Raw genomic sequence first — 121,896 nt, 5'->3', positions numbered from 1 at the left:
GTGGATAACTCCTCAATTTTTTTCCGTTTTATATTTTTATCCTCCAGATTATGTTGTATGTTAATTCTGACATTTACACTACCGTCAGTATACTGTTCTGACATCAAAAAAATTCTATTTTTCAAGGTGCACTTATCACTCAGCTGCCTTCCCTACAAGTGCCTTGTTCCCTCCAGTGCTCCTCTTTTATTTAAGTACCCTCAAGAAAGTGGACCCCATAGAAGAGGGAATAATAGCTAGGGAAAGGAGTGAGAAATATTGGATTTAATACTCAAATGGATCTAATGGATCTAATTTCTTTGTATGTTCTACGTTTAAATTATGTATCACCTCGTTATTCCTTTTCTTTTCTTATTCTTCTTATTCTTCTTAATGTATCTTCGTCTTTATGTATCACCTCGTTATTCCTTTTCTCTTCTTCTTCTTCTTCTTCTTCTTCTTCTTCTTCTTCATTTTGTTACTATCACATGTCGAGCATCATCCCATTCAGCATATCTCAAAGGTTTCTAAATTTACCAGTGTTGTATTTGTGTTTCGTCATTTGCACTTCGTCATGTGTGTATGTGAAATAGTGCAGCTGTTATTCACTTTGACTGCCTTTTAATTAAGGTAAGAATTTTTCTATTACGCTACTGGCCATTAAAATTGCTACACCACTAAGATGACTTGCTACAGACGCGAAATTTAACCGACTGGAAGAAGATGCTGTGATGTACAAATGATTAGCTTTTCAGAGCATTCACACATGGTTGGCGCCTGTGGCGACACCTACAACGTGTTGACATGAGGTAAGTTTCCAACCGATTTCTCATACACAAACAGCAGTTGACTGGCGTTGCCTCGTGAAACGTTGTTGTGACGCCTCGTGTAAGGTGGAGAAATGCGTACCATCACGTTTCCGACTTTGATAAAGGTCGGATTGTAGCATATCGCGATTGCCGTTTATCGTATCGCGACATTGCTCCTCGCGTTGGTCGAGATCCAATGACTGTTAGCAGAATATGGAATCGGTGAGTTCAGGAGGGTAATACGGAACGCCGTGCTGGATCCCAACGGCCTCGTATCACTAGCAGTTGAGATGACAGGCATCTTATCCGCATGGCTGTAACGGATCGTGCAGCCACGTCACGATCCCTGAGTCAACACATGGGGACATTAGCAAGACAACAACCATCTACACGAACAGTTCGACGACGTTTGTAGCAGCAAGGACCATCAGCTCGGAGACCATGGCTGCGGTTACCCTTGACGCTTCATCACAGACAGAAGCGCCTGCGATGGTGTACTCAACGACGAACCTGGGTGCACAAATGGCAAAACGTCATTTTTGAGGATGAATCCAGGTTCTGTTAACAGCATCATGATGGTCGCATCCGTGTTTGGCGACATCGTGGTGAACGCACATTGGAAGCGTGTATTCGTCATCACCATACTGGCGTATCACCCAGTGTGATGGTATGTGGTACCATTGGATACACGTCTCGGTCACTTCTTGTTCACATTGACGGCACTTTGAACAGTGGACGTTACATTTAAGATGTGTTACGAACCGTTGCTCTACCCTTCATTCGATATCTGCGAAACCCTACATTTCACCAGGATAATGCACGACCGCATGTTGCAGGTCCTGTACGGGCCTTTCTGGATACAGAAAATGTTCGACTACTGTCCTGGTCAGCACATTCTCCAGATCTCTCACCAATTGGAAACGTCTGGTCAATGGTGGCCGAGCAACTGGCTCTTCACAATACGCCAGTCAACACTCTTGATGAACTGTGGTATCGTGTTGAAGCTGCATGGGCAACTGTACCTGTACACGCCATCCAAGCTCTGTTTGACTCAATGCCCAGGAGTATCAAGGCCGTTATTACGGCCAGAGGTGATTGTTCTAGGTACTGATTTCGCAGGATCTATGCACCCAAATTGCGTGAAAATGTAATCACATGTCAGTTCTAGTATAATATATTTGTCCAATGAATACCCGTTTATCATCTGCATTTCTTCTTGGTGTAACAATTTTAATGGCCAGTAGTGAATATTGCTTGTCATACCTCCCACTGTATTAATCCTTTATTTATTTATTTATTTTTTACAATTACCTGTCCAACAGTATCCAGAAAATATTCAGGAGATAGAGGTACAGAACACTTGATAACTTTGATTGTACTTTGTGGATATAATGAATCTCAATACACATAAAACTTTCTAGCCAATAGAAAAATCTACAGATGCTGTACAATGGTTAATTTATTTATACCTACCAGTGCAAAGCTATTTTAGACTGGCTCATATAGCATAACGTACAACGCGCTACCTTGCGACCCAGGCAGGCGAGCCAGGCCCAGATTTAATCTATGTGGCAGATTAACGAGCGTGTACTGGTACATCAACCATCCTGAATATGGTTTCTAAGTGGTTTCCACAAATTCCAGCTTAGATTAAAAAAAACAGTTAAAATATGGTAAAAAATATTTTAATTCGTTAGTTCAGCTTGTATCCTTGTCTAAGACAAAGTTGAGACTCAGTAAGTCTCCAACAAAATATAATTACATCACATCAATACAAAGAACAAAATTTACGCGAATCACAGACGGCTTACACGATTTCCGTCTATTTGCTCGCCTTGAGGACTGTGGAGTCAGGAAGAGCATCTAGAAACAAAGTTTGGTAATAAAATAAAAATTTAAGAAATCCTGAGCAAGTGGACCCCATAGAAGAGGGAATAAAAGAAAAGAAGAAAGCTCTTTAGTGGGCGAAATATTGGATTTAACTATCAAATTGATCTAATTTCTTTGTTTGTTCTATGTTTAAACTTCTTTATCACCCTGTTATTCCTTTTCTCTTCTTCTTCTTCTCCTTCTCCTTCATTTTTTTACCATCAGATGTCGGCCATTAAGCATTACCCTGTTGTAATGGATTGCTGTAAATATAAAGTGGACATACAAACTGTATAAAACAAAATAAGGAAACAATTATACGTCGTGTCGACAACAGAAACATCACAGATAAAGCACAGCGTCAAATTGAATAAGGAAGCATAAGGATACCAGCCATGTTCTTGTTTAAGAAAACACTTTGGCGTTCAGCCCTTGTGATATTGGAATTTGAATTCATTATTGTTGCAACGTATGACAGCTCTTTTATGGTAGAAATCTGTCACAATATCATGAGCTCGATGGGTTGATATCGCTCAAGAGAGTGCAGTGGCTTAAGGTACTATCCTCGTATTCCAGAGAAATGGAAACTAAATACAATATTTACAAGTTAATACGAGTATTTATAATAAAGTAAAAACAGCACCATTTTCCGCAGTTTCCTCAAAGTGATTAAGTAAAATCCAGTAATATCTCTATTGTAAAATATACTGCTTATTTCCATTCCTTTACTGATAGTTCTGTTTTAATTGCGTCATCAACAAAGTGTTTAGTACAATTTTCATTTGTCTTTCACCTTCTTCCCACAATAACGCCCCATTGTTATGGGATATTGTAACTCTGTATGATACCAGAAAGTGTCAGATGTTACACTGAGTATGACTTGTTCACAACCTCTACGCCGCTGTTAATGGTGGACTTGTTTACATTGGTACTACATCACAACTATAGGAAATATTAGCTCCATATATCGTTATTACAATAACTATTGGAACTTTTTCTCGATGAATCATGACCTTATTAATGGAATGTTCACTAATGAGTGTTACACAATATGAGGCGGTTATCACCAGACTGCGTCACAACAATATGTTATCACAACGTCACTTGTTCCATAAGACAGACGCACTCTTATGCAGACCAGCTGCCAGATCAGAGGGCCTACCAAATCAGAGCGCGATTCTTCATACTGAGAAATGATTTCAAAAGCGAGCACACATATAACAACGTCGTTATAACCGTACTTCCCAGTTCCTAAAGGCAGCTGAACGTGGAAAGTTTGGCCTCCACAAGGTGTACCCACAAATGGAGCGTTAATGTTTCTTCTCCTTCGGCCTTGCTATGATGAACAGTCGTCGCGCGAGACAAAACATGGCACCAGCAACCGCAGCCGCTGCCAGCAGTAGGAAGGCCATGACGTCGAGCAGTAGCAGCTGCCACCAGTACAGGTCGAGGGCAGCACTGCGCATGTGCGGGGCCCCCTTGTGACGTATCACGTACTCCACCCACCACACGGCGCGCTCCACAGAGTCCGCTTGGTGCTCACGGAATATCGACGAGAAAGTTCTCATGTTCTCTCTATACCTGCGGAGCAAAACAATATTATCAGCATTTCTCTCTTCCTACAGTACCTCTTAGCTCTGAATGTTCAAGAATTGGTTGGAACTGATCAACATGGTCTGCAAGGAATTGGTTCAAAATGGTTCAAATGGCTCTGAGCACTATGGGACTCAACTGCTGAGGTCATTAGTCCCCTAGAACTTAGAACTAGTTAAACCTAACTAACCTAAGGACATCACAAACATCCATGCCCGAGGCAGGATTCGAACCTGCGACCGTAGCGCTGCAAGGAATTACTAAACTTATTTTTCAGAGTAAACAGCTATGACTCTAAGTGATAAGGACCAGTTTGTGGGATGTGGAAAGTAAATATGAAGGTAATGCCAAAAGCAAGATCTTCTACTTTTTTATAAGTACATAGACCTGTTTATTTCTACAATCATTCAATGAAGGCTTTCACGACCAGACGGTACTGTTGTTGATAATTCTTCCGGGTTATATGGCCGTGGTCCATGGAATTCTTCTATTCCTAACGTTTCGTCCAATACCTCGTCGGACATCCTCAGAGGTATGGCTGGTCCTGCTGAGTCCTGCCGACTGACGAGTCGGGCGTCGGTGAGCGGCCTAAATACCGAGGAAAGTGGGCGTGATCTAGCTTGCACATAGTAGCAGAGAGAAAACTACTCAAAGATAAAATGTAACTATCGATAATAGTCCGTCATAGATAAAAATCACTTATCGATTCTGTAACGCCACTGTCCATATCTCGCTTAATTTCAAGGCCTCTTCTTTTCTATTAAAATTATCTTCATGTTCATAAATTTCTGTATAGGGAGGCTATTGAAATTTATAAACATGAAGATAATTTTAATAGAAAAGAAGAGGCCTTGAAATTAAGCGAGATATGGACAGTGGCGTTACAGAATCGATAAGTGATTTTTATCTATGACGGACTATTATCGATAGTTACATTTTATCTTTGAGTAGTTTTCTCTCTGCTACTATGTGCAAGCTAGATCACGCCCACTTTCCTCGGTATTTAGGCCGCTCACCGACGCCCGACTCGTCAGTCGGCATGACTCAGCAGGACCAGTCATACCTCTGAAGATGTCCAACGTAGTATTGGACGAAACGTTAGAAATAGAAGAATTCCGTGGACCACGGCCATATAACCCGGAAGAACTATTTCTACAATGGCTTACATCAGTTTACAACTTGAACATTTAGCTATTTTTCGACATGATCACCATTTCTGTCGATGCATTTTTGTAGACGCTGTGGCAGTTTTTGTATGTCCATGTCATACCAGGTCGCCGCCATGCTGTTCAGAAAGTTATGAACCTCTTCTTTCACCTCGTCGTCGGAGCTGAATCGCTTTCCGGCCAAATGTTCTTTTAACCTATGGAACAGGTGGTCACTGGGAACCAAGTCAGGGCTATAGGGTAGATTGGGGATTATGTGCCACTGAAACTGTTACAGGACAGCGTTGTCATGGAGAATGTGTACGCCCTTACTCAACATTCCTCATCTCCGGTTCTGAATTGCCCGTTTGGGTTTTTTCAGAGTCTCACAGTACCTGTCAGCTTTAATTGTGGTCCGGGCGATTCGGCTCCGACGACGAGGTGAAAGAAGGGGTTCATAACTTTCTGAACAGCATGGCGGCGAGCTGGTATGATATAGGCATACAAAAACTGCCACAGCGTCTACAAAAATGCATCGACAGAAGTGGTGATTATGTCGAAAACTAGCTACATGTTCAAGACGTAAATTGATGTAAACCACTGTAGAAAGAAACAGGTCTATCTACTTATAAAAAAATAGGAGACCTTACTTTCGGGATTACCCTCGTATTTTGTCGCCACATAAACTTGAGGAAGTGAAGAAGGGATGTATAGTTAGAATTTAGACAAGGGTAGTGATGTTATGCTAAAAAATGAAGGGAGGATGGAATATTAGACTTCAACATTTTGTTGATGTTGCAGTAATTTGAAAATGTGAACGGAATCGACCATGACCTCATCAAGAAACAATTTCTATGTTCTCTTAGACCTGGACCGAGTACTGCACATCAACCATCGTCCCATATAGCTCAGTCATATTCTCGAAACACAAATGACCTTCATAGGAAACAGTATATTTTAGTCTTCAGCGATCTTTGAAGGACAAAGTGCCTTGTCAAATGTTATGTGGTTGGTTAGAAAATTATATGTCTCACACATGAGTTGGACAATATTAACGATATGATATAGAATAATAAAACTACGATAAATCCATATGACCTGTTGTATAGGTTCACTGTCAGTCTACTGAGCCTGTTGAGAAATCCTTCGGGAACTCAGGTGGGAATCCTTGGAGGGAAGGCAAATGTGGCTTTGACGGACACTACTGAAAAAATTAAGAGAACCGGCATTTGAGCTGACTGTGGAACGGTTTTACTGCCACCAACGTACGTTTCGCCTAAGGATCACGAAGATAAGATAAGAAAAGTAATGGCTTTTACAGAGGCATATAGACAATCGTTTTTTCCTCGCTCTGTTTATGGGTGGAACAGGAAAGAAAACGGCTAATATTGGTACAAAGTATCCTCCACCACCTACCATATGGTACATTGCGGCGTGTATATGTAGTTTTATACTTAGATGTATTACAGGTTGATGGTATCCTGCACCAAAGGTTATTTGTGTTTGTCATAGTTTTGATCCTCCCCCCATGAACCATGGACCTTGCCGTTGGTGGGGAGGCTTGCGTGCCTCAGCGATACAGATGGCCGTACCGTAGGTGCAACCACAACGGAGGGGTATCTGTTGAGAGGCCAGACAAACATGTGGTTCCTGAAGAGGGTCAGCAGCCTTTTCAGTAGTTGCAGGGGCAACAGTCTGGATGATTGACTGATCTGGCCTTGTAACATTAACCAAAACGGCCTTGCTGTGCTGGCACTGCGAACGGCTGAAAGCAAGGGGAAACTACAGCCGTAATTTTTCCCGACGACATGCAGCTTTACTGTATGATTAAATGATGATTGCGTCCTCTTGGGTAAAATATTCTGGAGGTAAAATAGTCCCCCATTCGGATCTCCGGGCGGGGACTACTCAAGAGGACGTCGTTATCAGGAGAAAGAAAACTGGCATTCTACGGATCGGAGCGTGGAATGTCAAATCCCTTAATCGGGCAGGTAGGTTAGAAAATTTAAAAAGGGAAATGGATAGGTTAAAGTTAGATATAGTGGGAATTAGTGAAGTTCGGTGGCAGAAGGAACAAGACTTTTGGTCAGGTGATTACAGGGTTATAAATACAAAATCAAATAGGGGTAATGCAGGAGTTGGTTTAATAATGAATAAAAAAATAGGAGTGCGGGTTAGCTACTACAAACAGCATAGTGAACGCATTATTGTGGCCAAGATAGACACGAAGCCCATGCCTACTACAGTAGTACAAGTTTATATGCCAACTAGCTCTGCAGATGATGAAGAAATTGATGAAATGTATGACGAGATAAAAGAAATTATTCAGGTAGTGAAGGGAGACGAAAATTTAATAGTCATGGGTGACTGCAGTTCGTCAGTAGGAAAAGGGAGAGAAGGAAACATAGTAGGTGAATATGGATTGGGGGGAAGAAATGAAAGAGGAAGCCGCCTTGTAGAATTTTGCACAGAGCATAACTTAATCATAGCTAACACTTGGTTCAAGAATCATGAAAGAAGGTTGTATACCTGGAAGAATCCTGGAGATACTAAAAGGTATCAGATAGATTATATAATGGTAAGACAGAGATTTAGGAACCAGGTTTTAAATTGTAAGACATTTCCAGGGGCAGATGTGGACTCTGACCACAATCTGTTGGTTATGAACTGCAGATTGAAACTGAAGAAACTGCAAAAAGGCGGGAATTTAAGGAGATGAGACCTGGATAAATTGAAAGAACCAGAGGTTGTAGAGAGTTTCAGGGAGAGCATAAGGGAACAATTGACAGGAATGGGGGAAAAAAATACAGTAGAAGAAGAATGGGTAGCTCTGAGGGATGAAGTAGTGAAGGCAGCAGAGGATCAAGTAGGTAAAAAGACGAGGGCTAATATAAATCCTTGGCTAACAGAAGAAATATTGAATTTAATTGATGAAAGGAGAAATTATAAAAATGCAGTAAATGAAGCAGGCAAAAAGGAATACAAACGTCTCAAAAATGAGATCGACAGGAAGTGCAAAATGGCTAAGCAGGGATGGCTAGAGGACAAATGTAAGGATGTAGAGGCTTGTCTCACTAGGGGTAAGATAGATACAGCCCACAGGAAAATTAAAGAGACCTTTGGAGAGAAGAGAACCACTTGTATGAATATCAGGAGCTCAGATGGCAACCCAGTTCTAAGCAAAGAAGGGAAGGCAGAAAGGTGGAAGGAGTATATAGAGGGTTTATACAAGGGCGATGTACTTGAGGACAATATTATGGAAATGGAAGAGGATGTAGATGAAGATGAAATGGGAGATACGATACTGCGTGAAGAGTTTGACAGAGCACTGAAAGACCTGAGTCGAAACAAGGCCCCGGGAGTAGACAACATTCCATTAGAACTACTGATGGCCTTGGGAGAGCCAGTCATGACAAAACTCTACCATCTGGTGAGCAAGATGTATGAGACAGGTTAAATACCCTCAGACTTCAAAAAGAATATAATAATTCCAATCCCAAAGAAAACAGGTGTTGACAGATGTGAAAATTACCGAACTATCAGTTTAATAAGTCACAGCTGCAAAATACTAACACGAATTCTTTACAGACGAATGGAAAAACTAGAAGAAGGCAAACCTACGTTTCTAGCATTTGTAGACTTAGAGAAAGCTTTTGACAACGTTAACTGGAATACTCTCTTTCAAATTCTGAAGGTGGCAGGGGTAAAATACAGGGAGCGAAAGGCTATTTGCAATTTGTACAGAAACCAGATGGCAGTTATAAGAGTCGAGGGGCATGAAAGGGAAGCAGTGGTTGGGAAAGTAGTGAGACAGGGTTGTAGCCTCTCCCCGATGTTATTCAATCTGTATATTGAGCAAGCAGTAAAGGAAACAAAAGAAAAATTCGGAGTAGGTATTAAAATTCATGGAGAAGAAGTAAAAACTTTGAGGTTCGCCGATGACATTGTAATTCTGTCAGAGACAGCAAAGGACTTGGAAGAGCAGTTGAACGGAATGGACAGTGTCTTGAAAGGAGGATATAAGATGAACATCAACAAAAGCAAAACGAGGATAATGGAATGTAGTCAAATTAAATCGGGTGATGCTGAGGGGATTAGATTAGGAAATGAGACACTTAAAGTAGTAAAGGAGTTTTGCTATTCAGGGAGTAAAATAACTGATGATGGTCGAAGTAGAGAGGATATAAAATGTAGACTGGCAATGGCAAGGAAATCGTTTCTGAAGAAGAGAAATTTGTTAACATCGAGTATAGATTTAAGTGTCAGGAAGTCGTTTCTGAAAGTATTTGTATGGAGCGTAGCCATGTATGGAAGTGAAACATGGACGATAACCAGTTTGGACAAGAAGAGAATAGAAAGCTTTCGAAATGTGGTGCTACAGAAGAATGCTGAAGATAAAGTGGGTGGATCACGTAACTAATGAGGAGGTATTGAATAGGATTGGGGAGAAGAGAAGTTAGTGGCACAACTTGACTAGAAGAAGGGATCGGTTGGTAGGACATGTTTTGAGGCATCAAGGGATCACAAATTTAGCATTGGAAGGCAGCGTGGAGGGTAAAAATCGTAGAGGGAGACCAAGAGATCAATACATTAAGCAGATTCAGAAGGATGTAGGTTGCAGTAGGTACTGGGAGATGAAGAAGCTTGCATAGGATAGAGTAGCATGGAGAGCTGCATCAAACCAGTCTCAGGACTGAAGACCACAACAACAACAACATAGTTTTGATATGTTTTTACGTGTTTGCACTATCTAAAGTTTTATGTTTTGTTTATTTATTTAGGAAGACAGACGTGTCTGATAATGATCATAAAATAAGGAATATGTTATACTCAACGACTCTTTTGAATTCTACAAATTTTAAAGATAGGTTTGCTGTCTACTTCAGTCTGATTCACACTTCATTATCATGAACATGTGCACTTATAAATATCGAGAATTCTAATCTCCTTACTTCCATTCACATGCTATATTAATTTTCAGAGTGCTTCTATCTACTGTACAAAACTGAAAATACTGTGTTTTTGGGAAATTAGAAGATAGTAGTTGCAGAAAACCATTCAGTATTTTTCTGAAAAAGATAGTTAAAGATTTCTTCTTTTACTTTGTCTTCAGTCAGTTATAAAACTCGTGTCATCTGCAGGAGGTACAGAGTGGTTATAATTAAACTTTTGCTGCTTGAGCCATTGTAAACGGAGAACTATTTACTGTATGAGTTCCCAACTTCATAAGAATGGTGTTCAGGCTGTGCACTGCAGAGTTGCGTTGTCAGCAGTCTTAGTGTCATAACTTGCCATTAGGCGGAAATACTGGTACCCTGTCCCAAGGTTGAAACAAAAGCATTAACGTACGTTACTGTTGCAGACGGTCAATACGGGTCTGGACAAGGTGAACAGGGCTTCATTTGTAAAGCTATTACAAACCTTTGGAAATTACTTTTGTGCCACTTACAGCTCCAACAAATTACCAAATTTCTTTCGGTTTTGGAGATGGTCCAGCGATAATATTTTGCTACAGGAGCTATTGCAGGCTTCGCGAAATCCTTTTGATAGCCGAAGCATGTGAAACTCTTCAGGAGGTCTGACCACGATTTGCCCACCTGGAGCGCGCTCGCATTCCCCGAGTGCAGCTGAGTCTGCTCAGCGCTCCGGTTTCCCCCAACACTATGTTGCTCAGAGCAGGTGTATGATTGAGACGGCTATATGCAGAAGGCTGCACAAGCGGGAAACTTAGGAAAAGGTGTTTGCAACACATGCGACTACTTCTAAGAGGACAGTATTTTAGTATACTTTTATACAGCAGGATTTTACGACTAGTGCGTATTTTCAACTTTTTAATTTTCTATTAAAGCATTAACATTATTACTTAAGTAGATAAGCCCGTTAGAAAGCCTTTTTATGAAAATAAAAATCAGTCGTCTGCTGTTGGTGACAACCGATTTTTATTTTTGTGAAATGAATTGACACTGCAGTTGCTGAACAACAGCTACGAAGAGAAACATTAGTTAAAATTAATGTTAATCAGTTGAAATCGATTTGAAAAAGTGAATAAATAAACCATGATTTTGCGACTGGTTGCTGCATATTTGGTAATTTTATGGTTTACGGTTGCTGCACGACTTGAGAACCACATGGAACCCACCGTTCATTAGATACATTAGTGTTAATAAAGTGAACAGATATACAGAAAGTTTTACATACAGGCATTTAACACTAGGCTGTGATATTTATAATTCCGATTTTTGAATGTGTAATATACCTATAATCATGGTTCGTGATACAGACAAACACATGGGGTTATACAAATTAAAATTTGATAAACCTGAATGTTGGTGGAACTCAGTCAATTTCATAGCAGAAAAAGAAATTTGCACACCTACATCATCCAAACATTGGTTGAACTTTAATGGTTTGCCTGTGCAGTGGACGATATTACTCTTGGAGTAGCATTTTATAAAAGTTTTGTAAATTCCTATCAACTCAAGTTTTAAATAATTAGGAAAATCAGCAGCCAAGAGCGAGAATGGTCCGACAAATAAAGCGAAATCAGTCTTCAGTCTTCCAAAGTTTTGCAATCTCTTTGGAGAACCCATGATGAAATGTTTCAGTTACTGAAACGTAGGCAGGCATGTTTAGTCCACAAATGACAGGCTTGAATTCTTCGAAATATTCGATATCATGAACTTGAAGGTAATTTTTCTGTAGGATTAAGTTTTGTTTGATAATATCAATCGTGTCCACCAATTCTATTACCAAATAAATCTCCATCTACATTAAGATAACAAATTCAAATATTTGGTGACGTCCATCATAAGAGATTCTGTTACTATTTTAGTTTTTTCCTAATGGCCGCTTTCAGTTCAGCCACCATGTACTCTCGTCAGCCAGAAGACGAGATCACCATGTCGTCTTTGTGGGCAGTGCTGTAATGCCGTTCCAGTGAGTGGCCTTTTTTTTCAGTTCATAATAATGCGATGGCAAATTAAACCCTTTGGGTTACTTTAAAAAGACACTAAAAATTAGGCACTGAATGTAGTTGCGTCTCCACTTTTTTGTTTTTTCGACAAGCAAGTAGACGCCGCAGTATTCTTAATGCAGAACGCAATCTAATTTAACACAACTGAAGACTTGAAATAAAAAAGGCTAAGTACCATAATAGGGAATTTTGAGGTCTTGGGTGAAATGTGGTCTACATTCTAAGCCTCAAACTGCCATGAATAAAAATGTAGTACCAAATGCAATCAACAGATGATACGGGGTTCAACGAGCACTGCTGTTAACATTTGAAAGACTCTACATTCCGCGTGCTTCTTCTTTAGTGTTGGATAAAATGACGGAGACAGCAGATGTGTATAAGAGTCTGAGTGGAAAGAAATGACAAATTAAAGGAAAAAGCTGGAAAGTGGAGGGAATGAATACATACATTCAAGTAATAAATGTATTCCTGCAGTAGCTCGTCCAGCACAGGAGGCAGGTCTCATCACTGACCATAACTGGGTACTATGTTTATTCTTCATTTGCCAAATGCGCTGCTCCAGAAGATGTGAAGGACATGATACATCAGTCAAGGAAAAGAAAGCCATTCATCGTCAGTAACAAAAAAATGGCTCTGAGCACTATGCGACATAACTTCTGAGGTCATCAGTCGCCAGAACTTAGAACTAATTAAACCTAAGGACATCACACACATCCATGCCCGAGGCAGGATTCGAACCTGCGACCGTAGCGGTCGCTCGGTTCCAGACTGCAGCGCCTAGAACCGCCGGCCACTCCGGCCGGCATCGTCAGTAACATAAATGCATCTGCCTTCTTAGATTTCAAGAAAGTTCCGTATTGTAATACAAAAACAGCAAATCTAAACATATCCAGAGTACAGTGGCTATCGTTGGATAAACATAAGACTCATGTAGTTAGGATCAGAAGGCCGGGGAAGATATCACTACTTTGAGAAAACAAGCACGAGTACACGACGTCAAGAAATTGCAAATTCAACAAATTTGAAATGATGCAGTACGCGACAAATAATGACCAAATACAATTTTATGTAAGAAGAATTAACTTTTACTATCTTTTTCCTGGGTATTGAACTACAGCACTTACAGCCTTTTATCGCATTCCCTCTTTCAGTAAGTTTTTCATACTATTACAGCACAAAGTTTGTAATTTCGTTTGGAAACAGGATCCATGCTGTGCTTAACTTTCAAATAAAACACGTTGATACTGCCATGATAGCCATTAATTGTCTTGTATACTTAAAACTCTTTTTCCTCAAATTCACGATTTTGGGACTTTTATTTCACGTCTTCAAATGGTCTCGCTAGCAAAGCGCTTGGCGTTGCTCAAGCCGTGTGCCTTGCTCTACCGGCGTCCGTTCGTAGCCTTCCTGCTCCCTCCCCTTTTCGCCCCTCAGCACTTTTCGTCGCTGGGCTTGGAGCGCTAAAGCCTGTATCACACGACACGCCTATCTTATACAAGTCTGCACCAGCGTATCAGCGCGTACAAGTGTGTAACTAACTGCCAACTGTTTCGTTAGCCCTATTACACGACACACACCTAACGTGTCAGTACGTACCAGCTCCTCAAGAGTATACATTCGGAACCACAGGGTTGGTTATATAGGTTACTTTGTTGAGTGTCGAATTTGATATTTCTGTAAAGCTGCTATTTACTCGTATTTAAATTTCGATCTAGCTTTGTATTTATTAAGGAGTTTTTGTTATCTTGTGCAACTACAATGAAATCACGTTATGGAGAATTATGGACTAAAGTGTTCGTTTTATGTCATCCTAGGACAAGCAAACGGTTATCTATGTTTACATTTCTCAGCATTTTAGACATGGAGGACGCATTCATCTACGCAGCATTCGCCGTGACAGTGTTCGCCTTAGTCTTTAGGAAGAGGAGAGAACGACGACTTAATGCCAGGAGTAGGATTTTCGTCAAGGTGGATTTGCCTTTCCGATCTTATACGTCAGAATTCGAACAAGTGACACAGTATTGAGGGACGCTATTTCACAATAGTGCGAACGCAAAAGTGCAAAACGGCTTTTACAGACCTCACTGGTCGCGTCCAGCATTACTGCGTTGACTCTTGTGCCATTCTCTCAACACATGCATGCTAAAATAACACAAAAGATGCAGACAAATCAGACACGTGCGGTTCTTTCACCAATTAAGTTGACACATACGCATATCGAAAGCAAAATTACATGCACATTTACGTAAAACATATAAATTCAGAATGAAACATTAGGAGACGTACATTATTAGGGACCGACAGCGATGGCCCAGTGGTTAGCACACTGGACTCGCATTCGGAACGAAGACGGTTCAAATCTGCGTCCGGCCACCCAGATTTGTTTGCCGTCATTTCCCTAAATCACTCCAAGCAAACGACGGAATGGTTCCTGTGAAAGGGCACGACCGATTTCCTTCCCCATCCTTGACACGATCAGAGGCTGTGTTCCGTGTCTAATAACCTCGATGTCAAGGGGACGTTAAACCCAATCTTCCTTCCTCTTTATTACGATACAGCGTATCCAGAGGATCATATGGACACATTTCCTTGCTGGATGCCTAAAAAAGCACGCTTATACTTCCTTTTTCCATTCCATTCATACAATCGAAAGCTCTCACTAGATGTACAGCTTTTCTCAATACAAAAAAGAGAATTTTCGTTTATCTTAATACTCTATATATAAAAAATTACTTTTAGGGACTCACTCAATGCATCTTTGCAAGATATCACGTGATTTTTGTAATTTCATTGTATTCTTGAAATAATATTTTGCTTTTAAGCCTACAAATTGTCACCTGCTTACCATCTTTCTCCTTTAAGTAGTTGGCCCTTTTTTTTTAGCTAGGTATGGCCGACTTCCTTAAGACAATATACATGCAGCCGTCATTAGCTTTTATTTTTACGAAATATTTAATGTTCCAATCGTAATTTAAGACTTCGCAGAGGTTCAGTTCTCGTTTCAGTCAGATTCTTTTTTCAGTATTACGTGCTCATCATTATCATTAATAACCTGCTCCGTAGCCGTAATCGGTAACGTATTCTTGTGCGGTGGCTTTCGATCCGGAAGTAAACCGTTCCAAATCTTGGAATATTTTCACTGCCAATATTTGGCTGGCTAGAAGAGGTGGTGTTGTGCAGTTCCTGGTCTCTAATCTTTACGCCGGTGTCATGAACTAAATTCCAAACGTCCCAGCAGTGTCTCATGTAGTGAGGGCATGTAATACTGTTGATGTTGATGCGCCCGTTGTAAGGGGACGTTAAGCTTGGGTTGTTGTTGTAGTGGTCTTCTGTCCTGAGACTGGTTTGATGCAGCTCTCCATGCTACTCTATCCTGTGAAAGCTTTTTCATCTCCCAGTACCTACTGCAACCTACATCCTTCCGAATCTGCTTAGTGTATTCATCTCTTGGTCTCCCTCTACGATTTTTACCCTCCACGCTGCCCTCCAATACTAAACTGGTGATCCCTTGATGCCTCAGAACATGTCCTACCAACCGATCCCTTCTTCTGGTCAAGTTGTGCCACAAACTTCTCTTCTCCCCAATCCTATTCAACACTTCCTCATTAGTTATGTGATCTACCCATCTAATCTTCAGCATTCTTCTGTAGCACCACATTTCGAAAGCTTCTATTCTCTTCTTGTCCAAACTATTTATTGTCCATGTTTCACTTCCATACATGGCTACACTCCATACGAATACTTTCAGAAATGACTTCCTGACACTTAAATCAATACTGGATGTTAACAAATTTCTCTTCTTCAGAAACGCTTTCCTTGCCATTGCCAGCCTACATATTGGGTATCCACTTGGAACTATTTGTGAGGAGTAGGCTATGTGATTATGTGATCACACCCTCTGCCTTCCCTTTATCCATAACAACACAAACCCAACATTACACTGTACACACACTCGTCATAGTCGCCCACAAGATGCAGATACGCACGTCACACCCATGACAAGTCGGGAAGAGAAGCTGCTTCTGCGATCTCCGCATGGGCGCACCTTTTTGAAACTAAAGCCATGTCGACATTTCTTTCCTTCTGGCCTGCAAAGCAAAATACTGTTCTCTTTTATCATTGTAGATGATTGAATAACGTCTCCGAACACGTTATGTAATCGATCATGGAGCCTATCATCTTCATGGAGTTCATCGATGGGTATCTCTAACCAACAGACCCGTACTCAGCACTACTGAGAACGGATCCTCTTACTTCAGTCGTAGAATATAACGCAATGCTTATTGCAGTACCAGAATTCGTAACGGATACCGGTTTCCGCGAGGAGTGGGTTAGCATTTATGCCATTCGAGCACGATTCATTGTCCAACTCAAACTTGGCAGGGTTTCTTCTTGTTTACTCCTAAAGTATGCTTTCTCTCGGTGATCGCCTACAACTCCAACTTCTAGTTCAGCAGGCGTCTTTAAACTGTCAGTTGTAAATGCACACCGAATGGTGCGTTTTGGAAGAAGCGTTTTAGCACTAGGTGACCCAGAGATTTCTTGGGGTCTGCCCACCACCAACTAGCTACAACTCTTTATCTTTGCCTCAGTATCTGCAGTGAGAGTAGTATAGTTATTTTAACCAATTTTGTTGTCTTTTTTATTATTAAATTCTTTTTCATGAAATATTTCGCCTAACGGTATAATATGAGGCATAACAGTATGATATGTTATCTCAGAGATCATTGTTAAATGCCAGAAACGTTATCTGCTTCCCTGGTAAAAAGCAAGATTAGTAGAGACGAGCTAAAATTTCGTTTCTGGCCTCTAAGCAATGGAACTGCAGTAATTATTGCCGTACAGTAGCGACCCAAATCCACAATACTAAGGGCAGGACACATGCGAAAATGGGAGGGGAGGGAGGGGAAGGGGGGGAGATACGGAAACTGACAGTATGTATTACACCGTATACAGCAGCAGAACAACAATAGAACTTCTACGATTCAGATTTACAGCTACAAACAAAACAGTGCAAAAAGAAAGATCAAACGTCACTACATCCTGTGTGGTGGGGAGCTTGGTAAGTGGTTTTGTTGGAACTAACTGAAGTGTCCTTGACTTGGAACACTTCCCCAAGAAACACACGAGTTTGCACAAGAACAGCAGCGAGGCCAAGAAATGTAATTTTCAGTTAGTATTCGTAACATAAGGAGCTGAAAAAAAGTTATATTTACTTTCTGACTTGACATCCTTCATCAGACACAGCCCTGTTAACTAACTGCAACGCGTTATGCTTCATCGACTACAAGCAGTCACTGAGATTGCTACACTCGACCTTGGGCACAGCACTGACGATTGTTAATTGTTTTCGAAGTTGTCTGCTATGAAAAATGAGCGGTTTACGAACACGTCCCAAGGAAAGGGTTTCCTTACCAGAGGAAATACGAAATGTGAGGTTGTCCACGTGAGTTGGCGTGCTAAAATAAATTCGTTACATTTGAGTTACATGATAAACCACACAAATTTAAATGTAGCAGATTCAGCTAAATACCTAGGGATTACTACTACAAACAACTTGAAACGCTCACATAGAAAATACTGAGGGAAAGACGAACCAAAGACACGATTTTATTGGCAGAACACTTTGAAGATACCTTCCCTCAACCGGCCTTCCCTGCCCCCATCGTCTACATTAACGCCTAACTAAACTTAAGAAGTACTGTAGGCGGGCTGCAGCTCGCAGCTGCAATTAATTCCTCGAGGTGTCGCTCCAAAACGAATTAAATGTATGGAGCAGATAACATTTGAGCCTCAGAGCGTTCCGTCTCCAGCGCGATCATGAAAATCCCCACAGTAGTTCTTGAGATTAGCATTAACACACAGAAACAAAAAAACGTGGCGGGGGACTTCAATTAATTTATAATCCATGTAGTAGAAGAACATTGACACTGACGGAAAAAAAATCAAAACACTAAGAAGGAGTTGTGCGGCATAAATGAAAGTTGACAGTCGTGTTTCCACATCTGAAACGTGATGTCTAGCCAGAATTCGCGGCAGTTGCTACTATGAGCATCTATGAGCCACTGAGCAGCAGCTGGCACCACAGTGACACAACGAACTGTTACAGATAGATTACTTCAAGGACAGCTCGGATCCCGATACCGTGTAGCTCGCATTTCACTGACCCCAAAACACCGCCATTTGCGACTTCAGTGCTGTCACGTGACAGCTCATTGGGGTACAGGGTGGAGGTTCAAATGGTTCAAATGACTCTGACCACTATGGGACTTAACTTCTGAGGTCATCAGTCCCCTAGAACTTAGAACAACTTAAACCTAACTAACCTAAGGACATCACACACATCCATGCCCGAGGTAGGATTCGAACCTGTGACATTAGCGGTAGCGCGGTTCCACACTGAAGCACCTAGAACCGCTTGGCCACTACGGCCGGCCCAGGGTGGAGGTCTGTTGTGTTTTCTAATTGAAGCTGGTTTTGCCACGGCGCTAGTGATGTCCGTGTGTTGGTTAGAAAGATGCCAGCTGAGGGCCTGCAACCAACCTGTGTGCGTCCTAAACGCACTGAACCAACCCATTGAGTTATGGTATGAGGAGTGATTTCGTATGACAGCATGAGCACTCTCGTGACTATCCTACGCATTGTAACTGCAAATTTGTACGTCAGATTAGTGGTAGCCCCTGACGGCCGGGGTGGCCGAGCGGTTCTAGGCGCTACAAGCTGGAACCGCGCGACCGCAACGGTCGCAGGTTCGAATCCTGCCTCGGACATGGATGTGTGTGATGTCCTCAGGTTAGTTAGGTTTACGTAGTTCTGAGTTCTAGGGGACTGATGATCTCAGACGTTAAGTCCCATAGTGCTCAGAGCCATTAAAACCATTTGATACGCCCTGATTGCTGACATTCATGAACAATATCCCATGGAGCGTTTTCCAGCAGGATAACGCTCTCCCACATACGGCTGTCGTAACCCAACATGCTTTACAAACTATCGGCATGTTTCCTCGGCTGCTCGGTCACCAGATCTCTCTCCAGTCGAGAACATATGGGACATCATCGAACGAAACCTCCAGTGTCATCCACAACCAGTATTAACCGTCCCGGTATTGAGCAACAGGCATGGAACTCCATCCCAAAAACTGACATCTGGCACCTGTACGACACAACGCATGCACGTTTGCATGCTTGAACTCGACATTCTGGCGGTTACACCGGTTATTAAGGTATCAGCATTTCACATTTGTAATGGCTTATCTCCCGCTCACATTAACTTGTTTTCTTGCCATTTTACCTGTACAAATGAATTCCCAAAATTTCATTTCTTGCCATGTTACCCTGACGAATGAATTCCCCAAATTTTATTTCTCTATATTAATTACACTACTGGCCATTAAAATTGCTGCACCAAGAAGAAATGCAGATGATAAACGGGTATTCATTGGACAAATATATTATACTAGACCTGAAATGTTATTAAATTTTCACACAATTTAGGTGCATAAATCCTGAGAAATCAGTACCCAGAACAACCACATCTGGCCGTAATAACGGCCTTGATATGCCTGGGCATTGAGTCAAACACAGCTTGGATGGCGTGTACAGGTACAGCTGCCCATGCAGCTTCAACACGATACCACAGTTCATCAAGAGTAGTGACTGGCGTATTGTGACGGGCCAGTTGCTCGGCCACCATTGACCAGACGTTTTCAATTGGTGAGAGATCTGGAGAATGTGCTGGCCAGGGCGGCAGTCGAACATTTTCTGTATCCAGACAGGCCCGTACAGGACCTGCAACATGCGGTCGTGGATTATCCTGCTGAAATGTGGGGTTTCGCAGGGATCGAATGAAGGGTAGAGCCACGGGTCGTAACACATCTGAAATGTAACGTCCAATGTTCAGCTTGCCCTGAATGCGAACAAGAGGTGACCGAGACGTGTAACCAATGGCACCCCGTAGCATCACGCCGGGTGATACGCCAGTATGGCGATGATGAACACACGCTTCCAATGTTCATTCACCGCGATGTCGCCAAACACGGGTGCGACCATCATTATGCTGTAAACAGAACCTGGATTCATCATAAAAAATGACGTTTTGCCATTCGTGCACCCAGGTTCGTCGTTGAGTACACCATCGCAGGCGCTCCCGTCTGTGATGCACCGTCAAGGGTAACCGCAACCACGGTCTCCGAGCTGATAGTTCATGGTGCTGTAAACATCGTCGAACTTTTCGTGCAGATGGTGTTGCCTTGCAAACGTCCGCATCTGTTGACTCAGGGATCGAGACGTGGCTGCACGATCCGTTACAGCCAAGCGGATAAGATGCCTGTCATCTCTACTGCAAGTGATACGAGGCCGTTGGGATCCAGCACGGCGTTCCGTATTACCCTCCTGAACCAACCGATTCCATGTTCTGCTAACAGTCATTGGATCTCGACCAACGCGAGCAGCAATGTCGCGATACGATAGACCGCAATCGCGATAGGCTACAATCCGACCTTTATCAAAGTCGGAAACGTGATGGTACGCATTTCTCCTCATTACACGAGGCATCACAACAACGTTTCACCAGGCAACTCCGGTCAACTGCTGTTTATGTATGAAAAATCGGTTGGAAACGATCCTCATGTCATGTGTATGAAAAATCGGTTGGAAACGTTCATCACGTCAGCACGTTGTTGGTGTCGCCACCGCTGCCAACCTTGTGTGAATGCTCTGAAAAGCTTATCATTTGCATATCACAGCATCTTCTTCCTGTCGGTTAAATTTCGCATCTGTAGCACATCATCTTCGTGGTGTAGCAATTTTAATGACAAGCAATGCATTTTTTTGGCTTTGCGATTTTTTCCTCACTGATTTTGATAATGATAATCATCTGGCTGAAAGGGCTGGTGCAAGTATTTTCCCAGTTACTCAACTAAGAAAAGGAAACCAACAGTTTAATGTGGTATCTGAAGTATATTTCGTTTCTGGTTAATCTCCACCCCACTGTAGCGTAAATGCTGGGTTAAGAGACAGAATGAAAAATCAGTGGTTTCGATCCGGCGACCATTCGGTTTCCAGCTTCGTGCTTTAGCGCTTGACCACCAGGCTCCAGAGAGAATTTCGTACAGCTTCGCTGCTCTCTCTCGGGTTGCAGGGGCTGTACCGCTAGGTAGCAATTAAGTACATCTGTATAATTTTGACCCTTCATTTTGGGACCCCGTCAGATCACGTAAGTTAAGCGCTGTCGGGCTCGGTTAGTACTTAGATGGGGGACCATCCGGTCTGCCGAGCGCTGTTGGCAAACCAAGCGGGGTGTCAGCCCTTGTGAGGCAAACTGAGGAGCTGCTTGACTGAGAAGTAGCGGCTCCGGTCTCGTAAACTGAGATACGGCCGAACGAGCTGTGTGCTGACCACATACCTCTCCATATCTGCATCCAGTGACGCCTGTGGCCTGAGGATGACACGGCGGCCGGTCGGTACCGCTGGGCCTTCCAAGGCCTGTTCGGACGAGTATAGTTTAGTTTAGTTCAGTTTAAAGTTTGGGACACACGGCATTTGTCTACGAAGATAAAATAAAGTGATGTAAGTTAGGTATCAACAATAACAAAAAATTTTATTTTATGCATAGCTGTTATTTTCTCAGATACTGTTGTAGATATTTCGGAATAAAATTCTGTTGTCAGCAGCACAGATATTTCTGCACAGATATTTTGTATTTCGCTTTACTACTTTGAACAGATTAATTTGTCACCCTCAGAAGTTTACAGAACTACAGACATTATAAAGCTTTAGACATTGGCCATACGTTTGTGTACAGTATAAGAAGTGTATTACAAAAACTTGCTTAGTATTGATTTAGCAGAATAAGTAAATTTTTGGACATTTCGTAGCATTAAGCTTCTGTGAAGAACATATTGACTTCTTTTAAGTCAATACTAAGTAAGTTTTTGTAATACAGTTCTTATACCTTACATAAATGTGTGGCCAAGGTGTAATGATTCATAACGTCCCTAATTCTGGAGGCTTCTGAAGATGACTAACCGATCTGAAGAAACTGGTAAAGAGAAATAAAGATATCCGTGCAACTGACTTCTGAACTTTATTCTGAAAAATCGAAATCATAAAATCAAAATTGTCTCACCAGAACACAAATCAGTCACCATGGGTAACAGGAGATCGATAGCTCCTGAAAACATATTTAATTTGCAGACTAACTGCTGAACCTGTCGCTCACAGGCAGTAGTATGCTCTGTTTCAAAATCGCATGAAAGGATAAAAAGGCACACTATAATGGCCCTTGGATAGGCATCAACAGATGAATGGTAAGTGTTGCTCCATCAAGCACCAGTGCCATATCTATCAAGCTTTCTGGGGATGTTCATCACATAACGGCTATTAAATGATTAAACTGTTACTCTTCTAGTGTTGTCCGTTATCAATATCAGAATGAAGTATGATCCCTAAAGACAATGAATACACACTTGTGTTCGTTGTGGTATGCAAGCAAACAACCTCCGAATTTCGTCCTGAGGAATGCTTTCCCTTGCGCACAAAATATGTTGTCATTCCTTGAAGACTGTTGCTTTGAGGTTGGTATATCCCATACATTCTCTATGGGTGACAAATCAGGGGATCAGACAGGCCAGTCTAGGATCTGTACATTCCTTGCGGCAGTGTGGATGTGGAATCTTTCCTAGGACATTAGGTGTAATGGTTATGAAGGATGTGACCGTAGTTACTAATGGACATTTTGCGTCCCTTGAATTGTAATCACCATATCCAACCAGCTCCCCATACCATGATCTTAGGAAATGAAGTGATCGTATGACATTACTGGCTAGGAAACCCCAATATGGGACTGTCTGGCCACCTGGTGCAAGTCTTTCTATCTGAAGCCATTTTACTGTCGATGAAGATGACATGAAGAGATTGGAGCAACACAACTACCCAATTCCCGAGCGAAGAAAATCTCTGACTCGCTATCCTGTGATCTAGAAGCAACTATGCCAACCACAAGACCTCATAGCTACGGACATAATTCCAGGAGATGGAGAGGTACGGGTCTCGAGAATCGCTGCTTCATCCGACCTTACACCAGATCACACGGTTGCGTCTATTTAACTGCCACAAACAGAAGCAACACTCTTCTGTTAAAGTCACAGAATGCCATTCAGTGCCGCAGTTGACCCTTGCTCTACACCATGTAAGTCTCTGTTGTCTGTGGTCTCATAGCGTCAGCAGTAAATGTCGCGTGACAACTCGATACCTCAACCCAGGTTCCAGCATTGTATTCACGACCATTCTCGGTGACCCTCTGCTGTAATCTCTTTCCAGATTTTAACTGTCGTCAAACGTCTAATGGTCAGAGCCAGTCCAACAATCCAATGATCTTTTTGCAATGTAGTCCTTGTTCAACTAACCATGCCTTCTCTCCTTGCTACACTGTTGTCCTGAATCCACCCCGTCAGCACACGTTCTGCAGTCACTCCGCTACAACCAGATGACAGTTGCATCTGTCTGGAACCGATATCCATCGTTAATATCTGTAAGAGATGTGGCCCTCACGGCCACTAACACACTCTTGTATTCGTTGTGACGTTAGAGAAAACAGGCTCCGGTGTTATTTTGATGAATCTTAAACGCCTGTCATGTCAGTTAATAAAGGTCGCTGGCCAGTAATTACACCTTTTGCATAGCCTGAAAATAGTAACAACTGGTTGGGTAGGAGCTCAGGCCACGCTGTATTGCGGTCTCCAGCAGAAAATTTCCAGCTAAGTTAGACACACTCAATAGCCATAATGCACACACCATGAAATTTCAGTCAGACTAGTCAACAGACATGGAAATACTGCGGTACAAGTTCTGTGTCCGCCAGTAAATACAGTACACAGCCATACACAGACAGGGCGCCACTCAGTAAGGCCATTCCAGTGTGGCGCTACATAATGATGGTCAACCGCCATTGAGTGCGCACATAACGGACTATAAATAAAATATTACTATCCATCTGCCATAGTTATGGCCTAATGCAATAAAAGACGCTAAAAACACTAATGAGCAGGTACAGCACAGAATTGGGGCATTGGGAAGGAAAAAAATTTGTGGCCTAACTATGCTAAAAGAAGGGATCGGTCGTTAGGGCACATTCCAAGACACAAAGGGATCACCAGGGGAGTTGTAGGGGAGTTTGGGGGCAAAAATCAAGACCAAGAGATGAATACAGTTAGCAGATTCAGGATGTAGGTTGTAGTTTATATTCGGGAATGAAGAGGCTTGCACAGCAAACCAATCTTCGGACTGAAGACCACATGTATTACTATAAACTGTTTCAGCTCTAATTCGAATCTATCGAAATCTTTAATTTTCTTTATTTTACAAGGTATGAATTAAAGGGTAGTTTGCACGTAGTTTTATTATTATTATTTGTCTGTGTCCTGTGGAGATGATCCACTCATCCCACCTCCAGTACATGATACGTTACAGATTGAAAGGTGTATCCATTCATACTCTACCTGAGGCCTCCATTCTCTCCGCTTTATTTCTTCTACACTGTTGATGTGCCCAAACCTCCACCAGTCTACCTCCTACAGTAAGCTGAAAACACCACTATCTTTGCCCTCTGTCCTACACTTCATAAATCCCAAAAATCGCTCCAAGTCCACCTCAGTTTGCCTTCTGATGTAACCAATGCCTCCTCAAGGTCAGCCCTTCCAAAAAACAGGCAATACGTGTAAGACAAACCACCTACACCATCCAACTCCCATGACGTACCTTACCATTTATGACTGTCCTATCCAGTTAATTAATACACTCAAATATCTTGGACTAACTATCGACCGGCTGTTGACACGGAAATCTCAGCTACTATTCATCCAACAGAAAACCCACAATAGACTAAAACCACTAAAACTATCAGTATGCCGAATTTGAGGACTGCACCGTTCCACTGTACTCAATACCTACCTCATTTCTGTATGTCCCTTCAGATCCTTAGGCGTCATGCACTCTGCCTAACTTCCCGCATTTGTTTACCTTGCCTCGCGAGTATCCTTCACCATCTAATTAATTTCCCACCTCCCCTCACTCACATTCAACATCTGCAAACCTTTACTCCATTAAACCAATGGTGCCTCTACCGACACATCCATCTCCCCATCCCAGACCATGAACTCTGTGGTGACATTTATCCACCCTACTAACTTCACGCCGCCCATTAACGTCATGCACTCTGCCTAACTTCCCGCATTTGTTTACCTTGCCTCGCGAGTATCCTTCACCATCTAATTAATTTCCCACCTCCCCTCACTCACATTCAACATCTGCAAACCTTTACTCCATTAAACCAATGGTGCCTCTACCGACACATCCATCTCCCCATCCCAGACCATGAACTCTGTGGTGACATTTATCCACCCTACTAACTTCACGCCGCCAAGCCAGGGCTTCCTTTCTCTCCCCTTCCCATATTTCATTACCAATTTTCTTCTTCTGCCCCTTCGTTCCCTACCACCTTTTACCCTTTAAAGTACAGCTCTCTGATACCCCCGTCCACTCCTCCCTTCTTCGTCCCCCAATAGCCTCTTCGATACTACGCACCTGTCCACCATCTTTCTACCACCGCCCTCCTAACCTCCTCAGCAACCAAATTATGCTCCTTTAACCACTGCCTCCTTATCCCACGACAGATCCCACCAGTTATAGTGACATTGAACTGTTTCTCTTTAACGTCAGTGTTTTATATCATGTTTTTAAAATGTGCTCTTCTACTCTTTAGTTTTTCCTTTTATTATTACTGATTTTAACTAAAACCGACGGAAATCATGTCTCTTACATATAAAATCATTCATACTTCACCTTTAAAAATTTTAATTCATGCCGGCCGGGGTGGCGGAGAGGTTCTAGGCGCAATAGTCTGGAACCACGCGACCGCTACGGTCTCAGGTTCGAATCCTGCCTCGGGCATGGATGTGTGTGATGTCCTTAGGTTAGTTAGGTTTAAGTAGTTCTAAATTCTAGGGGACTGATGACCTCAGAAGTTAAGTCCCATAGTGCTCAGAGCAATTTTTTTTAAATTCATTATAAATATCTCCCCTTTATGTTAGTGTTTATTCTCTTCTCAGTTAGTTTTTACTTGTCCCTTGGCTGAAGAGCAAGTTGAATGTAGTGCTGACTGCCAGAAGTAGTATGAAACAACAACAACAACATCACACACACGCATATACCCAAAATTCGTATAGAATATTTACTTTGGTTTTACACGTAACTGGTAAATGATGGCACATTCACTTGCAAACAGTTATAATGAATTCTATATTATACAATGAAACATCACGCGCTGGGAGTAGTTTCGCCAGTCTGGTAGAAACTGGTATCCGCAAAGCATCATGGACTGCAGCAATTAGATCGCCGCCTGGTATCACAGTGGGCAGCTGAGAATGATGTGGTCAGAATACAATATTACGCCACAATCACATAGGGCTGAGTCAATCAGTTGTAACCGATAGAGGTGCAATCAGGACCGCCCGCGATTAAAGCAGAGGCAGAACATGATGACCAGGAACTTTCTGCGGTCAATAGCAAAGTAGACCCACGGTCGTGCAAGGATGCTTGGTAGTAAACTGAGGCGACAGAAGTCGTGGGATATCTCTTAATATCGCGTCGGATCTCTGTTTGCCCGGTGTAGTGCAGTAACATGTCGTTGGAAGTCCCCTACAGAAATATTGAGCCTTGCTGCCTCTATAGCAGTCAGTAATTGCGAAAGTATTGACGGTGCAGAAGTTTGTACACGAACTGACCTCTCGATTATGTACTATAAATGTACGATTGGGTTCATGTCGGGGCCCTCTGTGTGACCAAATCATTCACTATACTTGTCTAGTATGTTCTTCAAACCAATCACGAACAACTGTGGCCCCATGAGATGACTTTTGTCATCCATAAAAATCCCATCGTTTGGGAATATGAATTCCATGAATGGCTGCAAATGGTCTCCAAGTTGCCGAACATAACAACTTGAAGTAAAGGATTGGTTCAGTTGGACCAGAGGACCCTGTCCATTCCATGCAAACGCAGCTCGCACCATTACGGAACCACTACCAGTTTCCACATTGCCTTGTTGACTGTCTGGGTCTATGGCTTCTGCGCCATCTTCAAACTCTACCATCAGCTGTTGCGAACTGGAACCGGGACTCATCTGACCAGGCCACCGTTTTCCAGTCGTCTAGGGTCCAACCGGTATGGTCACGAGCCGAGGAGAGGCTCTGCAGGCGATGTCGTGCAGTTAGCAAAGGCACTCGCGTCAGTCGTCTGCTACCATAGCCCATTAACGCCAATTTTCTTCGCACTCTCCTGACGGATATGTTCCTTGTACGTCCGTACATCGATATATGTTGTAACGTATTACTATCTTTATGACGTTTCTCATCGAGCCACATACGTTATCTCGCATTTCTAGCTGCTTCTCTCACACAAATAATGATAAAAATTCAGAAATTCAGGGTCGCCACCAGCCCAAGCCGTTCCTAACCATTTAGAAAAAAACGGAGCCGGAAAATTATTAGTTTAATTACTTTAATAATTTAATTACGAGTATGCGAATTTCTTTAAGTAGCCAGATAAATAGCACTCCATGTCGTGCATGAAGCAACTTCGTTAATTCAGGGTTGGAAATCGGAGTAAGTGGGTAAGATCAACACCACAGAATTTATGTTTCACGTAAATTATTTATTGTATCTAAGTATTTGGTTGGACATCCTAACTACACATAACTGGGCTTGACTAGAAATATGTAAATAAGAATTATGTGAGAATGTAAAAGAGCACAATTTAACTACAGCAAGAAGAAACAAAGAAAACGGAAGTGGGAAACAATGACACTATCATCTCCTTTGCCTTTATACCATAAAAATATCTCAGTGAGATTCGCATCACGATTCTACGCATGCACTATTCCAGACAGAGGTTTAACCAAAGCACGAGGTTGTGCGATAATTATTCAACATACTAACTGCGTCTGCTGCTTGCAAACGGCCGAACTAGAGCACATGGTGCATTCCGAACCGAACTATTGTGCTGCTTTGTAGAAAGCGCACGAAAGAACAGATATTCTTGCATCAATTATAGCTCATTAAAAAAGCAAACTGTTAAAATAAAGCCTATTGCGGTGCCGTGGTGGACCAGAAGGGACATTGATTACCAAACACGGGGCACAAAATCGATACAAAAACACAAAGCAACTTCCACAAAATATAAGATTAAAAATCATACTCGCTTCGACACAGCATTACACTCACGTACGGTTGAAGTGCAATTCAATTGTAATTCTGTCAGAGACAGCAAAGGACTTGGAAGAGCAGTTGAACGGAATGGAAAGTGTCTTGAAAGGAGGATATAAGATGAACATCAACAAAAGCAAAACGAGTATAATGGAATGTAATCGAATTAAGTCAGGTGATGCTGAGGGAATTAGATTAGGAAATAAGACACTTAAAGTAGTAAAGGAGTTTTGCTATTTGGGGAGCAAAATAACTGATGATGGTCGAAGTAGAGAAGATATAAAATGTAGACTGGCAATGGCAAGGAAAGCGTTTCTGAAGAAGAGAAATTTGTTAACATCGAGTATAGATTTAAGTGTCAGGAAGTCGTTTCTGAAAGTATTTGTATGGAGTGTAGCCATGTATGGAAGTGAAACATGGACAATAAATAGTTTGGACAAGAAGAGAATAGAAGCTTTCGAAATGTGGTGCTACAGAAGAATGTTGAACATTAGGTGGGTAGATCACGTAACTAATGAGGAGGTATTGAATAGGATTGGGGAGAAGAGAAGTTTGTGGCACAACTTGACTAGAAGAAGGGATCGGTTGTTAGGACATGTCCTGAGGCATCAAGGGATCACAAATCTAGCATTGGAGGGCAGTGTGGAGGGTAAAAATTGTAGAGGGAGACCAAGAGATGAATACACTAATCAGATTCAGAAGGGTGTAGGTTGCAGTAGGTACTGGGAGATGAAGGAGCTTGCACAGGATAGATTAGCATGGAGAGCTGCATCAAACCAGTCTCAGGACTGAAGACCACAACAACAACAACAACACGGTTGAAGTGATCCTAACCAGCTCTTCCTAATCAGATTTACCGTTTCAAATTCTACTTGATCGTTGTTCAAAATGAACAAAGTTATTTCCACACTTTTAATTCAAACACCCAAAAATAGCCTATTTAAAGCAATATAATTATTGCACATTCGGAAAGATAACTCGCTTCACACGCTTCAGTTAAGCTGAAGTTTTTACGTATTTCAACAGTTAAACATAACGAACTCCTAACTCAACCTGCTTCCTATCACCTGAAACCCCCCTTAAGAGTTACGATCCGTACTCACCTAGCGTTTACCGAAGAGTGCCGCTTTCTCTTTCGAGATTACCTAGCTCCCAGTGCAGCGGAAGCTACCAGAGGGGTAGCCCTCCGTCACCAATCTCACACACAAAAACAGCCTTCGACTTAAGATGGGTAACCTCTCTGTTCAGGTATTGGAAACCTAAGTTGGTCATCCTGTGCTCTCCTTCGAACGAGAAGCTACATCGTCTGCTCCCAGTAGACGATGACCAACTCAGCGTTTCCCACAAAACAAAACTGAAACCCCACATCAAAACACACATATAATATTCAAAAGGCCTTATTTGAGTGCTCAGTCTTTCTGGAAGAGTTCATGAATTCAGCTAAATCAGGTAGTAAAGTGAATTAGGTGTACCGAATTCGACAAGCGTCTTATGAAACGACTTCACAGAGACTTTTCAATGTGGTCATTTCACGCAGCGATGCTTGTCTGTTAGCACTGACAACACTACGCACACGCCGCTGCTCTCGGTCGTTAAGCGAGGGCCGTCGACCACTGTGTTGTCCGTGGTGAGAGATAGTGCCTGAAATTTGGTATTCTCGGCACACTCTTGACACTGTGTATCTCGGAATATTGAATTCACTAACGATTTCGGAAACGGAATGTCCCACGCTTCTAGCTCCAATTACCATTCCGCGTTCAATATCTGTTAATTCCAGTAGTGAGGCCATAATCACGGTCGCCTTTTCACGTGAATCAACTGAGTACAAATGACAGCTCCAACAATGCACTACCCTTTTATACCTTGTGTGCGAGGTACTTTTGCCATGCCTGACATTTCAGTGTATAGGTGCTTAATTGTTGCCCTTTTTTGGTACGCCAGACGCCACTCATTGTTCCACAAGATCCTGATCTGCCATAACATCTCTTGCAGAAGATCCGTGTAAAGAACAAGTTCGTACGTCTTTGTCCCATGGTGAATGGCGCTCTTAGTCAGGACATCGAAAATTTCATTGGCCTTAATACCTTGGTGCCCCTTCATCCGGAGCACAGTGATTTTATTTTTCTGACGCTGTAGTTCTGCAGTACGGTCCGTAGCCTACTACACCAGTTAACTACTGGCATTATTAACGATGTGATTCCACGTTGCTGTTGTTGCTGTTGTGGTCTTCAGTCCAGAGACTGGTTTGATGCAGGTCTCCATGCAACTCTACCCCGTGCAAGCTTCTTCATCTCCTAGGACCTACTGCAGCCTACTTCCTTCTGAATCTGTTTAGTGTATTCATCTCTTGGTCTCCCTCTACGATTTTTACCCTCCACGCTGCCCTCCAGTACTAAAGGGGTGATCCCTTGATGCCTCAGAACACGTCCTACCAACCGATCCCTTCTTGTAGGCAAGTTGTGCCACAAATTTCTCTTCTCCCCAATTCCATTCAGTACCTCCTCATTAGTTATGTGATCTACCCATCTAATCTTCAGCGTTCTTTCGTAGCACCACATTTTTAAAGCTTCTATTCTCTTCGTGTCCAAACTATTTATCGACCACGTTTCATTTCCATACATGGCTACGCTCCATATAAATACTTCGACTTCCTGACACTCAAATCTATACTCGATGTTAACAATTTTCTCTTCTTCAGAAACGCTTTCCTTGCCATTGCCAGTCTACGTTTTATATCCTCTACTTCGACCATCATCTGTTATTTTGCTCCCCAAATAGCAAAACTCATGTACTACTTTAAGCGTCTCATTTCCTAATCTAATACCGTCAGCATCACCCGATTTAATTCGACTACATTCCATTATCTTCGTTTTGCTTTTGTTGATGTTCATCTTGTATCCTCCTTTCAAAACACTGTCCATTCCTTTCAGCTGCTCTTCCAGGTCCTTTGCTGTTCCTGACGAAATTACAATGTCATGTGCGAACCTCAAAGATTTTATTTCTTCTCCATGGATTTTAATTCCTACTCCGAATTTTTCTTTTGTTTCCTTTACTGCTTGCTCAATATACAGACTTAATAACAGCGGGGATAGGCTACAACCCTGTCTCACTCCCTTCCCAACCACTGCTTCCCTTTCATGCCCCTCGGCTCTTATAACTGCCATCTGCTTTCTGTACAAATTGTAAATAGCCTTTCGCTCCCTGTGTTTTACCCCTGCCACCTTCAGAATTTGAAAGAGAGTATTCCAGTCAACATTGTCAAAAGCTTTCTCTAAGTCTACAATTGCTAGAAACGTAGGTTTACCTTTCCTTAATCTATTTTCTAAGATAAGTTGTAGGGTCAGTATTGCCTCACGTGTTCCAACATTTCTACGGAATCCAAACTAATCTTCCCCGAGGAGGGCTTCTACCAGTTTTTCCATTCGTCTGTAAAGAATTCGAGTCAGTATTTTGCAGCCGTGGTTTATGAAACTGATAGTTCGGTAGTTTTCACATCTGTCAACACCTACTTTCTTTGGGATTGGAATTATATTCTTCTTGAAGTCTGAGGGTATTTCGCCTGTCTCATACATCTCGCTCACCAGATGGTAGAGTTTTGTGAGGGCTGGCTCTCCCAAGGCTATCAGTAATTCTAATGGAATGTTGTCTACTCCCGAGACCTTGTTTCAACTTAGCTCTTTCAGTGCTCATCACGCAGTATCATATCTCCCATTTCATCTTCATCTACATCCACTTCTATTTCCATAATATTATCCTCAAGAACATCACCCTTTACTTATTTAAATTCAGGAGGTGTTGGCATGGATAGTGCTAAGCAATGTCGTGGTAGGTAGATTAATGTTAATACCGCTATATACTCCTTCCACCTTTCTGCTTTCCCTTCTTTGCTTAGAATTGGGTTTCCATTTGAACTCTTGATATTCATGAAGTGGTTCTCTTTTCTCCAAAGGTCTCTTTAATTTTCCTGTAGGCATTATCTATCTTACCCCTAGGTATATACGCCTCTACACATTTGTCCTCTAGCCATCCCTGCTTAGCCATTTTGTCCTTCCTGTCGATCTCATTTTTGAGACGTTTGTATTCCTTTTTGCCATTCCATATGAACGACAATGCTCCTCGCGAGTGTGCCATAATGAAGACTGTGTGCTCATCTTAGCCATTAGAATATTCAAGCTCTCCTTGTATTCCAGTGAGCTCCGCTGTAAGTACCGTGCCTTCGGGAGGAAGTTGGAATTGGTCAGTATGGCGCGTCTGTTCGTCATGAAATGCGCTTCCAACGCCATTTGACATCTGTGTAAAGACGCTTCGCACATTCCCATTCACTTAAAAAGTCCTTTAAAAGTTGCAGTTCCATATTGCATTCCATGTATAGTGTAACCGTTCCAATATTTAAATCAGTTATTGTAATCCTCTAATATAATTATCATGAAAAGATGAACAGTCCACAAATGAACATTAATCCGTCAGTTGCTGATTTAAGCGGACGCACGCCTGCACTAATCATTCGGTGTCTCCAGAGCCACACGGTGTCTTTGTATCCGCCGCAGAGTCAGATTTCACTATCTACTCGTTTAGTTAGTCACCATCCACCGGATTCAGGAGAAACCAGTGTTTGCAGTTAGTGAAATGTTAATATCTTTGCCACACCTCAGCCTGAAACTTTAGTTAAACATTATAGACATTTTATTAATAAATTATTATTAAATGTATCTTAATTTGTGTTGCTCTGTGACGGAGCTGATTAGCTACTGCGTGCTTGACAAGCTACCTCAGTATAGCAGCTACTTTCAGTGATAGTGGGGTTCTTTGCCTACCACCTCAATGTTGGATTCCAAGCTTATTTGTTGAAAACAACAACCAGTCTCGTAACTTTAGGCCAAGGTGTTCAAGGTTTATCACTTTACCATAACGTCAGTGTGCGAATGCTGTACGAAAAATACTCTATAGCCATGCATGCTATCGTTCAAGACAAAAATAAATAATCTTCACCGTAATTTAATTGTCGTCTGCGTACCGCTGTAAACAACGTGTATGGTGTTAATACTGAATGATTACTAAAAATGTCATACACTCACTTTGTATCTCCTAAAACAGCACGTATACCGTGCAGCACCGTGTCCTTGGTGACGTCACTGTATTTCAGCCATAACCCTATCCCCGCCTGCTGTATCTTGGCAGCGTTGTGATCCTGATCGGAGAAGAACGGGATGACGAGAAACGGGATAGCATGGTACGTGGCTTCATTCATACTCTGAAGACCTCCTTGCGTGATGAAGAGGACCAACTTCGGGTGAGCTGTGAACAGAACAAATAATACCTTACACATGCCAATGAATTTTCACTCTGCAGCGGAGTATGTACTATTTTGATACTTACTGGCAGATTAAAATTGTGTTTCGGACTGGGACTCGAATCCTTTCATGGGAAAGTGCTCGACCGACTAGCAAAACGTCCCCTGTTCGAATCCCTGTCCGGCATAGAGTTTGTTTGAGAGGAAGTTTAAACACCGCACGTTGTGCGTCCGTAACTACTTTACACTTTTTTTAAGAAGAGTAAACGTTAAAGAGCAAACGATAAAGAGAAATAATAACTTCGTTAGTGATGTACCAATGGTAAACAAATACCCGTCAAAGCTTTCAGTATGTCCACAATGATGATATCTCACGTTTTTGCAGAGCTACTATTATTCAAGCGCAAACTGTACAGTGTTCATGGCGATGTTTTTGCTATGTCTGATTTACAATGTATCGGTGCATTTACATGCGTTTTTTTTAACCCCCCTCCCCCAGAATTACTGTAAATTGGTTCAAGAAACATAATGAGTAATATACAGTTGGAAACGATGACAGAGGGGCAAGTGTGAAAAATCATTTTATTAACTGTTTTTTAAAAATCTGTTGAACGTCTACTGCAGAGATCGTCCGAGCGGGCATGCAAAATCGCGGTCCGGGGAGAAGAGTAACAGCGATGTTAACTGTAGGCGCAGTGGATGCGCGGAACAATAGCCATGCAGTAACAGGTACCAATACGTAAGGACTACAGATAACACAGACCGCGCACGCCCCTATCTTTGCCGTGTTGAGGTTTCGAATCAACATCTAAGTCACGTGACGGAGGACAGAGAGATGATCTTCTGTCATTACGCGTTATGTGAACTGGAGCTGGCAGGCACAGCTTTCCTCATTTACAGCTGAAATCAAGCATTGATTTTTATAACTGAACGAACTGTTGTATTATTACACACGTGAATTAGTAAGTGAACCTAATTTCTGCGAAATTCCTACTATTAATACGATGGGTATCGTTTCTACATGTGTCCAGGTCAAAAGTATTGGCAGTTCTTTCATTTTATAAGCGACAGAGTTACAGTTCTTCAGTGAATCTTTATTTTTATTACACTGCGAATCTTCCACAGTTTTAAAGGAATAGAGGACAAAATATCAGTCTGGTAGGCACTATTAGTTTCCTAACGATTCCTCAACAATGCGAAATGCATTGTTATGTTTTTATAAAAGAAATGACACCGGTTTCTATCCACAATGTCCTGTTTTTACGCAAATAGGCGTTATGACTTGTGCTACATACAGTGACATAAGCCGATAAGTAAAGCAAGCAAAACACTGAGTATTTAAAGCAAAAGAACCTGTTAGGGAAACGTTACCGGTCAACTCCACAAGAAGAATAGTTTTTATAGGTATATTTTACAGGTATATTTCGAAATGGACGAGAAAGCATTAAGACAAATGTCGATTATTACTGTGAAAAACCGTTTGCAGAAATTAGTTATGTCAGCTTTGAAGGACATATAGAAATAATGTTTTTCTTCAGCGGAATGGACGTGTTTAAAATAGTCCTTCCTTCGACAACACATTTGTCATACGAATAAAAGCTGTACTCACTGAGTACCGCAAAATAGCGCTACACCATGAAGCGAGATTCCACAGTGAGGAGCTACACCACGCTCGGATTAGGATTTTCCACACAAAAATACTGTTGTTTAAAAACTAGTGGTAGTGTATTTGTCTTGAAAATAAAAATTAAAATTGTGCCTTTAATTAGCCACTCTTCAAATCTAGATTCAAGAATTAAAAACTTCTGTTATTTAGAGGTAAGATACGAGTATTTGTTGTGAAGTTATATTTCAAGTAGCTATGCACTGTAAACACTTTGTTTCCAATGTAAGCAATATTTTGTTTGAAAAATACGAGTACATTGAAATAAATATTAAGCTACCTGTAGGAAATAAATAGCAACTATTTCGTACAAGTGTGGAGGCAACAATTTTTTTTTCCAAGTAGCAGCTGTCTCTTTAATTTACTTACTTACATTCAGGAGGTGTTGGCGTGGATAGTGCTAAGCAATGTCGTGGTAGGTAGATTAATGTTAATACCGATTATGGTCTACAATTTGCTTTTCTTTTGTTAGTGTAAATATTGGCTCATTCTGTAGTCCTGATGGTAGCTGCAGTGCACAAGGAATAACAGTTGTCACAGATCGAAATTTGTGATTTGCACTACAAAAAAATGGTTCAAGTGGCTCTGAGCATTATGCGACTTAACTTCTGAGGTCATCAGTCGCCTAGAACTTAGAACTAATTAAACCTAACTAACCTAAGGACATCACACACATCCATGCCCGAGGCAGGATTCGAACTTGCGACCGTAGCGGTCGCTCGGCTCCAGACTGTAGCGCCCAGAACCGCACGGCCACTCTGGCCGGCTCCTTTGCACTACAAACAGAAACAATGCGGTTCATATATGCACAGAGTTTGCACCCTGCACATTAGGCAATTGTGGAAGGAAGTATTCACATAATTTGAAAGTTTAGGCGCATGTTGGTCCTTAGATGTAAAACTAGATGAAAGACTAAGGTTTTGAGATGTCAGAATTGTAATATCTAACTACAGGAATTATCTCTATAATAAACGTTTTCTAATATATTATACTTCCTGTGTTGATACTGTATCAGTATCGCGACTGGATTAAGCTAAAGTCACCAAATATAAACTCTTATTTTTTCTAAAAACTATACATTATGGATAAAAACGGAAGTCATTTCCTGTAAAAGCATATAAAACCTTTCACATGTGTTGTTGTCGTAAGGCATTGCCACATGTAAAAATGATAACCATCGCATTAATATTAGGAGTACTACGAAATACGTGTCGCAACGGTTTCGTTCATTTAAGAAGAATCATGAGGTCAGCGCTATTTACCGTTCGCAATTTGTTCATGGTATGATGGATCCAGTGGCTGTTTGCACAAAAAGAGGCACTTTGGCGATATATCTTCACAAGTCTTTATAACTAAATGGGAATGAACGTGCAGAAGGATGAGAATGCTCAGCATTTATTATGCCGTCGCATAAGCGATGGGTTCCGCAAATTTGCTATGAAACGCCATTACAATGCCATGCAGAAATAATTTTAAGATAAAGCTGAAAATGGAAGAGCAAAAAATTACAACGGTCGATAGGCGCGATTCAAGACCGTGTACGTCAAGAAGTACTTGGTGCTGAGCACTGAGCACGTGAAGAAATTGCTGGTACGAATACTAAAGTTTGTGAAGTCGCAAACATTGTTCACTTTCAACGGTTTACGATGGAACTGAACGTAGAGCATGGAGATTTAATATAATAGTTCAAAGTACGTTGGGTATATCGAGGGTCATGCCTGGAACAATTTTTCGATATAAAACCAGCTGTTGAATTTTGAGGGAAAAGGACTGCAGAAACGAAAGTTATAACATCCGGAATGGATTGAAGAGCTCGCATTTTAAGTGAATTTTACTGCACACTGCCCACAGTAAGCCACTGCAAGGTGAGAAACAGCTTATTTCCGATTTGATGGGAATGCGTTTAAAAACAAAATCGCATTGCAGAAGGGACAAATTCTGACAAACACAACCCAATTCCGTAAGCTCATTGGTGTTATAAAAAACGCAACGTTCGAGGAATTCACTGTGGCCTTTAAAGAATTACAAATATAGTTTTCTAAACTTTTGAGGATAATCCCAGTGTTACTTTTGTTTTCAAGACGCTTTACATTCCGTTTATCGCTTCATTTGAAAGTCCCACTGTGCATATGCAGATATAACTGACTGATCTGCAATTTAATTCCCGTTTTAAATACTTTTACGTGAAAATTGTCCAGGACATATACATTGTTTCCCTCATGTTTCTCCAAAATGAGGTTACAGAAGAGCTAGAATATTTCGATTACATATGTGTATGATGGATCTTTTTTCGATTACGAAACTAAACAAGTGACGATTACGTGGCAAACTGAGTGCGAAAATCTGTGAAATTGTCTGCATGTGTCCGTATGCTGACAGTTTGCACCAGGCAAAAAATATATTACGCCTTCAAGGCGCCAAAAGTAATTAAATAATAGTGAAAATTTGTTGCATTTGTGATGTATGTTTTTGGGTAAATGTGAACTATAAAACCACATCGTATGCACTGCGACTGCATTGCCATTTAAATGCAGCACGTTTGCAGTTTTCCCCTCTTCTGTCCCCTCACGCAGAGGCAGTCTGCCAGGCAGGCTGAGCGGTGCCACAGAATGGGTTGCGAGCCACATTTTCGGCTGCTCGTGTTTTACTGTAAGGGAACCATCACAACGGTAACAACGATATCTGAAATTCTCTGTGAAAACAAGGGAAATATTAATAGAAACACTGAAATTTTGAAGGAAAGCTGGTGCAGATATGTGTCTCCTATACTATGTGATGGCAGTGTATAAAGACAATAATCGTGCAATGAGTAAGCACGAAATTCTACAGATGCGTAATTCCATCTCCGTCGATGCAAATTCGATTAATCAATCTTTATACTACTTTAGTGTGCCTATAAATCACTATCACATTAATAAATGGCTCGGCCGTATATGGGGCATAGACAACACCTAATTCCTTGAAAATCTCATGAATAATACACGAAAAACGCGCTTGAAAATCGGAATCATTTCCCTAAACATGTCATGGCGACAATGGCACTACATCCATCGCATCTCACAACCTACCGAGCTGTTCCAAGTATTATCAGGCTCTTCAACTTTTGTGGTCCTGTCCTCCTCAGTTGCGCGTAATACTACGGTATATTGATTATTTTCACTTATGGACCGTCTGACAGCAACTGAATAAAACACAATTTTAGTGCCATACGCGTTTCGCCTTTATTTTCTGCAAGGCATCATCAGTGGCAGGTTGCGTAGACAGTTTCTTACATATTACGCTCCTGTTGCATTTTTGGTGTTGTTCTTCTTACTATGAGCGCCAATTTGCTGTTTTTTCCGCATTCCACAGCATTAAAACAAGCGTTCAGTGCATAGTGCTGTGGAATGCGGAAAAAACAGCAAATTGGCGCTCATAGTAAGAAGAACAACACCAAAAATGCAACAGGAGCGTAATATGTAAGAAACTGTCCACGCAACCTGCCACTGATGATGCCTTGCAGAAAATAAAGGCGAAACGCGTATGGCACTAAAATTGTGTTTTAGTCAGTTGCTGTCAGACGGTCCATAAGTGAAAATAATCAATATACCGTAGTATCATCAGGCTCATTTTCTCTGTTGTGTCTGCAGATATTTGCAGTTTCGTCTTTGTACTGTTTAGCTAGAGTCGACCCAAACGAATGCTGTACATCACGGATTTGATGCAACATCCATTGTTGATGGAAAGTGTGCGTATGTTTCCCATTATGAACAAAATTGTTTTTAAAGCTGAATTTTCAGTAGGCCCAGAAGAAGTCCACTGTAACCGTGGCCGAAACATGGAAACACTATACGATACTCAGAAAGCTTCTCTGTCAACTGGCTCTGGCTGCGGACGCTTACTCTGTTATACTGAATTTTAAGAGTTTGTTCGATAGCCCAATCTAGTGTGATATTCGTTTAGCCAATATGTATCAACAGCGACGTTAAAGCACCATATTTAGGTCCTCTGACGCTACATGGGACACTTCTTCTAAGATCTGGTCGTAGAATGTTGACCCATATTTTGCAGGACGCAACCTTGATAGGTTTCAGGAGACACTTGGAATGAAATGTTCATGAACTTCCTGTAAATTGTGGACGCAAGGCTCAGCCCAATAGCGTCATACAGGTGTGCAGGTCATACGCATTTTGCAGCTAAGAAACAGGACACGTAATGCCTCAATTACTAAGTTTCAATATCAACCATCCACTCAATTTAAAGTAGTTATCAAGACCACCATCCGCGCATACACACATCCTTAATGTAATTGGTTAAAATGGCTCTGAGCACTATGGGACTTAACTTCTGAGGTCATCAGTCCCCTAGAACTTAGAACTACTTAAACCTAACTAACCTAAGGACATCACACACATCCATGCTCGAGGCAGGATTCGAACCTGGGATCATAGAGGTCGCGCGGATCCAGACTGTAGCGCCTAGAACCGCTCGGCCACTCCGGCCGGCAACGTAATTGGGATCCACTGCTGCAATAAGAGATAAATCGCAATACGACCGCTGTGGTTTGAGTTCCACGTTACGTCACACATACTGTTCAATGTGCATGATGCACAACTTCGGTAGTCAACAGTTGTGGCAATATTGGTTTGGTAAGCTCATATGCAATCGGTTTCTAATTGTCCTGAGGCCAAAATCCGCATGAAAAGCAAAGTGACATCAGTTTTTAATTGTCCTGGGACCAAAAACTGCATAAAAAGAGATATACATCGGTTTCTAATTGTCAGGAGATTGGAGTAACACATGTTCAATATGCTGTCCACCGTTTTCTGGCACAAGCTGAAATCCAGAAACAGCATATTTCAAAACAGAGCGGAATGTCTTTGGTGGGGGGGGGGGGGGGGTCTGGGTCACGTTCGTAATGCTTTGCGCAATGCGTGCCTTCAGTTCGGTTACGTTAGTAGTTGGAGCACTGAACACAACATCTTTCAGATAACCCCACAACCAGAAGGCACATGAATTAAGATCAGGTGTACTGGATCGCCAGGCGTACGAAAATGGCAGCTGATACTCCCAGCTTTTCCGAAATGCCTCTCCAGCAGTGCCTCACTGGCTGTGCAATGTGGATAGGAGCGCCATCTTGCATAAAAATGATCCTACCCACACATCCACGGTGTTGAAGGTTCGGAATGACGTTGGTGAGCAAAATACTGTCATAACGTTTACAAGTGAGGGTATAGGTAACGGGACCGGTAGGCACCACACTGTCACCTTGACTGATTGAAGTGGTAGCAATTGATGTGCGTGCGGATTTTCCTTTGCCCATATTCTGTAATTCTGCATGTCCTTGGAAAAGAAAATGGGCTTCGTCTGTCCACAGAATTTTCCACGGCCATTCATGGTCCGCTTCCATGTGAGCAAGAAATTCCAGAGCGAACGTTTATCTTGCTGGCAGGTCATCAGGAAGTAGCTCCTGAACCAGGACGTTTCGTAGTATCTGTTGCACTGTACTCGTAGACTGTCAGGGAATTCCCTGAGCTTTGCTCACCACGGCTCAATTCCCCCCCCCCCCCCCCCCTTCCAATGCTGACTTGCTTCCTCCCTCTGCCACATTGGACTTCAAAAGAACCTGTCTGTTCGAATTTTGCTTCCTTCTTCTACCACATTGAACTTTTTCAAATTTTGCAGTCATTTTCTCCAAACCCTTACCAGATGTCGGACCAATGTCTTTTTGTCATACTTTACTCGCAATCGGGAGGTCGACGTTTCAAGCATGCGTTCAGTCACCCTGATTTAGTTTTCCCGTGATTTCCCTAAAATGTTTCAGGCAAATGGCGTGGTGGTTCCTCTGAGAGAGCACGGCTGACTTCCTGTCCAAACACGACGGGACCGATGACCTCGCTGTTTGGGTTCCTTCCCTAAATCAACCAAACAATCAACCTCTTTTTATATTCAGAATTTCTGCAGGGATACTGACGAACAGTCGCAATTATTGCAAAAGAGCTTTACCAGCAGCACACGATCCTTCACGGAGACAGTCATGCTGGGCGTTTTGGATGCAAACTGTGAAGTAGCCATGTGCAGCGTACCTCTTGGTGTGCATATTCTGACCCTTACAGAGCCATCTATTGGTAAAATTTTCTATTCTTTTTCCCTGTGGCTTATCCCCCAGCTGCTCAAATTTTGACGTTATTCTGAGCAGTGATTCTCTTCCTACAACGTTTTGGAAATGGAATTTTAATTATGGCTGCTACGAGGTCGCGCAAGGACTGACGGACTGCCCCGGCGGTTCGTCTAGAGATGGAGTCCAGTGACAGGTGTGGGTTGGTGACGCAGTACCAGGGCGTGGTTGCAGATGCCTGCGCATCTTGCTTCCAAATGCCTGGGAGCGAACTTATCGGAAAGGTTGCTAAAGTGTAAAATTGGGTAGGAAGTCTGGCAATAATGGAGAGTGTCTTAGAAGGTAAATAGCTCCATTACTACTACTGCTGGCGAATTATTACATGAAACGTAAAAGTTTGCGACTATGCTCTAACTAAATTACCAATATCGGCTAAGTAGGATGCCCATTATTTATTTGTTCACTCAACAGTGCAAACTCTGATTCAAAGCTATCCACAAGGAGGTACATATTGTTTATAGTACATTCTCTGTTAACGATGATTGGCTTTGTTGACTCATTTAGCCCCAGTTTGGCAGTTCCAGAAGAAAACTTCTGCCCAAACCTATCAACATTGGAGCTGTCTTGCCTGAGGTGAACAGATACGCATCGCCCGAGGTATCTTCTTCTGCAGGAGTTGGACTACAGCAGCAAACCAGCAGGTCAGCTTTCCACAGAAGGTATGATTGTACTAGGGCGAGGGACTCTAGCTGATCTGATGCCACAGATTTACATGTGTCAACGGTGCGCCCATAGACTGTCGTTGGGTTCCTCCTAAAGCTGTTACACGTATGTGGAGCTGGATTTTGCCCAAAGTAATCTGACTCATTCAGTTCCGTTGTGCGTTGTGTCGCGACAGTCACCAGCTGCATTACAGCCTTAAGAACAGTTCCTTACCTCTTTTTTTTTTTTTTTGTATGGCTTGGGCCCTCCGTCGGGCAGACCATTCGCCGGGTGCCAGTCTTTCCATTTGACTCCACTTCGGAGACCTGCAGTCGATGAGGATGGTGATGAGGACAGCACAACACCCAGTCCCTGGGCGGAGAAAATTCCCCGACCCACCTGGGAATCGAAACTGGTCCCAGAGGATTGACAATCCGCCATGCTGACAATTCAGCTACCAGGGGCGGACCTTCCCTTAGTACTGTTGGTGGAGTCTTGTTAATATCCTTGTTGACATTACTTATGACGTTCCTGGTTAAGCTGTTTCCTTAGCTGATCTTTTGAAGATTACTCACTCTCATGAAAAGCAAGTCCTCACATTTAAGGCAGTGGTGTATTGCTGTATTCTGCATTTTGTATTTCAAGTCTGGCAAAGTTAATTTTGATTTTCAAAAAGCTGTTAGTGGCTCAGAGTTCATTACTGTTAACTGAGTTCATTATTTCCTCATCACGATTTTCTCGTCATGATTTATAAGCATGTTGAATTTTCTATTTGGAGCAAATAAGGTTGCCCAGCATAAATATTTAAATTATCTCCTATACAGTTGAATGCGTAACAAATCGGCTGTGAATTATTCTGACATATTGCCAGTCACTCCACTTTTCCCACTCCCCTTCTAATCAGAATTATATTTCATAAGAGGAAAGTATTTACCGTTAATGAGTGCCACTAATATTAATTGAGCCATGTTAAATTCTAATAACGAACAAGACTGAAAGACAGTGGTTGGGAGCTTACCGAGAACATCCTGCTGCGGCAGCCACTTGCTGATCATCACATTGTCTGGTTGTCCAGGCAACGAGTCGTTCTCCCACTTCCAGAGGACTCGCTGTGGGAGCTCACGAAACGCATCCAGGAAGGCCTGGACTTTCTCCCACGGCAAGGCATTGCTCTTCACGTTGGATCCGAGGCTTAGGTAGATCACTCCATTCGCTGCCCCATCCATAAACTCTTGAATGCGCTGAAAAAATGAAAATAGCGAACTATGTTTAATATAAAATGTTGTTATAGGATTCTTTATCTGTGTGACGAAAGAAGTGAAACACCCATAAAAAATGTTAGATGTCAATGTAACATCGTAGAGTTGCATACCATCGGCGGGTATGTAACCGATTGGAGTTCCAGTTCTCTGTGACAGTTACAACGACCACCAGACTGCATTCATGTTATTCGTCTTTAGTTTTGTTGCCAGGCCTGTCTGGATACGTAAGAGGCATGAACTGCGTGAGATACTGAATGCTCACTGTGAAGGACAGGGAGATGCCGCGTACTTGCTTGAAACAGCATTATCACTTCCCGGACGGCCTCGGTTTGAGTCTCCATTCGACTGGGTAGTAGATGGTTCAAAAGGTGTAAGTAGGCTGTTTAGGTGTTTATGTTGGTAACACCACGTAGCGCTCTGTATGAAAATCACTAACTGTGCTGTGTGCAGTCTGCGACTGATTTGCATTGTTGGAATGTTTTCTATTGTAGTGTTGGGCAGTTGGATGTGAACAGCGCGTAGCGTTGCGCAGTTGGAGGTGAGCCGCCAGCAGCGGTAGATGTGGGGAGAGAGATGTGCGGAGTTTTGAGGGAGGATGATCTGGACGTGTGTCCGTCAGAAAAAGGAAATTTGTAAGACTGGATGTCATGAACTGATATATATATATATATATATATATATATATATATATATAATGACTTTTGAACACTAATAAGGTAAATACATTGTTTGTTCTCTATTAAAACCTTTCATTTGGTAAGTATGCCTATCAGTAGTTAGTACCTTCAGTAGTTAGAATCTTTTACTTAGCTGGCAGTATTGGCGCTCGCTGTATTGCAGTAGTTCGAGTAACGAAGATTTTTGTGAGGTAAGTGATTCATGAAAGGTATAGATTATTGTTAGTTACGGCCATTCTTTTGTAGGGATTATTGAAAGTCAGATTGCGTTGCGCTAAAAATATTGGGTGTCAGTTTAGTGATGATCAGCATAAGTAAAGAGAGAAATGTCTGAGTACGTTCAGTTTTGCTCCCCTGTTTGAAAATCAAATAATATAACAGGTTTACCAGCACAGTAATTCATAAATTTTTCTATGGGGATGTTTCAATGGCTCTGAGGACTATGAGACTTGACATCTGAGGTCATCAGTCCCCTAGAACTTAGAACTACTTAAACCTAACCAACATAAGTACATCACACACATCCATGCCCAAGGCAGGATTCGAACCTGCGACCGTAGCAGTCGCACGGTTCAGGAGTGAAGCGCCTAGAACCGCTCGGCCAAATTGGGTAGTGGAATCGTGCGACATCCATTTTTGTGAGGCGTTCGGATGTGACAGCCGCCTGATGTTGGAGTGCATGCGAACGTGATGGCAAGCATTCTCGTGGTGAAGGTTCCATTCAACCACTTCAGGCCACGGCAAGGGAATATCGCCATATTGTGCACCAAGCACATCATAACCCCTTCACATCTGAACTTTACATCTAGGAACAAGTAGTGAACACTTTGCAACATTGTAAGCCATCCTGGACCATTGTTCAGAGGCTAGCAGTAAGCGGGCTAGGAAACCAGTTCCCATGCACAGTCCGAGCAGTTCTAGGCGCTACAGTCTGGAACCGCGCGACTGTTACAGTCGCAGGTTCGAATCCCGTCTCGGGCATGGATGTGTGTGATGTCCTTAGGTTAGTTAGGTTTAAGTAGTTCTAAGTTCTAGGGGACTGATGACTTCAGAAGTTAAGTCCCATAGTGCTCAGAGCCATTTGAACCATTTTTGAATCCTTGCACAGGCTACCGTTAACAGCATAGCACAAACTGTTGCCTATGGAGTAGTGCTGTGATTACAAAGCACAGACTGCTGATGAGTGGCGCCACATTTTGTTCAGTTATGAATCGCAGTTATGCACTACTGTGGATTACCATTGGCTGCAGTCAGGATGGCGGCCTTGAGATAGGTTTTGGAGGGGCACAGCGGTGTTACTCCTGGTTTCATTATGTGGGGAACCATAGGGGGTGACTTGACTTCAGGTCATGGCTGGTAGTAACTGAGCACAATGGTACCACACGGGTACCCTGCATTATCATGTGTTGCCTCTCAAGGGACAATACCGTAGTGTCATTTTTTAACATAACAGTGATGGTCCCACGTTGCACTTATCTCTATGAACCGTTTCGTGTTGCTGTGTTCTTCCCATGACAATCAAGAACCCCAAATATGTCACTGACAGAACATGTGTGGGACCAGTTTGGATGTCAACTCCGTCCCAGCTGAAGTAACCACGATATCTAGGACTAGTTACAACAATTGGGGACCATATTTCCTCAGGAAAGGGTACAAATGTATGACATCATTCCCAACCGCATCAGTGCAAGCAACCAGGCCAGAGTGGGGTGCAACATCTTTCTGAGGAATGGGCTCATCCTGGCACGTTCTTTGTAAAATGTAAGTCTGCAGGCTTTCGTGGCCATTGTCACTTAAGTTAAAATCTTCTGGGGTGTTAGGTCTTGTCATATTTCCTCTAAAATAATCGACGTTTCGACCCCTCTGCTTATATCCTCTTCAGGATCTTCCGGTGTCCGCTAATGCTTGAACACTGTCAGAGACCAGTGTCGCGTTCTCTTATAAAGGGAATTTTCCCCGCGTTTGTGCTGGAGAAGTGGGAGTATTGGTTAAGATTCTTGTGGATACTGTTGGTGGGCCATCGTCATGGGCTAATATTCCCGAGGTGATGCAGAAGAAGGCACTCTATTGGCTATACTCTTGTATGACGAGAAACCGCCTTCTCACCCTGTTACGTTACCATTCGTTTCTGGGGTCACTGACCGCATTGGCAGAATTCTAAGAAAAAGAAATCCAGACATATTTCTTTAGTCAAAACAAAATAATAGATTTTTTTCCGACGAAAAACGGATGCACCTGATCGCCTCCACAATGCAGACGTCTATCAAGTGACATGTGGCTGTGGCTAAGTGTATACAGGTGAAACGGGAAGAACAGTTAAAGAACGCATTAAAGAACACGAACGGCACACGCGGCTAAAACAAAATGTAAAATCGGAAATAGCGGAACATCGATTTTAATAACGTACGTGTGCTGGCTAAAGAAACAAATATTTATAGAAGAAAGGTCCCAGAAGCGATTGAAATTTCTGAGAACACGTGTTATTTCAATAGAGAGGACGCTTACAGGCTTCCAGCATCCTGGCTCCCCGCCATCAAGGAAGTGGTGTGCGAACAACATAAACAACGCGCTGCATGTCACCTCGGCGGACAATAGTATTTTGGGTAAACATTCCGCCTCTCTTGCTCCGTCCGTTTCGCATCTAACCAATGATGACGGCTAACCAATAGCAGTAGGAGGAATTTCAACCAATAACCCTTCTCCAGCGTAAGTGTATAATAGTACCTTTCTATCTAATGACGATGGGCCACCAATAGTATCCTCAAGAGTTTAGCCAATAAGACCCCTTCTTTTGCATCAGCGCAGGAATATTAGCCTATGACAATGACCCACCAATGGCAGCCACAAAGATTTTAACTAGTACTCCCACTTCTCCAGGACTAACGCGGGAAAACTACCCTTTATAAGAGAATGCGACACTGGTCTCTGACAGTGTTCTAGCAATAGTGGACACCGGAAGATCCTGAAGAAAATCCCAGCAGAGGGGCCGAAACGTCGATTACGTCAGAGGAAATATGACTTGGCCTAACACCCCAGAAGAATTTAGTTTCCTTGTAGCTTTGAAGTCACTGCAATAATACCCTCTCAACCTGGGAAGTTTCATTTCATTTCCTCCCCCCCCCCCCCCCCCGCCCCTTCTGGGAGCTTCACTTTCTTGTCAAGCAGGGAATATGTACATTTATATTCCGCACGGCGCTGAGAAACTTTTGGTTGAGTGCACATCTAATTGCATCAGGTGCTAAGAGTTTCTTCCGTAACATTATTGACGTACGGATGGATGGAGGAACAGTAGCTTACATGTGCCTGTGGAAGGTATTATTGGTCTGGTTTTGGCGTTACGGTCATTACGAACGCATAATATTAGGACCTTAGCGACATTCGTATCATGTATCTTCAAAATACCTTCCAGACATTTTTAAGTAGTTTATTGCCAAAAATTAGTTATCTTTCTTCGAATATGCCCATTAAGTCTAAATACCCAGGTACGTTGACGGACGTCATCGTTCTGTTGCAAGGCACTACCCGCCCACATGCTGCCAAGCTCTTTTCGATTACGATGCAAAAGTTTCGCTGGGAATATCCTCCACACAGTCCTGATCTCTCTCCATGCGAGCCGCGCGGGATTAGCCGAGCGGTTTTAAGCCGCTGCAGTCAAGGGCTGTGCGGCTGGTCCCGGCGGAGGTTCGAGTCCTCCCTCGTGCATGGGTGTGTGTGTTTGTCCTTAGGGTAATTCTGATTAAGTAGTGTGTAAGCTTAGGGACTGATGACCTTAGCAGTTAAGTCCCATAAGATCTGACACACATTTGAACATTTTCTCCATGCGATTTCCATATTTTTGATACCACGAAAAAAACCGTTGGTGGCCGTCGATTTGATTCGGACGAAGACGTGCACGCCTCGGTACAAGCATCGTTCTATAGGCAATTGCAAACAATCTTCCACTAAGGTGTTATCGTCTTACCTCACAGTTGGATAAATGTATTGACAGTTGTAGTGATTAGTTTTGAAGTAGTAAACAGTTAACTTACTTTTTTTCTACATATCTCATTTTCATTTGACTGTTCCTTACAAATTGATGAGACACACTACCGTTCTACTACACTATTGGTGGAAATAGTAACATCCGTATAACACCTAGGAGTAACCTTCCAGACCGATCTAAAGTAGAATGAGTAAACAAGGCAATGTAATTCATCCACGAAATAAATAGTTTACAAAACACACATTGTACCGATTTTTTTTTTAGTATTGCTCATTAGCAAAGGACCCTCATTGGCTTGGGTTAATAGAAGAGACAGAAAAGATTCCAAGAAAAGTGAATAAGGGTGAACATTCCGTCGGCGCGAAACGGTAAACGTAATCCAGTTATAGTCGCTGCAGAAGAGGCATTGCGTATCAGGGGAGGGTTACTATTGAACTTTCGAGAGCGTACGTTCTAGGCGACATTTTGCTTCCTCCGTGATCACAACGAGGAAATTCGAGAACTTAGAAATAAAAATGGAGGTTTACTGACAATAGAGTGGTTTGCGGAAAATGTGTTTAGCTGTAGGTATAGGATGTTCGTGGCAGATGCCGTTGTCTGTAAGAATATAGAAACGCCAGAAGACAGTAGCACAACTGCAGAGGATTGGTGATTTTTATATAGACTGTATGTAAATAAATGTAACTTACTGCAAATACATAGCAGAAGAAATTCCGTGCTGTGCGTTTACACTATTAGAGAAAACCGTTGTTGTTGTGGTCTTCAGTCCAGAGACTGGTTTGATGCAGCTCTCCATGCAACCCTACCCCATGCAAGGTTCTTCATCTGCCAGTACCTACTGCTACCTACGTCCTTCTGAATCTGTTTAGTGTGTTCATCTCTTAGTCTCCCTCTACGATTTTTACCCTCCGTGCTGCCCTCCAATACTAAATTGGCGATCCCTTGATGCCTCAGAACATGTCCTACCAATCGATCCCTTCTTCTAGTCAAGTTGTGCCACAAGTTTCTCTTCTCTCCAATTCTATTCAATACCTCCTCATTAGTTATGTGATCTACCCATCTAATCTTCAGCATCCTTCTGTAGCACCACATTTCGAAAGCTTCTATTCTCTTTTTGTCTAAACTATTTATCGTCCACGTTTCACTTCCATACATGGCTACACTCCATGCAAATACTTTCAGAAAAGACTTGCTCCATACAAATACTTTCGGAAAAGATTTCCTGACTCTTAAATCTATACTTGATATTAACAAATTTCTCTTCTCCCGAAACGATTTCCTTGCCATTGCCAGTCTACATTTTATACCCTCTCTATTTCGACCATCATCAGTTATTTTGCTCCCCAAATAGCGAAACTCATTTACTACGTTAGGCGTCTCATTGCCTAATCTAATTCCCGCAACATCACCTGACTTAATTCAAATACATTCCATTATCCTCGTTTTGCTTTTGTTGATGTTCATCTTATATCCTCCTTTCAACACACTGTCCATTCCGTTCAGCTGCTCTTCCAGGTCCTTTGCTGTCTCTGATGGAATTACAATGTCATGTGCGAACCTCAAAGTTTTTATTTCTTCTCCATGGATTTTAATTCCAACTCCGAATTTTTCTTTTGTTTCCTTTACTGCTTGCTCAATATACAGATTGAATAACATCGGGGATAGGCTACAACCCTGTCTTACTCCCTTCCCAACCACTGCTTCCCTTTCATGCCCCTCGACTCTTATAACTGCCATCTGCTTTCTGTACAAATTGTAATTAGCCTTTCACTCCCTGTATATTACCCCTGACACCTTCAGAATTTGAAAGAAAGTATTCCAGTCAACATTGTCAAAAGCTTTCTCTAAGTCTACAAATGCTAGAAACGTAGGTTTACTTTCCTTAATCTATTTTCTAAGATAAGTCGTAGGGTCAGTATTGCCTCACATGTTCCAACATTTCTACGGAATCCAAACTGATCTTCCCCAAGGTCGGCTTCTATCAGTTTTTCCATTCGTCTGTAGAGAATTCGTGTTGGTATTTTGAAAACCGTAACTATCATAAAACACCTCTAAGTAATCATCAGGAGCGACCCAAAGTTGTCTGTCTGCACAGTGTTGTTCTCCATGGCGGGAACTGGTAGCTCTATACTGAGGTGAAAAAAGTCATAGCATAGCAATATGCAGATGACGGTAGTATCGCATACACAAGGTATAAAAGGCAGTGTGGAGCCATCATTTGTACTCAGATGATTCATGTGAAGAAGTTCCCGACTTGATTATGGCCGCACGACGGGAATTAAAAGACTCTGAATGCGGAATGATAGTTGGAGCTAGACGCATAGGACATTTCATTTCGGAAATCGTAAAGGAATTCAGTATTCCGAGATCTGCAGAGTGAAGAGTGCGCAGAGAATACGAAATTTCAGGCATTACCCCTCACCACGGACAACACAGCGGCCGGCGTTCTTCTAAAAATGGCTCTGAGCACTATGCGACTTAACTTCTGAGGTCATCAGTCCCCTAGAACTTAGAACTAATTAAACCTAACTAATCTAAGGACATCACACACATCCATGCCCGAGGCAGGATACGAACCTGCGACCGTAGCGGTCACGCGGTTCCAGACTGAAGCCGGCGTTCTTCTCTTACGACCGAGAGCAGCTACTGTGCATAGAGTTGTCAGTGCTAACAGACAAGGAAGACTGCGTGAAATAACCGCCGGTCTGGGTGGCCGAGCGGTTCTAGGCGCTACAGTCCGGAACTGCGCGACGGCTACGGTCGCAGGTTCGAATCCTGCCTCGGGCATGGATGTGTGTGATGTCCTTAGGTTAAGCAGTTCTAAGTTCTAGAGGACTGATGACCTCCGAAGTTGAGTCCCATAGTGCTCAGAGCCATTTGAACCGTTTATTGAAATAACCGCTGAAATCAATGTAGGACGTACGACCAACGTATCAGTTGGAACAGTGCTGTGAAATTTGGTGTTCATGGGCTTTGACAGCAGCGACCGACGCGAATGCCTTTGCTAGCAGCGCGATATCGCCTGCAGCGCTTCTCCTGGGCTCGTGACCATACCAGCTGGTGAGAGCGGATGGTAGGGTTCAAGTGTGTGCAGACACCACGAAGCCATGGACGTAGTTTATCAACAAGGCTGGTGGTGGCTCCATAATGGTGTGGGCTATGTTTACATGGAATCGAATGTGTCCCCTGGTCGAACTGATCATTGACTAGAAATGGTTGTGTTCCGCTACTCGGAGACCATTTGCAGTCATTCATTTGCTTCATGTTCCCAAAGAACGACGTCATATCACCGGACCACAATTGTTCGTTATTTCGTCCGGAAAACATCCTGTACATTTCCAGAGAATGACGTGGCCACCCAGATGGCGTGACATGAATCCCACCGAACATTTATGGGACGTAACCGAAGAGTCAGTTCGTGCACAACATCCTCGCCGGCAATACTTTCGCTGTTTTGGACTGCTACGGAGATAACATGGCTCAGTATTGCTGCAGGGAACTTTGAACGACTTGTTGGATCTATGCTACGTCGAGTTGCTGCACTACGCTGAGCAAAGGAGGTCCGACAAGATATTGAGAGGTATTCAGTGACTTTTGTCACCTCAGTGTTGAATGATCCCAAAGTGCATGCTTTCTCTTAATTCCTCGTTTAAGCCTTCCATTCTCTCTACAAATGTACTTAGACTTTCTCCACCATTTTTAATTGCTGGTACTTTCATTCCTTTCTTAAGCTTGTCTGCATAGTATTGTTCTCTCTAACGTTAGTTTGCATCCGTGTCTTAATGCGCATTGTGGCCGAGCGGCTCTAGGCGCTACAGTCTGGAACCGCGCGACCGCTACGGTCGGAGGTTCGAATTCTGCCTCGCGCATGGATGTGTGTTAGGTTTAAGTAGTTCTAAGTTCTAGGGGACTGATGACCTCAGAAGTTAAGTCCCATAGTGCTCAGAGCCATTTGAACCATTCTTGAACAATGCACTCTGGTGGGTGATGTCCGGCTGGAAGGTTTTTGCTGGACTAAGAAAGCTGCGAATCAAGTGTATATGAATGGTAGTTTAATTCGGTGACGCAACAGTCGTGCATGCAGGTATTAGGAAGGGTTGGGCGTGATGATGATGGTGATGATGGGGTGGGGGGGTGGGGGTGGGGGTGGGGGGGTGGGGGAGTGAGTGAGTGAGTGTTGGGAGATGCTGTCCTCGATTCTCAGCGATCAGCGATTATTGCAGCATGTTCTCAACTATTAATTTGTCAGTACTGACCAAACTGGTGGGATCTATTTTACTGTGTATTGTACGACATCAAAGAGTTTCAGTTTAGCACTCACCTTTGGCAGTGGCTTAGCCTGCGTCTCTACGTGTACACCAGTGACCTCTATGATGTTAGGCAGGTGCGGACGAGGGTACTCCATAGAGAAATGGCTGTTGACGATAAGGAGGCTGAAGTTACGATCCGTCTCATACACCGATGGAAGGTCAGGACCGAAGTATTGTCTCATGATGGCGTCCTGCTCTGGAAATGTTTCCCAGAACCAAAGGTAATAACATCTCAGGTAGAAAAACACATTGTACACCCGTTCCCAGAAGGTCATGTGGTCCGAGAATCCCAGCCAGACGTCGGGTGCGTACGCTGGGTTCATGGGATTCCCCATGGCGTAATACAGAGGCGAAAAGGCTGCCAGCGTCACCATCCCGACGAGAGGTGGGGAGCCGACCCTGTGGGCCAGCCCGTAGTAGCCCTGGTACAAAATCCGCTCCATAATCATCACGTCGAATGTGTGGTTCCTCCTAGAAAAAGTTGTCTATTTATAGTTGCCAAAATTTGTGAAAGAAATAGGCATGCATCCATTCACCACAACAACTATGATGGACATTTATCATTGTTCTAAGTATGTACATCACTAAGCTGGATAGTTTGTCTATAGGCTTCTAGTTACCCACAATTAATATCACTCATTTCTAAAATTATCATTTTTTGTGGTTTTGTTTGTCATAGTTGCTACCGTATACTCCTTGTCTACCAACTTAGAAAATCAAATCTCAGCTCTAATTGTCAGAGTCAGTTTTGCGCTAAGTTTCCAATTTGTCCTGTGGCTAAATTTAAGACTGTTATTTCAGATGAACATTAGGGAGCAGATAAAGAAGGTAGATGAGCAATTTGTGTATCAGGAATAAGTGGAAAATTCTGAAGTGATACCCCTTCTGTGCCTCTCTGAATAACGTGTAACCACAGGGATGGAGAACTTAAATATCAGGGATTACAGACTAGCATCATTTTCATAGAGAGTTAACATGGGAAACGGAGTAGTTGCAACATATGTAAAAGTTGGACACAAAGTCAAAAATACTGATATAAGGAGTTTCTGTGGAGATCAGAATCTAAAAGCATATGCTTGTGACTTATTGTAGAATACTTCTCTTGTGATTGTAACAATCTACAGATAGTCTCTAAAAGATTTTCATCTATTTATGCGAAATCTGGATGCATTATTGAGCTATCTGTCAGACAAGAAGGAACATTTGGTAGTTTGTGGAAATACAGTATCAGTGTAGATTTCTTAAAAGCATCTGACAGGAATCATGAACTAGCATTGTTGTTTCGTTCATTAAGCCATTCCATCATGGTCTGATGCAGCAACATGGATTCAACGTTCCAAAAATAGAAATCGGTCTTCATTGCAAGTGTTTTATTAATAATGATGCATCTTGTGCAATTAGCTCATCTTGAGATTATCTGCACTTAGAAATAACAAACTTGTTACATAATAGTTTATTTGCGAAACTGTCTAGCAACTATCAGTGGGATAGCTAAGCTAAAGGTGAAAAGTGATTCACAGTGGTGATTGCACAAGCTGAAATCTTTAAGTTAAAAGCATAATACTACAACAGTAATAAGAAATTAAATCTGCATGAGTGCAGGATTAGGAACGAAAAAGAATATCAGCAAATCATAATTTATCCATCACATAAGAAGATTATTATTACTAATTACAAATAATCAGAAGATGCACTAACTACACAAAGCCGGTCATTATTAACAAAACACCTGCAACAGAGACTACTTTCTATTTTTGGAATTATTTGGCTCTTTAAATCTAATTTCAGAGGTAAATTTCCCAAGTACAGAAAGACATGCAAATATGAAATTCAATATATTTCATAGCAAATTTTTGTCTATATTCGAAAGTAGCTTTCCCAAAATATCGAGAAAGTCCATTAAGAAAACAACCTATGGATAACTAAAGGCATTGAAATCTCATGTAAGACAAAAAGGAAAATTTATTTACAAACCAGAATGGGGCAAGGTCTGACATTGCTTGCATTCTATAAGACATACTGTAATATTTTAAAGAACGTTCTCAAATGTTGAGAAATGTGGACATCTGGGCAGGACAACCAGTCAGCGTGCAGGATAGCACAACAGTTAAACAAATTTGCAATGTTGTGATTCATAATTCACAAGTTACAAGTATTTGTAACAATCACTTTATAAGTATAGCAGAAAAAGTATAACATGAGTCATTTGAAGAAGCAATAGAATGTATTAAAAATGCCATTTCACAAATTTTTAAGTATCTGGAAGTAGCCCCAGTGACCTTCACTGATATTAATAGAATTATAAAATTTCTTTTTTTAAGAAAAAAACAAATCTCATATTCTGTTGATGGAATTTCAAAAAGAGTTCTGAGTTCTGACTTAATAAGTAATAGCCTTAGTAATATACACAATGCATCACTGGACAGATTGAAACATGCAACTGTTAAAGCACTTTATGAGAAAAGTGACAGGAAAGACTTAACTCTAGTTGATATTACATGCAAATGATTTGAATCATGCTTAATAGTAAGCAAGAATTCATACTGGATAATACAAACTATATTGAAAGAAGAGAAAATTTTAGTGGTTAGGACAAATCACACAGAGAAACCCACAAGGCTCAATTTTGTATCAACTTCTGTTCCTCATATAAGTTAATGACCTTCCTGTTAAGATTCATCAAGCACAGGTGATACTCTTCAGAGGTACTAACAGTTTTATAACAGTGGTCTGCATTTCAAAACTTCTTTTTTATGTTCATGGATTCTTTAGATGATGTTATATATTTAGTGTATGCTGAATTTAAAAAATAACTGAATTTTCTCAGTCATGCCACATTTCTTCTCTGCCTCAATAGTTAGTCATTGGCTTATTAAGTACATAAGCAATTCAAGTCTTTGAAATTTTTAAGGGTATTATCTCTTAGAAAGAAAATACTGATTGCACAAAAGCGAACTGCAAGAATAATAAGTGGCGTTCACCTATGGTCGTCATGCTGGTATATCTTCAAGGAGATGGACATTTTAACTACATCATACAATACATATATTCGCTAGTGAAATTATTCATAATTAATCCATCACATTTTGAGAATAGTGTTGCCTATACCTCCAATACTAGAGGAAAAGTGACCTCTATTTCACATTATTAAGTTATCAGGTGATCATGAAGCAGTTCAGTTTGCAGCAACAAAAAATTTCGATAATATGTCCCATAACATAACATTTCTGACAGGTAGCAAAGCAAGTTTATAAATCTAACCTAAAATAATTTCTCCTGGACATCTCCATAAATGAATTTGTAAAAAATTAGTTTTTAACGGTTTTCCATGATTAGAACTAAAATATTATAAGTTGATTCATGTAACAGTAATCACACTTTGATATCTTGTAAACTGACTCGTTCCACATCATTTCGGTAAAAGAATCGTTCAAACGCTTTATGGGTATCATTTCGGTAGAAGAACCGTTCAAACGCTTTATGGGACTTGTAACAAACTAACTGAATAGTTGTCTTGCCTCTGTAACGAGATTGTTTCTTCATTGGTTGCTTTTTATGTTTCGAAAGATTTACTTTTGCTTCGATGCATCAACATTCTAGAATACACTGACTAGTTGGCGTTTCCAGAGTTATTTAATTACATTATCGAACAGTTTATCACCAGTTTACTTTACAATGTATGCTTTGTTCGTGTACCATACCCCACACAGAGAACACAAGAAGCATGTGGCAGTCTGACCGACTGTAAGACAAGTTAAACTCTTAGCTACAAAACGAACGAGTGGGAGAAGAAAGAAAGAGAGCTAAGACATTAACGGTCCATCGATGACAAGGTCATAAGTGCAGGAGTACTAGCGTGAGTTGGGGAAGAACAGGAAAATAAATCTCTGACATGTCCATTTAAGGGAAGCATCCCAGCACTTTTGGGAAACCACAGAAAATTCAAACATGGATACTTGTACAGGATTGGAACCACTGTCCTCCCGAATGCCTAATCACTGATTAACTGTGTATTGACGTTGTTCCGTATGTACTGCGTATCCCTATGACTAAGGCCCTGAAATATTCGTGTATTTATCTTGGTACAGTAAAATGTCTCTCGGAAGTGGAACACAACAAGCAGCGCCGCAGAAAGGCTAAATTAAAATTCGTAAACTAAAAATGACATTGTAAAATGTGTACACCGCCTCATGCAGTGCAGGCGCAATCAACACAGGATTTCGCACATGGGAATAATTCTGGATGCTAATGTTCTACTAATGATTTTTCTGAAACAATTTTACAGCAAAAGTGATTTTAGAACTTTTTTTCACGATCGTAAACCATACTGACTTTATACGAATATGACCTGTTTTAGAAACACATGCAAGATTGTTGTGGTTGTCCTCAGTCCCCAACTGGTTTGATGCTACTCTATTCTATTCTGAATCTGCTTACTCTATTCATCTCCTGGCCCTCCTCTACGATATGTAACCCCACCCCCAACCCACACACGAATCTCTAATACTAAACTGGTGACCCATGGGTGTTTCAGATTAACCTACCCAAAAGACTTCTATTCTTTCAAAAAATGTATATTTAGGAGAGGAGAACTAACTTCCCTAGCTGTGAGCAATCTATGACATACCTTTTAACCAAATTTGGGTACAACAGTTTTACAGCAGTCCGTTAACTACGAACAAATATTCAAAACAGCGGATTTACCTTGGATTACGAGCTAATACACAGCTAATGTAAAGAATTTTGTGACAGACCCTTTGGGAAACCTGACCTCCATATGTGCAATTCTTGTATTACGAGGATCGTTCCGAAAGTAATGCCTCCTGTTTTTAATCATGAAAACTACATAAGATACATAAATCACAACAGCACAGCTAAGTAGAGCAATATTTCAGTTACAGACTGTCATTTTCCCACACAGTCACCACCATTCGTTTTGCACTTTGACCAACGATGAACCAGGATCTGCATGCAGCGCTTATAAAACTCGGAAACAGCTGAGGCTAACCACTTCCTTACCGTTTTGACAACAGCATCCGGGCCTTTAAAATGTTCGCCACATAGTCCATCTTTCAGGAGTACAAGGAAATGGATGTCTGAAGGCGCTAAATCGGGACTGTATGTGGATGTGGTAAGACAGTCCAGCTGAATTTGCAGTGAGTTGCGTGGTAGCAAAACTGGTGTGAAGCCTGGCGGTATGATGTTGCAGATGAAAGTTAGTCTTCTTCTGTGGCCTTACCCTGGAAATTCAGGCTTTCAGCTTACCCAGTCTCGTCTTGTAGCATACTGAATTGACAGCTTCTCCATATCCTAGGACACCCAAAGAACCACACTCTGGTTATCCCAGAAGACTGAGCACATCACTTTGCCTGCAGACGGTTGTATCTTGAATATATTCTTTGACAGAGAATTCGCCTGTCGCCATTGCATGGACTGTCTTTTGGACTCCGGCTCGTAGTGGTGATACCGCGTCTCATCTCCAGTGACAATGCTATTCCGAAAATTGTCACCTTCAGCTCCATAGGAATAAACACCATCAGGATGTTGAACAGGACGAAATAAGAAAGCATTTTCTTTCATTCAGAAGTACACAATGTTTCAGGACAGGTCGAACAGTTTACATCTCAAAATTGTTCCAGGATGGTCTTCTGGGATCTTGGTCCAGCTGTTATAAAACCAACTTCATTTGGACACACCTACGATAAAAGGTAGCCACATTATGCATAGGATTACGACGAAGTGCAGAACGTATAAGGTGTTTAAAGAGGCGTTTCTGCACGAATTTTGGGAGAAAGAAAAATATGAATTTGTCAGACTAGGCATTTTAATGGCCGTACGCGGGTTCGCAGTTTCGAAATATGAAGCAGTGCTTTAAAGAAATGGTGAGGATCAACCAGTTTTTGGTCACTTCGTTTGAGGCGAAGAAACGCATACTTTGTACAGATCTTCCACGGCAAACTGCCTAACCGAATTCAAAAAGACATTACATTAACCAGTCATCGTATGGTCGATGCAGACGCATTCTTGCACTTGCTCGATTAACTTGTCTACAAAAATGAAGTCATGGGACCAGTGCACTTTGTACAAACGTATTACGAAACGTGACAACGTGTGCAAGCGAAAGCGAAGTGGTGAGAGAGGCATCGACCCCACAAACATGGGAACCGGTGAAACAGAAACAATCAGTGTAATCCGTGGACGAATCCATATTCTGCAGATGATAGGCGAAATCTCAGAGGATGTGATGTTCAAAGAGGAGACTGTGCGGAAATCAGTGAAATACGCAGCGCAGATCCGGGAAGGAATCCGTGAGGGAATGAAGAGGAGAGCAACATGAGGCAAGATTAGCCGACGGTCGAGAACCCGACTTCACCATTAGACGAAATGTAACCCCCAGAGGATTCCTTGTAAATAAATGTAGAAAGTGCAATTTTAGAAATCAAGTAGCTGGAGGCCCTTCAAACACTGAATAATTTGAATGTGGACATGTATGTGGATCGCTCGTTGTTGAAAGGCACCAAGTCCACATTCTTGACAAATTCGTTTTAGCGTGATCTTGCGTTCTGCGAAGAAAGACAAATGTTTTGTTGTTGAAGAATGCTCTAGCAGCGCTTGTGCCATTACCACAGCCGTCACGTCAGTTATTCCGTGTTGGAAGGAAGTTCGTCCAGCAGCTAGTGCGCTTCAACATGGAATATCTATCAACGCCAACCAACCTATCCAGAGAGCGCTGTTGTGTTTCGGATGTCAAGATTTGCATGCTTCTTTCTTTTGTTTACATGGATATTGAGTGTTGTCGCTGACGATATATACTATGTGGCATTTGTACTGTGCGTATTATTAATCTTTCCCTTGTTGTGTTCATAAACGTATTTTCATCACGGACAACGGAGTTACGGCAGGAATGAAACGTCAACGGAAAGAAAAAAAATATGCCAGGAATAAAGAAAAGATATCGAGGGTACTTCATATACAAGCTATGCAGGAAAGGCAGTTCCTAAGAAAAGCATTGGACCTCTCTGCAGATATGACAGAAAATATCGTTTTCACCTAAATATTAGCTGTTTAACCATCTCACTTCTGTAAAAGGGATTCGAATGGTTATTGATTATTTCCAACAAAGATTTTTCCTAGGTAACTTGCGTGTTTGTATCGGGTGCAATCGTCACTGCTTCAATATACTGCAAGAAGAATCGAGGTATTTGGTGCTTTTACGAATATGAAATCAAAAATGAACAGCATGTCCACCTACAGAGATGATCCCATTTAACGGCGAAGATCTAGGGCTGTTAAACAAAACGGGGAACGATCTAAAGTGGAACGTGAATCTGCGTAAATCGTAATTAGACATCAGGAGCGTCTGTATGTCTGTAGGAGTGGATTCATTAGTTCACACGGAGTAACACAGAAGCGTGTATTCGGAACTGCTAAACTGTTGTCGAAAGGCGAAAGCCCAGTGGACAAGAGAGGATTCAGTAAGAAGATGCATGCTGTATCACGTGAAATCTGCACTGAAATTCGGGACCACAATCTCAGGTTTCCTACCAAACATCTCATTACGGGGGTAAAGGAGTAAAGTACCTGGATGCAAGGTAGAGCCTTAAAAATGGATGATTTACTTTACGAAGACCATGCTAATCTTGAAGTTAAAATATACATTTTATGTTGATTATTTCAATACGAACTTTGGCTAAAGATTCGGTAGACCCCAAATAGATGTGTGCAAAAAAATGGTTCAAATGGCTCTGAGCACTATGCGACTTAACTTCTGAGGTCATCAGTCGCCTAGAACTTAGAACTAATTAAACCTAACTAACCTAAGGACATCACACACATCCACGCCCGAGGCAGGATTCAAACCTGCGACCGTAGCGGTCGTTCGGTTCCGAACTGTAGCGCCTAGAACCGCACGGCCACTCTGGCCGGCAGATGTGTGCAGTATCTGCACTTATAGCGCAAAATGTTAAATTAGCACTAGCAAGTGAGCTAAGTATTCACAAGCGTAGAAGTCGCAAATTATATTCCTCTATGAAATCATCCTCAGAATCCTGTAGCCAAATAACACAGTCTGTGTTACCTTCGACTACATGCAAAATTTGTCTGTACCTCATATACATGATCAGAAAATATTCTACCAAAGGCATTTATGGGTACATGTATTTACTAAACGAGTACACAACCTCCAAGACAATAGTCTCTGTATGTCCAGCTTTTCGGAGACATTTGCGGAACTTGGCTGTTCGATACAGAATGTCAAATCAAACACCTTTCAGCCGTCTAGTTTCCAAACTTATTTTATTTTGCTATCAGTTTCGGCAATTTACTACGCCATCTTCAGTCAGCAGATGACAGCTGATGTGACCGCTATAGCAAGCAGAAATCTACTAATACCAATATTGCTGACCCCTGTTTTGACCAGAAACGAGGTACAATCTTCAAACACAGCAGTCAGGGGCCTGATGATGGCGTAGTAAATCGCCGAAACTGGAGCCAAGTAAAATAAGTTTGTAAAAGAGGCGGCTTAAAGGTGTTTGATTTCACACACTCCAAGACAATAGTTCCAAAGTACACTGGTATCGAGAGCGGCAGACCAAGTAAGGGCCAATGAAGTGTGTACATTCATACTGGACTAGCTCACCAAACAGATTAAACCAGGCACGAAAAAACTTCACTTGTACTCGGATGCGTGTCCGGTCGAAAATAGGAATCATTCATTTATTCGTTTGTGTATGGGTTTGGTCGAAGATAAAAGATTCGAGGAAATTATTCACCGTTTCCCTATTAGAGCTCATTCCTTCCTCCTTGCGATAAGGTTTTGGTGTTTTCAAAAAATATTGTGCTGTGACAAAATCTACACCCCAGAAGAATATTGTACAATCACTGCTAATGCAAAAGAGATGTTACAAAAAAATGGGGTAAGGAAATGACTTCATTGATGTGGATGCGTGGTAGCCTAAGCATTATAGGTGAACAACTCTAAGTGATCAATCAAGAGGGAAAGACGTTCCTAGAAGCGCGAAGGTGCTGTTTGCTGCTGTGTCGTTCTCCGAGTTCCAGTATACTGCAGATCATCCTGGCAGAGTGGTTGCTCTTCTCTTCATTGTTAGCATAGTCCATCAAACATTCCATTTTTCTCAGCCTGACCCAAGCAATGGTGCTCTTATGAACCAGTTGAGAAGGCCAATGAGGAAGCACGAATAGCAATCAAATCAGCGAAACAGGACTATCTCAAGGAGGTTCATCTTTACGTCACGACGTCAAAGCATTCTTTGATGAATTACTAGAAGGGCTGTGTCAATGAAAATCCATTACCTGCCGTTTCTAATAGTGTGACTTGTTTTAATAACTGTTTTGTTGTTCAATATCTGTGACTGTAGTGCAGTCGTGTCAGTGTATAAATATACCGCATAAGAAAATAATAAGCGTTTCTGTGTGTTGTATGAAGAAAATAATATGCATGTACTTGCATATGCATATATAAATTTAGAAATAAAGGAAATAAAGCACGAACGTGAATTTTATTGCACGCTTACATGTCCTGTTCATTCCATGTTGAGAGGAGATAGGTCTAGTTATGTATTTTGCCAGTAATTTATGGAACAATGCTATTTTGGTTTTATATAACGGCGTGTATGTGTGCACTTTACACGCACAAACAAATACATATCATATTACATTACAAGAGCGGAAAAATATTTTTTCTGTTTATCTCCAAACTTTAAAAATTGGACTTAGTAAGTGCCTATCAACAGTGAGTGATTCATGTTTACGGAGAAGAGAAATGTCTGTTTTAGTTGAACAATGAGGCGCCACAAAATAATCTTAGAATGCAATGAGAAGGAGCGAGTTATTAGACAGCGTAGTATTATTGAAAACGAGAAGAGATCAAGCAAGAGTAAATTTATAAGCCATAGTCTTTTTACGTGTACTGTGGATCGTACAGAGTGAGAAGAATTATTCATGATAATGTTGTAGAGATAGGACCTTGAGGAGTCACAAATCGAAAGACCAGTGACACATTTCACATTTCTAGGTATCCGTTGATTAGATAACAATCACTTTCATAATCATAGGTGAGTGAATGAGCAAGAATAAACGAGATGAGTAGTACTGTGGGCGAGTTTCCGGTGATGTTTAAGTCACTGAGGCAGTATTGAAAGATTGCGATAGTGAGTGCATTGGAAAAAACTTCGGATAAATTTGCCCTATAAGAATATTTTGCTTGTTACAGTTGACTGTTGATGCCACCAGAGAGAGGCATTTCCTGCCAAATTAAACGGAATTATACATGCATTGATACTTCGTTCAGCCACGATAAGCAAGCAAGGGCTTGAGCCTTCAGCACAATAATTACTTCGGTGAAAATCACTTCTCATGTCGTACAATTTCAAAGTAATGAGATTCTTTCCATTATTTAGTAGATTTTTGTTAAGTTCTGGAAGGTACGTATGCATCGAGAACTACGGTCCATGCAGTTATACGACGTCCTGTGGAAATGCTGTGTTATCAGTTTCTTTATAGTGCAATGTTCTGAATTATAACATTATTATATGTCGCACAAACAATTTCAAAGTAATAAGATTCCTCCTATTATTTCAATAGACTGTTTTAAAGTTGCAGAATATGTGTGTGCCTCGAGAAGTTCGGTCCCTGCAATTATACAGTGTCCCACGGAAATGCTGTGTTAGTTTCTTTAGCGAAATGTTTTGAATTGTAAACGGGATCCAGTCAAAGTACATGCTTTCCCTTCAAAGTGAAACTTAGGAAATGTTTATGGAACCAGATGCCAGATACACTGGTAGGTAGTTTTCTCATCAAACAGTAGTAAGTCATTTCAGATTATAAATTACATCAGTTTCTGTTACTATGTGTGTCTGTATCGAGTTACACATGATGGGCAGTCAGGTGGCATCATTATATTATTATATGTTGTTCCACTATTCACATATAGAAGTGGCGATCTTTCATCTGGGTAACCTTATGTGAAACTCTTATGCCCACTAGTTTAAACTTTCCATCACACAGGCACCATACATAGTCAATGATTTTCTGTATGTGCACCTAGAAAACTACTTTTTTTTCGGAAAAGCACGTTGGTAAACAATGGTTCTAGTTCTACCAATAATTCAGATGGCCAAATTCTTGTCAGTAATTTGGCATTGCATGAAAATGATATTCAAAATGACATGGTGTTGCAAAAAGGTGTGAAATTACAGTTACTATATTCATCGTCTCTGTTATTATGTACTGCTCCACTAAATCACACCACAAAGTTAATAATTTCTGTACATTGGTCCCGACAATTCTACTGATAATTTTCATAATAGTATAAGCACATATCAGCTGTCATTCAGCGCAAATTGAAAAATCGCCAGGTTACAATTTTGCAGTTTCTAATATTTCGAACTCTGAAGTGAGTGAACTATCTGCCCGGCATTGAACAGCGTATGCGCTAGCGTACCAAAATCTGTAAGTGGTTCTTGTTGGCTGAAAGCTGCGCCTGGCTTTGTTTTCAGATTTGACAGATGGTAGACATGGGTTTGGCTGCTTTAGTGAACATTTCCGCTCTAATAATTTATTTTGGCAGATCAGTGTTTACTTACAGGGTGACAATTATTGAACTATATGAAGGAAAACGTAAATTAGTTACAATCTACGGCGTGCACACACTTTATTCAACATGTAAACGTCACTACAGATATTTGGATTTAGGTTATGACATGTTCAATACGCTTGCCATCCTTGGTGATGATATGGCGCAGATGAATAGCGAAATTCTACATGACTTGCTGAAATGTCGGAACATCGATGCTGTCGATGACCTCCTGAATAGCTGCTTTCAGCTCAGCAATAGTTTTGGGGCTATTGCTGTACACCTTGCCTTTAACATATTCCCATAAAAAGGAGTCCCATGTGTTCAGATACGGAGAATAAGGCGGCCAATCGAGGCTCATGCCACTGGCCTCTGGGTACCCCAGAGCCACAATGCGGTCCCCAAAGTGCTCCTCCAGGACATAACACACTTGCTTCTTCGATGGGGTCGAGATCCGTCTTACATGAACCACATCTTATCGATATCAGTGTTACTTAGGATGATGGGGATGAAATCATCTTCCAAATCCTACGCGTACTGTTCACTAGTCACAGTGCCATCGAGGAATATCGCACCGATCATTCTGTGACTGGACACTGCACACCACACAGTCACCTGTTGTGGGTGAAGAGACTTCTCAACCGCGAAACGCGAATCCTCAGTCCCCCAAATGCGCCAATTTTGCTTATTGACGAACCCATCCAAATGAAAGTGGCTTCGTCGCTAAACGAAACCATACATGATCATGCTAACTTCCACCATGTTTCGCGCCCAACCGTGCAGTTTGAACGTCCTAACGCAAACTGTTCAGAAGTTATGACCATTTTATTTCATACAGTTCAATAACTGTCACCCTATATAAGTTAATGCATTTGTGGATTCATGAAACCATATGACCCTTCAGCACTTGTGCTACATGTTTGTGGATAACTAAACTTACCGTAAGCCAACAATGTTACCGTAATTTTATGCTTCTGTGTTTCCATAAGTGACGATCTGTTTTGATTTTTTGAGTGAGATTACAAAACCATTACGTGAATGTGATTCCATGGCTTTTGAGTGGGATGGTGAATTAATTTAGATCTTTAGAGCTGTTACATGTGGAATTACATCAGATTTGACTAACATAACCAATTACCACCATTTCAAATAACATCAATTGTACAGCTGGTCAGTTCTACTATTAAATTAGGTGGAGCATCCAAGTTTGGTTACGGCTCACCTATTTAGACAAAATGGATGAAAAACTCACTTGAGGAAATCTTGCACTGCCGGTTCATTAAGTTGCCAAGGAACCATAGTTCTTGAAGCAGATCGAATAAACGAAATACTCTCTGCAGGTGACTGCGATGCCATTTTCACGAAATCCAACTCACCGATGATATTGTATGCAACGGATAAGTCAATTTCCGTCAGGTTTTCGTGAGAAATCTGTAACACAAATAAGTGGTGTTAGTTCTTGTTTTTCACATTACGTTTTATTACAAAATACACTCCTGGAAATGGAAAAAAGAACACATTGACACCGGTGTGTCAGACCCACCATACTTGCTCCGGACACTGCGAGAGGGCTGTACAAGCAATGATCACACGCACGGCACAGCGGACACACCAGGAACCGCGGTGTTGGCCGTCGAATGGCGCTAGCTGCGCAGCATTTGTGCACCGCCGCCGTCAGTGTCAGCCAGTTTGCCGTGGCATACGGAGCTCCATCGCAGTCTTTAACACTGGTAGCATGCCGCGACAGCGTGGACGTGAACCGTATGTGCAGTTGACGGACTTTGAGCGAGGGCGTATAGTGGGCATGCGGGAGGCCGGGTGGACGTACCGCCGAATTGCTCAACACGTGGGGCGTGAGGTCTCCACAGTACATCGATGTTGTCGCCAGTGGTCGGCGGAAGGTGCACGTGCCCGTCGACCTGGGACCGGACCGCAGCGACGCACGGATGCACGCCAAGACCGTAGGATCCTACGCAGTGCCGTAGGGGACCGCACCGCCACTTCCCAGCAAATTAGGGACACTGTTGCTCCTGGGGTATCGGCGAGGACCATTCGCAACCGCCTCCATGAAGCTGGGCTACGGTCCCGCACACCGTTAGGCCGTCTTCCGCTCACGCCCCAACATCGTGCAGCCCGCCTCCAGTGGTGTCGCGACAGGCGTGAATGGAGGGACGAATGGAGACGTGTCGTCTTCAGCGATGAGATCGCTTCTGCCTTGGTGCCAATGATGGTCGTATGCGTGTTTGGCGCCGTGCAGGTGAGCGCCACAATCAGGACTGCATACGACCGAGGCACACAGGGCCAACACCCGGCATCATGGTGTGGGGAGCGATCTCCTACACTGGCCGTACACCACTGGTGATCGTCGAGGGGACACTGAATAGTGCACGGTACATCCAAACCGTCATCGAACCCATCGTTCTACCATTCCTAGACCGGCAAGGGAACTTGCTGTTCCAACAGGACAATGCACGTCCGCATGTATCCCGTGCCACCCAACGTGCTCTAGAAGGTGTAAGTCAACTACCCTGGCCAGCAAGATCTCCGGATCTGTCCCCCATTGAGCATGTTTGGGACTGGATGAAGCGTCGTCTCACGCGGTCTGCACGTCCAGCACGAACGCTGGTCCAAATGAGGCGCCAGGTGGAAATGGCATGGCAAGCCGTTCCACAGGACTACATCCAGCATCTCTACGATCGTCTCCATGGGAGAATAGCAGCCTGCATTGCTGCGAAAGGTGGATATACACTGTACTAGTGCCGACATTGTGCATGCTCTGTTGCCTGTGTCTATGTGCCTGTGGTTCTGTCAGTGTGATCATGTGATGTATCTGACCCCAGGAATGTGTCAATAAAGTTTGCCCTTCCTGGGACAATGAATTCACGGTGTTCTTATTTCAATTTCCAGGAGTGTATAAGTACAAATGAAGAGGTAATACACAAATAATTTAAGTCAGAAGTGATGGGTGATACAGGAGTACCGAAGAAGATACTAGCTGCTAGTCCCAGAGGAAAAAGGAGAGCGCAGAATATCGAATACATGGAGGATAGATGGTATCATACTGAGGATGAGATACAGAAACTGGAAAGGAGCAACACGGAGTTGAGACACTTGGCGGAAAATCATTAAAGAGGCGAAGGTCCACAACGAACTGCATTTGCAACAGAAGAAGAAGAATAGGTGAAAGTAAGATCGGAAATATTTTCTAGCCCAGAGGGAGTTCAGCATACTGACAGTGAGTAGAACCGACCGCAAGAAAGTCTTTGGCGTCGTAAGACAGTGCTGAACCTGTTTCCTCAGTTCAGTTTCTATCCAACGGATACCACTGATGACACGTACGTTTCGAACGTCTTCCACGTTGCAGTAACATGACTGACGACGTTGCCACAAGGTTTAAAAACGACCACCACAACATCCGAAGGCACCCTGAAACAGGAGTTCGAAGACCGTCAACGTTTGGAGGCCAAAGTCAACGTGATCAACCGCGACAGCTCCTATATGGGCGTCAGAGTATCGGAACTTGATAACATTAGCATGGCGCCGCACAACGTCGGCACACAGCTCTTCTTTCGCCACCTTCATGTACACAGTAGTACTGAGAGTCGAAGAACGAATTCCGAGAACATCTTGCGTCGGGAGACGCATTTCGTCTTGTATAAACATTCTACGTCATACGCCTTGTAAGGTGTCAGGCAAATCCAACACCTTCCATGAAAACACTGATATGATAAGCAAATCCAGTAGTATGTCACATAGCTCCGAATAAATCGTGACATTAAATTAACCAAAGTAATACGAGTAACGATTGAGCAAATGGAATACCACAGACTAACACAAGAATGCCTAAATGCATGTCATACCTTCCCACCGTGAGACAGACGCAGTTCCGAGGGGAGAGTCGAGAACAGAAGCCGAGAGCAGAACCGTGTTAAGCTGGAAGGCCTTACGATAAGGGACGAATGGACACCCACGTCGCCAGCTAGCTGCTAGGACCACACCACCCGCAAGTTTTAGCGTGAGACTTTTTCGCGTCTCTGTTACTTTAGGACCACCCCCCAGCCCATGTTAAAAGATAGAGCCCTCCAGAAGAACAGTATAGATCTTACGATAACGCTAAAAGGACCACACCAGCTGCAAGTTTTAGCGTGAGACTTTTTCGCGTCTCTGTTACGTTGCAAACTTTAAAAACATTGCCCCACCACGAAAGGTATAACGTTTCCTATTGGATGGACAGAATTTTTGTAGGCAGAGCTTAAGGTTAACATTGAGACCCTGATTGGTCAGATGAAAACACAGCCAGATAGTTTTTTTTTTAAACCAACTTCGGTAAATTGCAGTAAGGAGAAGTTAAGAGTGAGTTGCTTCCGAGAGGGCGCGCTGGACGGAGCTGCGCCTGCCGCCGCACCCTGACGAACACCGACAAGGTAATGAACGCACACAATGCCGCATTTTTGAGCGCATAAGGCTTCACTCAGAACTGCAGAAGTCTCATCTGTTACATCCCCTTTTTGCATAATACTAGTGTCGATCGTCAATTAAAGCTCATGGTGTTCACATTTGCCACTTGAAATAAAAATCTGAAACGCGATGATTTTTCTGTTATATAGTTATTGAGAAGCCACATCAGCCACTGTAATTTACGACAAGTTAGATAAGTAATTAAAGATAATTGAGGGTCACTGTAGACCATTTTGATAGTTTTCTCTCTTGTGAAACTTGATTTAAACCTAGATTATAGATGTGATATGGCATAGGTCATCCTTCGATCCATTGTAGAACTTGGAAACCCATTCAGGGAATATTCGTTCACATTTTTGTTGAACGCAGTTGGTTTTTACCATCCTGTATTAAAACATTTCCTTTTATCAGTAGTGCAATTTATAAACGATGTTTTGTGACTAGAATAAAATTTCCAGTGGTAAACTTAACTGCTTTTTCGACGTTATTTTACCAGCTAACTAAAAATAGGAAAGCCTTGAACCCCTTCCACTAAATTTAGTTAGTATTAAGATTCTTTTACAGAGAGTGCAGTGGAGCTGACGCTGAAATCATTAAGTATTTGGTTATATCATCGCTAGTCTCACTGAACTCTTCTGAATTCTACATGTCATGTGTGGTGTGGCGTCTCCTTACCAGCAACAGGTCCCAAGTTCAAACTATTCAATTCTCTAAAAAACACCTCAGATCGTCGTCGCGCGAAAGTGGTAGGGAGACACGATATAGAACAAACAGACACCACGCAGAATGTTTAGAGCCTCTGGTCGTTCAGGACCCGGAGGAAAAGTTAATTTAATCGTGACTTGTCGGTACGAAAACACCATGATGGTCGATCAGATCGGACTCTGAGCAGAAGTAAACAGACGCTCGCTCGTTCGTAAGCACCACAACAGGCAGTACGCAGAAAGACAGTGCTCGCCTCACCACTGCCGAAGGCAGGCTGAATCACTTTGCTACTGTCTCCTCGCCTGTTAGCGACCATACAGTAGTACTGTACGCATGCATAAAATTTTCAAACTCAGATTTCTCGAAAACGGTTCAGAGCTGTTTCTTCCTCATTTCGTAATTTCAACTCTTAGACATGCTTCATACACCCTGTCAACATGAAATAAATCGGCGAGGGCAAGTACATACGGTCCCCTTGCCTGCAAAAGCAGTGAAAGTGGTTTCAAAAGAAGTGTGTAATACTACGACGTCATGTGAAAATATGATAAACAACGCGTACATTAAACACCAGTCGGTGTTCCGTGCTAGCTGTGCACCATTCGAATCTACCCAGCTGACGATAGACAAAATAGACATCAAACAGTAAAAATACTACTGCAATAGATTCAGTAAGACAGGTTTTATTTTACCTTATTTCAGAGCGTATAAATGTGTTTTTAATAGACTTAAATATAATAACGAACCTGATTAATATAATAATGTTATAATATTGCAAGTGGCCAGTCGTGAGTCTCAACTTAATTTGCCGGTTAAATGCCTGATTCTGTCTGGACTTTCTAGAAATCAGAACGCTACCCATGTGTTTTTTATGTAATATAAAAGTTTCAGCTAACGGATAATACAGAGAGGCCTCGTAAATGAGCCATGGGGGCCTTGCTCAAGTTACAAGGGTTGCATAATACTGAAATAGATTCGAGTCGAGAGTTGCCCAGTTTATTGTCTTTCATGAGCACACAAACGAGAAAAGAAATATGAGAGATAATTGCGTATGAGAAAGAAACAAAACCGTAGATAAGCATGGGAAACAACTGCTTTAATCATACATTAATCACTCGTGAGTACGCCGCAGGGGACTGATAAAGGAAAATGGAAATTAAAATGTCTAAGAATTTCGATCAAATTTGCACTCTATGGCGGTGCAGAAACAATTACAGATATCATGTTATTTCAAGGAGGTGTTAATCAGACATACAAGAAGTTAACGGAAAACACTTTACACTGTATGAACAATCTTTTGTGAACGATTGCACTCTGTTTACTAGGGTAATGGCCACACGCTAGACAGAGAAAAGAAAAAATGGAGCTGAGTAAGCACATAGCGCTATAAAACCCCGTAAGAATAAATAACGTCTACTCAAACCTTTGTCCTATGCGACTCCTATCTACATCGATCATCTTAAAAGGAGTGCTTATGCAATGAACCACCAAAGAAACTGGTATAGGCATGCGTATTCAAATACAGAGATACGTAAATAGCAGAATATGGCGCTGCTGTCGGCAACGTCTACATGATACAGCAAGTGTCTGGCGCAGTTGTTACATCGGTTACTGCTGCTACAATGACAGGTTATCAAGATTTAAGTAAGTTTGAAAGTGATGTTATAGACTACGCACGACCGATGGGACACAATATCTCCGAGGTAGCGGTGAAGTGGGGACTTTCCCGTACGACCGTTTCAGGAGTGTACTGTGAATATCAGGAATCAGGTAAAACATCAAATATCTGACATCGCTGCGGCAGGAGAAAGATCTTACAAGACCGGGACCAACGACGACTGAAGAGAATCTTTCGAAGTGACAGTAGTGCAACCCTTCCAAAACGTGCTGCAGATTTCAATGCTGAGCCATCAACAAGTGTCAGCGCGCGAACTATTCAACGAAACATCATCGATATGGGCTTTCGGTGCCAAAGGTCCACTCGTATACTCTAAGTGACTGCACGACACAAAGCTTTACGCCTCTCCTGGGTCCGTCAACACCGACATTGGACTGTTGATGACTGGAAACATGTTTCTAGTCGGACGAGTCTCGTTTCAAATTGTATCGACCGAACGACGTGTATGGGTATGGAGACAACCTCATGAATCCATGTGCCCTCCATGTCAGCAGAGGACTGTTCGATCTGATGGAGGCTCTGTAACGGTGTGAGGCGTGTGCAGTTGGAGTGATATGGGGCCCCTGATACGTCTAGATATGAATGTGACAGGTGACACGTACGTAAGCATCCTGTCTCATCACATGCATCCATTCATGTGCATCGTGCATTCCGACAAACTTTGGCAATTCCAGCAGGACAATGCGACACCCCACACGTCCAGAATTGCAACAGAGCTTGGACACTTCCGCTGGCCCCCAAACCCCACAGACATGAACATTATTGAGCATATCCGGGATGCCTTGCAACGTGCTGTGCAGAAGAGATCTCGACTCCCTCGTACTCTTACGAATTGATGGATAGGCCTGCAAGATTCATAGTGTCAGTTCCCTCCATCACTACTTCAGACATCAGTCGACTCCATGCCACGTCGTGGTGCGGCACTTCTGCGTGCTCGCGGGGCCCTACACGATATTGTCGGTGTACTAGTTTCTTTGGTTGTTCAGTGTAGGAAGAAGGCTTTCACGACCGGTTGACATTGCTGCTGGTAAACCTTTCGGGGTATTAGGTCGTGGTCCACGAAACTCCTCTCTTCCTAACATTTCGTCCGGAACTGCGCTGGACATCTTCAGAGGCATTCCTCCTCTGTTGAGTCTTGTTAACTGACGAGTCAGACGCCCGAGAGCGACATATGTACTGTAGAAAAACGGACGTGGCTGAAGTTACACGTGATAAGCATTGACGATCCTTGTCAAAGATAAGATCTAACTATCCATTGTCGTCTTGTCAAAGATTAAGAACTGTTTACTATTTCTGCAGAGCTACTGTCTATATGTTGCTAAGTTACATGTTCTCATCTTTCCTATGTAACTATCCCTATGTTTTATATTTCAATGGTTTCTCTACATAGCCATGGATAATAGTTAGTCGTCGTAGATAACATTTTTGTTTCACGAAGCTTCACTTAGTTGGTTTCCTTGCTGAAGAGCATGCTATGCTACAACCGATTTGCCTATTTTCCCTAGTTGGCAAAGACTTTCGTGTTCCTTTAGCCGTGTATTTATGCTTCTCTTGGTTGTTCCAGTATAAACTTTACCATACGTAGAAGAAATTTTACATACCACACATACTGACAGAGGATGGCGTTTGTCCTTCACAGATCGGAGTGCCAGGCCTATTTTCTTAATTGGTCTAAAAACCAGTCGAATGTAATGTTGCTGCAAAGTATTTCAGATTTGATCTGTTACTTTTTTAATAAAAGAGAAAGAGAGTAACTGTAGTCTTCCAAAGTCATTTTTCATGCTGGTCCTTCAGCTTTCTTGTTATTTGGTCGTAGATTTCTGTTTACTTCCTTTCCCGAGTAGCCATTTTTCTCTAACCCCTGCCTTGGATATTTTGATTCGGCGTCCAGGTATTTCGGCGTGCGAATCCTTTTGGCTCTATCCATAAGACTTTTAATGACACCTCTCTTGTCGTGAATGATGATTAGAATTCTTATGTAAATATACGTGTTAGATACTTTTCGAAAAACCTTATGTTCCAAACTTCCATTGGTCGGTCTCACAACTAAAACATCCAAGAAAGGTATTTTGTTGTCATTTTTTGTTTACTTGGTGAACTGGATTTTTTGATTTATATTATTTAGAGAACCAAAGAATTCGTCCAAAACTTCTGTGCCATGTGAGCAGACCACAAATGTGTCATCCACAGACCACTACCAGCCAAATGGTTTCTTATTTGCTTTTTCTAAAGACTGACTGTTCGAATTTCGCCATGTGGATATTAGCTACAGCAGCGCAGTTCTCGACGAAACGTTAGGTATAGAAGAGTTTCGTGGACCACGACTTCACACCTCGAAAGGTTTACCAGCAGCAAAGGAGTAAGTACCAAACGATGTAGAACTATAGTTGCCGTCGGAGCCTGAAGACAGGGACTGTGCCCTTTGGTAACTGCTGGCCGATTCTGAAGGCAAATACTGTGCCCATTGGAGACTGATGGAAGAATGTCTGCGTCCATCGGAACTTAATACCACAGTGACAGTGTACGAAAACTTCACTTCTCCACTCTCCCTAGTGTCCCTGTGGAAAAAACCGCTTCTAGACCTGCATCAGCGTGTACTGGATGTTCGTCGTTCCGGCGATCTAAACTCTTCACGTCTGTTTGGTGGACGCTGCACTTGGGGGCGCTGAGGCGGAACTGACGTAGTTTCTAGCCTGTCGAGTGAACACACGCGGTGCACGGCTGAGGCCAGGATGATGATGACGATGAGTATGAAGATGATGATGATATTTTGTTTATGGGGCGCTCAACTGCGTGGTTATCAGCGTCCGTACAAATACCCGATCTTTTCATTGTCCAGTACCACCACTTTTCCTGAATTATGATGACATGATGAAGACAACACAAACATCCAGTCCCCGGGCCTGACACGAGATGTCTGTCGGCCCTGTGACTTGATGCAAGTGATACCTTGCTGTTCATCGCGGAATCAGCGTTGTGCGGCTCGGGCATTATTGGGCAAAGTGTCAATGGTTAGGGTCCGTGGTTACATTGTTGATCCGGCCTTTTTGCACTGTAAATTCCGCATGACTTCTCTGAGCTATCTGGTTGGGAGATGGTATTACAATATGGTGCGGGATGGTTTCAAGTAGTGCAGTATATGACCTCAGTTCACGGTTTGTAGAAAATAAACTAACGTTAAATCACAGTAAGACTCAGTTTTTACAGTTTCTAAGACACAATTCAACAAAACCTGACTTTTTAATCTCACAGAACGGGCATATGATTAGTGAAACTGAACAGTTCAAATTTCTAGGTGTTCAGATAGATAGTAAGCTGTCGTGGAAAGTCCACGTTCAGTATCTTGTTCAAAGACGTAATACTGCCATTTTCACTATTCGAACGGTATCAAAAGTGAGTGATACTTCGACACGTAAATTAGTCTACTTTGCTGATTTTCATTCACTTATGTCGTATGGTATTATGTTTTGGGGTAACTCTTCCCATTCTAGAAAGATATTTTTGGCTCAGAAACCGGCGGTTCGGGCAACAAGTGGTGCGAGTTCACGAACCTCTTGTCGACCTCTGTTCACCAGTCTGGTTATTTTGAAATTGGCCTCTCAATATGTATATTCCTTATTGTCGTTTCTTGTTACCAATATTAGTTTATTTCCAAGAATAAGCAGCTTTCACTCGGTTAATACTCGGCAGGAATCAAACCTCCATTTGGATCGGACTTCCTTAACTCTTGTGCAAAAAGGTGTGCAGTATACTGCTGCATCCATTTTCAATAAGCTGTCACTCGAATTCAAAAATCTTAGCAGTAATCCACGCACTTTCAAATCGAAACTGAAGAGTTTCCTCATGGGCCACTCCTTCTATTCAGTCGAGGAGTTCCTTGAAAAATTAAGCTGATTCTTATTGTATTGCTGATAGCGTTTACTAAAACTTATGGACTGTCTCTTTTTCAAGTTCATGAACATATATTTTTATCTGTTATTACTTTTATGTTGTAAGTTCAGGTACTGACACGTTCCATGACCTTGGAGATTTGCTCCTCAATTTGGTCCTACGGAACTTGACGTGTAAATAAATAAATAAATACTCGGCTGTTGAAGGGAGACCATTTACTTACGTTGTTGAGTTTGACTGGTTTGTGTTGTACCACAGGTTTTCTATTCAGTGTTTAATTTAACGTGGTCGCCGTAGTGGGTGGCTATCTCACGTAGGCGTGCTCTGGTCGCCGAAACTGTGATTGGCGTGCAGCTGAAGTTTGTTCCGCCGTTGTTACTGCGAGAGCCTTGGCTTCACTGTTTTGACGAGAGTTCACTTCTGATTTAGGGAAAATCTCTCATAGTGATAAGAGGTGCTATTGCGTGTGCAGCGACCAAGACCGGAGTTATGTGGAAGCCCTTGGACAGCAGCCGCTACAAGTTAAATGCGGACTTCGTGTGGTGAGTCATACACAAGGTGAATGGGTGCGGAATGAGGTCAGGGTTGTCCGAGTCTGATGCCACGTGCCAGCACGGAGTGCGACCTACGTCAGTTGTTCCAGCGTTGTCGCACGGTTCTGCTGCCATCTTGTTTGCCTGGGTTGAGGCTAACACCGAGCCGTGGGTCCTCATTCTCTCGCTCTCTGTGCTCGTTGCTGTAAGTCTCCTACTGCGACGTATTGCCCTCTTATCACGGAAAGTGAGTACAGATTTTACGCATAAGTGATGGTCGTGCAAGGTTGTATTTGCGATTCTTGTTCATACATGTTTTTCCATCGCCACACGCGCGATAAAAGCGGACGGATACGCCGTTAGCGCCAGTGCCTGTAAAAGTACACTACTGGCCATTAAAATTGCTGCATCACGAAGATGACATGCTACAGACGCGAAATTTAACCGACAGGAAGAAGATGCTGTGATATGCAAATGATTAACTTTTCAGAGCATTCACACAAGGTTGGCGCCGGTGGCGACACCTACAACGTGCTGACATGAGGAAAGTTTCCAACCGATTTCTCATACACAAACAGCAGTTGACCGGTGTTGCCTGGTGAAACGGTGTTGTGATGCCTCGTGTAAGGAGGAGAAATGCGTACCATCACGCTTCCGACTTTGATAAAGGTCGGATTGTAGCCTATCGCGGTTGCGGTTTATCGTATCGCGACATTGCTGCTCGCGTTGTTCGAGAACCAATGACTGTTAGCAAAACATGGGATCGGCAAAACGTCATTTTTTCGGATGAATACAGGTTCTGTTTACAGCATCATGACGGTCGCATACGTGTTTGACGACATCGCGGCGAACGCACATTCGAAGCGAGTATTCGTCATTGCCATACTGGCGTATCACCCGGCGTGATGGTATGGGGTGCCATTGGTTACACGTCTCGGTCACCTCTTGTTCGCATTGACGGCACTATGAACAGTGGACGTTACATTTCAGATGTGTTACGACCCGTGGCTCTACCCTTCATAGCAACTTCCACACACACATTCTACCCTTCATTCCATCCCTGCGAAACCCTACATTTCAGCAGGATAATGCACGACCGCATGTTGCAGTTCCTGTACTGGCCTTTCTGGATACAGAAAATGTTCGACTGCTGCCCTGGCCAGCACATTCTCCAGATCTCTCACCAATGGAAAACGCCTGGTCAATGGTGGCCGAGCAACTGGCTCATCACAATACGCCTCCCCTACTCTAGATGAACTGTGGTATCGTGTTGCAGCTGCATGGGCAGCTGTACCTGTACACGCCATCCAAGCTCTGTTTGACTCAATGCCCAGAGGTGGTTGTTCTGGGTACTGATTTCTCAGGATCTATGCACCCAAGTCGCGTGAAAATGCAATCACATGTAAGTTCCAGTATAATATATTTGTCCAATGAATACCCGTTTATCATCTACATTTCTTCTTGGTGTAGCAATTTTAATGGCCAGTAGTGTAGCACGTGGTTAGAGCTACAGCTGTCCATTCCGAGTTGATGGAAGTATCGGAGCGCACGCGTCAGCAAGCGCTACCTAATACACTCTGACCGTAAAAAGAAATATAAATAAATAAATCGCTACACCAAGGAGTTGTGCTACATAAACCAACGTCGGTAGGCCTGTTTCTACATCTCAATGATGATGCCCATTCAAATTTCGTGTCAGACGCAATAAAGTGGCGGTGGTATCGTATCGCCAAAATGAGGATGCAACTCAGGTTTGCTTTAAACACGCGCTGTAAAGGTCGTGAGCGTTAGTTACCTTTGAGATCGAACGTGGTGACTTGATGTTAGTCAAGAATGCATACCTTTAAGTCGACGAAGATGTCACTATCAACGCCTTACTGGTGTCAAACGAGATCGTGTAATAGGACTACGATAAGCTGGATGTTCCTTCTGTGATATTGTACAAATATGTGGCAGGAATATAACCACTGTACATGGCTGCTGCCAGCAGTGGTCACGAGGATATACGGTCACAAGAAGACCGGAATCCTGACGGCCTTGTAGCACTACCGAGAGGTAAGATAATAGTGTTCGGCTTATGACTCTGTCGCATCGTATTGCGCCTGCAGCAGAAATTTGAACAGGATTTGCCACTACAGTGACACAACGGTTAGGAATCGGTTACTTCAAGGATAGCTCCGAGCCAGACTGCTGTAGCGAGCATTTCACTGACCCCAAACATCCGCCATTTGAGACTTCAACGGTATCAATCGAGAGCTCATTGGAGGACAGGGTGGAGGTCTGTTGCGTTATTTGATGAAAGCTCGTTGTGCCTCGGTGCAAATCATGGCCGCATGTTGGTTAGAAGGAAGCCAGTTGCAGGCTTGCACCCAACCTGTCAGTGTGCTACAAACATTGTGCCTACACTCGGAACCATCGTCTGGGGTGCGTAATCGTATGGTAGCACCCTGACGTACCCTGACTGCAAATTTGTATGTCAATCTGGTTATTGGACCTGTTGTACTGCCATTCATGAACAGCATTACAGCGTGTGTTTTCCAACAGGATAACGCTCGGACACATGCCGCTGTTGTAACACAGCATTCTCTACAGTGTCGACACATTTCCTTGGCCTTCTCGATCACCAGATCTGTCTCCAGCCGAGTACACATGGGACATCATCAGACGACAACTCCAGGGTCATCCATAATCAGCATTACAGCGTGTGTTTTCCAACAGGATAACGCTCGGACACATGCCGCTGTTGTAACACAGCATTCTCTACAGTGTCGACACATTTCCTTGGCCTTCTCGATCACCAGATCTGTCTCCAGCCGAGTACACATGGGACATCATCAGACGACAACTCCAGGGTCATCCATAATCAGCATTACAGCGTGTGTTTTCCAACAGGATAACGCTCGGACACATGCCGCTGTTGTAACACAGCATTCTCTACAGTGTCGACACATTTCCTTGGCCTTCTCGATCACCAGATCTGTCTCCAGCCGAGTACACATGGGACATCATCAGACGACAACTCCAGGGTCATCCATAATCAGCATTAACCATACCTCTATTGATCGACCAAGTGAAACAGGCATGAAACGTGGCAGACACTGCCAAAAGAAAAAAAATATTCCGCCTTACATTGTACTGTGGTGGACAGTAGAGTATTCGCTGTGTTTATTACAAGTTTAGAACTTCTTTTGATGTCAGTACATCGAAGAGCAGGATAGAATTAGAAGCAGATTTAATAATCTGGGGAACTGCAGTGTCTGGCACGACCGTTTACAACAATAATGAGCAGTGGGGCGACGTGCCATTGTCAGGGAGACGCGGCTCTGCGGTTGAAACAAACGGACGTGTGCCCAGCGTCGCTCTGGCTTGACTGCACAATAAGTTTAGCAAATGTACAAGCTGTGCTAATAACGTTGTCAAAGTAGCGCAAGCAGAGAACTTATGAATGTTTTGAGTGTGTTTCTACCGGCGACGAATTGCTGAGGCTTAGACCTATGTAGTTAATGAGTAAAGCTTAGAGTAGGTGCGACAGGTAGAGACCGACATATTGTCAGACAGTTAACTGCTCTTGTGATACTGCCGTCGATGATGACCGTTTGGTAGCGGCTCGCAAGTTGTGAGATTTGTTGACTTCGAGAATTCGTCTTTTGAAACCATCCTGGTGAGTTGTGAGAAGTTCCGAATGGCAGAGAGTGTTAACAGCATCTCCCCAACATCGATTAGCTTTCAGATTCCCCAAGGGTGTATGTGTTGAAAATTTAAGTAGACCAAATTCACGTTTTTGCAGCGCAGCGTATTACTGATAACTGCACTTCGGGGTAACGTCAGGTACGTTCGACATGTGGATTAATACGGCTATCCGACAAGGACTCAGTACTGGCAGGTAGGTTAGTACCACCAGCGCAGTGCCCCACACCCTTGTAAACAGCCGCTTACAGTAACAGAGCATTACGTTAAACAGTACGCGGCCTATTAGGGTTTGTCATTCTACATTTGTTCAGTGTAGACCTATGTATTTTTGTTGTGTTCGGCGGCAGCACAATTGTTCGATTCTTAGTAAAAAATGATCTGATCACGAGACGACACTGGATATGTTTCAGCTTCGCTCAGGATGTCCTAAACAGTGTGTGATACAGCAGCGGGTCTGACTACTGATACAGAAACTGTTAGCATATTAACATTTAGTAATGGAAATTTTATTCTTACACGCTTTCCACAAAGCCTAGTACACTGACCTGATGAGTCATGCAATACTTATAATACCGTGTCGGACCTCCATTTGCCGTCGTAGTGCAACAACTCGACGCGGCATATACTCGAAAGTCCCCTGGAGAAATACACTACTGGCCATTAAAATTGCTACACCAAGAAGAAATGCAGATTATAAACGGGTATTCATTGCACAAATATATTATGCTAGAGCTGACACGTGATTACATTTTCACGCAATTTGGTTGCATGGCTCCTGAGAAATCAGTACCCAGAACAACCACCTCTCGCCGTAATAACGGCCTTGATACGCCTGGGCATTGAGTCGAACAGAGCTTGGATGGCGTGTACAGACACGGCAGCCCATGCAGCTTCAACACGATACCACAGTTCATCAGTAGTAGTCACCGGCGTATTGTGACTAGCCAGTTGCTCGGCCACCATTGCCCAGACGTTTTCAATTGGTGAGAGATCTGGAGAATGTGCTGGCCAGGGCAGCAGTGGAACAGTTTCTGTATCCAGAAAGGCCCGTACAGGACCTGCAAGATGTGGTCGCGTATTATCCTGCTGAAATGTAGGGTTTCGCAGGGATCGAATGAAGGGTAGAGCCACGGGTCGTAACACATCTGAAATGTAACGTCCACTGTTCAAAGTGCTGTCAATGCGAACAATAGGTGACCGAGACGAGTAACCAATGGCACCCCATACCATCACGCCGGGTGATACGCCAGTATGGCGATGGCGAATACAAGCTTCCAATGTGCGTTCACAGCGACGTTGCCAAACACGGATGCGACCATCATGATGCTGTAAACAGAACCTGGATTCATCCGAAAAAATGACGTTTTGCCATTCGCGCACCCTGGTTCGTCGTTGAGTACACCATCGCAGGCGCTCCGGTCTGTGATGCATCGTCAAGGGTTCCCGCAGCCATTGTCTCCGAGCTGATAGTCCATGCTGCTGCAAACGTCGTCGAACTGTTCGTGCAGATGGTAGCTCTTAGAACCGCTCGGCCACCTCGGTCGGCTGCGGATAAGATGCCTGTCATCTCAACTGCTAGTGATACGAGGCCGTTGGGATCCAGCACGGCGATCAGTATTACCCTCCTGAACCCACCGATTCCATATTCTGCTGACAGTCATTGGATCTCGACCAACGCGAGCAGCAATGTCGCGATACGATAAACCGCAATCGCGATAGGCTACAACCCGACCTTTATCAAAGTCGGAAACGTGATGGTACGCATTTCTCCTCCTTACACGAGGCATCACAACAACGTTTCACCAGACAATGCCGGTCAACTGCCGTTTGTGTATGAGAAATCGGTTTGAAACTTTCCTCATGTCAACACGTTGTAGGTGTCGCCACCGGCGCCAACATTGTGTGAATGCTCTGAAAAGCTAATCATTTGCATATCACAGCATCTTCTTCCTCTCGGTTAAATTTCGCGTCTGCAGCACGTCATCTTCGTGTTGTAGCAATTTTAATGGCCAGTAGTGTAATATCTATATAGTCTCTATAGCCGTCCGTAATTGAGAAAGTGTTGCCGGTGCACTGTTTCGTGCGCGAACTGACCTCTCGATTATGCCGTACAAATATTCGATTGGTTTGATATCGGGCAACCTGGGTGGCCAAATCTTTCGCTCGAAAGGTCCAGAATGTTCTTCAAACCAATAGTGAATAATTACGGCCCAGTGAAATAATATTGTTGTCTGGTCTCATGAAGTCCGTGAATGGTTGCAAATGTAGTCGAAGATAACCATTTCCAGTCAATTATCGGTTCGTCTGGACCAGTGCACCAAGTTCGTTCCGTGTGAACGCATCCCACACCATTATCGAGCCACCACCAGCTTGCACATTGCCTTGTTGACAACTTGAGTCCATGGTTTCGTGGGGTTTGCGCCACTCTCGAACCATACCGGCACCTCTTACCAACTGAAATCAGGACTCATCTGACCAGGCCACGGTTTTCCAGTCGTCTAGGGTCCAACCGACATCGTCACGAGCCCAGGAGAGGCGCTGCAGGGGATGTCGTGCTGTTAGCGAAGGCACAACTTCGTCTTAACAGTGAAACAAATTAGTGCGTTTTAATGAAGGCTAACCAACCAACGAGACCTACCTTGAGTGGGTTGGTGGTGAAAAATGCGACCTGGTGACCTCTCTGGAGCAGAGCTTTGGTTAAAATGTGGAAAGGCTTCTGGTGGCTGATGGATGGCGACGGGCACACCACCAGAATCTTGGAACTACAAAACGCCTGACTCATCAGCCAAAGTAGCAGAAGTGTGGCAAGTGCTTTCTCTGCAAAAAAATGTTAGTTCCATTTAAATGAGACGTCTTAAATTGGTTTTATGAAAACAATATTGTATAAATAATTTGTAGTGTGATAAATTGTGAGAAATGTTGATATAAATGTATGTGACTAAGTTGTAATTATGAGTCTTGCGCACACAATAGACATAGAGAAAACGATCGGTAGAACTCATATTATGACTGTACTTCGATTTCGGTTCAAATGGCTCTGAGCACTATGGGACTTAATAAATGGTTCAAATGGCTCTGAGCACTATGGGACTTAACATCTGAAGTCATCAGTCCCCTAGAACTTAGAACTACTTAAACCTAACTAACCTAAGGACATCACACACATCCATGCCCGAGGCAAGATTCGAACCTGCGACCGTAGCGGTCGCGCGGTTCCAGACTGAAGCGCCTAGAACCGCTCGGCCACATCGGCCGGCGCGACTTAATATCTGAGGTCATCAGTCCCCTAGAACTTTGAACTACTTAAGCCTAACTAACCTAAATACATCACACACATCCATGCCCGAGGCAGGATTCGAACCTGCGACCGCAGCAGTCACGCGGTTCCAGACTGAAGCACCTAGAACTGCTCGGTCACACCGGCCGGCTTCTTCGTATTTTCTTCGATTATAGACTTCCCCCGCCAAGTGCATGCAGCGCCTCCAGGCGGTATTCAAACTCGCGGTGAGCAGTGATCATAATGTTTTGAATCATCAGTGTACCTCTGTAGTGAGAGGTGAAAGGTCAAAAGAATTACGTTGTGTTTCTTAACCAGGGAGGCAACGGCCTTGCCGCAGTGGATACACCGGTTCCCGTGAGATCACCGAAGTTAAGCGCTATCGGGCGTGGCCGCCATAGACTGTTGCCATTTTTCGGGGTGCACTCAGCCTCGTGATGCCAATTGAGGAGCTACTCGACCGAATAGTAGCGGCTTCGGTCAAGAATACCATCATAACGACCGGGAGAGCGGTGTGCTGACCCCACGCCCCTCCTATCCGCATCCTCCCTTGAGGATGACACGGCGGTCGGATGGTCCCGGTAGACCACTTGTGGCCTGAAGATGGAGTGTCTTAACCAGAGACGTTGGAGTTTTATGGAAACTATCATAACTGAGATGGCCACATCTGTCACATGTATGAGCAGTCGTAACACAAACAAACGTATGGGCAGCGATTTTCGTTACCTCTAGAACCTAGTGAATCCTTTTAAAACCACGTTTTTGAGCTAGTAAAACTGCTCCGGTACCTTGTAAGGATGTATACCAAAATGCATAATTTTTTTTCTAAAACAGTTAATAGTTTAATAGAAAAAAACTGTTTCTCCTGCATTGTTTCTCTAAAAACTGAAATGGCGGCCTTCTTAAAACCCGAGCTAAAAAATCAGATCCTGGAGTGAGTTCTCGGATTTACTACCTGGGAATTTGTCACAAGTGTACAAAAAATTATTTTTGATGGATAGCGGTTTCGAGATCGAACAAAACTGCACATAAACATCCTATATCAGTATCACAAACATCAGCCACAGCTGTATTTCATTTTGCAATCAAGTACAGTTTCAGATAAACATGAGCGTATAGGAATATTGGCAATGAAATTTCCCTCGCCAAGCATTAGGCAATTTGTAAAAGAAGTTTCTCTAGTTTAGTCACGAAGCAGTCAACAAAACTGCCCGTTTCTTTGTTCCTGTTATGTAACGCTGTGCATAGTGGATTGAATGTTCGACGCTGCTTATCTTTTATTGCTGTACTCTATAAAAACATTCACACAACCTGTTCATGATTACAACTTACGGTTAAATAGAATATTTCATGTATTTGCAGTGATTCATTTGTTGCGTTAAATTAATGGGTTCAGTATTAGGGTTTTGCAGAGCAGGAAAGGTAGACAAACTCTTGGTATACATAAAATTATACAGACATGAATGACCTAACGTGATTACACACAGAAAATTATGAAGGACATTTGAACATTTTCTTGGCCTAGTTTGTGCAGGTTAGACTCAAATTGCTTGGTATCGTCACTGTCAATGTATCTAAGAGCATGTAGTGGTTCGTCCTGTAGTTTCATTGTCGTTACTCAGAACGATGAACGTCGTGCACTAATTTTCGTGTTATAATCGTTTATTCTATTTGTGGAGTACATATAGGACAGACGAAGGTATTCTTGATGTCGAAACAAAACAAAAGAAGCTAATAGTTTAAAATATCGCCAACGGCTAAATTGTCAGAGACGGAGCTCGAATTCGAATACGAAAAGATGAAAGAGAAAATCGGTCACGTCCATCACAGAGGAATGCCCCACCACTCTCCCTCTCCCCCCCCCCCCTATTTTCCACCATTTACCGTAACAAAGTTGGGCAAATCACGAAACGTGAATCAGTATGGCTAGGGGAAGATATAAACACCGCTCCTCCAGAGCGCTTGTCCAGTGTCGCGAACATGAACAGTCCCCCGCGTTGACAACGTGTAGAAACATTAAGTTAACTAGTTTTCTTCTTCAAGATTTCCAGTGTTTTATTCTCAGAAATACAAGACACACAGTTAATACAGATATACAAAGGAACAAAGTTTAAACCTTTCACGGAAAGCACACGCAGATTTTACTCCATGTAGATAACAGACGTTTATGGTCTGAAACGACATCCAGCCACCGTACCAAAATAACGTTAGCGAAAAACTGTTCAAAAATGGCTCTGAGCACTATGGGACTCAACTGCTGAGGTTATTAGTCCCCTAGAACTTAGAACTAGTTAAACCTAACTAACCTAAGGACATCACAAACATCCATGCCCAAGGCAGGATTCGAACCTGCGACCGTAGCGGTCTTGCGGTTCCAGACTGCAGCGCCTTTAACCGCACGGCCACTTCGGCCGGCTTGCGAAAAACTGTGAATGGGTGACTGACTATTATAGACAGACCCTGTCACAAGTGGGAGGCACAGCCAACACAGTCAAGGAAACGAAGAAGAGTAACGTCAGAGGACTTCTTGAAACGAAATAGTAAGTTCAAGACAATAACACGCATTCAAGACACACAAAATTTCGGTACATTACTGTACAACATAATTTTCTTTCTTTCGTTTGTCAGTTTTGTAAGTAATGAGTTTTGAAGTATCTCAATACATTCCAACACTACGTAAACATAATAAGTAGTATCACCTATTAGTAAAGTAAATACTTTTATTTTATCTGTGTAAAATTGCAATTTTATTTCTTATTGTTTTTGTGATACCAAATTCACAATTTTGTCAATAACGTTATTACGATACGGTGTCTGGATGTCGTTTCAGACCAAAAACGGCTGTTGTCCATATGGAGTAAAATCTGTGTGCGCTTCCTGTGAAAAGTTTAAACTTTATTTCATTATATACCTGTATTAACTGCGTGTGTTGTATTTCTGAGAATAAAACACTGGAAATATTGAAGAAGAAAACTAGCTAACTTAATGTTTCTACCCGTTGTTGACGCAGGGGATTGTTCATGTTTCCGACACTGGAAAACCGCTGTGCAGGAGCGGGCATAAATAATATTCAGTCAATAGAGGGTGTTATATAAAGTAAAATATTTGTGTGACGGAGAACTCTACTGGGTAGGCCAAAGACATATTTGTTTTTGGAAGGGAGTCGAACAGTTGACATCTGTTGCTGACGAGGCAATGCACGTGTAAATGTGCACTTATCGTATCCGAAGGAAAACATGAGGCTTCGTATATGTGTGCTGGCGGTGTACTGAGATGATGGGGGAAGATGTTTGCCGCCATTGATTATTTAACACAAAATTGCCACGGAGACACTAAAAGAGAGAGAGACAAAGAGAAAGATGCCAATCTGCTACTAAAGTCACGATATCCACTTGAGTGACGCGTCTACAGAGATATGTCAAGCAATAAGCTTTTCGAAGTGTAGTTCTCAATTTTTTTAACTTATTTGATAATGATAAGTTAAAAGTTATTTCAACAAAGCCACTTTTTTTGTAATTTCCAAGAACGCCTGCAAGCGGAGTACTGTGTGCCCATAAACGATTACTCTAATTTCAAGATTAGATATTAAGTATATTTATGATGATAACTTTGGTTTTTTGTTACAGGTCTACCAGGGAACCCATGAAGTTTCTGTAGACTGTATCTCATTCAACACTTTCGCCACAAGGAGAGCTGTGTGAGCTAAATCGTAAAAATTGTTTCCCCCAGGAGAAGGCTCGTTGTGTTGTGTAACGCAGATATCAATCACCGACTACTGTGCAGCGAACGTTTGTGCCCCATTACGGAAACAAAGTACCTGATGTCAAGTTAATCAGAAATGGATAGAAACTTTTTTAACTTTGGGATCGGTTCAGAAACGGACAAGCAGCGGGAGACCATCTATTTCAGAGTAGACTGTGCAGGTACTTGTAACTGCATTCACGAGGTCGCCACAGAACTGGATTAGACAATCTTCACGGGATTTTCGAGTGCTAATTTCTACAGGCATAAAGTGGTTCGCATACGTCTTAAATTGTATCCCTATAACCAGATGATCGCTCGAATCGTGAACAGTTTGCAATTTTGCGTTTTATGAAGGGTGCACATGTTAAAGTGATTTAAATGTTGAAGTGTTTTAACAGCATTAAATGTTAATGTGAAGTTCAAAACTTAACTAGTAGAGGCGTATGTAGTATAACATGTTTCATGTACTGTATGCAACAAAGAGTTATACTGTTTTGTAAATAGGGTAAACATTTATTAACACCCTGTATATCGAAGGCGTGTTTGTCCCGGAGCCAGATATCGATTTCGTTTACTGCGATGGCACAATCTGCGGCAAAGAATCACGCTCCGAGCGACTTTTTCAGTATGACATTAAAGAAATTTCTCGTATCGTGTTAATATCAAGATAAAATATAAAAGTCATTGTGATGTAACTGTGTAGATTTTAAATCGTTTCAAAGGTTTCTTTACGGATTGCAGACACATTTGATACATTCAAAGACATATATAATAAAGAATCGTTTCGAGACGTATGGTTATACATGCCAGCTGTTTTCAAAACAGTTGCGAAAGCTATGAATGTTTCTGATAGACTTTCGTTGACAACTGAATATCTGATTACAGAGATGACTGACGCCAGTGCAGTTTCGAGTAGCATTACTATCACGTTATGTGATCTGATTCCTAGACTGATTACTGTGCAAAATTCTTTAGACTTCTGTTGCTTATGCAATCTATTGCCGACTCACGACACTAGAAATTACGTGGACTGTAATGGACAGATGGGGGTCAAACTGGGTTCAAACACTAGCGATTTTAACTTCCCATTCCGGTTATACTGTACCAAATGTCTGAAAAGAACCAGTATAAGAAAAAACATGTTGTTAGTTGTACTACGGTCGCAGGTTCGAATCGTGTCTCGGGCATGGATGTGTGTGATGTCCTTAGGTTAGTTAGGTTTAATTAGTTCTAAGTTCTAGGCGACTGATGACCTCAGAAGTTAAGTCGCATAGTGCTCAGAGCCATTTGAACCATTTTGTTAGTTGTAAATTGACAACACAGCGGAGTACGATCTTGGTTTCCCGCTGAGTTAAAGAATATACACAGGAAGAAAACATCTTCGGAAACCGAATTAACGATTAACACTGTTGGTGTTTCCTGTGGTTTCTATCATGAGGTATGTTAATAATTATGACCGATGACAGCGTTCATAAAGGTGGCGTCAAAACGATTGTTGAAATAGTTAAACCCCACATCACAACTCTAAAATGAGGGAAAGGAAGGTTTCTCAAGAATTAAACTGAACAGATTTGGGTGTTCGGAGGTAAAGAAAAAGAGTCTAGAAAATAATTCATTGTTAAAGTGTATTCCAGGTATAAACGAACTTTAATGCCTCTTATTAAGAACTTTATCTTGTATGGAACCAAAGTAAGAACAGAAAACTGGAAGCCGTACAGTACTTTGAAGAAAGAACGATTTGACCACGAATTTTGAACCATTCAGTGTAATTCGTGTCTTCTGAGGTTCCGTCGGTTCACACGCAGGACATCGAGCGATTATGGAAATATTGGAAATCCTCTATTAAAAAAGTAGGCCGACTAGGAGACGGACAGTACATTTTTCAGTGCCTGTACTTCCACAATTTGCGCTTACGTGGCACGGAACTTCCCTGTGGGACTTTGGCAATTTTCTTAAGGTATAAGCTACGGCAAAAAAAAAGGACTCATACTGGCAGCGTACACATCAGGCAGAATTGTACAGAACCAAGATATCGATGACGAGTAAGGTAAGCGAAATTACATTTAATGAACGATATTCAGGTATTAACAAAATCCATATCGTTCGTCTTCTGTCATTGTAGTTGCTAACGTTGTATCTGGCTCCGTGACAGTCGCGTCATCGATATATATCGCTTGCAGCCGTCATTACTCTTTTCTAATTTTTTTTGAAGCCCACTATGATAAACCAATATTAGTTATTTCGTGGAAATGTAAGGATCAATTTGCTATAGTAATGCAATTTGGCACAAACGGTTATTTTATTTCGCTTCACGAATTCTTCGTGACAATGTTTAAAATGTAAAAGCGATTACACTCATTTCACGGGATCTTACTAGCTGCACATTTTAATATTGCTTACAGCATTATTTTTGTGAGTTAACATAGTTGGTATATATGAATGTTCGTGTGTGTGAATGATTTTCTACTGATAAGTAACATTATAACATAAATACAATGGATACTGAATCATTGGTCATACCTACAATAATCTTGAAGTTACCGTACGAATAAAATCATTGTTTTCCTTTAATTTACCGAGCGAGGTGGCGCAGTGATTAGCACACTGGACTCGCATTCGGGAGGACGACGGTTCAATCCCGCGTCCGGCCATTCTGATTTAGGTTTTCCGTGATTTCCCTAAATCGCTTCAGGCAAATGCCGGGATGGTTCCTTAGAAAGGACACGGCCGATTTTCTTCCCCATCCTTCCCTAATCCGAGCTTGTGCTCCGTCTCTAATGACCTCGTTGTCGACGGGACGTCAAACAGTAATCTTCTCCTCCTCCTCTTTTAATTTCAGTTTCGTAATTGTGCACACGAAAGTAAAGTACTATTGAAAAATTTTCATGCTCAGTAAGAGAATCGTAAAGCTCTCACTGAACCGCCACCCATATGCACCTCGTCACTAGTGAGTCCTCTGGTATTATAACTGGGAAATAACTGATTCAGTCATACTTTGAAATGGTCCAAATTTGTTGGTAGCGTAGTTTACCCCTATAGCGAGGACGATAACGAACAGATTGATTTCCTTACCGTAAAGGTATCCCGACATCTTTAACAACAGCTGATTACGGTTGGGAAGCGATGCGCTCGGGAAAGCGACGATCACCAGCTGCCCGGCATGGAACTCCCGCCGCTACTGCTGTTGACCTAGAGAGCCATTCCTGCAGACGCGTTCCCCCACCACGTGGGTATGCGAAGGCAGTTACGCAAGTGTTTCTTTCGCGTCCGTCAGAAGCTGGAGTTTTCGCTCTTGTCGTTGCTCCTTAATTGTTGTGAAACACGCATACTGGGCAGACAAGCGGGCACCTCCCACGGTACATCGCTCTAGTACCGTGAAGCACCGCCTCCATCGTTGATACTGTGCCGATTCGACGAAGAAAAGAGTCCACGAGTATATTCACCTCTGCCTTGTGCAGTTCAAATCACTGACTGACGATTAGATACCGTTGTTGTTGTTGTGGTCTTCAGTTATGAGACTGGTTTGATGCAGCTCTCCATGCTACTCTATCCTGTGCAAGCTTCTTCATTTCCCAGTACCCACTGCAACCTACATCCTTCTGAATCTGCTTAGTGTATTCGTCTCTTGGTCTCCCTCTACGACTTTTACCCTCCACGCTGCCCTCCAATACAAAACTGGTGATCCCCAGATGTCTCAGAATATGTCCTACCAACCGATCCCTTCTTCTAGTCAAGTTGTGCCACAAACTTCTCTTCTCTCCAGTTCTATTCAATACTTCCTCATTAGTTATGTGATCTACCCATCTAATCTTCAGCATTCTTCCGTAGCACCACATTTCGAAAGCTTCTATTCTCTTCTTGTCTAAACTATTTATTGTCCACGTTTCACTTCCATACATGGCTATACTCCATACAAATATTTTCAGAAACGACTTCCTGACATTTAAATCTATACTCGATGTTAACAAATTTCTCTTCTTCAGAAATGCTTTCCTTGCCATTGCCGGTCTACGTTTTATACCCTCTCTATTTCGACCATCATCAGTTATTTTGCTCCCCAAATAGCAAAACTCCCCTACTACTTTAAGTATCTCGTTTCCTAATCTAATTCCCTCAGCGTCACCCGACTTAATTCGACTACATTCCATTATCCTCGTTTTGCTTTTGTCGATGTTCATCTTATATCCTCCTTTCAACACACTGTCCATTCCGTTCAGCTTATCTTCCAGGTCCTTTGCTGTCTCTGACAGAAATACAATGTCATCGCCGAACCTCAAAGTTTTTATTTCTTCTCCATGGATTTTAATACCTACTCCGAACTTTTCTTTTGTTTCCTTTATTGCTTGCTCAATATACAGATTGAATAACATCGGGGATAGGCTACAAACCTGTCTTACTCCCTTCCCAGCCACTGCTTCCCTTTCATACCCCTCGACTCTTATAACTGCCATATGCTTTCTGTACAAATTGCAAATAGCCTTTCGCTCCCTGTATTTTACCCCTGCAACCTTCAGAATTTGAAAGAGAGTATTCCAATCAACATTGTCAAAAGCTTTCTCTAAGTCTACAAATGCTAGAAACGTAGGTTTGCCTTTCCTTAATCTTTCTTCTAAAATAAGTCGTAGTGTCAGTATTGCCTCTCGTGTTGCAACATTTCTACGGAATCCAAACTGATCTTCCCCGAGGTCGGCTTGTATCAGTTATTCCATTCGTCTGTAAAGAATTCGCGTTAGTATTTTGCAGCTGTGACTTATTAAACTGATAGTTCGCTAATTTTCACATCTGTCTACACCTGCTGTCTTTGGGATTGGAATTATTATACTCTTCTTGAAGTCTGAGGGTATTAGATACCGTAGAGATACCAAAATACGGGGCTGTTACGTGTGGCCTTATTTATTTCTAAGCTTCTTTTCCGAAGTGGTAGTTATACAAGTAATAGAGGTTATATACCGGTACCGTCTTTTGTGACTGTAATAAAAGTCTTATTTAGACCATATGCATTTTTCTTCATTTTGAAGCGCCTTCGGCGGTCACTACAACAACGTGGATTTTCTTACGAAATTGTTTGCCGATGATCATAAGCAATTCTCGTGTTTTAAACCTACAACTTTTTAAGAGTATTAAATAACTTTTACTACGCGCGGGGCCAAGCGTTTTCTATACGACTAAGACCGTGTGATTTAGCGCACCTGAATGTTTGACAAATCAGGAATGTGTGTGAGTGGCCCTCTGCGGTAATATCTTGCTGAATATCATGATTGGTTTTTTAAATGGCTTTACTGACTTAAAGTGCTACCCAGCGTAACACTTTAAGTCATAACTCCAATGTAGATAATAATTTAAGATGTAAAGCGTCTAGAGAGGCGAAGCATGTTACCGTCAACTATGGTTAGTATGTATTAATTTTACTTAGTGACTCCAATTTCCACGAGCTGTCATGTTCTTTGTTTTCTTTACAAAACTTGGATAGAATACAAAAAAGGACAGATTTCCCCAAAAAACATGTTGTATTCTTATAACGCACGCGAGATAACTCTCTTATACAAGATCCTACAAGTGTGTGGACTTTTGGAACAATTTTTATTGTAAAAGTTGCCGCAGATAAAAGTAACCCGCGTAAGTATAAAGGAAATGTAGTGAAATTACAGGAATAAAGAGTTTAAATCGACCTACCATTTACTTACAATGAAAAATAGAGTGAAGAATTCAGCTATAGAGCCGGTCGCACTGGCCGAGCGGTTCTAGGCGCTTCAGTCTGCAACCGCGCGACCGCTACCACGCAGGTTCGAATCCTGCCTCGGGCATGGATGTGTGTGATGTCCTTAGGTTAGTTAGGTTTAAGTAGTTCTAAGTTTTAGGGGACTGATGACCTCGGATGTTAAGTCCCATAGTGCTCAGAGCCATCTCTTCAGCTATAGAAGATGCTGAAAGTGACTTCAATACACAGCTGTGCACATCTAAGCATATTCAGATACATTCGTCATAAAGTGCGGGTATCGACGGCGACAACTTCACGGCTGATGCTGTCAACCAGTTCCTGTATTGTGTGTGGATTTGTTTCATATGACTTGTTCTTCAGGTGTCCCCACAGGAAAAATATCGCATGTTGTTATAACTGGTGAACGTGGTGGCCATAAATGTTTGCTGGCAGTTCGTTCCTCAGTGACAACATCACGGACTTGTTCCAGGGTACCCTAGGCGTGTGGCATGTTGCCCCATCTTGCTGGAAGAAGTAATATTGTCTTTCATATTCAGTGAACTGAGCAAAAAATGTATCAAAAATTTCGATACATGCAATCGTGTTGAGGGTAGTGTCAAAGCGTTTGAGTCCAATGATGCGCGTTCCTGTTACACCGAACCAAACGCCGATTGTTTGCTGGTTGCTGACACTCAGTGTTAGGGTTCTCCGTTGCCCACTACATCGTATTCTGTGAATTCACATGACCGGAAAGAAGAAACTTGATGTAATGGAAAGGGTCTAACAAAACATCGTTAATGTTCTTCACGTGCAGTAAACTACACGTTTCTGAGTGTCATCCTCTCGTAATTGCTGAACAGCCGTCACACGATATGGCATCAAATTAAGACATTTTCAATATCTGCTGGCAACTCCTCCTACTTACATGGGCCAGTTGAGCCTGTTTTGGGGTAAATTTCTTTTGGCTCTGAATCATTCTTTGAAAAATGTCTACAATAACTTCTGGTATGCGAAATGCAGGAATTCTTTGTCGTTTCGCATTGTTCACAGATCCGTAGGTCCTCCAGTTTTTATACAGAGTCATTAGTGCTCTCTTTGCTTGTAATTTTTGACCCTGAAAATTTCGCGAGTGTTCTTAATCGAACCTGTTTTCACACATATTTCAGTTCTTTTTTATGTCGAGAAGCCCACTTTTCAGACCGCAAAGAGAAACGACTAATTTTACTGATGAAATAAGCTGAAATGCTGACTGAAGGAAGCTAACAATCCATTATTACATAAAACTGTCCATTGTTGTAGCTGTTCGTTTCAGAATTCGAAATATTGTACTCGCATTCAAAGCGGAAGTGGGCTAAGTTTAACTGCGCCAGCTTTTAATACGGTTCTACAAACACGAGACACAAACCATCTGTGTACGACCGTATTATCATAGTTTTATTCATAAACTAAGTAGTGTTTACCTTGTGATTCAACAGCTCTCCCTCCCCCTAACTTCTGCAGTCCAACAATGTGTTGCGTGTTAAACGCACTGAAGAGCCAAAGAAACTGGCACACCTGTCTAATATCGTGTAGGGCCCCCGCGAGCACGCGGAAGTGCCGCAGCACGACGTCGCATGGACTTGACTAATATCTGAAGTAATGCTGGAGCGAACTGACACCATGAATCGGTAAGAGTACGGTGGGGGGGGGGGGGGGGGGAGGTTTCTGAATAATACGTTGCAAGTCATCCCAGATATGCTCAATAATGTTCATGTCTGGTGAGTTTGGAGGCCAGCGGAAATGTTTAAGCTTAGCAGACTGTTCCTGGAGCCACTCTGTGGCAATTCTGGACGAGTGGGGTGTCGCATTAACCTATTGGAATTGCACAAGTTCGTCGCAATGCACAATGGACATGAATGGATACAGGTAATCAGACAGGATGCTTACGTACGTGTCATCTGCCAGCGATGTGTCTACACGTATCAGGGGTCCCATATCAATCCAACTGCACATGCCCCGTACCATTACAGAGCCTCCACCAGCTCGAACAGTCCCCTGCTGACATGCAGGGTCCATGGATTCATGAAGTTGTCGCCATTCCCCGTAAAAGTCCATCCGTACGATACAATCTGAAACGAGACTCGCCCGTCCAGATAACATGTTTCCAGTCATCAACAGTCCAATGTCGATGTTAACGAGCCCAGGTGAGGTGTAAAAGTTTGTGTCGTGCAATCATCAAGGATACACGAGTGGACCTTTGGCACCGAAAGCCCATTCGATGATGGTTCGCACGTTGATCCTTGCTGAAGGCCCACCATTGAAATGTGCAACAATTTGAGGAAGAGTTACACTTCCGATAGGTCGAACGATTCTCTTCAGTCGTCGTTGGTCCCGTTCTTGCAGGATCTTCTCCCGGGCGCAGCGATGTCAGGGACTGATGTTTTACCGGGTTCCTGATATTCACGGTACACTCATGAAATGGCCGTTCATACGGGAAAATACTCACTTCATCACTACCTCGGAGATGCTGTGTCCCATCACTCTCGCGCCAACTATAACGCCACGTGCCATTGTAGCAGCAGTACCGATATAACAACTGCGCCAGACACTTGTCTTATATAGGCGTTGCCGACCGCAGAGCCGTATTCTGCCTGTTTACATATCTCTGTATTTGAATACGCATGCCTGTACCAGTTTCTTTGGCGCGTCAGTGTAATTAAAGACTATTTTTTAATTTTATCTACTCGTGATCTTACCTCCTTTGACAGCTTTATGAGCGCTCCACTCTCTCGTGTTACTGTTACGTAATCTGCTTCTCGCAGCTTTAGATTCTTCAGACAGCCACCAGTGGAACTGATAATTCCGCCACTATGACGGCAACATTAATGCGCTATCCTTCCTCCGGCAACCCAGCACATCATATTGCTTATTATCGCGGGATAATATTTCTTTGTCTTGAAACCAGTGTTTTGAGCAGAAAATATTGTTGACGAAAATGTGAGAAAAATCCCTTTCCTAGAGACTAAAGCAGGAAAATTAAATTTTTATTTAATTGAACACAAAAATTGGGTTGTTGTCCTCGTAACTAAACCAAAGATACAATTTTTGTTGCTTACGTTTTCGTAAAGAATCTAGTGGTGATGAGACCGAGCATGCTGGCATAATTTTAGATGGTAGGAAAGATTCATCTGTTAATGTATTTAACTACTTGTCTCTTAGCCATCTTCACTGAGATACTCTTGTGTTTTTTGTAACATTTCCAGATTTTATGGTGATGGCTGTAATCAAAACACGTCAATAATCAGTCACCGTGCTTCCAGTGACTTACGGAAACAAAACTTTTCATTTAGCGTCTTATCAACACTGTTTCTCCATTTTAATTACTCTAAATTGTCTACTGACATGTCACCTAAATTCGTTGAAATGTCGAATCTGTTGTTAACCAAATGTGAATAAATGACAGCGAAAGTATTGCATGAGGGCTTAATTAAATAAAATGAAAATATTTTTAGATTTTTAGTAGCTGTCTGTCCGACTACGCTGTTTCGTAAACGGTTGGCCCTGACTAGTTTTTGTACGCAATCTGACTGCATAGAATAACAACAAACAATGAAAGAAAATTTTCGTTAACACAGTTAATTAATTAAGTCCCCAGCAACTATAAAACCTACTAAACCAAAGCACAAGTGTAACTGTTCTGTGTGTGGGAGTGTGACTCAACGTACACATCTGGCACGGTTCTTCTCCAACAAGACAAGAATTTTTAAATACCAATTATACTGACGTGATAAAAGAAAATTAGAAATACTATAATTGCGTAAGGAAAGAATAATTACACTCTAATACAAGAACACAAGCCAGATGCCTTGTTGACTGAACCTGTAATGATGCATTATTCAGGACATTGAAATAATGAGAAAAAAAAAAAAAAGGAGTTTGTTACCTCATTTATATTGATGAAAATCACTCTAATCCTTACAATATATCTCCACACCGATTCTCTACTACCACATCTCAACAAGACTCTCCAATATCACATCTCAGGAAGCACTGCCTACTAGCTCATCTCAACAAACACTCTTCACTACGACATCTCAGCACAGACTGCCACGAGTTCTTAACAGGCACTCACTACTACGAGCTCTCCCCAAGCACTGTGTAGGCGGCTTAATAATACTCTTTGGCGCAGTGGCTCAGTGTAGCCACCTTTCATATGCCCCTCCTCCACAGGCCAGAATTTGATGGTATTTTTGCCAGCATTGGTGGTGAAAATACCACCAAATTCGTCCACAAAAATACAGACAAAAATAAAAGATAATATTAATACTTAAATATCACATAATTAGTTAAAATTTTGGCTTTGCACTGACCTTTCAATAACCTAATATATAAAATACAGTAAGCAATACAAATTCTTTTCATACATGTGACTTTACATAATAGTTCACACAATACACAAAAAATCAGTATATACAAATGTTCACATAAAATGCTTTCAATGATTAGTTCCAGTAGTAGCACCCAGCGATGGTCAACAGGTGTAGACACCAACAAGTGACATCACTTCAGTAGAAGCAATCCATCAGTGGCACCCAGCAATGTTGAGTAGGTGCAGACAGCAACAAGTGACATTATTTCAGTAGAAACAGTTCTAACAGTGGCACCCAGCAATGTTGAGTAGGTGCAGACACCGGCAAGTGACATCATTTCCATAGAAGTAGCTTCATCTGTGCACCCAGTAATGTTGAGTAGGTGCAGACACCAACAAGTCACATTATTTCAATAGAATCAGTTCCATTAGTGGCACTCAGCAATGTTGAATAGGTCCAGAGAGCAGTCCATAATATTCACTATCACTGATCACACTGTTCATCAAAGTTTATAAGCAGAAATTAAACATGTCCTAGTGGCACCAATCATGTAGAAAAGGTACAAGTAACAGTCCATAATATTCACTATCACTGATCACACAGTTCATCAGCAGAAATTAAACGTTTCTAAGTGGCACCCATTATGTTGAAGAGGTGCAGGTAACAGTTCATAATATTCACCATCACTAATCAGACAGTTCAGGCATGAACAATAGTTTGAATATACATACAAATGCTTTTACACACTAGACATATAAATTCTAATAAACACACAAATGATATCAGATAATTGTCATATTAAGTATTACAAATACTCAAATATCAGAAAACCTATAATATTTATGGGTGTCAGTGCAAGCCACAACAAACAAATAAAATAATATTTAGGAGATAGGTGGTTATGATTAGGAAAGGAAAACACACAAAACAGACTCACTCATCTTTCATCCACATTAAGTACTACTGTGTAATTGAATAGTGTTAACTGTGTAAATGCAATTCTGTCAAAATTTGATGTTCATCATGTGTATCAAGTAGTAGTGGCAGCAATGTATAACAGTCAATAATAGTTAAGTCAACGTCATACTCATCATGTCATGACCAATGTTTGCCAAGCCAGATCAAAATGTACTGTTGCTGAACAACTGTCAGTGTGCCAAGATATGCAAATACTTCCTCTCTCCAAAAAAAAAATATGTACTGCTTATTGATTTAACAAAGTGTGTGTTGACAATCTTCCTTCCACTTTAGTGTTCTAGTCCGCTATCTTCATCCTCCTTGTTCCAACAAAAAAAAAAAAAATGCACCTCACTTACTTAACCTCTTATACACCAAAACTCCAATAATCCTTATCATTAATAGCATTTACCTTACCTCTTGTCCACCAAAACTCCAATAATCATCAACTTCACATAATCTCAATAATACCTCAATAATACCTCTTCAATGCGTCGATACATATAAACCTTATTACCAATATCATTTCACTTCCATAACAACTCTTTCCTCTAGTCAGTCTCCTCGAACAAGTACAGATAAAATCCTAATACAAACCTCATCATCCCATATAATCCGAAGACACACTGTCAACACACAACCTCTGTGTAATCCATCTGACCAAAATCTTCTACTCATTATGAATTATAAACGAAAGAAATGCATACATGACCTCTAACAGACTTAGTTCGAATAACTCTCAGTAATTAAGTACGATTATGGAGTGTGAATGATCATAATATTTCACAGTGTGTACACCACTTCAAGAATTATGGCAAACAGAAGCAAACATGTGGACTATTTCTTGTGTCAAGTGTCACTTCCTATTTCAATTGCTCACGAAAAATGCAGTGTAATAACTGTCAATGGTCTAAACCTAGTTTCGGTATGTCATGTTGTTAGCTTCCTTCCTATTAGCATAAATTTATACAGCTTCCATAAAACCTCCAGCTCATGTGACTTCAACGAAGTTCTTTGTACCAATGTCGTTCGTCGAATTATAGCAGTTCATTTTCTTATCTTAAAAATATAAGGCACTGAGCGTAAGCAAAACAAGCAATAGCGAGTAAATATACCAGTAGAGAACAGAATGTCAGCAAGTGGATGCAGCACAATTCTTACAACGAGGCTCTGCCAAGCGAACAATCTATAATTAATACAATAGTGTGACCTAAACTCTATGTTTATACACAGTATATCAGCATTTCTATATACTAAATTAAAGAGTAGTTGTGACGACAAACAGAAATGTATAAATATGCAATCCATACGCATAGCAGTAAACATCTCTTACGTAATAAACAGGTCATTAGCATCATATCAGCATAAGCAAATAAATGTTCATATGTCATCTTAATAAGTAAACATGAAGGCGCAAGCAGATAAATCACAAAGTATAACTTACATACATAATCACAGTCAGCACAATAAATCAGGTGACAATTATAATTTAAATAAATAACCACAGAAGGCACATAATAAAAAAATATGACATCAGTGGAAAAGCAGTGCAGCCAAGCGATGCATAATATACACAAGTTACAACCCAGTTCATTAATAATCATTGTCAAAATCAGTTAACGTACGCAAGCACGTCGCTTCACAAGTAAATTCATAGAACATGAAATTAGCTCAAAGTATGAATCACGTAATTGCGAGCAGCAAATTACGTCTAAAGTACGTACCTAAGTGGAAATATGTTACCTGAAAAATGAACTCAATTAATAGTTACCTTTTTTTTAGTTTATTAGTTTCTTCTTCGAAATTACATTCTTTCTGAAATTTTCTCGATAGCACGTCCTCTTAACGTCGGAGACACACAGAATTTACCTGAAGTTCTTAAATATTTTATACAACCGTATCCTGAAAAATACTGAATGTTAATAACATAATTCATCAAGTCACTATAGCTTTATACTGAATTTAATCGGAGAAATTAGACTGTGTATTTGTTTACGGCTGTCAGTGCATTCGCACTGAGCGCTCGATCAGCTGTAGGCGCGTGACGTAGGAAGCAATTGTTTGCGGTCAACGACTGCCTTGTGCGGCGCGCAGACTTGACTGTTGCTTTGAGTATATGCCGCCGCCAAAACACAGCGCGGTATCCTTGTACTCTCTGCATGTTTACGTAAACTGTTGGTTTCTCGAACGTATGTCATTCCACAAAAATTTTTCAAAAGTATATCATTCCACAAAAATTTTAACGTTATATATATGATGTATTCCCTTAGGGCGTCGTGATTTAAGAGTTTCTACTTCAACAGTGTTATCATGAATAATTTTGCGAACTCTATATGGACCGTTATAAAGCAGAAAAAATTTGCGACACAAGCCTTTTCCTTTGTGCGACAAACGATGAGACTTAATTAACACCTTCTGACCAACTGACAAGATTTTTAAACGACCAGGATGTTTAGCTGATTTCTCTCTTCTCGCAGCCGCAGATGCAATATTTTGTAGAGCCAGGTTGACAACTTCAGAATGCCGCAGTTTCCGTGTAGGCGGAAAAGGAACGATTTCAGAAATGCGATTTGTCGGTGCTTTGTTTTTTAATATCAGTATAGGCGGTAAAGAAGTTGAGTCATTAGGAAGTTCATTCAGAATGTTTTGAAAAATATGAAGATACTGATCCCAAGTTCTGTGATTCTGATGACAATAAAGACGACACACTTTATTGATTTCCTTCATCCATCTCTCTGAAGCGTTAGATTGAGGGTGAAAAAGTGAAATGAAAATTGGTTTAATTTTACGACGCCGTAGAGTACGAAGCCAAATTTTAGAACGAAACTGTGATCCATTATCTGATATAACCTTATCAACATGACCAACTTCTTTAAGAAAATGTTTGATGAAAGCGTTAGATACTGAACGAGCTGTTGCTTTGCGTAAAGGTGTAAAACACACATATTTTGACGTCAACTCCACTGCTACGAAAATGTACGCAAAACCGTTAGTAGAACGAACCACTGGACCGAACAAGTAGACTGCAGCCATGTCCTTTAATTTCGCTGGAATGATAGGAAACAACGGTGCTCTGTGAAAAATTGTTGGCGGCTTAGCCTTTTGACATAATTTGCATTTGGCCAGAACAGATCGAGTACGTTTTTCCATATTACTGAAGTAGCAATTTTCCCGTAATTTATGAAAGCATTTTCTGGGACCAAAGTGTGCATAACTGAAATGCGTATACCAAATCAGCTTATTAACCCACTCATCAGGAATACAAACTAACCAAACAGAGTTGTCGACCGATTTTCATTTAAAAAGAACTTTCCAGATAGATCGCATAAACGAGGTGTAGCCAAATTGTCCAATCTAACAAAGCGTCTAAGAAAATTACAGACACCAAGAAAACTACGAACATCACGTTTTGTGGTAGGTACAGCATAATTACGAATAGCGTCTAATTTCTCTGGATCAGGAAGAATACCTTCTGTAGAAATAATGTGACCGAGAAATTTCACCTGAGAACGACCAAATTCAGTTTTTTCAAGTTCACAGTAATGCCAACTCTTGCAAAAATACGTAATAATGAATCCAAAATTTTGTTGTGCTCACTTCAAGAACGTTTAGCAATAAGAATGTCGTCAACATATGAAGTAATATTGTCACGAAGATAAACAGGTAAAATTTCGTTTAAGCTACGAATGAATGCTGCAGAAAATATAGTAAGTCCAAACGGTAATTTCCGAAGTCACTTTTGGGTAAATTAGTCATATCCGGTTATTGTTTACTTACTCACTAGATAGATTGATAGTCGAAGAGTTGGTTTGACAGATGCAAAGAATAGTAAAAGAGTAGGCAGCGGTACAGAAAACTAAAAGAGAAATAGCACCACTACAGTTCAGGGCCCTATGCTCGCTACGGCACATATTCACTTAGAGTAGTGAATCCCCTGAGGACATTAATAGCGGCACATAATTTCCAGTTTGTGACTTTGTGGCACATCTGGCGGAAGTGCGTACATAAATTGATCTAACCATGCACATGGATGTATGTCATTCTTAGAATTGCGAAATATCTTAATCTTCCGAACAGTTAAGAAGTGTTTATAGTCAAAGTTTTCGCCTCGTGGCGACAAAGACCTACCACGTCTGTCCCAGTCACAATGACGATTATTGTTAAATTCACGCGCCTGGCGCTCTCTTGTTGCATCACGTAAATGAAACAAATTATTTTCTTCAAACCCTTCTGCTAAACTAACACTTGTCAATTTATCTGAGATCTCCTCAACTCTTTCCGATGAGTCACTTAATTGTTCTTTCTGTTTATTTACGTCTTCTGTAAATGTCGCGACTCGGGTTTCGGTGTTGTCACATTTAGTAGTTAACTGTACACACTGTTGCGTTAAGTTATTTATTCTGTCATTTGGTACGAATTCCTCGATTCTTTCAATTATTTCTTCCTTACTGTGTGTGCATTGTAAATTTAACTCTGAAAATTTTTGTACTATCACGCGATCTTTTTCTTCCCGTTGTCTGTCCTGTTCCTCTTGTCTGATTTCTGTTGAAATTAAACTATTATTGTGAGCATTCAAAATCGGTTGTACTTCTTCTCTAATTTCTTTCTTTGATTCATCTTTCATGTTTTTGAAACATGTCCCTGTTCGTGAGTCTAGCCGTGTTGTCATTTCTTTTATCTCAGTTCTAATTGTTCCTAGTAGTGATTCAAACTGTGTTTCCATTCGTGATCCCAAATTTAATATAGCACCCATCAACTGCTCCATAGTAACTGGTTCGAAACTCTTTTCACCCTTAACGTTTCCCGCGAAATCGACTTCTTTCGTCATAGCTGTAAAGCTATCTTTGTTCGATACTATTACAGAATCTTCTGTCGTTAATCTCGTATTCTGAGAATTTTCTGATTGAGAAAAATTTTGAAATGGTTCCGGACTATTTTCCCGACTTATTAAATTGTTTTCCACTTCATTATTCATCACACTGTTCTCCTGTGTTGGCGAGTTCGCCATGTTAACAATTTCGTTATTCTGACTATTCATCATTTTTGCCTTTTTCGTTGATCGCGTAATCATTTACAAAATATACAAAACTCGTCACTATATGAAAATTGCACACAATGACACTTTATCTCCAACAATACCATTCACACGAAATGTTTCCTTCAAACACGATTAACGAACAATTGAAATAATTGCACTAAATTGTCAAATGCGTATACAAGACAACAAATCAAATTCTGAGAAAAAATACCATTAGAAGAATGACAATTACCAAATCTACACATGCAAAATAGACTACATTTACTAAACTACAAATTACTACAACAATACTACTGTCTACTATTTTTACAATCAGAAGAATTCGAAGGGACGATCATGGCAGGGTCGCCACGTGCATGGGGGCTTAATTAAATATAATGCAAATATTTTTAGTTAGCTGTATGTCCGATTACGCTATGTCTCGTAAACGGTTGGCCCTGACTAGTTTTTGTACGCAATCTGACTGCATAGAATAACAACAAACAATGAAAGAAAATTTTCGTTAAAACAGTTAATTAATGAAGTCCCCAGCAACTATAAAACCTACTAAACCAAAGCACAAGTGTAATTGTTCTGTGTGTGGGAGTGTGACTCAACGTACACATCTGGCACGGTTCTTCTCCAACAAGACAAGAATTTTTAAATACCAATTATACTGACGTGATAAAAGAAAATTAGAAATACTATAATTGCGTAAGGAAAGAAGAATTACACTCTAATACAAGAACACAAGCCAGATGCTTTGTTGACTGAACCTGTAATGATGCATTATTCAGGACATTGAAATAATGAGAAAAAAAAAAGAAAAGGAGTTTGTTACCTCATTTATATTGATGAAAATCACTCTAATCCTTACAATATATCTCCACACCCATTCTCTACTACCACATCTCAACAAGACTCTCCAATATCACATCTCAGCAAGCACTGCCCACTAGCTCATCTCAACAATCACTCTTCACTACGACATCTCAGCACAGACTGCCACGAGTTCTTAATAGGCACTCACTACTACGAGCTCTCCCCAAGCACTGTGTAGGCGGCTTAATAATACTCTTTGGCGCAGTGGCTCAGTGTAGCCACCTTTCAGCATCGTCAGAATTTTCCGTAAAACATGAGTTCCGTAGCGAAATTTCTGCTCAAATATGAGTCTGTTTACGGACGTATCAGAGTTAACATTATGATGTAATTCCCAACCATTTGATGTGACTGTAACAAATTTATCATTAAGATACGACGCTATAAATACTGATGTAACTGGAATAAAAGTTGCAAACAATGACTTGGCTAACAAAATGAAGCAGTCATCTGAGGTGCATACACTCACTGCAGAATCGGTTAACAAGGGAGGTGCTAAAGCAAAAATTTTACTGCAGAGCAACGGGCTAACGTTGAATTGCAATTCGATGCACATCTAGGAAGTTTTGTCAAGGACCTTTCGAATGGCTTTCAAAAATGGTTCAAATGGCTCTGAGCACTATGGGACTTAACTTCTGAGGTCATCAGTCCCCTAGAACTTAGAACTACTTAAACCTAACTAACCTAAGGACATCACACACATCCATGCCTGAGGCAGGATTCGAACCTGTGATTGTAGCGGTCGCGCGGTTCCAGACTGTAGCGCCTAGAACCGCTCGGCCACCCCGGCCGGCGAATGGCTTTCAAGTGAAGGTAAATTTGTAAATGAATATTTAGATTCCGAAATGAATCACGTAGTTTAGCAATCTGTTATTGAGATATTTTCATAGAGGTGTAGTTCAGGAGAAGCTTTTAATACAGAGTGAAAACAGCTAAAGACAATGGTGGGCAAATGTTGAAATGTGTGTGAATTCTTAAGGGACCAAACTACTGAGGTCATCGGTCCCTAGTCTTACATACTACTTACACTAACTTAAACGAAATTAAGCTAAGAACAACACACACACACACACACACACACACACCGATGTCTGAGGGAGGACTCGAACCTCCGACGGGAGGGGCCGCCCAATCCGTGACATGGCGCCCAAGACCGCACGGCCACTCAGGGCGGCAATGGTGGACAAAGATCTGCCGCAGTGGCGTCACAGGTCCCTGAAATTGAACAAGACCTAGGGAAAGTTAAGTATTGTGCAAATGATTCTTCGCCCACTGTTAACAGAGTCAATAAAAATATTTGTCCTATGTCTTATGGTCAAGGGTAAGGTAAATGGGTGATTAGAAATGGAAACTATCGTCTGACCGTGTGTTGCATAGTTTAGGGGTAGTGCCCCTATTGTCATCCATTCTATCGGACGAAAACATACTTAAGCATAGACAAGTTCAAGTATTCATTCCTATCATGGTCATCAAGGCCTTTAAAAATGTACTATCCAGGACACGGACTGATAAACAAGAAATTGACAGGCTTTATCGAATGGAATGGCGGCTTTTTGGGCCACTGAGGCAGCAGAGAACTTGTAACGCCGGAAATGCATATCCTCCTATTTCCATCTATTGTGCCATAATTTTTTCCTTATGTTGTTACCTGAATATATAACATTTCTGTGTCTTTGTATATTGTAATTGTTTTACTATTTGTATATATTTATGCATTTATGTCGATTTATAATTGGTTTGTTTTGTGGATATTATTTGTATTTATACGCTGGGTCTGGCCTAGGGAAAACTATGCTATCGAACGAATACATCGATAGGTCGTGTGGAGAACAAAAGTGTTTAGGATCTTTTGTAGTGTTAACTCTGCCGCGTGGAGCGCGGGCAAAGCAGTGGGAGTCTGGCTGGGGTGGTGCAGTGGAGCAGGTGCGTTGTGTGAAGCTCCCGCGAGTTGCCGCGTTTTCGGGGTTTGGCAGCATGTAATTGCGATCGACTGACTATGGTAGTTTCTAGCACGGTGTCGAGGACGGGAAGCATTAGCTGGCACACATCAAGAGCCCGTTTCGCCTGGTGACCGTGTCGAGAAGAAGGCGCGCCAGCATCCAGTTTCTGCAACAGCGACGGCCGACAATGAGGGACTGTCGCCACCTCCTCGATCGGCGACTTCAAACCTTCAATCAACCAACAAGGAAGACTGGAAGCACGTAAAGTTTTAGAACTGTATGGCAGACCTCAGCTTTTAAAACTGTTCAAATCACAAAATTACAGCAACGAAGCATGAACCTTTGTTGCTCATTGTCCCAATTGCATTACCAAGCAGGGTCCCTTCCTTTTCCGGAATGAACCCGAGTGTCGTTGAAATTCAAACGCCAGCATCATTCAATTTCACTGCCATAATTTCAAAGTTCACTTTAAGTATTCATAGCTGGCTACAATATTTAGATTACACAAGCACAAATTAAGAGTGCGAGTTTTGTTACCGTATTTTAGCTTACCTGTGACTGCAGCTCAGCTTGGTACGTACTAAATTTTACTATTGTTAATTGTTCAGAATCATTTAATTCAAGTTCAAAGCTAAATCTCTTATTTCTAAATTTCGTAGATTCAAGTAGCTTTTGAAATGATTATTGAGGTAGTCCAAGACTAACCGTATTTTACTGAATTTCGATGTGCTTAAGAAAGAAAGCTTCTTATTAATTTCAGTCACTAAATTAACTTTCAGTTTTCTGGTTTTATTAATTCTTTTGCTAAATTAAGTCAGAGTGCAGCGAAAGTTATTACTACTGACAAACTTTCAGTTTTCACACTACACGTGTCAACCTTCAGTTGCCACGCTTCTAGTGCTAATTATATGTGTAATTACCTTTCTTTTTCAGTTACTATAGTAATTGTCCTTAGGACTGGCGACCGTAATTTCCCCCAAATCTCAAATATCTAATTACCGCTAGTTAATTGTTAACGTAACGGCCGCACATTTACTGTCTTCATTAACTTTACCCCTTTTCAAAATTAATTTCCACCAGTTTCATTTGCATTTTTCCTTTCATTTAGATGTAACCCTTTCCTCCCTCTTTACCGACAGATTAACTTCGGTGACGAGTGCTTTTCCCAAATTTCCATTAGGTACACGCGGTTTAATTTTTCACTGTCATTAAGGTCGATAAGTGAGGGGGAGGTTACACGTGGCGACCGTGACAGGACAATCTTCAGATTTGAGGTTGTTCTGGACACGAATTTTGCATTGTGCAAATCTCGTAACAAAGTACTGGTTACGAAATGGTCGATACGTCAGCGAGAATATTAGTGTGAGGAATCCTAATTAGATTTGAGATTTGGCATTTATATTGAAAAATATTAAAATGAGTGGAGGCAACAATTGCCAAAATTTGGTAGACTTGGATACGGAACAATCGGTCGAACAGTGGGAAACGCGCACCGCGGTACCCATTGTTCAGGGGCAGGCGGCTAACATGAAAGACGCGACCGCCGAAACGAAACAAAGAGCAGAAATAGAATTCCAAACTTTAGAAATTGTTTCGGAATCGGAAGTGAAAATCAAATCTGAATCCCTTGATGACGAATACGGGGGGACAATTAAAGAGGAAGCCGCTGCGGAAGTAAAACCGGTAGTTTCCGGGAATTTAACTGATTTATTGAATGTTTTGATTAACAAAATCAAGAGTCAATCGGCAGAAATTAAAGCTCTGTCTGCCAAGCAAGAAAATCAGGCTGCCAAGCAAGAAGCTCAGGCTGCCAAGCAAGAAGATCAGGCTGCCAACCAAGAAGCTCAGGCTGCCAAGCAAGTAGCTCAGTCTGAAAAAATTGAACGAATGCTAAACAATCAGAACAAAGCTATTAATGTTGTTAACAACAATGTTGACGTCGTTAACACAAAAGTTGATAAAATCAAAGACGATATTGTCGTGATTAATACCGAAATCGGTAATCTTAAACAGGAAATGATAGGGTTCAGGCGGAAATTGCGAGCATAAATACTCGTTTTGATTCCGAAATTAGCAGAATCGAGAAAAGTGTAGGAGACGCAGTTGCTCCGATCATCGAGAATAAGGCGACGGAACAAATTCAATTAGTGAGAAAAGAGGATCAACAGAAGGTGGAAACTTTAAAGGCTTTAGTATCCGAAGTAGATACCAAAGTGACGAAGCGGGCTAATACCTGCGAAGAGAAAAAGAGGGAAGTGGAAACGCTTGCGACAACCACGTGCCAATTGATTACGAGGCTGTCGGAATTAGAAAGGAAACTTGATGAAAAACAGAGCTATGTGCCAATCTGTGCACATAGTTCGGAATTGTTGACGAAAGAGGAGCGGTTCGACCCCTTGAAAAAAGGCGGTATACACGCGACGGATTTCATTAAAAATTGTGAAAGAGTTTTACCCAGATCATGGACTAATGAGAGAAAAATTAATGCGGTTATTGATGTGTTGGCTGGTGATGCTAAGCGTTGGGGCTTAAACCTCAACATTACGAACCTGACTTTTGACGAGTTTAAAAATTTGTTTCTGGCTGAATACTGGTCCGAGCAAAAACAGCAAAGTTTCTGGCGCGAATTTGTCGTATCGAGGCCTTTCGATGCGAATTCGCGCGGCTCGATGAAGGAGTTTTGTGAGGGCTGGATCCGCAAGTTGGAATATTTGCGTGATCGCCGCACGGAATCCGAAATAGTCTGGGAACTCTACAAGAAGCTTCCAGATGATACAAAACGCTACGTAGGAAGCAATTACAGGACAATCAATGATTTCTTGGAAAGAGTTGAGGACGAGGACAATTGGCGCAATAATCGCGATACTGGTAGAGGCCGTGGTAACAACAACGGGTACCACAGCAACCACAACAATGATAACTATGGGAATAATGCATACCGCAATCTTGGCAGCAATAACAATAATGGTTCGTGCCGTAATGACAATCGGTACAATGCAAATAATAACAGGAATGACGGAAACCAGTATCATACTAGCGTGATACGGGCTTCGCAGAATAGTAATAACGCCAGAGGGTGTGACCAGCCGCCTCAGCAGCATCCAGGGAGCGTATCTGCTGGGACGAGACAGGGAAACCATTAGCCGCGCCGGTGAGGGGCCCACCGGGCGTGGAGAAATTTTGGCGGCCCAATAACAGGAGAAAACCCAGGTGTCGTCGTTATGAAAATTCCGTATGGAATAATCAACGGCGGGAGAGTGTGCCAGTGTTAGGAGAAAGGAGTGCACCCACAAGTAGTAGATCAGCTGTATACACGGCAGTAGAAAAAACATTCACTGTCAGTGAGAACAATTTAAGTAGTGTTCCGGAAATCGATTATAAAGTGGCAGCTGTAATACCCACTGCGGAACTGGAGATTGAGTTTAAGAATAATTCGCAAGTGTTGAGAGAAGATCAGATGTCGGATAAAAAGTCCGTCATTGAGCGAGGGGATGCAGAGAGGGATGAGGTCTGGTTAAAGCAGTTCGGTCGCTTATACGACGAACTAAGAGATTATAGGGGCCTGTACGGGATAAGTGGTTATGGAGAGCGCGGGCAGAATTTGCCGCGTCTCGTCCCACAGGAAGATAGTAGTTGTGAAGTGATAGAAAGTTCTGGCCCTAACCGGCAGACTTTACTAGAAATAGTTGATGTTAATGGGGAGCACGAGCAAGATGCGTCGTGTTTCGTCCCGCAGGAGTTGAATGTTGAAGTAGTAACGGAAAGTTCTGGCCCTAACCGGCAGACTTTACCGAAAGTTGTAGTGGTAGAAGTAGCCGACCCATCCGACGCGAACATCCAGTTTAAACATTGCGAAAGTATTGAGGAGAAAGATTACGAGAATTTTAGTGATAGCCGGACACGATTGGTAGAAAAGCATGTGTATTACAGCGTGTATGAGGTTAGAGCTGACGTTATGCGGTCAGACGGTAGCAGTGTGGGTTGCGCAGATCCAGAGGAAGTAATTTCAGATGCTACTGGGCACATTCCTCCAGGTAGATTGGCAGATGAGATCAATCTGGCCAAAGAGGAATCAACAAAGGTGACAATTAGTGAATTGATAGCAAAGCAACACTCACTAGTTGACGAGTTACAGGAAAAGGTTTCGGCATTGGAGGCGAAGCTACAGACTAAGCCTCAGGACAAACGTGTTGAAATTAAAACTGTATGTGAACAGAGGCTGAAAAAGCCGCCAGATAAGCCGAATTTAGGATCAAAGCCGGATGGTTTTTTCTGGAATGACCTGGATATAGACGAGGATTTACTGTGGGAAAATAATGAAACAGTCGAGGACAAGTGTAGACAGATAGTAGTGTCTGTTAATATGCACGACCTACAACTAAATGTGTTGATTGACACCGGTGCAGAATTGAGTGCTGTATCTGGGAAAATATTTGAGTTACTGAAAGACAGACCCGGCATGGTAGTTATGTCAGTAACAGGAGTGAAAATTATCGGTGCTACTGGGAAGGCCAATAAACCGGTCACAAAACAGATTTTTGTCAACTTCGAGATATGTGGGGCACGATTTGAGCAAGAGTTTGTCGTCGTGCCAGACTTAACTACGGGAGTAATTATCGGGTTAGATTGGCTATTAAAGTACCGTGCAGTGATTAATTGCGAAAGCAAAACTTTGACATGTACGTCCCAAGATAATACAATAGTAGTTAGTTTTGACGAGGCAGGAGACGGTGTGCATAGGCAATACCAGCCTATACACATTGTTAACTGGCCGGATGACATTGACGCAGGAATGAATTTGAACTGCTGTAACGTGAGGAATCTCAGCATTGACAATAGAGTAGAAAGTGAATTGGAAAGTATTGTAGACGGTGTGTCAAATGTAACACACGAACAAAGACGAGGCCTGTATGAGGTAATAATGAGGAATAAGAGTGTGTTTTCAGACAAACCGGGACTAGTGGAAGAGATAATCAAATTCCCTCCACGGATTGACATTAGTATTGGTGTGAAAAAGGATCGTTTGCGAGAAGTAATGAAGCTAAAAGCCGATGCTCGCATACGTCGTCATGACGCTAAAGCGCGTTTTGATAAGTTTGCAATCGGAGTTTAGTACTTGTAAAAGCTCATGAGAAATCGAGCGAGATAGACAATGAAATCCCTAAATTTAAGTTTGTTTATAATGGACCATATAAAGTCATTGGTATACCTCACACAAATGCTTATTGCTTAGAGTATCCAATCTCTGGAAAACTATTAGGTATACGGAACATTGTAGACTTGAAATTGTACCAACCTAGGATTGATTAATACCACGGAAGGGTAATTTGTACAGTATGTAAATATAGAGTGTAAGATTTAAGGTTTGCTAGATTGCCATGCTTTTTCCTGACCAAGAGGACATTAAAGAAGTTGTAATAAATAAGTAATTAATTTTACTAAATGATTTAAGAGAGAGTGATTATCTGTCAGTTGAAAAATCCAAGCTGCTAGCTTGAGTTTTCAGCTGAGTCACAGTAGATTAAGGAATGTAAATATGATTTTGTAACTAGCTGTAAGATTTCATGAATATGTGTTTTACTAGTCACTGCCGATGTACTTAGACGCTGTTTTAAGTTTCAGGCTAGTACATGCGTGTGATGATGGACAGTGTTGAGTTATCCACTGTGATAGTATTGATGGACTCCTTGAGATTACTCGGGAGTGAGGTTTTCCGAAAGAATTCAGTGAAACGGACATTCTGGAGATGCCGTTACACAGGGCGAGTGAGATCAAGCGTGCCGCACAGGCCGGCGCAACAATACTGGCGAGGCGGAGTCGCTGTCGGCTCTTGTGCCGCTGTCGGCTCTTGTGCCGCTATCGGCATTCTTTGTACTTGCGGGTACGGAAGGCGGAGTTGTTTTTCTTCCCGGACAGCTGATGTGAAAGAATTCTGCTGTCAATATTTATGTTTTTTCGATCTGATGTGTATTATTTTCTTGTTTACCGTTTAAGTGGACTCTCATGGCGAGAGTATTAATTATGAAAAGGTTATATAAAATCTGTGTTCTATGTAATTAATTATTAATTTGCATATTTGATATACCTGTTTTTTATGACCATGTACTCTGATTAATTTTGTAAATAGTATTCCATTTCTTGATACTGTTAGGAATTTTGACAATTTTAGATAGCTGAACCATTTTCTATGTTTTCTATGAATTTTAATATGTTGTCAACCTGTTTTATTTTGTGCAAGATGACAGAGTGGAATAAGATTAGGAGTGTCTCCACTCAATTATTATGGTCCAAAAATTGGTTTATGGTTAATTAAACGAATGCTAAATTTTGTTGATGTTTTGAGCATATGCATTTCCGCGGTTTCTTTTTTGGGGCATTTTCTGAGTCAGTTTAGGTTACACGAACATCCTCAGACAATGTGGGGCACGTGTAACGCCGGAAATGCATATCCTCCTATTTCCATCTATTGTACCATAATTTTTTCCTTATGTTGTTACCTGAATATATAACATTTCTGTGTCTTTGTATATTGTAATTGTTTTACTATTTGTATATATTTATGCATTTATGTCGATTTATAATTGGTTTGTTTTGTGGATATTATTTGTATTTATACGCTGGGTCTGGCCTAGGGAAAACTATGCTATCGAACGAATATATCGATAGGTCATGTGGAGAACAAAAGTGTTTAGGATCTTTGGTAGTGTTAACTCTGCCGCATGGAGCGCGGGCAAAGCAGTGGGGTCTGGCTGGGGTGGTGCAGTGGAGCAGGTGCGTTGTGTGAAGCTCCCGCGAGTTGCCGCGCTTTCGGGGTTTGGCAGCATGTAATTGCGATCGACTGACTATGGTAGTTTCTAGCACGGTGTCGCGGACGGGAAGCATTAGCTGTCACACATCAAGAGCCCGTTTCGCCTGGTGACCGTGTCGAGAAGAAGGCGCGCCAGCATCCAGTTTCTGCAACAGCGACGGCCGACAATGAGGGACTGTCGCCACCTCCTCGATCGGCGACTTCAAACCTTCAATCAACCAACAAGGCAGACTGGAAGCACGTAAAGTTTTAGAACTGTATGGCAGACCTCAGCTTTTAAAACTGTTCAAATCACAAAATTACAGCAACGTAGCATGAACCTTTGTTGCTCATTGTCCCAATTGCATTACCAAGCAGGGTCCCTTCCTTTTCCGGAATGAACCCGAGTGTCGTTGAAATTCAAACGCCAGCATCATTCAATTTCACTGCCTTAATTTCAAAGTTCACTTTAAGTATTCATAGCTGGCTACAATATTTAGATTACACAAGCACAAATTAAGAGTGCGAGTTTTGTTACCGTATTTTAGCTTACCTGTGACTGCAGTTCAGCTTGGTACGTACTAAATTTTACTATTGTTAATTGTTCAGAATCATTTAATTCAAGTTCAAAGCTAAATCTCTTATTTCTAAATTTCGTAGATTCAAGTAGTTTTTGAAATGATTGTTGAGGTAGTCCAAGACTAACCGTATTTTACTGAATTTCGATGTGCTTAAGAAAGAAAGCTTCTTATTAATTTCAGTCACTAAATTAACTTTCAGTTTTCTGGTTTTATTAATTCTTTTGCTAAATTAAGTCAGAGTGCAGCGAAAGTTATTACTTCTGACAAACTTTCAGTTTTCACACTACACGTGTCAACCTTCAGTTGCCACGCTTCTAGTGCTAATTATATGTGTAATTACCTTTCTTTTTCAGTTACTATAGTAATTGTCCTTAGGACTGGCGACCGTAATTTCCCCCAAATCTCAAATATCTCTTTACCGCTAGTTAATTGTTAACGTAACGGCCGCACATTTACTGTCTTCATTAACTTTACCCCTTTTCAAAATTAATTTCCACCAGTTTCATTTGCATTTTTCCTTTCATTTAGATGTAACCCTTTCCTCCCTCTTTACCGACAGATTAACTTCGGTGACGATTGCTTTTCCCAAATTTCCATTAGGTACACGCGGTTTAATTTTTCACTGTCATTAAGGTCGATAAGTGAGGGGGACGTTACAAACTGCAAGATTATGCTCAATTTCAGGGAACATTCTTATTAAAGTATTGGTCTGAGTGACTGCAGGAAAGACTTAGGTAGGAGATATTTAATCTACATCCCTTTAACGGCAGACAGGATACACTCCGAATTTTTAAAGGAAACAAAATTCCGGGTGAACCTATATCTAATCAGGACGTTCGCATAATTTTTAACACCTAACTGTCAATGGATCTCTGGGATAAATCAGTACACCAACTTTCGTCACGTATGTCAGTGCTGGATTCTCTTGACCTCATAAAAGAAGATTCAAGAGCAAACAACCACAACAACAGTGTGGCCCAATCTCCTACATCGTGGGTGCAGTGGTACAACCACAGCGACCCAGGAGACAATAGAGCACCTGCTATAAAGCAGCCAGCACCTTCTCCTCACTAAATTTATGACACATAGATCGCAGAACACCTGAGTTAAAGAAATGAAAGCGATGTGACAGCCGGTATTCCCCGGGATATTACGTAAATGTAAACTGTGACTCTCATAAGAACCGTAAGAACCATTTTTTGACTCATCAGTCTTTTGATTGATTTGATGCATCCTTCCGTGAATTCTTCTCATGAGCCAACCTTTTTACCTCAGAATAGCATTGGCAGCCTACTCCCCAATTATTCGCTGGATGGATTCCAACCTCTGTCTTCCCTTACGGTTTTTATCGTCTACATCTCCCTGTAGTACCAAGTAAATTATCCCCTCTTGTCTTAACAGGTCCTATCACTTTGTCCCTTAGTCTCTCCTCTCTCATTCTCCCATAACTATTTCTTCTACTCCCCCTACAACCGCATTCCAATGCTTCATGTACATTAGGTTTTCATCTCCCTTTACATACTGAGTTACCTCTTCATTATTCTCATGTAATTGCTTTATCTCTTCGTCTTATGCTGCATGTGTACCTGCACTACTGTTCTCAATGTCGTTGATGCTGATGTGAACAATACTATCACAGAACTGTTCACAGTAAGTCAGTGCCTGCCCTATCTTCCTGCTGTTTATATTACCGTCTACTCATCTGACAAGATATTCTTGTCTTCTTTCCATTTCATTTCACTTCTCGATTGAGCTTCAGCATTCCCTTTTCAGATTTTCCAGATTTCGTGCCTCGTTTAAACTTGTGACACTCCGATCTCAGACTAGTCGTTGATTATTCCACGCTTTTCTCATGGTCACCTTTCCCATGGCAGTCCCCTACCGAAAATCCAAGTGGGTCACTAGTCCAATCTAGATCTCATTATAACACTTTCACTTATGGACCCATGTATTGTGGGTGCACATTACTTGTCTGTAATGTAGTGGTTTCCATAGCCTTCTGCATCCTCATGTCGTTGATCATTGCTGATTCTTCCACTTTTTAAGGACAGTTTACCATCTCAAGAACAGGTGAGTACCCTGAACCCCTTTCAACTCCTCCACCCACTTTGACAAGATCGTTGGCAGAGGAGTCGTTGGACGCCATGTAAGTAGGCTGTTTAGGTTTTTATGTTGGTAACGCCATGTAGCGCTCTATATGAAAATCACTGGCTGTGCTGTGTGCAGTCTGTGGCTAGTTTGCATTGTTGTCTGCCATTTTAGTGTTGGGCAGCTGGATGTTAACAGCGCGTAGCGTTGCGCAGTTGGAGGTGAGCCGCCAGCAGTGGTGAATGTGGAGAGAGAGATGGCGGAATTTTGAGAGCGGACGATCTGGACGTGTGTCCATCAGAAAGAGTAAATTTGTAATATTGGATATCATGGACTGATATATATATTATGACTTTTGAACACTATTAAGGTAAATACATTGTTTGTTCTCTATCAAAAGATTTCTTTTGCTTATTATGCCTATCACTAGTTAGTGCCTTCAGTAGTTTGAATCTTTTATTTAGCTGGCAGCAGTGGCGCTCGCTGTATTGAGTAGTTCGAGTAACCAAGATTTTTGTGAGGTAAGTGATTTGTGAAACGTATAGGTTAATTTAGTCAGGGCCATTCTCTTGTAGGGATTATTGAAAGTCAGATTGCATTGCGCTAAAAAATATTGTGTCTCAGTTTAAGCACAGTCATGTATAATTTTTCTAAGGGGGCGTTTCAGCCATTGCCGATGATTCAAAAATCCTAGAAGTGGCAGTGTTCAAATCTGGGCCTGTGGACATTTTGCTTGCTAGTGAAGGACGTTACCCCATTATCAACCGCAAATGCTTACTCATAATAACAGTTTATATGAGATGGAAGTGCATACCTGTACTATTACAGGAGTCTGACAAACCCAGCATCTGCTTACAAATATAACTGAAGTGGCAGATGAGCCACACCTGTCCAATACGGTGTCAACAAACCAGACATTGTCACATTAATCCCTCACATGATGAGCATGGAATGGATTGGGGACAACATAGAGAATCTAACAAATATGCTACATTATAATGATGATGTAGATATCATGAAAAAAATTAGCTGCAGATCAGTTTAAATGCAGCAACGGACTAAATAGATTGTACAAGCTACTATACCTGCATTAGTAGGAGGTACACTCACTAACATTGTGAGTGATGCCTGTGCTATGCTAAGCATTATGTCAACTATTTTATACAATAAAATACGCAATGTTACAAATGTGCCCTCATATCCTCTCCAGAACTGTAGAATCATGGAAGCCATTGGCTTTAGATTGCGCAGTGTCAAGATATAGGCACAGGTAGATATAAGGTTAGGAAATGAAGTGACAAAATGACCATTATTAATCACCAATGAACTGGTAGTTGAATGTATTTTGGGCAGTGCAGTTCATGACAGAAGGTTACAATTACAGACGTCTCTTGAGGCAAATGTTAACTGAATGTGGATTGCCAAGGAATTATAATTTATCTAGTAAAGACAAAAGTATACTATGGTACATGCTGTCAAGGGTTAAAAGTAAAGTTGATTAAAACCAAGACAGCACCAACGTGTAGCACATCTGTACAAATTAGTCGGGTTGAAGATATTGATAACCATATAATGGTCAAAGTACCGAATCATTAGAACGAACTGAATTTAAAAAATTCTTATTTCAAGTATATGTGCATGTATTTAGTAAAAAACTTGGTATCATAAACACTTACTTTTCCATACAGAAGTCCACACTAATGAGATTTATTGCCATGATACATATTCCATAACACGCTATAAAAGAGCAGCAGTTAATAGTGAAATAAAACAGATGCTTGAGTGGCTTCTATGTCATTCTAGTGTACTCTGCTATTAGCTTTGGAAAAACTGGATGCAGTGTTCGCTTGATTTTGGATGTGAGGGCAACTAACAACTCTGTACAAACTTGTCCAGAGAATTTTGGTGAACAATTACAGAAATATCGTGGGGTTTAATTTCTCGTTGGCACTGATTTTCGAAGTTCATACTGGCAGGTAAGTCTCATCAAGGAGTACAGGAAATACACTGCACTTATTTACAGTGGAAGAAACTACCAGACCCATATGCTGCCATTTGGCTTAAATGTGAGTTCGGGATTATTTATAACCACATTAGATGCAGTATTAGGATCAGAACTGCTTCACCGAGTTACACTGTATACTCATCATATACTAAAGGCTATTCAGACAACGGAAGAACATATGGAACTGCAAGAAACGATGCTACACAATTTCTTAGAGGCAGAAGTGACAGACAATTTGGAAAAGACTACATTTGTCAGAAAAGAGATTAAATTTCTTGGTCACATTATTACCTCTACTGGAATAACACCTGACACAGGTAAGGTTAGTTTCATCAAAAATTTTCCACACCCTTTCACTAAGAAACAGCGCAAGACGTTCTTTGGCTTAAGCTCATTTTTGTGGGTGTTTGCGCAGTCACCATTTAAAAAGTAAAAAGTTACTAAATCTTTTGAAGAAAAATGAACTGTGCGTATGAATGAGTGACTGTGAGACTGGTTGTAATGCAGTAAGACAGGCTTTAGTAAAGTTTGGCACTCCACATCATCCTGATATGTCTAAGTATTTCTGTTTAGCTACTGATGTGTCACTTTCTGGACTAGGAACTTTTTTATTTCAGCTTCGCGAGGAAGAAGGAAATTGAGATATTCAAGTCAAAAGTTTTGCTAGTCCCGCATCATCTGTATGTGGACACTCACACTGTGCTACTGAATTGAAAACATTAGCAGTGGTTTGAGAGTTCAGAAAATTCAGCTGTTATATTTATGGAAAAACGTTGAACTCTGTTGTGACCATGAATCATAGAGCTTTCTCATGTCAGCTCTGCTTAGTTTGATGGTCTTTGCTTCTTCAGGGAAACAATTTTGAAGTTATTTACGTATCTGGAACACACAAATTTGTAGCAAATGGACTGCCAAGATTACCACAAGCCTTGTCAGACTACACCGCGTTAACTGAATAAACATCTCCTATTGAATACTGTTAATGCAAGATTGTAGTTACCACCACTATTACTCAGACATGTGCAGAAACATAGCTGATTTGCAAAATGCAGATACTTTTGTCAGAAGGCAAAAAACATTACTGTCACAAATTTCCATTAGACAAACTGAAAGAGGACTATAATACAGAATGAGGTCCTGTTCTATAGACTCAGTCCTAAGTCTGACACTTGGTGTGCTTGAATTCCTAGCACATATGAAGATACATTAATATGGTATATACATAATGCTTGGGACATAATGGCATGTCTAATTGTATACAGAAGATTAATTTATACTTCTCTTTTCCAAACACAAGAATATTAACACAACAACAGCTAAAAACATTGCCTATTTGTCAAAAATCTAAACCTACCAATAAATCCCGTCACACAACGTTAGATCCCACCACAACAACACAACCAGTCCTTACAGTCTGCATGAATATTATAGGATATTCCCTTCTGCGAGGAGTGAACTTAAGTATGTCGTATGCTTATATGATGTAGTCACCAAGTACGAGTATGTTACGTTATGCGCTACAATGTCTACAATAGCAGCTCCAATTATCAAGAGAATGGTTCACAAACTTGCTGCCCTGCTACTAGACAGAGATAATTTCATGTTTTCATTCTGCAGGAAATCCACGTGAATGTGTCTTAAAAGAATTTAACAGATTCATCAGGACTTATGCACACAATCGTCAAATGAAATTTGGAAATCTTTGAAGAAGTATTAAACAACCTGCCTCTGTATAACACAGAATTCACTCCAGTTGGTCTCATAACTACGTATATCGAATGAGAAAGATGAAGGGATAAATCCACTTCCACTATTAGGCAGAGAACAGTGTTCGTGGGAGCAGAGGGTAAGGAAAGTATCAGTTACAGAACAGGTATGGTTACATAAATTAAGCTGTGATAGGAAACTACGACAAGTGCAAATATACCAAGTAGTGGATTAGACACTTTTAAGAATTCATCCAAAGTCGTAACTTCTGCACAAGAGAAACTGTAATTGTTAACTCATTATGTAGCGGTCCTTATAAAACTATGAGGATACCTCAAGATGGAAGTTATCTTCTCGCTCGTCCAATAAATAATAAAATAAAAGGATTATTTTCCTACCTGCATTTGAAGAAGTATTTTCGCAGGTAATTACTATTATTTTCATATATGTAGCATTTGTTTAAATGTACTTATTGAACATGATTTATAACCGGTTAACCAGTAATGTCTACAGAAGCTAAGACTCTATCAGGAAAGTGAGATATTTAATGACGTTAAGGAAAAATACTTTTAAATTAAGAATGCTAATAATTCTTAGAAGAAGAGGAGGTCTAATGGTAATACTTAAAATAAATTGACATAGTTCTCAATTTCTGGCTATTTATCTAGAGAAAGACTAATCTGCTAGGCACACTGCTGCCTTAACCATTTGGATAATTGTCAATGTATGTATACGTATATGAATAGCTGGTGTAAGGATTATCAATTGAGAGATACTATAGTATAAGTCTGAGCTGCATATGGACACGTGGTCTATCAAAACTTGTCCCACATCTTGTGATGCTCTTAGGGATGAAATACTGACTTAAAGAAAATGAGACTTTTCACTATTTCACATTTCCAGATGTCACTGATCCTGTTCCGTGTAATCTTAGTATATCTACGAACGGACTAGATAGCAGACACTGACATGTGTATATAAACTAATTGCTCACAGTGTGCGCAGACTACAGTAAAACTTGGAATCTTGAGTAGTTAGCTGAATAACGCACACCAATGTAAATATTTTTTCCAGCACTTCTGAGATACCTAACCTAAGGTTCAGCTCAAGAAAGGGAGGTGCTTTAACTTCCCAAACTTATATTTTTACTAAAGTATTGTTAGTGTTACTCATGACAAAGCCATGTAGATATTAGAATAAGAGAGTAAGCAGGCTTTGAATGATTACTGTACTAAGAGCTTTTCGTGAACTATAAGTACGTGCATATACTCTGCCCACTTCTGAGTATTTGGTTCGTTGCATTTCTTGTCTTTTCGAATTCCGCTTTTGAGTTGGTCTGACATTCTACGCAGAGGTTGAACTCTACCCCGTAATAAACAATTTTGTCCTATCCTATGTCATTATGTTACCTTCGGAAAACAGTAGTAGACTAAGACAGCCATAATCACAAAAAGGTAGCTGATAAATGACTTTAAATATGTCTATGTAATTGCCAATAGGTAAGATTTGTAGAAGAAGGTTTGTGTATATACTTATTCTGTGAACAAGCTACCTAATTAACATTATATAGAAAATCATGGGTTCCATGTGGAAAAGTGGACTATAAATAACTTAAAAATGAACTGTGTTAATGTGGATTCAGCTTCAAGAGGTTACTTCGTTAGTAAACACGACGAAAGATAGGTCAATGATGACCACACCAATAGTAAAATTTCGACGACACAATCGCCGTAGTGCTGTGTGAGAGCGTGCTTTTATGGACCACAAATTAAAATGCTGGTGCATGCAGTGTGCAGAACAGTGTATTTACCTTGACATGGACCGACTCGCTAAATGCTTCTGATGTCGTGTGGAAAAATGGAAATTGTTTTCTGTGTGAGATGCGGTTCCTTTTCAAGCACGTCACTAGCACTCACTAAGAAATTATGCCTGACCAGCGCACAAGAGCCAACAACGCACCGGCCTGATTGAACCGCTCTGTATGGCGTGACGTCGGTCGTGATCATCGGTGCATCCAGGCGGTGCGCCGTCGTTATTGAGATAAATCATGTTTAAAACAATATGAACCCCATCTGGCAGAGACGCTCCCATTTTTGATGCTAAGGCATTAATAAAAAGGGAATCTCGAGTGTATAAACTCATTTCAGAACAAAACTGTAATTTTACAAAACAACGACTAATGACAAAAAAGCGATGCTCTAAAAGTAAAAGGTTCAAATATTTCCTGTGTTAAACAGGGATCCATGGTCACAAAAAGTGAGGGTGTTGCGAGGTAGCTAGTGCTAAGAAATAATTGTTAGTAAAAAATTTTATACGTCCCGTCATTTCCGAGTAAATTAGCATTGAAATAGCCGATCAGGCCGTTGTGAGAGCTAATTCAAGGGACCCGCCAGAGACGGTGTCGCCAAATGCGTTCCTCGTTTGGTCTCCTAAAAGCGAATAAGAGAGAAATACAGAAGTATCGAGCATGTTACAGTAGTAAGGATCGAACCAGAGCCAAAGTCTTAGCAGTCTTGTGCACTATGATAGTGCAGGCAGTGGGAAAAACAGAGACTAAATGTATCTGGTGGGCCACTTGAATTTGCACTTGAATTGGCCTGATTGGTTAACTTCAATGAGAAACGTATCGAATTTTTTCCTTAACAATTGTTGCTCAGGACAACCTACCCCGCACCATCCTTGCAAGCTTTTCAGACTGTTTCTCACCGCTCTGTTTACGTATCATCCGTCATTTAAAATGATATTTGTGCACTAACAAACACTCTTTTTCAGTATGTCCTGAATAGGCCATACACTACACCTTAGTTATAATGTTGTGCAACGGTGTCATGCAAATGGAAAACGCTGAACTAAGGTAACTTTAAGATGCCAGGTAAGCTGAACAGATGCTTCCTGCCTATTTTTCCCGCCGATGATAATCTGTTAGGAAGCTGAGTACCGGATGGATCCTAACAGAACGAAATGGCAGTGCCTGTGGCTTCCCTCACTGCCCTTGGTTCCAACACTCGTTGTTACCTATCTGCTTCTAAAACCTTGCACCTCCTGAACAAGAACACCTGTTGTCATTGCATTAATTAACTGCAGGTCATGATTATTTTGTGTTGTGTCACTATGGCTTTGTGTTATTCAGAATTAGTTCAAAACTGAAAAACACCGAAGTACCAGGGAGTTGACGGCACAGGTGCAATTTTTATATCAAATTAATTAAATTGACCAATTAATCACCCCTGCCCCCGCTCACCCCCGAGAACGCACACCACCGACCCAGATGACGTCACCTTTTCCTCAGCCCGCATGTGTGCCCCAACCAGAGGAGCTTGGGACTCATGGGAAGACTCGTATCCTGATTCTATTGGGGGAAAGCACTAGTTCACCCCCTAACACATGGAAACTGTCCAGATGCGGAAGAGGAAGATTAGGATAGTGCATTTTATTTATTTTGGTCGGGAAACTGATGCAAAGATCGATCCTAATTACATAATTAATCACAAAGATTCGACCTAATTACACAAGTGATGCATAGTGCTACACAAGAATGGCATAAAATCACAGTACAACTCAAAAACAGACGATACCATACAACTGGTGTTATCCTGTTGAGAAAAAAATTTGCAATAAAACTCCAAACTAGCGACAGACACACTCAAACTTTACCCTACACCTACAAGGTGGTGGGAAAAAGGTAGAGGTGTAAGGTACTACCTTTATTCCTT

At 41.7% G+C, this 121,896-nt stretch overlaps 1 protein-coding gene across 1 annotated transcript; it reads right to left on the bottom strand.

Annotated features, from left to right (window-relative positions):
- Positions 1–2,457: 2,457 nt before the first annotated feature.
- Positions 2,458–89,402, bottom strand: LOC124776207 (UDP-glucosyltransferase 2-like). Its single transcript, XM_047251053.1, has 7 exons — positions 89,248–89,402; positions 81,793–81,971; positions 65,455–65,633; positions 52,621–53,080; positions 43,397–43,619; positions 33,702–33,921; positions 2,458–4,238 (listed from the first exon to the last, which is right to left on the bottom strand). The coding sequence occupies exons 1-7, from the start codon at positions 89,264–89,266 to the stop codon at positions 3,968–3,970; spliced, it is 1,551 nt and encodes a 516-aa protein (XP_047107009.1). The 5' UTR covers positions 89,267–89,402; the 3' UTR covers positions 2,458–3,967.
- Between the last annotated feature and the right edge of the window lie 32,494 nt (positions 89,403–121,896).

Source organism: Schistocerca piceifrons, chromosome 2, assembly GCF_021461385.2.
Source record: "Schistocerca piceifrons isolate TAMUIC-IGC-003096 chromosome 2, iqSchPice1.1, whole genome shotgun sequence".
Lineage (NCBI taxonomy): Eukaryota > Metazoa > Arthropoda > Insecta > Orthoptera > Acrididae > Schistocerca > Schistocerca piceifrons.
This window is presented reverse-complemented; position numbering and strand designations above follow the sequence as displayed.

What these genes read in the sequence shown, in the direction of transcription:
- LOC124776207 (XM_047251053.1), bottom strand. An exon ending in GCAGTGCAAGATTTCCTCAA is followed by an intron (nt 53,081 to 65,454) that starts GTGAGTTTTTCA and finishes AACTTTTTCTAG; the next exon opens with GAGGAACCACACATTCGACG. An exon ending in GCTGTTTTAGGAGATACAAA is followed by an intron (nt 4,239 to 33,701) that starts GTGAGTGTATGA and finishes TTTGCTCCGCAG; the next exon opens with GTATAGAGAGAACATGAGAA.